The sequence below is a fragment of the Coregonus clupeaformis genome, chromosome 36 (assembly GCF_020615455.1).
Source record: "Coregonus clupeaformis isolate EN_2021a chromosome 36, ASM2061545v1, whole genome shotgun sequence".
NCBI lineage: Eukaryota > Metazoa > Chordata > Actinopteri > Salmoniformes > Salmonidae > Coregonus > Coregonus clupeaformis.
Window position 1 is genome coordinate 11,173,156 of NC_059227.1, and position 144,179 is coordinate 11,317,334.

Sequence of the window (144,179 nt, forward strand, 5' to 3'; positions counted from 1 at the left end):
CATGTGACAAATTACATTTGATATGATTTGATTTGATCTGTGCAGGCTCAGCTGTGAACACCCAGCCTGAATGCCTGTACATTGTACGCCACGAAACCAACTCATGACGTACGATGACTCTACACCCCCATTACACACACACACACACACACACACACACACACACACACACACACACTCTGACAGAGAAATATCTGCATACACACACACACAGTCACACACAGTCACAGGCCCCACATGCGTCTGCTGAATGACAAACACATATAATGGCCACATCTCACCATCAAACACCACACATCAGCCATGCACTAGAAATAGACCAATTAGAATAGACTGTTTCACTATTCCACATAGCCTACTATTAAATAAGACTAGCAACCAACACTGCGGATTATATTAGTTGTTTCATGCTTAGCACAGAGTGAATTGATGCTTAAAGCAACAATGACCATTCTCTTCCTTCTATTTCTAGATACGATTCATTCTTAAAGGGGGGTGGACACACCAGGTATGTGTGATGAAAACAGAGATGCTGAGCAAAGGCCTAAGTGTTATTTTCATCTATTGCATCTTTGTGCTCTTTCTCTGGCCTCAGGTAGACACATATGCACAGATGCACTGCATCACAATAAACATTAAGACAGGCCAGCGTAGAAACATAGATAACAGATAACCAGCAAGTGTGATTTTCATTGGCACCTATCAGCCATGCGACTCCATGTCTATCTAGTCTATTGTTTCATCCGCTCTCAATGGCTAAATGTACGTACACACAACTAAGGATCTCCAGTAGTTTCCTCTCCTCCTCTTCTTTTCTTCATCTGATATGAAAGAATTGGACAAGTGGAAGAAAGTTCCAGTAGACATCCACCATATTTCTTTCACCTATCCAATGTTTTCAGATCTATGCAGATTATAGAGAGGAGACGAGGAAAGGAAGCCGCTTTAGACTTTTGAGATGTCCCCACAATCTACAGTATCTGCAACTCCCCCATAATATCAGACTATTCTAAAAACGATGAGGAAATACTCAACGACCTGACTGCAGATGCAAAGTGTCAGTCTTCTGGGAAGAAATGGATGCATTAGAAGTTCTAAAACAGATCCTAGACCAGCATAAAGGGGTTAGTTGGGGGTCACCAGGGAGTTTGGTCATATTTAACAAGCACTGAGATGTTGTATGGGAGAACCACATATTTTCATTCTATGACATTGGGATCATATATGTAATTAATAGGCTATCTATACTATGTATACTCATATTAAATCAGATTTGGGATCTGATGACGTATTTATATGGAACTGCACTCATCTGCATCTTGTCTGAACAGTGTCTGACATATCAATATAATATCAATACAATGATTCATATTTTGCAAGGACGCAAGTCAGGGGGTCAGTATGTCAAACACACATGGTTGGGACAACGCATCTCATTTGGGGGACACAGGTAACACACACGCTGTTGCCATGGTAACATCAACTCGACAATGGGAAACCCAGGCGGAGGAGTTTCTCAGCGATGGCGTCATTAACTCCTGATCCTTCTTTTTCTCAACTCTTTTCTCCATCGGTTTATCTTTTCCTCTTTGGCTGTTTTTCTCTCTACTCCTCTATCTCTACTCCTTCATCTCTACTCCTCTATCTCTACTCCTCTATCTCTACTCCTCTATCTCTACTCCTCTATCTCTACTCCTCTATCTCTACTCCTCTATCTCTACTCCTTTATCTCTATATTCAGTCTTTCATTTCTTCTAGCCCATTGTGTGTGTAGAATCTCTGAATCCATCACTCATTAGCACAAACAACAACAGCCTCTGGCAACAAGAAATGCCCCCCAGTAGTTATTCCCTGCTCAACAGGTACAGGGCGCTGTGTTGGGGAGGGGGGTGGGGAGGGGACGACGACACACGATTCCCCTCCTGGCGGTGTGTGTGTCGTGTGTGTGTCATACAGCGATCAACACTTGAGCTGCTCCATCTCGGAGCACTCTGTGTCCATGTCCGAGTCGTATAGCGAGTGGCCCGTGTGGTCACTGTCTGGCGAGATTGTGTGTGTGTGCGTGGGCGTGTGTGTGTGAGGAGGGCTGGTCTCATCCTGGAAGGTGTCTGTACGGGAGTAGAGCCCCAGGTCCTGGAGTTTGGACGGGGAGTCATCGTCCTCTGTGGTGTCATCGTAACAGAAATCCTCCAGGTCAATGAACCACTCGGGCCAGAAGCGCCGGCGGATCCTCTCACAGTAAATGGCCAGGTTGATCAGCTCGCCTGGCGCGGATAGGGTGGGTCAAAGGTCAAAACAAAGCCAAAGGTCAACAAGCTAAGCAAGATCAGCTGAGAATGGGTCAAAATGTGGTGTGTTTTATTCAATAAAGATGGAGACTCTTCTAGTCTGATTCCTCCCAAGGTTTCTTCCTCATCACTGTTTTTTTTTAATGATTATTTTTACATTTGACAATTTGTTTTTATTGTTTTTCCACAGCACCCCACAAACAACACAACACAAAAACAAAATGGCCACTATACAACACATTCCCCAAGGTGATCAACATATGGTTTTCAAATTTCATCAAACACTTCCGGTTTTTATTTAATTTGATAATATACCAAATCCAACGGAATGTAGCTAGATAGTTCAGTCCTCCACTTTGTTATTGAGGGTAAATATGAGGCCTTCCAATTGATGGTTATACATTTTGTTTTGCAGAAATTAGACCTAGAATACAAAACTTTCTCTGATATTGATCATCAATATTGACATTTCCCAACAGACATAATCGTGGAGATGGACGGATATAAATTCGTAGACACAACGAAATGATAGCACATACATTATCTCAAAAAGGTGTCAGTTTATCAGAAGACCACAGCATATGTAATAGATTTCCTTTCTGCATCTCCAGCAGAGATGTGACATTTCTGGCAGGAGTGTAGTAAGTCCTATGAATTCTCTTAAATTGCTGTAGTTTATGTCTTAGGTTGTAGGAGCAGGTATTTACATTTTCACATATCTGTGAACAACGGTTCTCCTCAATGTCTTCCTTTAGATTTAGAGTTTCAATCATCCTTTCATATAACTTGGCAATCAACTTCTTTGGCATATCAGCTTCTTTCAGTATTTTGTCTATGCTAGATGCCTTAGGTTCATCTAGATTCTGTTGAAGCTATTTAATACGATTTCTGAGTTGTTAGAACTTAAAGAAATCAGCCTTGGATAATCCAAATCTTTCTTGTAATTGATTGAATTACAGTAGAGATCCATCATATTATACATGTTCAAAATTCATGATGACACTTTGGAACCAGGACTTAAAGGTGTTGTCATTAAACACTGGAGGTAAGGTGGGGTTATTCCAAATAGAGGTGCCTGGCGATATTGGTTCTTTGAATTGAGAATCATTGGATTGTCTGTTTTTTTCTTCAATGCCTTGGACCCGAAGTAGTGAATATATTTTAGATCATAAAGTATTACATTTCTGGCCTCGATACTCCTCCATGCACAGGATAGTCTGCTGTCCATTGTTTAAGTGAACCCAGGTGTGCAGCCCAGTAATACATTTTCATATGAGGTAGTCCAAGACCTCCAGCTTTATAGGGTAAGTGTAAAACAGTCAATTTGACTCTTGAGATCTTTCCATTCTAAATAAAGTTGGGAGAGCAGGCCATGTATTTTATTAAGAAGTTGGATGGAATTGAAACTGTCAGGGCCTGGAATACATCAACTTTGATAATATATTCATTTTGATTATGTTGACCCTACCCAACATAGAAATAGGGAGAGATCTCCATCTCTTAACATCGGATTCAATCTTACCAAGTAAAATAAAATATTTGATTTTATATGCCTCCTCCTGATTGCATGGTATCAGTACACCCAGATATGTCATATGTATATTTGTCCATTTCCACTTAAATGTACTTTCTAAGCTTGAGAAGTCATAATTAGAAATTGGCATTATTCAAGCTTTCTCCCAATTCACTTTGAATCCTGATACAGCACCATATGTTTCTAACAGTAGTAAAATAAATGACAGAGAATGTTCTGGTTCAGATAAATAAAGTAAAATGAAATCTGCATACAATGATATAACATGTTGATCTCCATCAATCTCTATGCCCCTGATTGAGCCATGAGTTCTAGTTATTGATGCTAAGGGTTCTGTGGTGAAATAAAATAAATAACTAGACAAAGGTCATCCCTGTCTCGCTGCTTTGGGGGATTTGTACAATAGCTCAATCCAGGAGATAAATACCGGACCAAAACAAAACCTTTTTATGACAGCCACCAAGTATGCCCATTCCACCCTATCAAATGCTTTTTCAGCATATATTGATCCTGCCACTTTTGGAGCGTTCAAGTTCTTGGTATGATGGATTATATTGAAAAAATGGCGGAGATTGTCTGATCTGAGTTTGATCTGAGTGAATCAACTTTTGTATTACTGTTTGTATGGGAAAAGACAATACTTTAGCAATGATTTTGTCATCCACATTCAAGAGTGATATTGGGCAGTAGGATCTGCATGACAATGGATCCTTATCTTTGTGATGATTGCTCTAACTTGCTATTTTATTTCTTATTTTGAACCCCTGTAGGCTCTTTCTGGGGAGTAATGTTAACCATGACAGGCAATGTGGATTGTTGGTGAACTCACCTTTGATGAGTTGCTCTGGCCTTGTGCCCGGCAGGGTCCACATGGCAGGGGCTAGATGGCTGAACACAGTGGCATCCACCAAGGACAGCTTAGGACCCATCAGGTACTTCTTATCACCTACCCAGAGAAACATCAAGAATCAGGGGGCGAGAAGAACGTTGTCTGGGACGTGATAAAATGTTGACAGGAAAGTAGTCCACATGGTGTAGTATCCTACTTTCTCCAGAAGAGGACAGAATTGTATAATTTATCTTATTATAAAAAGGCTGTTCCTTCAAACACCTGAAACTGGCCATTGTACTGTAAACCCGAGTAATCTATACAACAATAATGGAACCTACAGCTGGCCTTAGCCCTAGATATGAGATTAACAAGGCTTCTAAGGCTGCAGACTGTACCTTGTGAAATGAGGTGGAGATTATGATCTTTAGGATTATGTGTGATCTTAATGACTATCTACAGTATACTCTCCCTACCGAGCAGGGTGGCCAGCGTTCTCATGTCCTTCTCCATTAGAGTGTAGACCTGCTCCTTGGTGAACCGTCCAATCCCGTGGCCGTACATCTCCCTCTTCACGATGCCGCCAGTCAGGTGACTCAGGATCCACTTGAGTAGGTCACTCAGTGGCCCGCTCACCGCCAGCATCTTCTGGGTCTCCTCCAGGTTGTCCACCCACTGACAGTAAGCTATGGTCCTGTCACACACAGACGTGATGTTCGTTAGGTCAACAGTATCTCAAATCTATACGCTGATAAAGTGTGGTCCCGACGGCACAGTTGGTTCGGAGAATGGTGCTTGAAACACCAGGGTTGTGAGTTTCAAGGGACAGATGTAATGGTTTGCAACACAATCACATTCACTAGTGTATCATCCTATCCCTCAGTATCAAATAAATGAGGTCTCCCAACAGAGCAGCATCTAGTGGATGTCTTGCTGTAGTGTCAGGAAGTGTCTCACCAGTAGAAGTGTTCCTCCACCATCTTGGTGACAGCCTGGGACACAGCCTTCTCTGGGGGACTGAGGTTCTTGTCGAGGCTCACGCCCAGCTTCTGCTCCAGGAAGTCGATGATGAACTCTGTACCAGACACCTGCTCCTGGTTGTACTCTATCCATGGCATCTTCCCCTGGGGAGACAGCTTCCCATCAAAGTAGTTCTGCATGACAGAGGGAGAGAGAGAAAGGAAAGAGGAAGAAGGAATTTCAATGGTCAGTTACTCTGCAATAGAAAATTACACCATGTTACATCAAAATCACTCATTCAAGCACACACCAACCCAAACATCGCTCTCTCTGTCTCTCTTTCTCTGTCCCCCCCCCCCTCTCTCTCTCTCTCACACACACACACACACACACCTGGTAGGGCAGGTCCACCATGCGTAGGTAGGTCTCCATCTTGAGGCAGAAGGGGGAGAGGGAAGGGACACCACTCTTTGGCCTGGAGAACTGGTGGAGGATGATGGCATCTTTAGAGTTCAGCTCCTGCTCCTTCCTATGGACCAGCCAGAGCAAGGCAGTGTGAGCTCCACATTCTAATCACTCATCCTTATAAATGTTATTGAACACAACTTAAAGTTAGTGCATATATTCATGAAATATGTGTGGGAATCAAACCCTCAACTCCGATGTAGCAAGGCCATCCTCATATTAAATAAGTGCAAATTAAGTCCCAATTCAAATACACTGTACATTATTTAGTATCGCTGGATATCTGGATCCCCTAGTAGGCTATAGTGCACACATGACACTTCCAAGCTTTTACATATATCTGGAGTCGATTATAGGCTAATGATCAAATTGTACTTTGAAAATAATCAAGGAAATGTTCTTAGATCTTATGCATCAATCTCATGTGCAATAGTAGGTCCCGTTTTACAGCTATCTAGCACAGAGAGCTTTGCACAAGACCCATGCTGAAACTTTCCTCGAACAAGGGTGCCATTCCCACAGGGACACTACAATGTCAAAACAATTAGGACACAACCAGGTGAAATACTGTAGCTGATCATATTACACGTTCGTACTGACCAACGTAGTCACAAATAGGGGCCCTATTACCTTGAAAATTAAAAGGATTTGAAACCGGTAGCCTACCTCATAAAGGTGCTGAAACACTAGGATCGCATGTTCTGAAATACTGAGGAGCTGTCCATTTAGCGGTGGTGCTGAAATGCCCACATACCTAAAATAAACTAACGTTTTGATCCAATTATCTATAGAATGCAAAGCACTTCGGTGTAATGGCACATAGGGAAAGTAAACTAGACAATAACTACTTAGAGATCGACTTAAAATGGGTCTATACTTAAAAGAAAGAGCACAGGCTGAGCAAAAAGAAGAGCTATGAGAAAACACACGCAGTGCTAGCCACGTGTAAAAACAAGACAGTCAAAATGCAATTTTATGTAAACAACAAGCTTTAGGCCACAACGCTTCCTATTGGTGTAGTGTGAAGTCAATTCAAATCGAATCCTACATCGATCTCTGTGAGAGTGTGTTTATCTAGCTGAGTAGGCCTTGGGGCTATCGCTGCAGGTAACCCGAGATGTTTTTGTAAGGACCGCAGCGACCTAACTCAATCCCCCCAGACATTATTTCAGGTAAAATCTAGGGATTCTACTGCGAACCTGAAGTTTTATTGGTTACGGATGGTCAATTCCTGTTAGCTAATATCTATTCGGGCCTGGCTTTTCGCTGTATAATTCTCTCACGTGCGAGGTTAGTAAAGGTCATTCTATCACAACCGCAATGTTTGTCTATACTGCAAGACTCTACTCGACAGAAAACAAGAAGACATATTTGGCTTGGGTACAGCAATATAACCAATATCACATGCCCTATCGTCCCATGCCCTTGAGAAATCGTAAATAAATAAGAGTCAACCTTTGCAGCAATGAAAATGATCTTATTGTATTTACAAACAAATATCTCAAATAACAGGCTTCACGCTACATATGAACAAATCAATGGATGGTTTTCATTTGACATCTAGGCCTAATACCCACATCACTCGAATACGAAGAGCCATAACACTCGCGTGATTCATTGGTTTATTTATTTTCTTTCCATAACGCGACTTAAACATGGAATCTCCTTCAAGCGGACACGGGCCTTTAAGCTACATCCATTTTTGGTAGCCTACCTGATGGCGAGCAGCTCGTGCAGTAGATAGGCAGCGGCGGCAAGCAGAGCGCCCCCGGTCAGATAGAGCGTTTTCCGCCACCACGAGTCCGACCCAAGGAGCGGCATGATCCCGCCGTAGTCCTGCAGAGGGTAGGCGATGATGTACCCATACAACGAGAGCTGCTCATTGGAGCCACACAAGCCGAAGGAGAAGCTCTGGTTCCGTCCAAGATCAACCACACATGAGCGCGTCCAGGCGAACCCGACGCGCCAGTACATTCTCTCTCTCAGTGGCCTCTTTCCGCCTTGCTTTAGCCGGTTTTGGCTTCATCAACGGGGGCTTCATGGGTGCCAAGGGGTCGTTGCGATGCGGGATGCGAGGAAGAAAGGGATAGCGGCCATCTCGCCTGGCGGTTGTCCCGTCCCCGCAGCGGGGCGGTATCCTTCGCAGCGGATCGTCGCCGCTCTGTCTCTCTGGCGTGACCATCCTGAAGTCTCGCGAGTATATATTCTGTTTCCCTACACAGATTATTTTTTTTTTTTAATTTTTGGATTATGTGTGTGTTGCTAGGTATTACTTCACTTTTGGAGCTAGAAACACAAGCATTACGCTCGACCTAAGAAAATATCTGCAAATCTGTGTACCGACCAATAAACTTTGATTTGAATCTTTGAGTGAAGTGAAGCAAAACGAGAGCTGGTAGGTCAGGATGGTCTTGCATCAGGCAACAGCTGAATGCCCCTGAAATACAAATAATATAGACATTCAGTAGTGCAAAGAAGAGGGAGCTATAAATGCATCAACCCATTTGGTTACTGCAATATTCTCTTTATTACCACAAAAGATTTTCAAAAAGAAATACAGTTCAAGTAATAGCCTATACTTGATAAACCATACACGTTCATAATGTGTTTCTATAGAGACGGGGTAAACACTTTGATGTGTTTCTATAGAGACGGGGTAAACCCTTAGTAGGCTAAACCCAGTCAGTCAAGTGAACACATTTGATAAATGATGGCGCCTGTAGAGGGGAAGGGAACTCTTGAGGCAAAAGGCTGTATCTCAATAGTCTAAAAGCTGGATCCTCTCCTCATTCTCTCCTTCATCTGCAATGACTTGCAAACAGCCAGTAGGTGAAAGTAATATGGAGGATGACCACCAAGTCTGATTTCACCTAAATTTTATTTTTGCATCAGTGTATATGAAGCAACCTATACAAGGAGACTAAATTCACTTCAGACTATTGGGATGCATCCAGAGAATGGACCACAATAATAACCCCCCCCACCCCCCTCCCTGCAATAGGACACAAGTCTCATTACCTTGACAAACAGCTTTATTTTGTAAGGCATTCAAGCACCCGGTTCTGGACACACACAAACACATCACAGAACCCAAGAGAAACTCAATGTCACACACACACACACACACACACACACACACATCACTCCCACTGTATTACGCCACAGAAAATATATCAATATCTACAAGTAAATATGCACACAATGGTATTGTGACACTTCAATTTGATTAAATACATGGCAAATGCAGACAGAAAACAACATTGGACCCTGGCTTGGGTAGGACTGATTCAATATGCAATCAAGAACACACAGCTAAAAATCCACCTCCTTTCCCCACCAAAAATGTGATCGTAACAATATTCTCCATCGAAAAAAAGCAGAATAAGGAAACATAAAAATTCACATTTTTTTGTTGCAGGCTAATTATATCATGATAGTAAACACATTTGAGCACTTTTACTTGAAGCAGACAGCTAATACGTTTCATGATTTCTACCCAAGCAAATTTGCTAAATCAAATAAAAGACAAGAGTAAAGCTATTTACAAAGGCTAGAGATATAACAGGTAATGAAGACATTTGAATCTAGCGGGTATACCCCGGAAAATACATTCTCCCCCATGACTTCACCTGCTAAGCTCTGTAACCAATCAATGTAGACCTTAGATAAAAGGACATCCAATCGGGTCACACAATCAAACATCCGCACATCCTTTCAGATCGCATCTGAAACAGTACAGGGTCCAATCATCTTAGCGATACCAGTTAAAAGGACTACTATTCTCCCTGAGGAATGAAGACACTGCCAAATGGGCCACTCACGCACTCACAAAATCACTAATGATCAAGTTTTCTCTGGTCCCACGGAGCTCCATATTATGATTGTTCCCCGAGAGTGTTCAAGGAAGTCAGGATCATCACAACTCATAGTCCCCCCCCTCCCTCCTTACATCCTCCTGTTTCTCGCAGTTTGGTTTAGTTCCATAAGGTTCTCCTGCTCAGACGTTGAATGCATCAACCAATGGTTGCGAGCGAAGTCATCAACTGCGCTGTCGGGCACTATATTGCTATAACATATGTGGTTAGCTGATACGTAAAATAACTATCCAGGTGTTGTAAGATCTGCCATGTGTTAGCAACGCCTGGGCACAGGAACGCGCCCTTTAACTGTTCAGGGATGGAAACACAGGACTGCTGCAACCGATTGGCTGATGCCAGCATTCCTGTGCCATCTCTCTGATGAGTTATCATACATGAGCCGAGGTGGACATCCCATTGCCTATGACTGGCTGTAGGAGTTGTTCTGGTTCCCATTGGAGCTTTGGTCATTCTCACTGGTACACAAACAAAACAGGAAACAGTTAGAGACAGGAAGTGAATAGGTCATGTTAACAGTAAATAGCTGGAATACTGAGGCGAGATTAGGAAAGATCTCTGTACCTGTTGGGAGGCGGCTTGGGTTTAGGCATCTTGTTGAGCACTGCAGCCATCTCCTTCCTGTCGTCAAAGTTCTTCCACTGGTCGTACAGCTTCAGGATGACTCGGATGATCTCCAGGATCTGAGCAGAGCACATACGTCACCGCACAGACAATCAGCTTTCCTCTCCGATTGATTTATTAATATGTTTTGTGTGGCCTTACCTTCTCCATGTCGACAGAGAGCTCAGCGAACCACTGCCTGGCGTCTTTCTGCTGCACCACACAGGCAACATGCAGACAGGCTGTGGATGCAGGGGGAAGAATATGTGTGTAACACCTCACCTATATTTTATTGAGCTGAATATCTACCAGAAGGAAAGGTGAGAGGTCAGACGGGGTGTCTTACCTAGTGCAATCATGAAGGGAGGGTAGAGTAAACAGAGGTCTGTCCTATACGTGTCATTCACTATTCTCCTATAGAGAAATAAGACAGTGTTTCAATATTCTCATATCAAATCAATACATGCTCCAACAAACAAAGAAAAACTCATACCAGGCCAGTGGCAGTAGCATGTCCTCCTGCCCCATGTCCTGCACATACTGCAGCAGAGGTCTGTAGGGGTGGTATACTATCAAACAGCAGTCCTGGAACACGCATGAAATCAGTTAATGAATCCATCCATCCAACAAATGGATGACATGATCTAGCATTGAACGTATTGTGACAGAGACAAAACCTTCTATACTCACCATGAGCTCTAGTAGGTAGAACTCACATTCTAATATCTGTAATGAGGAAAGCAAATTAAGTACAAACTCAGTTTAGTAAATATATCAGTGTCATAGTCTCAATTTGTATCCCTTATCTCTCTATTATATAGTATCTGGGAATAACAACATCCTGCTAACTGAACCCCTACAGTGTGAATAACCATCTCCTCCATTGCGCCACACCACCAGAGAATCAATAATAGTCTACACAGCTTTTGGACAGGCAAGGTGTTAGGACAGCCCCAACGTGGTCCTGGCAACTCCGTGGAATTAGTAGATAAATAACCGGCGCTGCAATCGTAACCCACTTAGCGCCGCAGCGATAGATACGCCCCGGCGAGGACACGCCGCCGACCACAGTCAAAATCACCTCTCACGGCGATGGGAGTTTTGCCATAGGCTTGCAAACACTAGCTGTGGAATGTGGCGTCTCCGTTGACACTAACATACAACGTAAAGGACTCTTACTGGTATTTGAACTGGGTGGTTCGTGCACCGAATGCTGTTTGGCTGAAAGCCGTGGTATATCAGACCGTATTACACGGGTATAACAAAACATTACTTTTTACTGTTCTAATTACATTGGTAACCAGTTTATAATAGCAGTAAGGCACCTCTGGGGTTTGTGGTAAATGGCCAATACACCACGGCTAAGGGCTGTATCCAGGCACTCTGCGTAGTGTCGTACTTAAGAACAGCCCTTAGCCGTGGTATATTGGCCATATACCACACCCCCTCGGGCCTTATTGCTTATGTATAAATATTCCACAATATAGTGAGTGTGTTGCCTAAGAGATAGGTCCCACCACCACGCAACATGATCGTAACATCTAGCTACAACAATTAATTATATCCAATGTAACTTTATAATAAATACTACATTGTTTAGCCTAAGAACTGTTCATACAGCACATCCTAAATGATTTCAACAGAAAGGTTAGGTAAGACTTACATGGTTCATTCTGTAAGGGAACTCCTTGGGGAAGGCATAGGAAAATCTTGTTTTTACTGTACAAAACAAAAACACTTGTTAGATTTGACATCAAATGAATGCAACCCATCAAGCCATCAGAATGAATGTAGCCTTTGTACCACAGCAATAGTGTATTTGTCATTTTCAACAAAAGATCATATCTAAATGGAAACGCTTCATAGTGTCTCCTCACTTACACACAGACGTAGCTGCAGAGATCAGACGAGTGTTTGAAACAACACCAAATTCCTGGAAGAGACAGTAACAGAAAGGCTTTGAGGAAGCTGTCATAGAGCAGTTTACCCCATTCAACTCCATCACAGACTATCTTACAGAGCAGTTAACCCTATCCCTACTCCCACACAGACTATAAAAACTGGAAAGGAATCAAATGGGATGTCAGGCCATATATACCTCCACTTTCGAGGCCAGGAACACACATGTAGGAGCCATGAGCACTGGGTCTATACTCTTCAGGGAGTACCTGCAGAGGAAGAAATAAGAAAGAGAGAGAGAGAGAGAGAGTGGGAGAGATAGAAAGAGATTAGGAAGAGGCCCAAAGCTCAGGGCTCCACGCTGACTTCTTTTTTTTTTACAGGGAGAATGTGTGCGCCTAAGTTGAAAAATTTAGGAGCACACAAAGAAATGTAGGAGCACAATGAAAAATATTTGAGGTAACAAGTCGTTTTTTTTTGTAGTAATGGTGAAAGCATGACGGTCATAAACTTCACAATTATCATCTGGGTGATTTTTCTCTAGGCGCACTGGTGCTCCTAAATTAAAATGTCAGGTCGTCCAGCAAAATATTTAGGCACATGTGGTCGCACTGTAGATATTATACAATACTCCCCTAGTGCCATTTAGAATTTGCTGATGGATAGAACATAGTGTGGTTGCCATGAAAACGGCATAAGCACCTGGCATAGAAACGTTTGAAGTAGACGGTTGCTGTAGCAATGACCTACACTATACAGTACAGCTACACTATAAAGACCACTTTACTTTTTCCACATTTTGTTACGTTACAGCCTTACTCTAAAAAAAAAAAAAATCCTCATCAATCTACACACAATACCAAAGAAAAAACTGGTAAAGAATGTAAGTATTCAGACCCTATGCTATGAGACTCAATTGAGCTCAGGTGAATCCTGTTTCCATTCATCATCCTTGAGATGTTTCTACAACTTGATTGGAGTCCACCTGTGGTCAATTCAATTGATTGGACATGATTTGTGGTCCTCTGTAGCTCAATTGGTAGAGCATGGCGCTTGTAACGCCAGGGTAGTGGGTTCGATCCCTGGTACCACCCATACGTAAAAATGTATGCACACATGACTGTAAGTCGCTTTGGATAAAAGCGTCTGCTAAATGGGATATTATTATTATTTGGAAAGGCACACACCTGTCTATATAAGGTCCCACAGTTGACAGTGCATGTCAGAGCAAAAACCTAGCCATGAGGTCAAAGGAATTGTCCGTAGAGCTCCAAAACAGGATTGTGTCGAGGCACAGATCTGGGGAACGGTACCAAAAAATGTCTGCCGCATTGAAGGTCCTCAAGAACACAAAGGCCTCCATCATTATTAAATGGAAGAAGTTTGGAACCACCAAGACCCTTCCTAGAGCTGGCAGCCCTGCCAAACTGAGCAATCAGGGGAGAAGAGCCTTGGTCAGGGAGGTGACCAAGAACCCGATGGTCACTCTGACAGTGTTCCAGAGTTCCTCTGTGGAGATGGAAGAACCTTCCAGAATGACAACCATCTCTGCAGCACTCCACCAATCAGGCCTTTATGGTAGAGTGGCCAGACGGAATTCACACCTCAGTAAAAGACACATGACAGCCCGCTTGGAGTTTGCCAAAAGGCACCTAAAGGACTCTCAGACCATGAGAAACAAGATTCTCTGGTCTGATTAAGTCAAGATTTAACTCTTTGGCTTGAATGCCAAGCGTCACGTCTGGAGGAAACCTGGCACCATCCCTACGGTGAAGCATGGTCGTGGCAGCATCATGCTGTGGGGATGTTTTTCAGCGGCAGGGCCTGGGAGACTATTCAGGATCAAGGGAAAGATGAACGGAGCAAAGTACAGAGAGATCCTTGATGAAAACCTGCTCCAGAGTGCTCATGACCTCACACTGGGGTGAAGGTTCACCTTCCAACAGGACAACAACCCTAAGTACACAGCCAAGACAAAGCAGGAGTGGCCCCAGGACAAGTCTCTGAATGTCCTTGAGTGGCCCAGCCAGAGCCCGGACTTGAACCCGATCTAACATCTCTGGAGAGACCTGAAAATAGCTGTGCAACGATGCTCCCAATTCAACCTGACAGAGCTTGAGAGGATCTGCTGAGAAGACTCGGTGTGCCAAGCTTGTAGCGTCATACCTAAGAAGACTCAAGGCTGTAATCGCTGCCAAAAGGGCCTCAACAAAGTACTGAGTAAAGGGTCTGAATACTTACAGTATGTAAATGTGTTTTTGCTTAGTCATTATGGGGTATTGTGTGTAGATTGAGGAGTGGGGGAAAAAAACAATTTAATCAATTTTAGAACAAGGCTGTAACTTAACAAAATGTGGAAAATGTCAAGGGGTCTGAATACACCGTATACACAAAGGTATGTGGACACCCCTTCAAATTAGTGAATTTGGCTATTTCAGCCACACCCGTTTCTGACAGTTGTATAAAATCGAGCACATAGCCATGCAATCTCCATAGACAAACATTGGCAGTAGAATGGCCTTACTGAAGAGCTGTGACTTTCAACGCAGCACCGTCATAGGATCCCACCTTTCCAACAAGTCAGTTAGTCATATTTCTGCCCTGCTAGAGCTGCCCTGGTCAACTGTAAGTGCTGTTATTGTGAAGTGGAAACTTCTAGGAGCAACAACGGCTCAGTCGTGAAGTGTTCGGACACAAAACCTCACAGAACGGGACCACCGAGTGCTGAAGCGCGTAAAAATCGTCTGTCCTCGATCGCAACACTCACTACCGAGTTCCAAACTGCCTCTGGAAGCAACGTCAGCACAAGAACTGTTCGTCAGGACCTTCATGAAATGGGTTTCCATGGCCGAGCAGCCGCACATAAGCCTAAGGAAGAACTTGACTGGCCTGCACAGAGCCTTGACCTCAACCCCATCGAACACCTTTGGGATGAATAGGAATGCCGACTGTGAGCCAGGCCTAATCGCCCAACATCATTACCCGACCTCACTAATGCTCTTGTGGAAGAAAGTCCCCGCAGCAATGTTCCAACATATAGTGGAAAGCTGGTTCTAAGGTTCTAATTCCTGAGCTGACTAGATGAAAAATCTGTGCCATGTGCCAATGAGTAAGGCACTTAACCCTAATTGCTCCTGCTAAATGACTCAAATGTAAATGTAGGTAATTGTTGCCGGTTATTGCTAGGAGTACTGTGTCAAATTAAATGAGGGTAATAAATGTTGTGATGTTGTACCATTTCCCTAAAAGTAAAACCATTCTCCCACCACACAGATGTATCATAGCATATGTATCCGAAGAAATACCATTGGCAAAGAAGATCTGCAGTTTCCAGTACTCCTCCTCAGTCATGAACTTGATGTCCTTCTGACGCTCCTTCATCAGGTCCTGCTTGTCCAGGACCCACTGCAGACTAGCGACAGAAAGGAGACAATGAATCACAACGAGCCATCTCATACACACAGTATCATAACAACAAAACACTGCAGATTGGAAATCTGAGAGCAGTGCGTCATTAAGAAACAATAACACAAAATGCCTTGACGACCTGCGCACACAGCTAGTGAGTGTGGCTAAGGGTCAAGCTGGCTCGCTGCACAAAAATACTTAGCTGACTCTAAATAATTGTCAGCATTCATATATAGCTAATTACCCCTAAGAAATATTGCAATGATAGGTATTCAAAATGTTCGTCTGGTACACTAATATTGACATAATATAAGACTAGTGGGCGAACAATCTAACGTTAGGTAGCAAGATGGCTAGCTAAGCAAGCCAGCTTGCTAACTCTGGCTAGGCCCCAAACCAATGGAGTTTCTTTCCCATACTTATTCCTAATACATCACGTTTGGACAGAATACTTACTAATGCGAGCTCTGCCAGAAGTTCCCTGCCATGGCTTATGAGTTGAGGTAGAAAATACAATTTTAAATTGTGTTTATATATTTTGAAAGATGAGACGGGACATACAGAAGAAAGTGGTTAACTAATGAATTTGCAGTGCAACACTCAATGCTGTTCTGACGGCTACTGGGGCGTGATGTGCTTGTGTTCCACTTGGTTGTTCCTGGTGAACGCACATCTCCTGTTGTCTAACTTAGCGTGTAAATATACAATTATTACAGTATCGAAGTAGCCTAACCATCAGGGTTGGGGTCAGTTATGAATTGAGTTGCAAATTGCTCTTTGATTCCAATTCAATTCTTACATTTGAATTGAATTTGAATTCACACTCCACAGAAAGCAGAATTTGAATTCAATTTGAATTAAAGGAAGTACAGTTTAATTCAATGAAATTCAATGTACAGGTAATTCAAATGTTTATTCTGATATAATGTATGGTTACCAGTAACATGCAGCATAAGGTTGACACTTTTCATTTTTAAAACTCATTCTCCTAAAACAATTTAAAATAATGACAGTGGTCTGGAAATATTCTAAGATCATATTGTGGGTTGTCTATAATAATTCATATTTCCCTTAATATTTTTAAATATCAGAAATAAATAAAATAAAATCCCAGAATGCATTAGATCAAACACTGAAGTATGGAAGGGGACAATCCAACATCTCATGACAAAGAAAAATACTATTTGACATCTTTGAGTTATAATCAAACTAATATTTGAAATGGTATGTGTATTCTTTGCATTAATAAGTGGCATATCCTTTTGATAAAATATTTGTCAAATTAATGAGACTTTCATGTTTCATGTCTCAATTGAATTTATTTGAATTGCTTTGACTTCAATTCTACTTCCTTCAACTCAAATTCACTTCGAATTCTGCTTCCTGTGGGGTGTGGCCAATTCAAATTAATTGTTTGAATTAATTTAAATTCTGAAATGACCCCAACCCAACGTTTGCTACGTTGTGTAACGGTTTGTACTGAATGGCACGTTTCCCCTAAATGTTCTTCAACAGACTTTGATGTACGTTTGCTCCGTTTGGTGGGTGTGGCGGGGTCTGCGAAATTACTAAAATGTAAATGTATTTAAAGGGCAAAGGCCATGCTGAAAGCCTTCTCCAACCCCCTCCCCGTTTTTGGCAATATTACGTTTAGCCCTCTTGAGCATAGCAACAAGACGGGTTGGTAGTAGGCAACAAAACCGACACGTGCACATCTATGGGTCAAAACAGACGGGGTTGGCTTAGATTGTTGACAACATGTAAACTATATTTAGTCTCCAAATGTTTATTGAAAATATTTGCACAATAAGCACTTGTTGTCTCTCAAATACATCATTACAATTTTTGGTTAGCTTGCTAGCAATTTTTTTGACATATTAGCTTTGACATGAAATAAGTCAAAACAGGACATGGTATCAAGAACAAGATACAACTAGCAGAAACAAGCCACCTACGATTCCACACATGCCAGCTTCTTGTCATTGTTGCTAGCTATCTGAGCATTCAGAATCATAACAAAGCATGGCTTAATGGCCACCCTCTACTATTTTGAGGAATTGTATAGATGGGTTTGCCCACATCATTTTCGTGACGTTGTCGGCAAACCCGTCTATACACTTCTTCAAAATAGGCTGAATTAATCTAAGATAAATCAAGAAATCTGTCATTCATTTTGTCATTTTTGCCAAGGAGGTCTTAAACTTGCAATTTTACGTCTAATTAAGATGTTTGGTGCAGTATTTCTCAAGTGAAAAATGTGCATGAATACTAGTTGTCGCTCGTTGAAGGACTAATGATTCATTGAAGAATCCCGTCCATAGCTCCGACTCCTACTAGGAGTAGTACTGTTGACCAATCACAGACTAAGGTTCGTAAACTTCGGCTCACGAACTTTGACTTGCCTCAAGAAAATATGTTGTGTGCACAAACAGCCGAAAAAAACCATGCCAAACACCAAAACGAACAAAAATGTAGTCATAATATATTATGTGCAAACTGTTTAGACTGGGAAGCATTCGACAGGCCTTAACAGGGTGGTGGTGCCTCTATAGAGAGCAATAGTAATGGCAACTTTTTATAGACACTAAATCTGCCGTGATTCGTTTGACAAAGTCTATGGGGAAATGAATGGAGTTTTTGTACGGTTTTTGGCCAAATATAAGGTCTGTGGTAAACACAGGCTTAGGAGCGCTTATACGTTTTTTTCTATGAGATAATCTTTATCAGTTAATGTAACTTTTTGTGAATTTTGAATTATTTATGTAATCAAAAAAAGCACTTATAGCACAATTAAGGCATAGTGATAGACGTGATTGTGAACTGTGAGCTGGTTGGTACATTTTAATTAATTGTTTGTCAGCTCTGATTGGTTGCAGGTGTGACTGAGAATACCCCATGCCATTGACCCTGCCATATCCTAACGAACATGACCATCTCTGATAGGCCTAATGGCTTATATCAACTAAGGATAGGCTTATAATATGGTAAGAGGTGGAGCAATTGAAGTTGGAAATTCCTGGTGTTTGTGACGCCCGCTGTTTGGTGCGACACAGACTTGGTGGGGAGCGTGGTGAAACAGAGGAGTCACTGTCAGTCCGTTTGAGTTTTGTCAGAGTCTCTAGCAGACAGTCATGTTAGGATATACAGTGCCTTCAGAAAGTACAGGATTAAATAGTTTCTTTGCTCACCATCTACACACAATAACCAATAATGACAAAGTGAAAATATGTTTTTAGAAAGGTTTTCAAATGTATTGAAAATGAAATACATAAGTATTCACACCCCTGAGTCAATACATTGTAGAAGCACATTTGGCAGCGATTATAGCTGTGAGTCTCTAAGATCATTCCACACCTGGATTGTACAACATTTGCTCATTATTCCTATTCAAAATTATTCAAGCTCTGTCAAATTGGTTGTTGATCATTGCTAGACAACCATTTTCAGGTATTGCCATAGATATTCAAGTAGATTTAAGTCAAAACTGTAACTTGGCCACTCAGGAACATTCACTGTCTTCTTGGTAAGCAACTCCAGTGTAGATTTGGTCTTGTGTTTTAGGATATTGTCCTGCGGAAAGGTGAATTCATCTCCCATTGTCTGGTGGAAAGCAGACTGAACCAGGTTTTCCTCTAGGATTTTGCCTGTGCTTAGCTCCATTCAATTTTCTATTTTATCCTGAAAAACTCCCCAGTCCTTAACGATTACAATAATATCCATAACATGATGCAGCCACCACTATGCTTGAAAATATGGAGAATGGTACTCAGAAATGTTTTGTATTGGATTTGCCCCAAACAAACACTTTGTATTCAGGACAAGAAGTTTAATTGCTTTGCCACATTTCTTGCAGTATTATTTTAGTGCCTTGTTGCAAACTGGATGCATGTTATGGAATATTTTTATTCTGTACAGGCTTCCTTCTTTTCGCTTTGTCAATTAGGTTAGTATTGTGGAGTAACTACAATTGTCACGCCCTAACTCAGGGGACTCGTACATGTTGAGTCAGGGTGTGTATATTCTTTGTTATGTAGTATTTTCTATGTGGGATCTAGTATGTTTAGTTCTATGTTGGCCGGTGTGGTTCCCAATCAGAGGCAGCTGTCACTCGTTGTCTCTGATTGGGGACCATACTTAGGCAGCCTATTGGCACTATTGAGTTGTGGGATCTTGTTCCGTGTAAGGTATGTTGTGTGTGCTACCTTGGACTTCACGTGTCGTTGGTTTATTTGGTTTAATAAACATGTACGTATATCACGCTGCGCCTTGGTCTTACCCGTCCTTCAACGAACGTGACAGAAGATCCCACCAAACGAGGACCAAGCAGCGTGTCCAGGCGGAGCGGGTGGCCATGTCACAGGTGGCCAATTTGTGGTCATGGGAGGAGATATTCGCGGGGAAAGGACCATGGGCTAAGGTAGATGCCCAGGCAGGAGAGGAGCAATGGCAACACGGAGGAGGCCGGTCGAGGAGGAAGGCCGAGAAGCAGCCCCAAGAAACATTTTTGGGGGGGCACACGGGGTGGTTGGCGGAGCCTAGGGTTAGAGCAGAGCCAACTCCCCGTACTCACGCGAAGAGGCGTATGACTGGGCAAGCTCAGTGTTATGCGGAGCTACGTACTGTGTCGCCAGTGCGCCGGCACAGTCCTGTACGTCCTGTGCTTGCACCACGCACGTGCCGTACGAAGATGGGCATCCAGCCAGGACGGGGTGTGCCGGCTCACGCTCCTGGTCTCCAGTACGCCTCCTCGGTCCCGCATATCCTGTGCCAGTTCTACGAACTGTATCGCCAGTGCGCGTGCACAGCCCAGTGCGTCCTGTGCCAGCGCCCCGCACGTGTAGTGCGAAAGTGGGCAGCCAGCCAAGACGGGTTGTGCCAGCTCTCCGCTCCAGACCTCCAGTCCGCTTTCACAGTCCGGTCCGGCCCGTTCCTGCTCCTCGCACCAAGCCAGTGGTGCGCGTTGCCAGTCCGGCCCGGCCTGTTCCTGCTCCTCGCACCAAGCCAGTGGTGCGCCGTCGCCAGCCCGGCCCGGCCTGTTCCTGCTCCTCGCACAAAGCCAGTGGTGCGCGTCGCCAGCCCGGCCCGGCCTGTTCCTGCTCCTCGCACAAAGCCAGTGGTGCGCGTCGCCAGCCCGGCCCGGCCTGTTCCTGCTCCTCGCACCAAGCCAGTGGTGCGCGTCGCCAGCCCGGCCCGGCCTGTTCCTGCTCCTCGCACCAAGCCAGTGGTGCGCGTCGCCAGCCCGGCCCGGCCTGTTCCTGCTCCTCGCACCAAGCCAGTGGTGCGCGTCGCCAGCCCGGCCCGGCCTGTTCCTGCTCCTCGCACCAAGCCAGTGGTGCGCGTCGCCAGCCCGGCCCGGCCTGTTCCTGCTCCTCGCACCAAGCCAGTGGTGCGCGTCGCCAGCCCGGCCCGGCCTGTTCCTGCTCCTTTCACCAAGCCAGTGGTGCGCGTCGCCAGCCCGGTCCGGCCTGTTCCTGCTCCTCGCACCAAGCCAGTGCTGCGCGTCGCCAGTCCGGCCCGGCCCGTTCCTTCCCCTCGCACCAAGCCAGTGGTGCGTGTTCCTAGTCAGGTCCGGCCCGTGCCTGCTCCTCGCACCAGACCAGTGGTGTGTTTGTCCAGTCCGGCACGGCCCGTGCCTGTTCCACCGGTGCCTGATCCGGCACCGGTCAGCTGCTCCACTCCGGAGCCAGAGCAGTCCGCTCCACCGGTGCCTGATCCAGTTCCGGTCAGCTGTTCCACTCCGGAGCCAGAGCAGTCCGCTCCACCGGTGCCTGATCCAGCTCCGGTCAGCTGCTCCACTCCGGAGCCAGAGCAGTCCGCTCCACCGGTGCCTGATCCAGCTCCGGTCAGCTGCGCCACTCCGGAGCCAGAGCAGTCCGCTCCACCGGTGCCTGATCCAGCTCCGGTCAGCGGCTCCACTCCGGAGCCAGAGCAGTCCGCTCCACCGGTGCCCAGTCCAGCTCCGGTCAGCGGCTCCAGTCCAGACCATGACGTCATCCCCTCTCCAGGTTCGGGGTCTCCCACACCAGGGTCCAGACAGGGCCTGGCATATCGTGGGAGGAAGGAGAGGGGAAGCAGCGCGCCGAGGTCCAGACCAGACCAGGGGCGCAACAGGGAGGCGGAGAGTGAGAGGTCGTCACGCCCCGAGCCGGAGGCGGAATGCCCACCCGGCCCCTACCCTGTTATGTTTATGTTGTGCGGTCAGAGTCCGCACCTTTGGGGGGGTACTGTCACGCCCTGACTCAGGGGACTCGTATATGTTGAGTCAGGGTGTGTATATTCTTTGTTATGTAGTATTTTCTATGTGGGATCTAGTATGTTTAGTTCTATGTTGGCCGGTGTGGTTCCCAATCAGAGGCAGCTGTCGCTCGTTGTCTCTGATTAGGGGCAATACTTAGGCAGCCTATTGGCACTATTGAGTTGTGGGATCTTGTTCCGTGTAAGGTATGTTGTGTGTGCTACCTTGGACTTCACGTGTCGTTGGTTTATTTGGTTTAATAAACATGTACGTATATCACGCTGCGCCTTGGTCTGACCCGTCCTTCAACGAACGTGACAACAATGTTATTGATCCATCCTCAGTTTTCTCATATCACACCATTAAACTCTGTAACTGTTTTGGCCTCATGGTGAAATCCCTGAGTGGTTTCCTTCCTCTCCGGCAACTGAGTTAGGAAGGACGCCTATATATTTGTAGTGACTGGGTGATACACCATCCAAAATGTAATTAATAACTTCACCATGCTCAAAGGGATATTCAATGTCTGTATTTTTATTTTTGTACCAATCCGCCAATAGGTGCCCTTCTTTGCGATGCATTGGAAAACCTCCCTGGTCTTTGTGGTTGAATCTGTGTTTGAAATTCACTGCTCGACCTTACAGATAATTGTATGTGTGGGGTACAGAGATGAGATAGTCATAAAAAAAATCATGTTAAACACTATTATTGCATTTTGGCAGGTTGAAGTGGCCAGAGTCAGAGTAGTGCAGAAGGTGTCGCATGCTGAGGCAGTGAAGAAAGTAGAGGAGGATGGGTCATCCCAATGAGTAGTAGATTTGTGCCAGCACAGAGGGATAGGCCAACGAGTGATTTATGCTTCAGTAAAGTTGGCTTCTTAGTGTTCATAGCAATGGTTATCAACTGTACCGCAGAAATGAAATGTAAATCACAGAAAATAGATGTGGTGGCTGCAGTGAAGTATTTGGGTATATAAGACTTGACTTAAAAGAGTTACAGTGTGTTTTGAGGGGTGGTGTCCTGTCCTCCCAGGCCATTGGCATGGTGCAGGAACAGATAGGGTCAAAGTAGTGGAATGGGTATTTAATTACATTTACATTTACGTCATTTAGCAGACGCTCTTATCCAGAGCGACTTACAAATTGGTGCATTCACCTTATAGCCAGTGGGATAACCACTTTACATTTTTTTTTTATTATTATTATTATTTTTTTTTGGGGGGTAGAAGGATTACTTTATCCTATCCCAGGTATTCCTTAAAGAGGTGGGGTTTCAAATGTCTCCGGAAGGTGGTGAGTGACTCCGCTGTCCTGGCGTCGTGAGGGAGCTTGTTCCACCATTGGGGTGCCAGAGCAGCGAACAGTTTTGACTGGGCTGAGCGGGAACTATGCTTCCGCAGAGGAAGGGGAGCCAGCAGGCCAGAGCTGGATGAAGGCAATGCCCTCGTTTGGGTGTAGGGACTGATCAGAGCCTGAAGGTACGGAGGTGCCGTTCCCCTCACAGCTCCATAGGCAAGCACCATGGTCTTGTAACAGATGCGAGCTTCAACTGGAAGCCAGTGGAGTGTGCGGAGGAGCGGGGTGACGTGAGAGAACTTGGGAAGGTTGAACACCAGACGGGCTGCGGCATTCTGGATGAGTTGTAGGGGTTTAATGGCACAGGCAGGGAGCCCAGCCAACAGCGAGTTGCAGTAATCCAGACGGGAGATGACAAGTGCCTGGATTAGGACCTGTGCCGCTTCCTGTGTAAGGCAGGGTCGTACTCTCCGAATGTTGTAGAGCATGAACCTACAGGATCGGGTCACCACCTTGATGTTAGCGGAGAACGACAGGGTGTTGTCCAGGGTCACGCCAAGGCTCTTCGCATTCTGGGAGGAGGACACAACGGAGTTGTCAACCATGATGGCGAGATCATGGAACGGGCAGTCCTTCCCCGGGAGGAAGAGCAGCTCCGTCTTGCCAAGGTTCAGCTTGAGGTGGTGATCCGTCATCCATACTGATATGTCGGCCAGACATGCAGAGATGCGATTCGCCACCTGGTTATCAGAAGGGGGAAAGGAGAAGATTAGTTGTGTATCGTCAGCGTAGCAATGATAGGAGAGGCCATGTGAGGATATGACAGAGCCAAGTGACTTGGTGTATAGCGAGAATAGGAGAGGGCCTAGAACTGAGCCCTGGGGGACACCAGTGGTGAGAGCACGTGGTGCGGAGACAGCTTCTCGCCACGCCACTTGGTAGGAGCGACCGGTCAGGTAGGACGCAATCCAAGAGTGAGCCGCGCCGGAGATGCCCAGCTCGGAGAGGGTGGAGAGGAGGATCTGATGGTTCACAGTATCAAAGGCAGCAGACAGGTCTAGAAGGACAAGAGCAGAGGAGAGAGAGTTAGCTTTAGCAGTGCGGAGAGCCTCCGTGACACAGAGAAGAGCAGTCTCAGTTGAATGACCAGTCTTGAAACCTGACTGGTTTGGATCAAGAAGGTAATTCTGAGAGAGATAGCAAAAGAGTTGGCTAAAGACGGCACGCTCAATAGTTTTGGAAAGAAAATAAAGAAGGGATACTGGTCTGTAGTTGTTGACATCAGAGGGATCGAGTGTTGTTTTTTTGAGAAGGGGTGCAACTCTCGCTCTCTTGAAGACGGAAGGGACATAGCCAGCGGTCAAGGATGAGTTGATCAGCGAGGTGAGGTAGGGGAGAAGGTCACCGGAGATGGTCTGGAGAAGAGAGGAGGGGATAGGGTCAAGCGGGCAGGTTGTTGGGCGGCCTGCAGTCACAAGTCGCAAGATTTTATCTGGAGAGAGAGGGGAGAAAGAAGTCAAAGCATAGGGTAGGGCAGTGTGAGCAGGACCAGCAGTGTCATTTGACTTAACAAACGAGGATCGGATGTCGTCAACCTTCTTTTCAAAGTGGTTGACGAAGTCATCCACAGAGAGGGAGGGGAGGGGGGGGATTCAGAAGGGAGGAGAATGTGGCAAAGAGCTTCCTAGGGTTAGAGGCAGATGCTTGGAATTTAGAGTGGTAGAAAGTGGCCTTAGCAGCAGAAACAGATGAAGAAAATGCAGAGAGGAGGGAGTGAAAAGATGCCAGGTCCGCAGGGAGTCTAGTTTTCTTCCATTTCCGCTCAGCTGCCCGGAACTCTGTTCTGTGAGCTCGCAATTAGTCATCAAGCCACGGAGCTGGAGGGGAGGACTGAGCCGGCCGGGAGGATAGGGGACATAGAGAGTCAAAGGATGCAGAAAGGGAGGAGAGGAGGGTTGAGGAGGCAGAATCAGGAGATTGGAGGGAGAAGGATTGAGCAGAGGGAAGAGATGATAGGATGGAAGAGGAGAGAGTAGCGGGAGAGAGAGAGCGAAGGTTGCGACGGCGCATTACCATCTGTGTAGGGTCAGAGTGAGTAGTGTTGGAGGAGAGCGAGAGAGAAAAGGATACAAAGTAGTGGTCGGAGACATGGAGGGGAGTTGCAGTGAGATTAGTAGAAGAACAGCATCTAGTAAAGATGAGGTCAAGCGTATTGCCTGCCTTGTGAGTAGGGGGGGACGGTGAGAGGGTGAGGTCAAAAGAGGAGAGGAGTGGAAAGAAGGAGGCAGAGAGAAATGAGTCAAATGTAGATGTAGGGAGGTTGAAATCCCCCAGAACTGTGAGGGGTGAGCCATCCTCAGGAAAGGAACTTATCAAGGCGTCAAGCTCATTGATGAACTCTCCAAGGGAACCTGGAGGGCGATAAATGACAAGGATGTTCAGCTTGAATGGGCTAGTGACTGTGACAGCATGGAATTCAAATGAGGAGATAGACAGATGGGTTAGGGGAAAAATGTAGAATGTCCACTTGGGAGAGATGAGGATTCCTGTGCCACCACCCCGCTGACCAGATGCTCTCGGGGTATGCGAGAACACATGGTCAGACGAGGAGAGAGCAGTAGGAGTAGCAGTGTTTTCAGTGGTAATCCATGTTTCCGTCAGCGCCAAGAAGTCGAGTGACTGGAGGGTAGCATAGGCTGGGATGAACTCTGCCTTGTTGGCAGCAGAACAGCAGTTCCAGAGGCTGCCTGAGACCTGGAACTCCAGGTGGGTGGTGCGTGCAGGGACCACCAGGTTAGAGAGGCAGCAGCCACGCGGTGTGAGGCGTTTGTGTAGCCTGTGCGGAGAGGAGAGAACAGGGATAGGCAGAGGCATAGTTGACAGGCTGCAGCAAATGGCTACAATAATGCAGAGGAGATCGGAATGAAATGAACTAAACATCTGGGAAAGGAGAGAGCGGGGCCTCCCTCACCACAACTCCCAAATATAACTCTCCCAACTTCCACTTTAGAAATTATAATTGTTGTAAACTACAGCGGTTCAATGTTTCTAGGAATAGACTCTAACTTACTTTATTCAGCTAGCTAACTTGGTACAGTATTCTTCCATGAAAACCGCCCAGGGCACCGTATCCTATGACGCCATAGCTAACTAGCATGCTAGCATCCAATAACACACGGTTTAGCACCAATACTTGGTTACAACAAACTACCAATAGTGTGTTAACACACTAAACAGATAATTTGTGTTCGTGTCTAGTTCCTTTCATAACGCAGCAATAATTAAACGTTGGCTAGCTAGCACAAAGTCAGTCATGCTAGCTACACAAGTGGACTACACATCTCGAATGTTCAGAAAGGGAAGCTTTATGTTGCAAAATTCTCATTGACTAAAATTATATTGTATTTAGCTGCTACAGTACTGCTAGCTGGTAGTGTTGACTAGATAGCAATGGCTGTGGTGTTGACTTTGTTTGAAAAACGGCGTCGCTGCGAACGAATGTAGCTGGCTAAAATGATATTGTATTTAGTTGCTACAGTACTGCTAGCTGGTAGTGTTGGCTAGCTAGCAATGGCTGCTGTGTTGACTTTGTTTGAAAAACGGCGTCGCTGCGAAAGAATGTAGCTGGCTAAAAGGATATTGTATTTAGTTGCTACAGTACTGCTAGCTGGTAGTGTTGGCTAGCTAGCAATGGCTACGGTGTTGACTTTGTTTGAAAAACGGCGTCGCTGCGAACGAATGTAGCTGGCTAGCTAACCTCGATAGTTTCTCTATACTACACCTTTATCTTTGATACAAATACAACTATGTAGCTAGCTAACATTACACTAATCAAATCGTTCCATTGTAATGTAATGTGTCATATTACCTGCGGAGCGAAGTACAGCATGACTACTCACCTCGCCTGCCGCTCACCATGAGTGTAGGTGGCAGCTGCAGAGAAGTACCTGGGTGTATGAGATATATATATATTATATTATTATATGTATATATATTATTGCAGAAGAGTTATAAGATGTTTTGAGATGATTCTTTTTTTAAATAGTGGTATACAGTTGAAGACGGAAGTTTACATACACTTAGGTTGGAGTCATTAAAACTTGTTTTTCAACCACTCCACAAATGTCTTGTTAACAAACTATATAATATAATATAATAATATAATATAATAATATGCCATTTAGCAGATGCTTTTATCCAAAGCGACTTACAGTCATGCGTGCATACATTTTTACGTATGGGTGGTCCCGTACGTTCCATGAACTCGCCATCACGGTTGACAACTCCGTTGTGTCCTCCTCCCAGAGTGCGAAGAGCCTTGGCGTGACCCTGGACAACACCCTGTCGTTCTCCGCTAACATCAAGGCGGTGACCCGCTCCTGCAGGTTCATGCTCTACAACATTCGGAGAGTACGACCCTGCCTTACACAGGAAGCGGCACAGGTCCTAATCCAGGCACTTGTCATCTCCCGTCTGGATTACTGCAACTCGCTGTTGGCTGGCCTCCCTGCCTGTGCCATTAAACCCCTACAACTCATCCAGAATGCCGCAGCCCGTCTGGTGTTCAACCTTCCCAAGTTCTCTCACGTCACCCCCCTCCTCCGCACACTCCACTGGCTTCCAGTTGAAGCTCGCATCCGTTACAAGACCATGGTGCTTGCCTATGGAGCAGTGAGGGAACGGCACCTCTGTACCTTCGGGCTCTGATCAGTCCCTACACCCAAACGAGGGCATTGCGTTCATCCACCTCTGGCCTGCTGGCTCCCTTCCTCTGCGGAAGCATAGTTCCCGCTCAGCCCAGTCAAAACTGTTCGCTGCTCTGGCACCCCAATGGTGGAACAAGCTCCCTCACGACGCCAGGACAGCGGAGTCACTCACCACCTTCCGGAGACATTTGAAACCCCACCTCTTTAAGGAATACCTGGGATAGGATAAAGTAATCCTTCTACCCCCCAAAAAAATTGTAAAGTGGTTATCCCACTGGCTATAGGGGTGAATGCACCAATTTGTGAGTCGCTCTGGATAAGAGCGTCTGCTAAATGACGTAAATGTGCCCTTGAGCAAGGCACTTAACCCTAATTGCTCCTGTAAGTCGCTCTGGATAAGAGCGTCTGCTAAATGACTAAAATGTAAATGTAAATGTCCCGGGGATCGAACCCACTACCCTGGCATTACAAGCGCCATGCTCTACCAATTGAGCTACAGAGGACCAAAACTATAGTTTTGGCAAGTCGGTTAGGACATCTACTTTGTGCATGACACAAGTAATTTTTCCAACAATTGTTTACAGACAGATTATTTCACTTATAATTCACTGTATCACAATTCCAGTGGGTCAGAAGTTTACATACACTAAGTTAACTGTGCCTTTAAATAGCTTGGGAAATTCCAGAAAATGATGTCATGGCTTTAGAAGCTTCTGAGAGGCTAATTGACATCATTTGAGTCAATTGGAGGTGTACCTGTGGATGTATTTCAAGGCCTACCTTCAAACTCAGTGCCTCTTTGCTTGACATCATGGGAAAATCAAAATAAATCAGCCAAGAGCTCAGAAAAAGAAATTGTAGACCTCCACAAGTCTGGTTCATCCTTGGGAGCAATTTCCAAACACCTGAAGGTACCACGTTCATCTGTACAAACAATAGTACGCAAGTATAAACACCATGGGACCACGCAGCCGTCATACCGCTCAGGAAGGAGACGCATTCTGTCTCCTAGAGATGAACGTACTTTGGTGCGAAAAGTGCAAATCAATCCCAGAACAACAGCAAAGGACCTTGTGAAGATGCTGGAGGAAACAGGTACAAAAGTATCTATATCCACAGTAAAACGAGTCCTATATCGACATAACCTGAAAGGCCGCTCAGCAAGGAAGAAGCCACTGCTCCAAAACCGCCATAAAAAAGCCAGACTATGGTTTGCAACTGCACATGGGGACAAAGATCGTACTTTTTGGAGAAATGTCCTCTGGTCTGATGAAACAAAAATAGAACTGTTTGGCCATAATGACCATCGTTATGTTTGGAGGAAAAAGGGGGTTGCTTGCAAGCCAAAGAACACCATCCCAACCGTGAAGCACGGGGGTGGCAGCATCATGCTGTGAGGGTGCTTTGCTGCAGGAGGGACTGGTACACTTCAAAAAATAGATGGCATCATGAGGAAGCAAAGTTATGTAGATATATTGAAGCAACATCTCAAGACATCAGTCAGGAATTTAAAGCTTGGTCGCAAATGGGTCTTCCAAATGGACAATGACCCCAAGCATACTTCCAAAGTTGTGGCAAAATGGCTTAAGGATAACAAAGTCAAGGTATTGGAGTGGCCATCACAAAGCCCTGACCTCAATCCTATAGAAAATGTGTGGGCAGAACTGAAAAAGCGTGTGCAAGCAAGGAGGCCTACAAACCTGACTCAGTTACACCAGCTCTGTCAGGAGGAATGGGCCAGCTTGTGGAAGGTTACCCGAAACGTTTGACCCAAGTTAAACAATTTAAAGGCAATGCTACCAAATACTAATTGAGTGTATGTAAACTTTTGACCCATATGTGATGAAAGAATGTATTTGGCTAAGGTGTATGTAAACTTCCGACTTCAACTGTATAGGTGTAGGGTTGGTTGGTGGTGCAATGTTAATTTTTCCCCCCCTTTTTATATTTGCAATCATTTCTAAAAACCTGTTTTCGCTTCGCCATTATGGGGTATTGTGTGTAGCTTGATGAGGACAAAAAAATATTTAATCCATTTTAGAATAAGGCTGTAACGTAATAAAATGTGGAAAAAGTCAAGGGGGTCTGAATATTTTCCGAATGCACTCTATATAAACTATTACTAAATAATTATAATTCCAAGTCTACCCTAAGACACACACCGGTAAGACAAGGAGAATGGGCTACTGCCTGGGAAGCCCAGGGTTCAAGCTCAATTACTTTGTTTCTGTTCACACCTCCAATAGACTATGACTCTGTGCACCTGCCACATACATGCAAGCCCGAACATGCGGAAAGAATGGAGATATGCAGCCCCACAGTGATCATATGATTCCACTCTTGGAGAGATGACAGTATGAGGAAGCCGTCCACACCCCATCTTTTTACGACCTTATCCATGAATAGGTTGGTAATGGGTAATGCAAATTGGGTTACATACTTGTCACGTCTATGTTTTTAAGACAATAATTGACTATAATTGATATTCATCCTCATTAACCCATATGAACTTTAGATGGGATAATTACATGGGCAAATAACCAAGCTGTGGACACTAAAAAAAGACAGAAACAACATGTAAGGTCACAGCAGTGCACTTGGCACCTCAGACCCACTGGTCAGGACCCATATGACCTTTGAAGTGATGTTAAAAAGTTGTTCTCTAGTGAAAGGATTGGTAGTAAAAGGTTCACGTTCACAGTTCATTCACCTCATGATGCTCCACTATTGTAATTGGGGAGTACATTATTCTGCTTTGTAGGTTACAGTAAACATTCCAGTGTAATAACAGTCATTGTACAAGACTCATTCAACTCTCTATTTTTACCACTGTAATCTCTTCACGGAACCATGATAGATTTTTGCAGGGACGGTCAGCCTTCGGAATGGGGAGGTTCTAAATTCCTTACCGCTGGTGCGTCTTGCCCTGGAGGTGGAAACTGGGAAGGGCTGGATGAGATAGCTCAGGTATAAAAGCACCACCATCCCATTCCAACAAAGTGTGTGAACAGTTTCCAGTGTTGAGTGAAGGTAAAGACAGTTACAGGCCGTCATCATGAGTCGCAGCCCAGAAAGGATGTCTTCCTACCGCCGCCACTTCGAGGGCACCCTCGCCTCCTCCTCTGCTTCCTATCAGGTGCGGGTTTCGAGCCCTTCACCGACCCGAAGGGATGTCCGTCACCGCTCTGCCAGCTACAGTCGCAGCGGGGGAACCATGGGGAGGAGGAACCTCTCCAGCAACCGCAAGCCCCGCATGACCAGGTAATACAACTCTTTTGATGTGTTATTCTCTCCGGATAGGACCATTCTAGGCTACAGTTGAGGTTTTAATGTCATATCAGCGTTAACTATCCATTTGTTCTTTCACTGGAATACTGCTTCATTTATAATTGTAGGCTTGGCCTAATAATCACTGAATTCATTCTTAATGGGACACTCATTTCTTGATAAAATATATTTAACTTTGAGTATCAGACCTATTCTGATGCTTTCATTACCTCAACATCCAGATTAAAAGTGTTATAAAGTCAAATATAGTGGATGGTTGATGGCTGGCCTTGTCCCCTCCTGTCCTTACCACAGCAGTGTGAGTATGGGGGCCCTATGCTTCGGCATGAACATGGGGCTGGGGCCCAGCCTGGACCTGGATGCAGCTGCAGCGGAGAACCAAGAATTCATGAGCACCCGCACCGGCGAGAGGCAGGAGATGGTGGCCCTCAACGACCGCCTGGCTATCTACATCGAGAAGGCAAGACCACACCTCATCTCACACGTTCTGTCACTCATACTCTCCTCTGTCTCACTAAACTATATGCCACACTCAGTCACATGCAAACCTATGTTTCTCTGCACTCTCTCTCACTCACAAACCCATGTTCTGTCCCAGGTACGTACTCTGGAGGGGCAGAACAAGCTGCTGGAGGCTGAGATTGATGCTCTGCAGAACCGCTATGTGAAGCCGTCTGGGCTGAGACAGCTCTACGAGGGCCAGCTGAGACAGCTCCACCGGATCGCTGAGCAGATGAGAGTGCAGAGGGTGAGCTTTATGACCACCTATAGCCTATGCATGATATTTACTTTTACAATGGTGGACTGGGATGAGACAGACAGGTATTGGGTTTGACTGTTTCCTCCACCCTAAGGACCTGGCTGTAGCGGCCAAGGGGGCCATGGCAGGACAGGTGGAGGTGCTCAAGGTCAAATATGAGGAGGCTCTGGAGGCCAGGAAGAAGGCAGAGTTGGAGATCGAAGCCTTCCGCCCCGTGAGTCAAACACAGATGCAGACATAACCATTAAACAATATCAACATGAACTCAAATTGTACACACACAGAATCACCTACCTCATTTACCAGGCTGTCAATGTACTCTCTTCCCAGTTATTCCTGTGTACAAACTCAATAATAAATTAATCCTCTAACCTTCCTCTCTGGCAGGATGTGGATAGAGCCACCTCGGCCCGTATCGGCCTGGAGAAGCAGCTGGAGAACCTGGAGGTGGAGCTGGCCTTCCTGACCAGAGTTCACAAAGAGGTAACACGTCTGTGTCGATATCTGTGTCTACGTCTGTCTAGTGTCTTTCACTGTCTTGATTCACAGAGGGGCAACATACCACTGTCTGTCATATATCTATTTTCACATTGAGGCAGTCCATTTCTTTCTGTATCTGTTCACAAAGGTGGACTGTAACATACTGTATTTTACATACTGTATGTGTCTATAGCAGCATCTGTTTGGTATGACTTGTGGTCATCACAGGCATGCAGTTGAATTCACACAACTGCTGGAATGACCTGCTAATTACTTTTTTATGACAGTATATGAGTTAAAGTGGGAGAGGTTGGATCATGGGCTAGTGATTGAGAGTTTTCTGATGCAAACTTTATCGACTAACTGTGAAAACTGTGAAATTCACAGAAGGAATGAGTAGGCTCCCATTTTGTTTGCCCCTGTCAGGAAATTGAGGAGCTGATGCAGCAGATCTACGTGGCGGTGGCCAAGGTGGACATTACCTTTGCCCTCCCTGACCTCTCCTCCGCCCTCAAACAAATCCAGTCCCAGTACGACAGCATCGCCGCCAGAAACCTACAGGTACCAATTGCAGATAATACTCGATTTATTACACATAACTTCATATGTGATTACATAATTACACAGAAAACTGAATCCATTTTGTTTCTGTTGTTCCTCAGGAGATGGACGCTTGGTACAAGTCAAAGTTCCAGGACCTGAACGATGTGACAACCAAACACGTTCAAAGCGTTCGAAGTGTGAGAGAAGAAATCGCAAGTTACAAGAGAGATGTAAGTGGGACCCTCTTTTCTCATCATCGTTAATACTGTTATTGACACCACCAATCAACAGATTGAAAACACGGGTGTGTTAAGGTAGAATTAAGGTTAGGGTTAGGGTAAGGGTTAGGTTTAGGGGTTAGGGAAAATAGTACTTTGAATGGTTATAATTGTGTGTCCCCACAAGGTTAGTTAAACAAGACTATGTGTGTTTGTCTCTGTGTGTAGAGCTTAAACCTGGTGCGTGAGTTGGAGTCCATGAAGACGAGGAATGAATCTCTGAAGGTTCAGATTCGTGACGCTGTGGAGAGACACAAGAAAGAACAGGAGACACTGCTGGTGAGTAGTACTACTCTCACTACACACCTTTACTGTAGAAAGAAGCATGGGAGGTCAGAATGGATATTTGCTCTACAAAGTGGGCAATAAGTGAGAGTTCTTTAAAATTGACTCTAACAGCCGGTCACAATTGGCTCCCTATGACCTAAAAGCTTGTGTGTGTTTCCCACAGGAGCGTATTGAGGGGCTGAAGCTGGAGCTGAAGGTGATGAAGGAGAAGATAGCTTTGCTGCTGAGGGAGTACCAGGAGCTGCTCAACGTCAAGATGGCCCTGGAGATTGAGATCACCACCTACAGGTGACAATCATAACTCCCCTATAGTCTAAACAGGCCTTTTCTGCTCCTCATTTCCCCCCCTTGAAGAGAAAAGAACTGGACAGGTCAAAGCAGATTGCGCCAAGTATTGCTTTCAGCTATCCTGGGTTTGTCAGATCTGTGTGGGAGGCAAGGAAAGGCAGCAACGCAACTATTTTGATATGCAGCCTACTTTATGTTTGCTAAGTGTAAATCTGTGACTTCTACGTGTCGTCTCTGTGGTTGTGTATTTGGCAGGGCGCTGATCGAGGGCGAGGACACCCGTCTCAGCACCATGGTACAGAGCATGTCCCTGGGTGGAGGAGGAAGAAGCGGAGTGGCCATCAGCGCTAGCTCCACCTCTGCCTCGGTTAGCGCCGCCTCTGTCAGCGGATACGGGTATGGGGCCGGGCTGGGCAGAACTCCTGCTAATGGAAATGGGGGCACCAAAGAGGCCCCTGATGTGGCAGTGATATCACCAGAGAGCCAGACGGAGAGCTACGAGGAACAGTCAGTGGAGATGACTGAGCGGAAGACTCTTCTCATCAGGTAGAGCAAGCCTTGGTCACAATTTAAACCATACTGGGAGATAATCTTACCTATAATCTGTCGATAAAATATGGCATACCAGTAGTCTGTTTTGTCATCTGAATATGTGACAGAGGACATTTTTGTATTTACATATATTTGTATACAATATTATATTTGTCACCCAGTGTTGTTTTCAAACCCCTTTTTCCCCTGCCCTTTCCCATTTTCTCTCAGAACAGTTAAGACAGATGACATGTATGAGAGCGACACACAGGAATGCACCATTACCATCTCTGGAGCTGCTGACGACACAGACGAGGATTAGAGATGGAAGTCCAGGCTCCTAAATCCTACACCACCGTATGAATGTTAGAGCCCTTCCACCCTTGCCCCCAAAAATGTAGCCCACACCAACCCCCTAGGATAGTGGTCTTCAGGATCAGGACCCCTATGGTCCTCTTCTGTGTGTGTCTCTGTCTCTGCCTGCACTAAACTCTGTCTTAGCCTCACATTGCCTTTCTGTTAGCCTTTAACTCCCTGTGTGTGTCTGAGAACCATATCGCTCTACAAGCAACAAATTAAAAAACAAAACAGCAAAGCAATTACAATATTTTCTCTTGATGTGGTAATTTCCAAACATATTTAGGTAAAAAATAAATATAGAATAAGTTTGATGTCAGTTTCCTATTTTTACTCCTGGTGTTCAACAATTACATAGCAGCACAGTCTTTCTAGTTGAGGTCCGTTCAAAGCAGTGCAATTACTCCGCTATAAACAGTAATGCAAAAATTGATCTACAATAACTGCTAATGTAAAACATTTACATAATTACATGGGAATAATACAAAACCACTACATTGACAGAGGATTAAGGTTGGGTAAAAAAGGGGATTACAAGTTTAACCTTATTTAGCATATTTTCCCTTCATTGTCCAATACAGTGATTCCCTTTCCTTCACGGACTGAAATTGTTCAGACTCAGAAAAGTAATACTACAGCATTAAATGCAGTATACAGTATAAAATGATTTGGCACCTGATAAAGACTACAAACGATGTACAATCATGGCTGGAGGAAGTTATGTAACCTTTAGATGCACGTACAAATAAAAGGACAGAATTGTTCGATAGACATTGCATAATGTGTGTGTTTATAAAGGATAGGACTCCTCTGCCACTACTCCAGCGAGGCGGTACACTACCAGGCTAACTTCATGTGCCAGGGCATCAGCACTCTCCTGAAACACACAAATACATCACCATCATCAGACAGTGAGCGACAGAAAAATAATGCGTAAAGAAAGGTAAAGACATAGCAAGTGAACAAGAAAGGTGAATTGAGTGAATCACTATCACTCCATGTGATAGTAGGTCTGAGTGTCAGCATTCAGTCCCACCTGTGTGTCTGCCTCAGCGTACACTCGGACCACATCCTCAGTGCCCGAGGGACGGACAAAGGAGCGTGCCTGTCTGTACTTACTCACTAGGCTGTCTATGGCCTCCTGCAGACCTGCTGGACTCACTGTTCTCCTCTCTGCATCTGTAGTGTCAATCACTCGCCGGTCTGCCACCTACAGGCCACACAACAACACTGCAACTGAGGCACCAGGATAAACTGTGTTAAAACATATGTATTAGATTTCTTTATTATACAGGCATTTAAAGTAACATATGATGCAACTCCCTGAGTGCACACAGGCACCCACCCACACACACACACCTTGACTTAGAGCTGTCTGTTGGGCAGGTCTGTGTAGATTGCGTCCCATTGTTGTAATGTCATCCCTCTGATGGCTAACACAGCCTCAATCAGAAGCATGTCAGAGACAGCATCTCCTACTGTCTACACACACAGCGAGAGACAGACAGAGAGAGAGACAGAGATATATAAAATGTCAGTTATGCACACAGGATTGGACCCGTCATTGCAATGAACATGTGTAGTCACTATTGCTAAAATGGTTGATTGTGTTGCCATGTCCATGTGTGGTCATGCCTGGTTGATGAGGTTGACTGTGTTCTGCAGTAGCAGTGCAGCTCTTTTCCTCTCATCGTTGGTGTTGGAGTCCTGGGCTAGCTGCTGGATCTTCTCTTCTGCTGCTTTACTGAACAGGACCTGAGATGGGACCGCAACACAACCACAACATGACCGTAATCATACAGACAGGCCGTCATTGAGTGGGTACATTCAAGCAATATACCCGTCAGAGATTAGTGTGTGAGCATGTTTCCGACTCACAGTTCCATGGCCGTTGGCCTCGAAGTAAACACCAATGTCAAACTCCTGGGCTGCATGGTGACGGTGTTTAACTCCTGTCTTGGTACACCTCACTAACACCTGGAGAGAGGAGAGGTCAGCACTGATAGCATTGTGAGTTGGAAAGACTAAGCTGTGTGTGTCCTCACCTTCATGGTGTCTTCCAGGTAGTGTGTAGAGCTGCCGTTAGCGTACGCTGTCTGTACAACGGCTATCTGCAGGTCAAGACCAGCCTGCACAAATCAAACACACACAGGGGGAACACAGGTTAGTGTGTGTGCACACTTCTGAATGAGGATGAGTCGGTGTGTTATGTAGGGGCTGTCACGATCGTCTGAAGAAGCGGACCAATACGCAGCGCGTGGAGTGAACATGATGACTTTATTAAATAAAGCAACCACAAAAAACAACAAATGACGATAGTGAAGTCCTCTGTAACACTGACAGAAACATGGAACAAAAACCCCCCACCCCAAGGTGAAAACACACAGTATAAATATGGCTCCCAATCAGAGATAACGAGCCGACAGCTGACACTCGTTACCTCCGATTGGGAGTCATTGACCAAACATAGAAAACAACAACCTAGACACCCAACATAGAAATACACCCAAGTGAAAAATAACAACCCTGGCTCAAAATCAAAGTCCATAGAGCCAGAGTGTCACAGTACCCCCCCCTAAAGGTGCGAACTCTGGGCGCACCAGCATCCAGTCTAGGGGAGGGTCTGGGTGGGCGTCTGTCCATGGTGGCGGCTCTGGCACTGGTCGTGGTCCCCACCCCACCATAGTCACTACCTGCTTACGTAGCCTCCTCCAAATGACCACCCCCCAACTACACCCCACTGGATTAAGGGGCGGCACCGGACTAAGGGGCAGCACCGGACTAAGGGGCAGCACCGGACTCAGGGGCAGCACCGGACTAAGGGGCAGCACCGGGCTAAGGGGCAGCACCGGGCTAAGGGGCAGCACCGGACTAAGGGGCAGCACCGGACTGAATGGCGGATCCTGGCTGGCTGGCTCTGGCGGATCCTGGCTGGACGGCTCTGGCGGATCCTTGCTGGACGGCTCTGGCGGATCCTGGCTGGACGGCTCTGGCGGATCCTGGCTGGACGGCTCATGGCTGGCTGACGGATCTGGCTGCTCGTGGCTGGCTGACGGATCTGGCTGCTCATGGCTGGCTGACGGATCTGGCTGATCCTGTCTGGCGGAAGGCTCTGGCTGATCCTGTCTGGCGGAAGGCTCTGGCTGATCCTGTCTGGCGGAAGGCTCTGGCTGATCCTGTCTGGCGGAAGGCTCTGGCTGATCCTGTCTGGTGGAAGGCTCTGGCTGATCCTGTCTGGCGGAAGGCTCTAGCGGCTCCTGTCTGGCGGAAGGCTCTAGCGGCTCCGGTCTGGCGGACGGCTCTGAAGGCTCATGGCAGACGGGCGGCTTTGCAGGTTCAGTACAGACGGGCGGCTTTAGCGCCGTTGGGCAGACGGGCAGTTCAAGCGCCGTTGGGCAGACGGGCAGTTCAGGCGCCGTTGGGCAGACGGGCAGTCCAGGTGCCGTTGGGCAGACGGGCAGTTCAGGCGCCGTTGGGCAGACGGGCAGTTCAGGCGCCGTTGGGCAGACGGGCAGTTCAGGCGCCGTTGGGCAGACGGGCAGTTCAGGCGCCGTTGGGCAGACGGCAGACTCTGGCCGTCTGAGGCGCACCTAGGCCTGGCGCGTAGTGCCGGAACTGGAGGTACCGGGCTGAGGACACGCATCTCAGGGCTAGTGCGGGAGAAGGAACAGGCCGGACCGGGCTGGCGACGCGCACCGTAGACTTGGTGCGGGTGGCAGGAACAGGCCGGGTCGGGCTGGCGACGCGCACCGTAGACTTGGTGCGGGTGGCAGGAACAGGCCGGGCCGGGCTGTCGACGCACACCGTATCCTTGGTGCGTGGAGCAGGAACAGGCCGGGCAGGGCTGTCGACGCACACCGTATCCTTGGTGCGAGGAGCAGGAACAGGCCGGGCAGGGCTGTCGACGCACACCGTATCCTTGGTGCGTGGAGCAGGAACAGGCCGGGCTGGGCTGGCGACGCACACCGTAGGTTCTGTGCGTGGAGCAGGAACAGGCCGGGCTGGGCTGGCGACGCACACCGTGGGCTTGATGCGTGAGTAGGAACAGGCCGGTCCGTACTGGGAACACACACCACTGGCTTTAACTGGGGATCAGGAACGGGCCGGACCGGACTGGTAACACACATCAGTCTCTCACGCCGTGCCGCAACAACTTCCCTTCCTCTACTCGCCAATGGCTCCCGTAATCCGATAGCCTTCTCTCCACGTCTCCCTGTAGCAGCCTCCTGCTGCCCAGCCGCCCAAGCCATGTGCCCCCCCCAAAAACTTTTTTGGGGGTTGCCTCTCGTCCTTCCAACGATGATGGCCCTGCTGACGCCCGTTGCTCCTCTCTCGCCAGGGCCTTGATCTTCCCCCAAGGTCCCTTGCCCCCGAGCATGTCCTCCCAGGACCACGATTTGCCCACCTGGGCCATCGCCAGCCTCTCGAGCTCCTTACCAGGCGCTTCCTCCCATGTCCAGCTGTCTTGCTCCTGGACACGCTGCTTGGTCCTTCTATGGTGGGTTTTTCTGTCACGATCGTCTGAAGAAGCGGACCAATACGCAGCGCGTGGAGTGAACATGATGACTTTATTAAATAAAGCAACCACAAAAAACAACAAATGACGATAGTGAAGTCCTCTGTAACACTGACAGAAACATGGAACAAAAACCCCCCACCCCAAGGTGAAAACACACAGTATAAATATGGCTCCCAATCAGAGATAACGAGCCGACAGCTGACACTCGTTACCTCCGATTGGGAGTCATTGACCAAACATAGAAAACAACAACCTAGACACCCAACATAGAAATACACCCAAGTGAAAAATAACAACCCTGGCTCAAAATCAAAGTCCATAGAACCAGAGTGTCACAGGGGCGTGTTTAAGCATCACAGGTAACTATAGCGAGTGTGTGTGTGTGTGTATACCTGTGTAAGCAGTTCTTTGAGGTATGTGGTGATGAGTGTGGCAATCTTGTCCCTGCTGAGTCGCTGTAGTAATAAACGATACGATCAGCATCACCATCTAACGAACAGCAACGCTCCCCGGCACTCATCTTCACACCTAGAGAGAGAGAGAGAGAGAGAGAGAGAGAGAGAGAGAGAGACAGACAGACAGACAGACAGAGGTGAGACAAAATAGGAGAAAGATCGGGATGGGAAAAAGAGAGCGAGAGCGAGTGAGAGAGACCGACAGACAGAGCGAGAGACAGACACAGAGAGAGAGACACAGAGAAAGAAGGGTCAGAGACATACACTTCAGGAGTTTGGCTGTAGCCAGCAGAATACCTAATGTAATTAATTGAGATTTACATTTAACATTTAAGTCATTTAGCAGACGCTCTTATCCAGAGCGACTTACAGTTAGTGAGTGCATACATTTTTATTTTTTTTCATACTGGCCCCCCGTGGGAATCGAACCCACAACCCTGGCGTTGCAAACGCCATGCTCTACCAACTGAGCTACATCCCTGCCGGCCATTCCCTCCCCTACCCTGGACGACGCTGGGCCAATTGTGCGCCGCCCCATGTTTGTCCACCAAAGAGATGTCTTCCTCTTTGGTGGACAAACATGGGAACAACATTATAATATAACAAACCTGACTGTCCTGTATTTCATAAGGAGATATAAAAGCAGGTCTGTTTATCAGTCACCTGTAGCCTGAGAGAGACACCCATGAGTCAAAGTTCTGTTACGACCTCACCATAGATTTGGACACACCCAGAGGTGAGACCTGCTTCTGCCAGGTGTGCATCTCAATAATTAGCTTCCTTTCCTTGTTTGTTTCGCTTTCCCTACACACATCTGAAATGTAAAATGACAGTTGCAAGTGGATATCCTCCATATAGCTTTTACTTATCCTATATTTTCACATCAATACAAATGTAGTGCATATTTTAAAAAATTGGAAACTGGAAGGTAATGCTATTTGGGGTCTATTGAGATGCAGACATGGAAAGAAAAGAGACAAGTTGAGGTCAACCGGACTACAGTTGTACCTGTGGGAGCTCTCTGATGTACTTTGACGTAGTCGACTCCACACAGGTGGTTGAGTTTTCCGCTGGAGCCGTTGTTGAAGAGGGACAGCTGCAGTTCTTTCTTTAGGTAGGTCTCTATCTCACACACCTTCAGAGCACCAATACCATTAGCCCCGTGCACCAGCAAGGCCTTCTGATCATCTGTACAGTTAGGCACCTGGAGAGAGGGGTGGAATGGGTAACATTCATTATAATTAACAAGCAATTAAAAGTGCTTGCAAATGAGTAAACATGCTTTATAAAACAATATGCATGATTATAACTACTCACCAATTTTTGTAATACTATTTTTTTTATAGAATATGTTCACTATTTATAAAGAGTTTAGTCATGCTTATTCATGAAGGTTATTAAAGTGTTACAGACAGACAGAGAGATTATGTAGTCTTGCGTTCTTAGTGAGCTGGATGAAAGCCTGGGAGAGTTTCTGGTAATAACCCTTGACCGTGGCTTTCGCCATAGCGACCCTGGGTGTTCTGACATCACACCATGTAGTGCAGCTGGGGTGTGGTCACCAAGCCATAATCTGATAGACAGTAAGAGTCACCAATAAGTGATTTCCAAACAAGAAGAAGAACCAACAATCAATCACATACCAAGGTGTAGTTGAACCTAAGAGTTAATGCACCTTTAATGTGGCTTTCCAGGGCTTGGACTCCATCCAGTACTGCCTGTGATTGGCTCTCACTGCTGGGCCTGAAGTAACACAACCAATGAGATTAAATATCTGAGATAACCTTGGTTGAGTTATTTTTGCATCACCAGGTCCCCCGGGTGGGCTGAGTTTAAGTATTTTAGATCATTCCATTGGTCCTATAGTGACATTTCCACCCACCCGGGACAATGGGCGATGCAAAATTAACTTTCCCCCTGTCATATTGCTAACCCTTGATATTCAAGATTATAGTTTAGTTTCTAGACTAGAGAATGTTAATACCCCAGTACCTGGTATCTTTGCCCACAAACACGCTGGCCTCCTGGACGTCCTTCAGGACGGTGAGGAGCCACTCCTGCTCCGTGTTGGCCAGCTGGGTGGCATTGCCCTCTCACGCAGGGGTCACCATCTCCCCCATGGGGTCCACCAGCTTCACCCCGTTATCCTCCTGGAGAGGGGGGATGGGGGTTATAGTGGATGGGAGAAGGAAGGAAGGGGTATGAGAGAAATAGGAAGGGGTGGTTGTAGTATAGTGTGGATAGTAGGGGTGAGGTAGATGGAGAGAGGGAGGAGGGGAGAGATAAAGATGGAGATTGGGATATTGTGTAAATCAGAAAAGCAATACTTTCCATGAAAGCAAATCAATTCTAGACAACCTTTTTCTAATAATATCAGAGAATCCGCAGCAGCTTGATTTGTGGCCCTCAGAGCAGACCAGAATAGAACACCAGGGACTATAAATCAAAGATAGACCCTGAAGGGTCGTTCCACCTCAAAAAGCACAAGAAAGAGGGTTTTGACACCCACCATCTCAGATTGTTCTGAAATGGTTTCTGTTGTTAAAAACGTAAGATTAACATTCCTGCAACATTATTTGGTTGAAATATAATTTGATCTGAGAAATTAAGCACCCAAATTGGCAATTTTTTATTTATAAGATTAATATAATATTCAATAAATATAGTACCTAACATCCGATTTGGACCAAGCATGGGTTGCTGTCATACCTTGTCCATAAACTGCTGACAGGGTAAGGAAACCAATATGTCATTTTGTAATTTGGGTGAACTCTCTTCAACATTGAGGGGGGATTATTATATTTATTTTTTAAATCACCTAATAGCAGGAACAACACCATCTAGTGGTCAGAACCTGGTAATATCAGGTTGTAGGATTGGACATAAACCTAACAGCTTCAATGACTAATTTCTCTGAACAGGGGGAAAAAAAACATCACCAAATTCAATGAGAATATATTACATAGTATGAATAAACAATAGTCCGAGCCGCAGCTCCATGATACTTGTCAGACCTAGAGAACTGATACAGAATACTCGTTGTTGGGATGGGATTGGTGTACCATTTCTTTGGATTCTTCATGTTTTACTCATTGTTAGAAAATAGTTTGATCCAAATCAGATGTTAGGTACTACATTTATTGAATATTATATGAACCAATTTGGGTGCAATCAATTACCTTGATTTCTCATAGATCAAATTATATTTCAACAAAATAATGTTGCAGGAATGCTAATCTTAACTGTTTCTAACTAAATAAACGATTTCAGAACAATCTGAGATGGTGGGTGTCATGGCTTGCTTGAAATGACATGGAACGACCCTGAAGCCATATAGACACAGTGAAGGGTAGTAAAGGAAGCAAGTGTTATGTTTTGCTACCCTCAGGGTTGTGTGACGCAGTGACCATGACTCTGATGGTGGCCTTAGTCTTCTTGGAGCGGAGTGTGGCCAGTAAACCCATTCAGAACATGACGTGGTCTAGCTGCTTAGAGTTGGTGCGGAACCCAGCAGTACCATACAGTAGGACCAACCCTACAGGTTTAGGGTGGACAGCAGACATCTGGGATACTTCCTCAAACTGGGCCATTCCTGAAACACAAAACAGAAAAACAAAGGGGATGTCTCAATAATCTCTTCAGCTCCTCTCCTTCATAATAATAATAATAATAATATGCCATTTAGCAGACGCTTTTATCCAAAGCGACTTACAGTCATAACATGTAACCTATATTATTTCAGGCTAAACATTTTTAAATACCCCAAATAATAATAATGATGTAATAATGATATACTTATTTTGCACAGTTTACATTAATAATGATAGCATAAACCTTTCTAAACAGTATGACAATATTTTATCTGTAAATTTAATGAGGGCACTGAGAAAACATGTCCACGCATTCGTCGTAAATCCACTATAAAGAAGCCTAGGTCATACTCTAAGGGGCAAAGTTAATTTAAAATGTGCTTCAACAAAGTACTGAGTAAAGGGTCTGAACACTTACGTAAATGTGATATTTCGGTTTTGTAAAAATGTATAAAAACCATGTTTTTGCTTTGTCATTATGGGGTATTGTGTGTATGACTATCATTTGTTTTTCAACAGGACAATGACTCAAAATAATTTGAAGAATCTCAAATATAAAATATATTTTTTAGGTTACTACATGATTCCATATGTGTTATTTCATAGTTTTGATGTCTTCACTATTATTCTACAATGTAGAAAATAGTAAAAATAAAGAAAAACCCTTGAATGAGTAGGTGTTCTAAAACTTGACCGGTAGTGTATATTTATTGCTTGTCCTAATATTTCTATATTTCTTAATTCCATTCTTTTACTTTTAGATTCATGTGTATTGTTAGATATTACTGCACTGTTGGAGCTAGGAACACAAGCATTTCGCTACACCCGCAATAACATCTGCTAAATATGTGTATGCAACCAATACAATTTGATTTGATTTACACGTGTTCACGCATACTGTTATGTGTGTGAGTCAGATGTGCATGCACACAGGATGTGTGTGTACATTGACATGCAAAAGTATTCACCCCCCTTGGCATTTTTCCTATTTTGTTGATTTTTGGGGGGTTTGTATCATTTGATTTACACAACATGCCTACCACTTTCAAGATGCAAAATATATTTTTTTGTGAAACAGTCAAAGTCAATACTTTGTAAAGCCACCTTTTGCAGCAATTACAGCTGCAAGTCTCTTGGGGTATGTCTCTATAAGCTTGGCACATCTAGCCACTGGGATGTTTGCCCATTCTTCAAGGCAAAACTGCTCCAGCTCCTTCAAGTTGGATGGGTTCCACTGGTGTACAGCAATCTTTAAGTCATACCACATATTCTCAATTGGATTGAGGTCTGGGCTTTGACTAGGCCATTCCAAGACATTTAAATGTTTCCACTTAAACCACTCAAGTGTTGCTTTAGCAGCATGCTTAGGGTCCTTGTCCTGCTGGAAGGTGAACCTCCGTCCCAGTCTCAAATCTCTGGAAGACTGAAACAGGTTTCCCTCAAGAATTTCCCTGTATTTAGCGCCATCCATCATTCCTTCAATTCTGACCAGTTTCCCAGTCCCTGCCGATGAAAAACATCCCCACAGCATGATGCTGCCACCACCATGCTTCACTGTGGGGATGGTGTTCTCTGAGTTATGAGAAGTGTTGGGTTTACGCCAGACATAGCGTTTTCCTTGATGGCCAAAAAGCTCAATTTTAGTCTCAACTGACCAGAGTACCTTCTTCCATATGTATGGGGAGTCTCCCACATGCCTTTTGGCGAACACCAAACGTGTTTGCTTATTTTTTTTTCTTTAAGCAATGGCTTTTTTTCTGGCCACTCTTCCGTAAAGACAGCTCTGTGGAGTGTATAGCTTAAATTGGTCCTATGGACAGATACTCCAATCTCCGCTGTGGAGCTTTGCAGCTCCTTCAGGGTTATCTTTGGTCTCTTTGTTGCCTCTCTGATTAATGCCCTCCTTGCCTGTTCTGTGAGTTTTGGTGGGCGGCCCTCTCTTGGCAGGTTTGTTGTGGTGCCATATTCTTTCCATTTTTTAATAATGGATTTAATGGTGCTCTGTGGGATGTTCAAAGTTTCTGATATTTTTTTATAACCCAACCCTGTTCTGTACTTCTCCACAACTTTGTCCCTGACCTGTTTGGAGAGCTCCTTGGTTTTCATATTGCCACTTGCTTGGTGGTGCCTCTTGCTTAGTCCTGTTGCAGACTCTGGGGCCTTTCAGGACAGGTGCATATATACTGAGATCATGTGACAGATCATGTGACACTTATATTGCACACAGGTGGACTTCATTTAACTAATTATATGACTTCTGAAGGTAATTGGTTGCACCAGATCATATTTTGGGACTTCATAGCAAAGGGGGTGAATACATATGCACTCACCACTTTTCCGTTATTTATTTTAAAAAAATTTCTGAAACAACTTATTTTTTTCATTTCACTTCACCAAGTTGGACTATTTTGTGTAAGTCCATTACATGAAATCCATTTAAATTACAGGTTGTAATGCAACAAAATAGGGAAAAAACGCCAAGGGGGATGAATACTTTTGCAAGGCACTGTATCTAACGTTAGCTAGCTAAATCAACTAATGCAGAAACATGATTGAGCTCCTTCCTCTCTATTGACAGACTGATATCGCAACATGCGTGCAAGGTCATTTACTTCTTACAAGAGAAATAGAATACAGGCTATTAATTTCGAAATATTTACTAAACGTATAAATAGTTTAATTTACTTGCAGTTGTAGGACTGAATTGAAAGCCTCCCGATTCTACTGGCGACGTGGCTGCAGATCGGTGTACGTTACTTTACCACGCCCTTTAACTGTCATACTCCTCTACATAGGCCCTTTTCACGATGACGTCATCTAACTTCCGCCTTTCCGCGTAGCAGGTTAACTTCACTTCCGTTCGCCCGTAACCTGAGACTTCTCAACGAAAATACAACTGTTGACCACTAACTAGCAAGCTAGCTACTTGAAGAAATTCCAAAAGGTACGTTTAAGTTAAATTAGTAAAGTTAAGAGTAATAATGTTTACGTATATGCAATGGTTTGTAACTTGCTAACGTTATTGTTAATTCATAATTGTTCACTGCCTTAGTTACTTAAAAGTGGGCTAACGTTAGCTAACAACAACTTAGTACCAGATACCGATAACGTTAAAAGGTAGCGTTACATTGCTGCCTGGCTGTAATGTAACAAGTTTACTTAGCTAGCTATCTAACCCTTTGTTAGGCAGTTAGTTTATTCATGAATGTATAGTAACTCACCTATTCAAATACTGTTGTGCATGATAGCTAGATAAATATTGATTCCTGGTCAAAGCTGAATGTTAATTTAGCTGTTTCTTTTCTCTCGGTGTCTGTATCGCAACAGTATCCCATCCAACACCGAAGCATGGCACAATCTTCGAGAAGATGCTATTGCAGTGTACCATTTTGTTCAAACAACAAACAGAAATTCCCGTATCTGAGTTTTCACGATTTCCCTGTTGATGGAGAAATACGTGCCCGTTGGGTGAGGGCGATCAGGAGAGATGAGGGACCAAGTTTTAAGATTCTTCGTGGGAGCACCTTTGTTTGCAGTCAGCACTTTCCCCCTGAGGATAGATACACATCGGCCAGCGGACGGATCCGTATTAAACAGGGATCAGTGCCGTCTAGATTCCACTGGAATGATTGGGGTAAGGATAGGTAGACAGCGTTAAACGTAATACTACTGTAATCCAATAATATATTACTTGTACAAAATGTTTAATAATTTAATCCTGATGCAATATAGCTGCTACATTTTGTCATTTTAGGGACTGAAAAGTGATTACCAAAATGTATCATGACAAGCATATGGTTAATTTCACACATATAGGAGGCGGCTCACAAGCTCGGGAGTCAGTTTACCAGCGAGCAAGAAAGCGTCTTGGTGTTGCTGTCCTGGATGATTCTGATCATGAGATGCCTGACAGCACAGAGGGTGCTTTGCCTGCAGTGACAAACAATCACGGCTATGCCTGCCGTCCTTCTCCTGGTTAGTATTACAAATAAGAGTAACCATGTATCTGTTTGGCAAAAAAAGTAAAAGTATATGGCAGTTAAGTAAAAATACTATTTTATACTACGATTTGGAGTAACTGGTCTCTCTGTGAAAAGACTTGGCGTTTTAAACCTCATCCATCTTAGAAGCTTCTTCAGTTTTATTTATTGAAAATGGGATGGGATAGATGAGTAATAACTAACCTACCAACATGTATGCTTTTTCTTCCCCTTAAGGTAAACTGGACAGTGCTACTCAAAGAATTCGAGAGTTGGAGCTGCAAGTGTTGTCCCTAGAAATTGAGATCCAGCACCTGACAGTTAAGAAGCAGCATCCACTCCTTTTTAATTTTTGTGTCACAGATGAGGACTATCTGTTATGTGGGCAGCTTGTCTCTCCCTTTTCTGTTTCCCTTCCTCCTTGTTTTGTCCCCTCTTTTTCTGTTGTATCTGTATGTGTGTTTGTCCCCTTTATGTGGGTGTGTCTGGAGTGGATCAGGGGGCGTGCTCAGGATCTGCCTCTCCTGTGCAGCTGCGGGTTGTTTCCAGTGATTCCTGCCTACGCAGCTGCATCCTATTCTCTCATCAACCTGCACTACTTATTCCTGGGCATGGCTCTCCACCGGCGCCAGATCGTTGTTCTTACCAGAGCGTTTCGGACATATCTCCCAACCTGCCTGCCTTCCTGCCTGTCGGTCTGCCTGCCTGCCTGCCTGCCTGCCTGCCTGCCTGCCTGCCTGCCTGCCTGCCTGCCTCAGCCTCTCCTTCCTCCGGAGCCGACTAGCCCACTCTGTTCCTTTACTTCAGTTGTTTTTGGACTAAGACAATTTTAACTTTGATTAAATATTTTTGTTTCTTCCACTCCCTTTGTCGTGTTGTTTCTCTGAGTGCTGGGTTGAACCATAGCCTAACAGAACGATCTGGCCATGGACCCAACAGAGAAACAGCACGGGGCAAACAAAGACAGCTTCCAACAAGCTATCCAGGCTCAAGGAACGTTGCTAGGACAGCATGACCAGTTGATTCGGACTCTTGTGGAAGATAATCATCAACTGCTGAACCAGGTGACTCAGTTAACTACACACGTCTCTAAATTGTCTGTTATCAGTTCTCCATCTCTCTCTGACCCCCAGTTTGATGCACCCCAAGTTGTTTCCTCGGACACTAGGCAGGCTTCGTTCCGTCGGGAACCCCCTGTCACGTCGCCTGAACCGTTCAATGGAGAATTGGACAAGTGCCGGGATTTTTGCTTCAGTGTGACTTGATTTTTCGGCAGAGACCACTGTCGTTTTCTACTGATTCATCTAAGGTACATTATGTTCTGGGGCTGTTAAGAGGGAAAGCTCTGGTTTGGGCTGAGGCTGTGTGCTCAGATCAAACTTTGACTGGATTGACTTTTGCTGATTTCTCTGCTAAATTGAAGACTGTTTTTGACCATCCTGACCATGTGGGTAATTCCTCCAAGATACTTTTTAATTTGAGGCAGGGTTCTAACAGTGTGGCAGAGTACTCTATTGAGTTCTGGACGTTGGCAGCGGACTCCAAGTGGAACAATGTGGCACTTCAAGGAGCATTTCTAAACGGTTTGAATGAAGCCATTAAGGATGAACTGGCTGCTCGTGATGAGCCACATGATTTACATTCTCTCGTTTCCCTGTCCATCAAGCTAGACAATCGGTTGCGGGAGAGGCGTCGGGAAGAGGCGATCGGCCACATCTAGGAGGACGAGTTCCCCAGCCTTCAACCACTCGAGTCTCGCCTCTCCGGAGTCGGCAGCTTCTTGTTCCTGATTCCATCCCGAGCACAGAGGAGGAACCTATGCAAGTGGGTCGAGCTCGACTACCTCCTGCAGAGCGGCAACGGCGCCTCCAGGCGGGTGAGTGCCTGTACTGTGGAGACGCCACACACATTCTGGCTACATGCCCTAAGCGGCCAAAAGACAAGGCTCGCTCGTAACGGTGGGTCTACTTGCGAGCCCAGAGTTAGATCCTGAACCCATCATTCCCCGATTACAAGTACCTGTAACCTTACGTTTCCAGAGTCATTCCCTGCCACTCTCAGCTCTCATAGACTCAGGTGCAGAAGATAACTTTATTAGCCACCAGTTCGTTACACAAGCTCGTATCCCCATGGAGCCACTACCTACCCCCATTCGGGTCACAGCCCTTGATGGGCGCCTCCTCGCGGAGATAACTCATCAAACCACCCCCGTTTCCCCTAGTGATTTCTGGCAATCATTGTGAAAGCATTCAGCTAAGAGTTATGTCTGGCTCAGCTACCTCCCTAATCCTTGGCTTCCCCCTGGTTGGCTCTTCACAACCCACAAATTGATTGGACACGTCACACCATTCTCAGTTGGAGCACTAACTGCCATTCCGAGTGCCTGAGGTCAGCGGTTCCCCCCACTAAGTGTAACCCAACTCCTCCCTCAGCTCCTCTTGATCTGTCATCTGTCCCCAAAGAATACCATGACTTAGCGGAGGTTTTCAGTAAGGACAAGGCTCTGTCTCTACCACCACATAGGCCTTATGATTGCCCTATTGAACTGCTTCCTGGTGCTCCCTTGCCCTCTAGTCGGTTATACAATCTGTCCCGACCGGAAAGAGAGGCAATGGAGCAGTACATTGGTGATTCTCTGGTCTCGGGCATAATCCGTCCCTCGTCGTCTCCTTTGGGTGCAGGTTTCTTTTTCGTGGAAAAGAAGGACAAGTCGTTACGCCCCTGTATCGATTTCAGGGGTTTAAACAACATAACTGTTAAAAACAAGTATCCCCTTCCACTCATCAACTCAGCTTTTGAACCTCTGCATGGCGCCACAGTGTTTTCCAAGCTCGACCTCAGGAATGCTTATCACCTTGTCCGAATCCGAAAGGGAGATGAGTGGAAAACCGCTTTCAACACTCCACTGGGACATTTTGAGTATTTGGTCATGCCCTTTGGGCTTTCAAATGCCCCTGCGGTTTTCAAGCCATGGTGAACGATGTTCTTAGGGATTTTTGAACCGTTTTGTCTTTGTATACCTGGATGATATTCTTGTTTTTTCCAAGTCACCCGAGGAGCATGAGTCACACGTCCGTCAAGTCCTTCAACGGCTCTTGGAGAACAAGCTGTACGTCAAAGCAGAGAAGTGTGAGTTCCACAAACAGTCTACATCGTTCCTTGGATTCATAATTGAGAGCGGGCAGGTGAAGGCGGACCCCGAGAAGATCCGGGCAGTGACGGAATGGCCCACACCCACCACCCGTAAGCAACTTCAACGATTTTGGGCTTTGCTAACTTCTACCGTAGATTCATTAAGGGTTTTAGTAGAGTGGTGGCACCCCTTACAAGACTCACATCTCCTAAAGTCCCTTTTCGGTGGTCCCCTGAGGCGGAGCAGGCGGTAGGGGTTTTGAAGGAACTGTTTTCCACCTCCCCGTGTTGATACACCCCAATACCTCTCTGCAGTTTGTTGTGGAGGTGGACGCGTCGGACTCAGGTGTGGGAGCAGTCCTCTCCCAGCGCTCCCCCACTGACCAAAAGCTTCACCCCTGTGCTTTTTTCTCCAAGAAATTGTCACCCACAGAACGGAATTACGACGTTGGAAACCGGGAACTGCTGGCGGTCAAGCTTGCACTGGAAGAATGGCGGCACTGGCTGGATGGAGCTGAACTGCCGTTTGTGGTCTGGACTGACCACAAAAACTTGGCTTACATCCAAGCCACTAAGAGACTCAACTCACGCCAAGCCAGATGGGCCCTGTTTTTTAGTAGGTTTAACTTTATTCTTACATACAGACCGGGGTCAAGAAATGTTAAACCAGATGCTTTGTCCCGCCAGTTTGCTGACCCTTCGGAGACCAGCGAGCCTGAGGCAGTCCTGCCTTCCTCATGCGTCGTGGCGGCTGTTCAGTGGGAGATCGAGTCTCTTGTGAAGACTGCACTTGCCACGGACCCGGGACCGGGTGATGGACCTCCCAACCTACTCTTTGTTCCCGAGGCGGTCCGGTCTCAGGTGTTGCAGTGGATTCACACCTCCCCGTTTTGCTGGTCACCCCTGGGATGAGACGCACGTTGACGCTGCTTAGGGAGACATTTTTGGTGGCCTTCAATGGAAACTGACGTTCGGGCTTTTGTGGCAGCCTGTTCAACCTGTGCTCGGGGCAAAGCCTCCCATCAGTCCCCTTCGGGGCTGCTGCTACCCCTCCCAGTTCCCAGCCGTCCCTGGTCCCACATTGCCATGGATTTTGTCACCGGCCTACCCAAGTCTGAAGGTAATGATACTATACTTACCATTGTGGACAGATTCTCTAAATCTGTCCACTATATAGCATTACCAAAATTACCGTCTGCCAGTGAGACAGCGGACCTCCTAGTCCAACATGTATTCCGTCCCCCATGGAATACCTGTGGACATCGTATCTGATAGAGGCCCACAGTTTACTTCCCGTGTTTGGAAGGTTTTCTGTTCTGCTTTGGGTGCTTCCGTTAGTCTGTCCTCAGGGTTTCATCCCCAGACCAACGGTCAAACAGAAAGAGCCAATCAAAACCTCGAAGCAACCCTTCGTTGTGTGGCTGCTCAACATCCATCATCCTGGGCCAAACATCTGCCCTGGATAGAGTACGCCCACAACTCCCTCACCGCCTCTGCCACCGGTCTTTCACCCTTCGAGGTTACCATGGGTTATCAACCCCCTCTGTTTCCTGCTCAGGAGAAGGAATTGGCTGTTCCTTCGGTTCAGGAGAACCTCCGCCGCTGCCAGAGAGTGTGGAGCGACGCTCGGGAAGCATTGCTTCGGACCACCGACAGGAACAAGACAACAGCGGATAGGAGCAGGACTCCCGCACCTGTGTTTCATCCTGGTCAAGAGGTTTGGCTGTCATCTAAGAACGTACCTCTTCGTACCAAATCACGCAAGCTGTCTCCTCGGTACCTGGGTCCGTTTGTGGTGGAGTCCATCATTAACCCCGCTGCGGTTCGTTTGAAGTTGCCTTCAGCCATGAAGATACACCCTACTTTCCACGTCTCCCAACTGAAACCTGTGTCCTCCAGCCTTTTGTGTCCGCCGGCTGATCCACCTCCACCTGTTCGCCTCATTGACGACCATCCGGCCTACACCGTCAGTAGGCTCCTGGACTCTCGGAGGCGGGGTAGGGGTCTCAATACCTAGTCGATTGGGAAGGTTATGGACCAGAGGAGAGGTCTTGGGTCCCTAAGCGTTTTGTGTTGGATCCTCAGCTGATCACGGACTTCCATCACGACAACCCTGACAGGCCTGGTGGGTCGCCAGGTGGCGACCATTGAGGGGGGTACTGTTATGTGGGCAGCTTGTCTCTCCCTTTTCTGTTTCCCTTCCTCCTTGTTTTGTCCCCTCTTTTTCTGTTGTATCTGTATGTGTGTTTGTCCCCTTTATGTGGGTGTGTCTGGAGTGGATCAGGGCGTGCTCAGGATCTGCCTCTCCTGTGCAGCTGCGGGTTGTTTCCAGTGATTCCTGCCTCACGCAGCTGCATCCTATTCTCTCATCAACCTGCACTACTTATTCCTGGGCATGGCTCTCCACCGGCGCCAGATCGTTGTTCTTACCAGAGCGTTTCGGACATATCTCCCAACCTGCCTGCCTTCCTGCCTGTCGGTCTGCCTGCCTGCCTGCCTGCCTGCCTGCCTGCCTGCCTGCCTGCCTCAGCCTCTCCTTCCTCCGGAGCCGACTAGCCCACTCTGTTCCTTTACTTCAGTTGTTTTTGGACTAAGACAATTTTAACTTTGATTAAATATTTTTGTTTCTTCCACTCCCTTTGTCGTGTTGTTTCTCTGAGTGCTGGGTTGAACCATAGCCTAACACTATCGCTACTACACACGATTCAGCTCAAAGGAGGTCTTCACTGTGTTTTGGGATTCTGTTTATCCCTCTGCTTCACGGCTTGTATACTGGTCTAAGGCACAGCAAACGGCACATGTGACACCTAGCCCTCACCGAAAACTTCCACTTATTGATGAACTATTTATGTTTCTGTGTCGTGTTGCAGCTGGGCTTCAGGAGAAAACCTTGTCTACCATCTTTGAGGTCAGCCTGTCCACAGTTAGCCGCATCATTTTAACATGGACTAGCTACCTTTACCAGGTTCTTGGCTCACTGCCGGTGTGGATGACAAGAGAGCAGGTGCAGGCCACAATGCCTGATAAGTTCAAGCTCTACTGCCCTCAGGTGAGAGTTATAGTAGACTGCACCGAGATCCGCTGTGAAACACCATCCTCCCTCTCACTACAGTCAGAAACCTTTTCGAGCTACAAAAATCACACCACCTTTAAAGGGCTGATTGGTGTAGCTCCATGTGGTGTTATCACATTTGTATCAAAGCTCTACACAGGCTCCATCTCCGACATGGAAATAACACGGAAATGTCAGATCTTGCATTTACTTCAGCCCGGAGATGAATTAATGGTGGACAAGGGTTTCCTGATCGAGAGGATGTTGTCAGAAGTGGGGGCAACACTCGTCATCCCTCCACTGAAAAAAATCTCCTCAGCTCAGCAGGGAGGACACTCTTAAGACCCAGGCCATCGCCCGGCTGAGGATTTTAGTCGAGAGGGCCATACGGAGGGTGAAGGAGTACCATATCTGGGATGGGCTTGTTCCTCTTTCCACAGTGGGTTCAGTGAATCAGCTGTGGGCCATCTGCTGCCTCATGTCGAACTATCAGGGACCTCTTGACATTAAAGGAGACAAACCAGTCTGATGTTTTTGTCAACTGGAAGTTGTATATTTCCCTGAGTAAGCTAGATGGGCTGTAAATAGAAGTACTTTTATATTACTGTATTGTATGTACAAAAAAATGTAAATATGAATTAACTTTGTTGGTAATTTAATTGATCTAATGTTATACTGTATGTTTTTGTTAAGGGTAATAACTTTTTCATAGCTATTAATGAACCTAATGTGATATATTGTAAAAATATCCAACTATTAACCATGTTATGTGCTTATGTGTCATGGCACTGATGGAACTATTAAATATATGTTTGCAAGCAACTGCTTCCAATCCTTTTGATTTTGGTAAGAGCATTTACAACATCGCAATCCTTTTCAAAATTTGTATTTCAATACATAGATATACAGTATATAACACAATTAAGTTCATTTGCAGTTAAAGAAAAACATGTCGACATTTACATCACAATCCTTTTCAAAATGTGTGTTTCAGTACATAGGAGATATACAGTATATGACAAGTTAATTTGCAGTTAAAGAAAAAAATGTCAAAGGTTCACCTTCCACATTTACCTTAACACTATTTACACATAAAATTCTGCCTTATGTTTTATAACTTAAGAAGACATCCATGTAGATGTTATAATAGAAATGATCAAGCTTCTGTCGCATTGAGTGGATAATCTCCTCATCCCTAAAGATTCTCTCAACTGTGAAGTCAGTGCGGGTATCTGTAATGAAGTCACACCACTGAAGTCCGCTTAACCCTTGTGCTTTGCTGGAAAAAAATGACATCCATTATGTTACGGGTCAAATTGACCGCTTCGGTTTAAACACACTCAAACAGTCAAAGAATTAAATAAACAAAACAACTTTATTTTTGTCTTATCAGACATTTCAGAAAGAAAAATACAATACTTTTTATTTTTTTTAAACAATATTTAAGAACTATTTGTTAAACATATTTCCTTTCTCACAAACAAGATTTTTCAGTTTCCCCAAGTAGGTTTTTCCCCCCTATTGTCCATATTATCCCTTCAGTCTTTCTCTCTACATTTAACACAATGTGTGTGTGTGCTTTCTGCAGATGTATTTGTGCATTCTACACAAGTGGTGCTTGTTTTACTGTCTTGTCGGGGGGCGCTGGCATCTTTTTCCGTTTCTTGCCACTGCCTGTATCCACTGGATCCATTTCTGGTTGATTGGAGGCATTGTTGATGGTCAGCTTGAATTTTCTGGACGGCAATGCAGCTGCTGTCACCGAGGACCCTCTCCTCTGATCTTGGAGTGATGAGCTTTGCCGAGCTCCTCTAAACCCGTCGGTACAATTTGCCACCATTCCATTGCTGGTTGATTTCAGTCCACGGGACTAGGCATTGTGAGCGGACACATCCACAATGTTGTAGAAAATCACCAAAGGCCAGCGGGCAGTCATGCGCTACAACTATATGTTGCTGTGACTTTATCCAAATTGTCAACTCCTCCTTTGGTGGAATTTAGTCCATTATTTGTGTTGATTCCTCTCTTGCACTCAGCGATGCATCTTTGTGCATTGTGCTCATTACAAAACATTCTTGTTCTTCTTTGGGCAGTATGAAACACAGTTGCATTTTCAGAGAAACAAATTTAGAGGAATTCACAGTTCTCCCTGCATTTTCAAAGCTCACTGGGAAGTTCAGGTTTGTTTTTCTGATTGTTCCAACCATGGTCAGCTTTCTCTTCTGTAGTTCAACACCAAGGCGGTAGGATGTGAGAAGTTGTCACACGTGATGTTATACCTTGCAGCCCTTCACTCATGTCCGCACCCCCCATCCCTGGTTTTCTCAGGCACTCCGCCTGGTGGCTTCCCAGTGTAAACTTGCATATCCAGGCTTGTTTGGCATATACTGTCTGAAGGGACAACTCCTCTGAATGGACAGGCGTTCATCAACTGTAACATGAGGACTGGGATTTACAGTAACGGTAGAATTTCCACCCATTTATCCCATACATCTCTGATTGCACTATTTGTCTCTTTCACGTCACCTCTGGTATCACGGTTATCAAAGCGAATCACCAGAAATTATGTGGAATTCTTGTAGAGACATTGTTGCCAAATATTGGCCTTCCATTCTCTTCATTCCACAGCTGGCGTTGCTTCTCCGTTTACCGGTAGAGCTCCAGCTAATATGAGCAATCCAATGTATGCATGCAAGTCAATCCGATCCAGTGGCTTCCAGTTCTCTTGAAATCTCGGCTCCCCCTCCAAGTTGGTCATGTCCAGAACAATCTTCTCTTTCTTTAGAGTCAAAAGCTGATTGTATGTCATGGACTCGAGTACAGCAAATCGTGTAGGTCCTGAACCATTTTTATTACATTGGAAGCTGAGGTCTCTTACCTCGTTGTGTTACCATTCATATACCATCTTTAACTTCCATGTCTTCTCTTCTCTTATATGCTTGTTGCATGCTCTGTCTCTCATCTGATGTAGGGGATGGTGCGGCAGACTCCTCCTCTGAATCCTCTTCAATGAACAAAATCTATCATCAACACATTGTCCTCTATCTCTGAAATATCCTCTGTCTCTGAAACCTCTTCTTCTTTTTCTCTGTCACAGTCCAGAATTTGTGATAAACTTCATTGATTGAAAATCTTTTTGAGCTCATTTTTGAGTGTCTGTGTCAGGGACCTGCTGCTCTCACACTGAGGAGAGGCTTGGAAGCCCTTTTTAACCCAAACACAATTCTAAAAAGTACAACCAGGACCAGTCAAAACAAAATACATCAAAGACACTTTTTTTGTTTTGCACCTGTCCAAATATATATACACATGAAAGCCTCCGGGTCAAAATACCCACAACATCATGTTTGTATACAAAATATACACAGACATTCCACAACACATCAGTGTGTCCACATTTTGCAGTTAGGTTCTTACCCTAAATGAGGAAAAGTCATGTAATTTCATGGCGAAAAATGTTTACTTATTTTAACAACGCAAAGTGGAAAGCGGTCAAATTGACCCACAACATAACAGGGGGTTAAGGCGAGTTGGCCTTGAACCTGATAGTAGTATTTGTGGCTCTTCTTAAGGCAGGCCTGGCCTTTAACTGTGATCAGGTGTTTAACTTGGGTAACATTTTCAACATCGCAACTCTTAACCTCAGCAAGACCAAATGGTGGTGCTTCTGTTGGGCAGAAGACTTTAGCATCCGGGCTGGCTGCAAGGTGAGGTGAATCAGGGTGGATGATGACCCCGCATTGTTTCAGAGAGACATCACAAAAATCAGAATATTGCCTCAGTATCTCAGGTTCCAGATCCAACCCTCTTCTCATAGCAGCTGTCTGAGGAGTTCCTCTCAGAATGCGGGTTGCCAAAGCCTTGGCAGACAACTCCCCCACGAACATGGCATATTTCACGGAATCTGCTGGCTGTCAGTCGGGGTTTGCGTACCTGGCTCCACAGCTGGCATTCTGACTGCATTCTTGTTTCTGCTTCAATAGCAGCAGACATCTCCTCTGACACAATCAGGCTGTCCAAATGACATTGTTGTATGTAGTTGGGCTCAAAATCAATGGGAAATTTAAAGTTGTAACCTTCAATAGGCAACTGAGGAAACTCACTGGCACCAGGGTGTTTAATAATATCTCTACTTAATTCTAGAGGGCACTGGTAAGAAAGCACAGACCCAAATGGCACAGGGCCAAATTTAGAGTCCACCAAATTAAGGCCCTCAAGCCCGTGCAGCAATTTGCAAATCCCTGGTTGTGGACGGATGTCTTTCAGTTTCTCAGCACTGGCCATGACGTGAGGATCCGGAATAGGCCCTGGCATGAAAGTGAGATATGTCAAGTTTAGATTTCATTAAATGCCACCTTATCTTTTTCACTAAAAAAGACAACCACACTCATCCAGTCTCGTACATGCTTCTAATACAAATAAAAAATATCCACTGAAAGTCTATATAAAAAGTAACAAATAATAATCACTTTTATGTTTGTATTATTTTAGAAATGCACTAAAGTCTTTGTGCTCTAGTACAGGCGGGGGCTCATTCAGACTCACCATCATAGGCTCGGTACAGTGTGCACTTCACACCAGCTCTGACACTTGTTTTTTTCTTAGCCGCTGGTTTACACACCGCCATATCATTGGTGGCCTCTGGTACAATTCCCTGTGATATAATAATGATGAACAATACATTGTCAAAAGTCAATACAAACTGCAAAGTTCTGCATCAGTGTAACAAATAATGTCTGACCTGTGTCCTAGGCCGGTGCCAGGTCTGCAGTGCGCTGGTGCATGACAGAGGCAATGGCACTGTCTTAAAGCCCATGGTAACATAGTGAGCACTTTGAAAAATAAGTGCTACTATGTGATTACATAGTGCTTTCCCAGCAGAGCAGGAACATGACATGTGATTGAGTACCACAGGAACCTCTGCAGAGTCTAGTGTAACCTGTTCATAGAGACATAACAATTAGTGCTGTACTTACAAAACATTTTTTCTGCGTTTCATTATAAACTACTGTACACAATTTTCAAAACCCAATTTCTTTTTTTTAATTAAGAAAAATTGGCTGTTCTGAAACCTTTGACAAGTAGTGCCAACACTTATCGAAAATTTGAACATTTTGAGTTATCACAGAATCTTTCCCAGTCTTTATTGCCGTCAACAACCCACATCGGTTTGTAAGAATTTCGTTGTGTATTAAGTTTAATGATACAAAATCAGAGCTCAGACTGAGAAACAAACTGATCCACAGTGGAACTTTGTGGAATCATTCTTATTAAATCTGCAACCGCAGCAAAACACAACAAAAAGAAAACTTATCTATCTTAACCTATCTTATCATAATGTTAGAGAACTGTTTATCTGAGAAACCTGAAGCCGATGAGCCTCCTCATTTTTCTTCATGGACCTGTAACATCGCCCTCTCACTGTCACCTCACCGTTAACTACACTTGAGACTGTTTCAATACAGTGATTGGGAGAAAGGGCGCAGCATTAGCCATTAATACATTACTGACTCTTATCTTACGGTCGATACAAACAGCAGTAATATTAAAAAGAGGCTGCAAAACAGAAACTCGTCAGCTCATAACCTTCGCTAGCATAGGGCTAATTTAAGCTAAATAAAGATAAACACGTACCTTCATAATCAAACAGGTAACCTTCAACGAAGAACTTGTAGCCTTTATCAAGCTTCGATCTTGAAGTAAGGGACCACTTGTCAGCAAGTCGTTCTACGTCGTTAAGTCGTATTGGTGGCAGATGTGAAAGGGACTGGGTGAACTCCATAATGATGTGCTACTAGCTAAGCGTTCCTAAGCGACACCGGATGTAAACATAACCTGCATCGCGGCAGAACGGAAGTTGTCTGACGTCACGTGAAAAGGGCCTATTGCACGAAAACAATAATCTGAGCACATGGTAGGCTGGGCAGATTACACATTATGTTTTTATGCATTTATTCAGTGGCCTACAGTTTTAGAGGACTATTTCCCCCCCAAGGACAATTAGTGGGCTAAAGGCTTTACTCAATGTTTTTTCCGACTCAAGACAATTCAAGTTACATATCGATTTAATCATCAGGCCTATAATAACGTGCCTAGAATAAATTGGCCTTTATAAAATGCAGTTCTTGCCTATTATACACTACATTACCAAAAGTATGTGGACACCTGCTCGTCGAACATCTCATTCCAAAATCATGGGCGTTAATATGGAGTTGGTCCACCCTTTGCTGCTATAACAGCCTCCACTCTTCTAGGAAGGCTTTCCACTAGATGTTGGAACATTGCTGCGGGGACTTGCTTCCATTCAGCCACTAGAGCATTAGTGAGGTCGGGCACTGATGTTGGGCATTTAGGCCTGGCTCGCAGTCGGCGTTCCAATTCATTCCAAAGGTGTTAGATGGGGTTGAGGTCAGGGCTCTGTGCAGGCCAGTCAAATTCTTCCACACCGATCTCAACAAACCATTTCTGTATGGCCCTCGCTTTGTACACGGAGGCATTGCCATGCTGAAACAGGAAAGGGCCTTCCCCAAACTGTTGCCACAAAGTTGGAAGCACAGAATCATCTAGAATGTAATTGTATGCTGTAGCGTTTAGATTTCTCTTCACTGGAAATAAGGGGCCTAGCCCGAACCATGAAAAACAGCCCCAGACCATTATTCCTCCTCCATCAAACTTTACAGTTGGCACTATGCATTGGGACAGGTAGAGTTCTCCTGGCATCCGACAAACCCAGATTCGTCCATCGGACTGCCAGATGGTGAAGCGTGATTTATCACTCCAGAGAATGCGTTTCCACTGCTCCAGAGTCCAATGGCGGCAAGCTTTACATCACTCCAGCCCATACTTGGCATTGTGCATGGTGATCTTAGGCTTGTGTACGGCTGCTCGGCCATGGAAACCCATTTCATGAAGCTTCTGACTAACAGTTATTGTGCTGACTTTGCTTCCAGAGGCAGTTTGGAACTTGGTAGTGAGTGTTGCCACCGAGGACAGACAATTTATAAACGCTACGCGCTTCAGCACTCGGCGGAACGGAGTAAATGGAGTGGCATCAAACACATAGAAACCATGTGTTTGATGCATTTGATACATTTTACATTTACATTTTAGTCTTATACAGAGCGACTTACAGTTAGTGAGTGCATACATTATATTTTTATATTTTTTCCCACAACACTGGCGTTGCAAACGCCATGCTCTACCAACATCCCTGCTGGCCATTCCCTCCCCTACCCTGGACGACGCTGGGCCAATTGTGCACCGCCCCATGGGTCTCCCGGTCGCCGATTACCACAAACCCGTCCTCCCCAATTAAGGTGCCACCATCCTCTTGGTGGCCTACCACTTCGTGGCTGAGCCGTTGTTGCTCCTAGAGGTTTCCACAATAACAGCACTTACAGTTGACCGGGGTAGCTCTAGTAGGGCAGAAAATTGACGAACTGACTTGTTGGAAAGGTGGCATCCTATGACAGTGCCATATTGAAAGTCACTGAGCTCTTCAGTAAGGCCATTCTACTGCCAATGTTTGTCTATGAGATTGCATGGCTTTGTGCTCGATTTTATACACCTGTCAGCAAAATCCACTAATTTGAAGAGGTGTCCACATACTTTTATATAAATAGTGTATCTCTCCCCGTATAGCTTTGCACAACAAATGACAGATAATGCTACTTTATTTATAAGGGGTCTTTAGGCCAAGGTTATTAGTAAACGAAAACGAATCATGAAAAAACAATTTAGTAAACTGAAATAAAATAATTAACAAACCCGTTTGAAAAACTAAAACTATATTGAAACTATTATTTTTGACTCCAAAGATTTACTAAATTAAAAACCAAAACTAACATGAATTATGTTTAAATGTAGTGTGTGTGGGGGGGGGGGAAATCAGCTAAGTAGCTAACTTGATTCTTCTTACATGTACTACTAAAGTTAAAAAGCCTTCGATTGGTGTAAACATGGGCGAGAGAGTTTCCTTCCACCATATTTGTTTTTGTCTTGGAGCTATTCCTTTTAAATCAAGTCACATTGAGATTGACTTTGTAATTTAAACCTAACCTAACCTATGACCTCACCCATGACCTTACTGTGCATTCGGAAAGTATTCAGACCCTTTGACTTTTTCCACATTTTGTTACGTTACAGCCTTATTCTAAAATGGATTGAATTGTTTTTTCCCCTCATGAATCTACAAACAATACCCGATAATTACAAAGCAAAAACGTTTTTTTTTTTACAAATGTAATTAAATTTGTACAAATGTAATAAAAATTTAAAAAATTAAAAATCATGTTTACATAAGTATTCAGACTCTTTACTCAGTACTTTGTTGAAGCACCTTTGGCAGTGATTACAGTCTTTCAAGTCTTCTTGGGTATGACGCTACAAGCTTGGCACACCTGTATTTGGGGAGTTTCTCCCATTCTTCTCTGCAGATCCTCTCAACCTCTGTCAGGTTGGATGGGGAGCGTCGCTGCACAGCTATTTTCAGGTCTCTCCAAAGATGTTCGATCGGGTTCAAGTCCGGGCTCTGGCTGGGCCGCTCATGGTCATTCAGAGACTTGTCCCGAAACCAGTCCTGCATTGTCTTTGCTGTGTGCTTAGGGTCATTGTCTTGTTGGAAGGTGAACCTTCGCCCCAGTCTGAGGTCCTGAGCTCTCTGAAGCAGGTTTTCATCAAGGATCTCTCTGTACTTTGCTCCATTAATCTTTCCCTCGATCCTGACTAGTCTCCCAGTCCCTGCCACTGAAAAACATCCCAACAGCATAATGCTGCCACCACCATGCTTCACCCAGGTTTCGTCCAGATGTGATGCTTGGCATTCAGGCCAAAGAGTTCAATCTTGGTTTCATCAGACCAGACAATCTTGTTTCTCGTGGTCTGAGAGTCTTTAGGAGCCTTTTGGCAAACTCCATGCGGGCTGTCATGTGCCTTTTACTGAGGAGTGACTGCCGTCTGGCCACTCTACCATAAAGGCCTGATTGGTGGAGTGCAGCAGAGATGGTTGTCCGTCTGGAAGGTTCTCCCATCTCCACAGAGGAACTCTGGAGCTCTGTCAGAGTGACCATTGGGTTCTTGGTCACCTCCCTGACCAAGGCCCTTCTCCCCCGTTTGCTCAGTTTGGCCGGGCTGCCAGCTCTAGGAAGAGTCTTGGTAGTTCCAAACTTCTTCCATTTAAGAATTATGGAGGCCACTGTGTTCTTGGGGACCTTCAATGCTGCAGACAATTTTTGGTACCTTTCTCCAGATCTGTGCCTCGACACAATCCTGTCTCTGAGCTCTACGGACAATTCCTTCGAACTCATGGCTTGGTTTTTGCTCTGACATGCACTGTCAACTGTGGGACCTTATATAGACAGGTGTGTGCCTTTCCAAATAATGTACAATCCATTGAATTTATCACAGGTGGCCTCCAATCAAGTTGTAGAAACATCTCAAGGCTGATCAATGGAAACAGGATGCACTTGAGCTCAATTCCGAGTCTCATAGGAAAGGGTCTGAATACTTATGTAAATAAGATATTTCTGATTTTGATTTTCAATACATTTGGAAAAAATTCTAAAAACCTGTTTTCACTTTGTCATTATGGGGTATTGTGTGTAGATTGAGGGGGAAAAAATATTCAATCCATGATTGAATAAGGCTGTAAAGTAACAAAATGTGGAAAAAGTCAAGGGGTCTGAATACTTTCCGAATGCACTGTATGTATTACAGCCCGAGTTCCCCCGAGTTGCAAGAAGTGGCATCCCAAAAAACTCAAACAAAACTATCAAACATAAATGGCTCCTAGCCTCCCACGCATGCTTTCTGTCCTTAACACTAACATTGAAACTAAAACTAAATAATATAAAATATAAATATTTGTTTTCCAATAGAACTAACCAAACCGAACAAATCAGGTCTGAAAACTAACTGAAACTGAATTCCAAATAATAATAATAAAACGAATGGAAATAAAAAACGAATATAAAAACACCATTGCAGCAGTGCACACTCGTAAATTAACTGCTATACCGTAGCGTAGGAATATTCCCCTTTAAGAACGCGCCACGGTGAGCGTGGGATGGACGTGTGTCGGTTTGTTAATGAAGCGTCACCTGACCCTGTCCTAACACTGCACGGGGGGAGAGGATAGATAGCCAGATAGATAGGCCTACAGTCTAAATAAACATACATTCGAGTGAGTGGAAGACACAATTATTTCCAACATCTCCATAAAGTATAGCCTGGTAGCCTATACCGCCTCCTTGGATTGGTGCGACGGTCAGTGTTGTCTCCTGCCACAGGGGTAGAGGCACATCTGCTGTCGACAGAGAGAGAAGCGCAACGCGCCTATCAGACATTCTTGATCAGAAAAAAACTTCCGGAGCGAAGGTTTTAATCCACGAGCCGACGAGGACACTGTGCGTCACTACTCCAAAATCATTATTTTGAAAGTCCCCCGTGCACTTTACTCCTTCGGTTTGCCTTTTTTGCGTGCGTCGTGGGGAAGGAAACACTTGACCGTGTAACCGATGTTCCTGCAAAACGGATAACGGAATATTCTATGTATGTTTGATGAAGGTTGGACATTTGGCCAAACCCATTCATTCTAAGGATAAGAAGCGCTGTGCGGTCGCAGCGTTTACAATCTCCTAATTGCTTCTTTATTATTGCTTTATTGCTGTGGGCTGAGGAAATAGATTGTATTTCCAGCGTAGTGTTACGTAAGAGTGACTTTATCCAAGGTGCTGAACTGAACCATATAGCGGGACACAGAAGGAAGAAGGCAATCTAGCGTAAGTCTACCCATGTCAGAGCACACATATCAACGTGACCCAATTATTTAATGTCAAATGAAATCTTTATTTATTTATTTGAGCTAATTTGGAAAATTATTCGCCCATCCAGAAGGTCACAGGCCTATTCGTGGGGGATTTAGAGAGGACCGCACAGCACTGGCATCGTTGATCCCCTTATTCCTGTAGCAAGACCGCCTTTTTATTTTATTTTTCTCCTTGGTGAAATAAAGGTGGTCTACTACACTAGGAGAAAATGTCGGGGCAGACGCTCACGGATCGTATTGCCGCTGCGCAGTACCAGTTGACGGGATCAGAGGTATCTCGCGCCGTCTGCAAGGCAACCACTCACGAGGTGATGGCGCCCAAGAAAAAGCACCTGGAATGTAAGTGTACTCTCATCCCAACCCTTTTGCACACTTGAACACACACACACACACACACACACAAGTGTAGAACACTGCATAATGAGTTGATTAGATATCTATGGAAAAAATGGTTGACATCCATTGGAATAGGCCTATCCCTTTAGATGGTAATCATCCAGCCAGGTCACCCCTGATACAAGTCAGTATAGAAGTCCATCCATGGACTGAGAACATCGGGAGATGACGGTGAAAACCGGCCACTAAGGGCAACAGTGAGTGTTGTTACCTTCAAGTAGGTTATATGTAAACATATGCCTCTGGTGCCAAAGATTGAATGTTCGAATCTAGGAATAGAAAGTAGTTTTTGAGATTTTTGTTTTAAGACTATCCCAAACCTTAACCCTTACCTTAACCATTCAGAGTTAATACCTAACCTTAAGCTTTCATAGTTAATGCCTAAACTTAACTCTAACCTTAAAAATGCAGAGTTAATGCCTAAACTTAACCTTAAACACTTTGAAATTTGACGTTTGAGAAACATGGATGAACATCTAATTCTGATGTGAGACTGTGAGAGCTTGTTGAATCATCAACCAATGCATTACATTTCTATGCTCCTGCCTGGCATGACAAGAGTGCTAGGCCTACCATGAATTTCTGTTACCATGGAGATGACCCCAATGGTGACCCCTAGTCATCCTACATGTGTAGCTCACAGTGATTGGAGAGAAAGGTGGTCATAACTCAAAACAGACTGACACACACAGAGGCCTAGTCACAATACATTACATTTGCCCTTGTTCACTTGTCGTTGCACACTACACCGCCCACACTTCCCATAAGTGATCCATATGGCAGGAGTGCATGTCTTCAAGTCTTCAATGGCTGTGGTGTCTGCTAGTTGTCTTTGTTATTGATTAGCTAAAGAGCTTCCTCACTTGGTTTCACAGGTATAGCCTATACACTATACATTATATCAAGTGACAATTAAATGGGCAACAACTAGAAAACAGATAGATGTAGGCCTACTGTAGATAGATAGGACTTAATGTCCAATTTTGCTTATTCACCAGTAGCCAATTTTCCCTGCATCACCACAGAATTGCAACTTCAGGCCACACAGCGCTACGTCCATAAAGACTCAGGGTCCACCTCATGACAAGACAATATTAATCACTGTCATGGGGCCTAGCAGCCCGAGTCAGACTAAAGCAGTCGTCCTCCGGTGCATGGATGAATGGTGTTCCACCTGCCTGTGTGTGTGTGTGTGGTCAGGTGGCCGGCCCAGTCTCAGGCTAGGTCTAGCAGGACTCAGAACTTATATCGTGTGATCCACTCCCCACTGAATAATGCATGAATCAGCCAATGACTGGCCTGTATTATTTACACAGCCAAAGGTGACCATGCTAATGCTAAAGTAGGCAGGAGACTGGGGATTAGCTTAGCATTGCACAGAGACAGACAGAGAACTCAGAGTATGACTGTCCAGAGAAGGGAGATTCTTACCCAACAACATGCACTGAGTATATAAAACATTGCTCTTTCCATGACATAGACTGACCAGGTGAATCCAGGTGAAAGCTATGATCCCTTATTGATGTCACTTGTTAGGGGAGGAGACAGGTTAAAGAAGGATCTTTAAGCCTTGAGACAATTGAGACATGGATTGTGTATGTGTGCCATTCAGAGGGTGAATGGGCAAGACACCATATTTGTGCCTTTGAACAGGGTATGGTAGTAGGTGTCAGGCGCACCGGTTTGTGTCATGAACTGCAATGCTGCTGGGTTTTTCCCACTTTCCTGTGTGTATCAAGAATGGTCCACCACCCAAAGGACATCCAGCCAACTTGACACAACTGTGGGAAGCATTGGAGTCAACATGGGCCAGCATCTCTGTGGAATGCTTTCGACACCTTGTAGAGTCCATGCCCTGACGAATTTAGTCTGTTTTGAGGGCAAAAGGGGGGAGGGGGTGCAACTCAATATTAAGAAGGTATTCCTAATGTTTGGTATACTCAGTGTATGTTTACTATAGTCGTTTATTTTTTACACGTTAACCAAATACAATAAGCGGGATTAAACAAGCACAATGCAAACGGCTCCTGTCTTTATCCAGGTGGAAGGATATTGTCTGTGTCTTGTCTGTGTTGTGACATTGATATTTGAGTACCTGTAGCTATGTCTCTTGCCTTGGAGTTAATGCCAGTGCATGTACAGTGTATATCAATTTCATGGCCATTCAACAAACAAAATGAATATAGGGCACAATGTTTCCCCTATATTCTTTTCTTGGCGCATAGTTAATGCCCTCAAGGCAACATTCAAGGCTTCAAACACCAAAACATTAAATTAGGCCATCATTTTTAGGCAAGGGCTCCGTTTAACCTAAATATATTATTGGAAACTCTAGTAGGGCATATTATTTGTCTTCTCCTCAGGGATAATCCAATTCCAAACTTGCCTCGAGGCCACAGGTATGTGATGCCGTAGTCAGATGTACTTCCAAAGCAACCACAGAACAGAGAATTCAAAGCTCAGATGCAAAGCTGTCATCTAGGCAAAAGGTTGCTATTTGAAGAGTCTCAAATATACAATTTATTTAGATTTGTTGAAAACTTTTTTGGTTACTACATGATTCTATATGTGTTATTTCATAGTTTTGATGTCTTCACTATTATTCTACAATGTAGAAAATAGTAAAAATAAAGAAAAACCCTTGAATGAGTAGATGTTCTAAAACTTTTGACCGGTAGTGTATATATTGTGGCAGACCAGGGGGTTTGATCTAAACGTTTACACAGATCAGACACAAGTGTGTTACCTCAGTTAAGGGTGTGCATTTAAAACAATAAAGAAGAAGACAAGAACATAGGTCTCCTCCAGGAGACCGCTTCCGGGTTACCGTCTTCTGGGCTCCGGGGAACACTGTCGCCTCTGGGGTAGAACACCGAGCCCCTCGGTTCTAGCAGACCGTGAGGATGTCTATCTGGTAGCAACCGCTCACTACCTCCGACCTCTCCCCTGTGCTGCACTCCTGGCATCTTTATGGGCCCCGTACAGCTGGTGAGCAATCAGCCCCTTGATTACTCACCAGCCTCAATCAGCCCCATTAAGTCCTGGCCGGAGGACCCGTCGAGACCTGGCATGTTCAGCAGAGGGAGCCACCGCTGTGTGCTGTAGACTCAGTCTGTCACCAGGCCACGACGAGTCTCCCCCTGATAGCTTGTCCGTGGTACGCCCCCCCTACCCCTCCCCCTTAGCCCTGTCGGGGATGGGCCGGTTGTCAGTGTGATGTATGTCTCCCTTTTCGATATGGCATTCACGTTCCCATGCTTTGCCCCTGACCTGTGCACAACAGAAAAAGAGAAGCGTTGAAGGGACAAGAACCACCTGGTGACTCGATCGTTTGTGTCCTTTCCCCTGGCCATCCAGACCAGGGGAGCATGGTCTGTGACCAGGGGTGAAGTGGGTGCCCAACAGGTAATACTTGAGAGTGTCTAGCGCCCACTTCACCACTAGACACTCTCTCGACAATCGAGTACTTATTTTCTCTGGGTATCATCTTCCGGCTTATGTACATGTTGGGGTGTTCCTCCCCATCGTGTACCTGGGACAGGACAGCCCCTAGTCTCATGTCGCAGGCATCCGTCTGCACCAGCATCGGTACCTGGAAATCGGGTGTCACGAGAATCGGATGGGAGCACAGGGCTTCCTACAGGCGCCTGAAGGCCGCTTCGGCCTCATCCGACCACTTCACTGTTTTCGGGAGGCGGCCCTGGTCAGATCGGTAAGGGGGGAGGCTATAGCCCCAAAGTTGGGGATAAACCGGCTATAGTATCCCGCCAGCCCCAGGAAGGACTTGACCAGTGTCTTTGTGCGGGGAACGGGCCAGTCACGAACCGCCTGTACCTTCCTCTCCTGGGGCTTGACGTTCCCCTGTCCGATTAGATACCCCAGGTACTCCACCTCCTCGAACCCCAGCTTGCATTTCTTGGGATTCGCTGTCAACCCGGCTTGCCTGAGCGCGTCCAGTACTGCCTGGAGGCACGTCAGGTGCTCTTCCCAACCTTGGCTGTGGATGATGATGTCATCCAAATAGGGCGCTGCGTACTGTTGGTGGGGTTGGAGGACTCGGTCCATCGGGCGCTGGAACGTGGGCGGGGCTCCATGGAGACCGAACGGGAGGACCAGGTATTGGTATAAGCCATCCGGTGTCGAGAATGACGTCTTCTCCCGGGAGGAGGCTGCCAATGGTACCTGCCAATATCCCTTGGTCAGGTCCAGGGTGCTGATGTACCGTGCCTTTCCCAACCGGTCAATGAGCTCGTCCACCCTCTGCATGGGGTAGACATCGAACAAACTGATGTCGTTCACCCCCTCCTCGACGACTCCCATCCTCAGCATAGCCTCCACCTCCTGCTTCACGGCCTGGTGTTCAATGAGGGTCGTTCGGCCCGGTTTCTCTGAAAACATGGCAGTGTTCTGATCTATGAGCTCCCGAAGCACTTGCTTCTGGGCGGGTCCGAGGTCCTCAAGGCTCGGGACCACCACTGGTCCCGTCGACGTCACAGGTTTTGACCACAACACGGCCAAGGCTGTCCTCACATGCCACCTCTTCAATAGGTTCACGTGGTAAATCTATTAGGTTTTCGGCTCCCCAGCTGCCATACGCAGTAATTTACAGGTCCCAGCTTCTCTGTCACCTCGTACGGCCCGTGCCATGTTGCCAGGAACTTACTTTCTGCGGTGGGGATTAAAACTAGCACATTGTCACCCACCTGGAACTCTCGGGGCTGGGTCCCCCGATTGTAGACCTTGGCTTGGGCACGCTGAGCCTTCTCCATTTGTTCCCTTACCACTTGCCATATGGCTGTCCTCCGCTCCCTCATAGTTTCTACGTGTTCGTAGAGGTCGGCTGGGCTTCCCACACCTCCTTGGCGAGATCCAGTAGGCCGCGTGGTCTCCTCCCGTAGAGGAGTTCAAAAGGGGAAAACCCAGTGGATGCCTGGGGCACTTCTCGGATCGAGAACATTAGGTGGGGTAGTAGCTGGTCCCAGTTCTTCCCGTCCCGCTCGAAGATCTTCCGCAGCATTTGTTTGAGCGTGTTATTGAACTGTTCGACGAGCCATGAACTCTGTACCTTGGTCGGTCAGGATCTCGTTCGGGATGCCCACCCGGCTGAAGAGGTGGAACAGCTCCCGGGCAATTCCCTTGGAGACTGCTGCCCGTAAGGGAATGGCCTCGGGATATCGGGTGGCAAAATCTACTATTACCAGGATGTACCGGTGTCCTCGGGCTGTTTTTACCAAGGGACCCATGGCGATGTGTTCAAACGGCACTCCGATGATCGGTAGGGGAACCAGCGGGTTCCGCAAGTGTGCTTTTGGGGCAGTGATTTGACATTCCGTGCAGCTGCGGCAATAGTCTTCCACGGCCCGCCTCATCCCGGGCCAGTGAAACCGGGCGGCGATCCGTTCCCTGGTCTTCTCCATTCCCAGGTGCGCAACTCAGGAACGGCACCCACCACCATCTGGCAGCTCCCTTGTGACATCACGGTGGTGGCCTGCCCAGTTGAATGCTGCTTGGTGTCGCCGTGGACACAGGAGACGGACATCTCCTCTCCACGGTCGGTCGGCTGGGCCAGCAGGCACGCTTGTACCAGCGTTACCACACTCCTGGAATCCAACAGAGCGTGGGTGTCGTGACCGTTGACTTTCACCGGGACCATGGGTGCTGGTGGTTCGCTGTGGGCCCAACAGGAGGTGACATAGTTTACTGCGTGGCCCAGGTCATCTCCGGGGCCTACTGATGGCATTGACTCCTCTCGGCCTGGGCAATTCAATGCGAGGTGTCCCCGGGAGCCACACTCAAAACAGCTCCTTTGGTCTTCATCCACCTGGGGTCGGCGGCGGCGGTCGACTCTCCCCCGGCTGTCTCTCCGTGGGTCTGTAGTCCTTTAGCCCGGCTGGGAGTACGTGGTGGGGTTGTCGTTCTGTCCCCTCCGATGGCTCCCGGACTCAGCCTGTGTCCCCTTCAGCAGGGCCACAGTATTCTGGTGCGTCTCCACGGCTCCCAAGAGGTCCTCCAAGGTCTGGGACGTGCGTAGGCTCGCCTAAGAAGTGATCCATGAACACTTTGTCGATAACAGGGAGGGCGGCTACGTCGGTTAGGAGCCATGCCCTGGTGATGCGCAGTAGGTCGCTCATCTGGGCTCGGGGGAAAGCGTCGGCCACGAACCTCCAGTCGTGGACCAGCTGGGCCTAATGGGCCAGGCTGTACCCGTAGCGGCTGAGTATCTCCCTCTTGAGACAGTCGTAGTTAGCCGCCTGTTCGGTGTTGAGGTCATAATACCCATTTTGGGCGTCTCTGGACAGGAACGGGGCCAGCAGACTCGCCCACTTCGCCTTGGGCCATCCTTCCCGGAGTGCTGTCCGTTCAAACGTGCAGAGGTAGGTCTCGATGTCGTCGTCCTCCGTTAGCTTGATTAAAAACTGATTGGGATGCGATTCGGTCCACATTTCTCTTCGCAGCTTCCTGACTTCCTCAAGCAGGCGGACATTCTGTAGACGCTGTTCTTCCAGTGTTCGTTCTTGAAAGTCCTGTTGCGCTTGTTGGGCCCGAACTAACTGAGCTATCAACTCGCCCATGCTGATACTGCGTACATCATCTCCTTCCATCAGCAAGGGCATTGAAGATGAAACGTGGCTGGGTCTTTCAGCATGACAATGATTCCAAACACACCGCCCGGGCAACAAAGGAGTGGCTTTGTAAGAAGCATTTCAAGGTCCTGGAGTGGCCTAGCCAGTCTCCAGATCTCAACCCCATAGAAAATCTTTGGAGGGAGTTGAAAGTCCGTGTTGCCCAGCGACAGCCCCAAAACATCACTGCTCTAGAGGAGATCTGCATGGAGGAATGGGCCAAAATACCAGCAAGACTTACAGAAAACGTTTGACCTGTGTCATTGCCAACAAAGGGTATATAACAAAGTATTGAGAAACTTTTGTTATTGACCAAATACTTATTTTCCACCATAATTTGCAAATAAATTCATTAAAAATTCTACAATGTGATTTTCTGGATTTTTTTTCTCATTTTGTCTGTCATAGTTGACGTGTACCTATGATGAAAATTACAGGCCTCTCTCATCTTTTTAAGTGGGAGAACTTGCACAATTGGTGGCTGACTAAATACTTTTTTTTCCCCACTGTATGTGTATATATACAGTCGTGGTCAAAAGTTTTGAGAATGACACAAGTACTGGTCTTCACAAAGTTTGCTGCTTCAGTGTTTTTAGATATTTTTGTCAGATGTTACAATGGTATACTGAAGTATAATTACAAGCATTCCATAAGTGTCAAAAGCTTTTATTGACAATTATATTAAGTTTATGCAAAGAGTCAATATTTGCAGTGTTGACCCTTATTTTTCAAGACCTCTGCAATCCGCCCTGGCATGCTGTCAATTGACTTCTGGGCCACATCCTGACTGATGGCAGCCCATTCTTGCATAATCAATGCTTGGAGTTTGTCAGAATTTGTGGGTTTTTGTTTGTCCACCCGCCTCTTGAGCATTGACCACAAGTTCTCAATGGGATTAAGGTCTGGGGAGTTTCCTGGCCATGGACCCAAAATGTCGATGTTTTGTTCACCGAGCCACTTAGTTATCACTTTTGCCTTATGGCAAGGAGCTCCATCATGCTGGAAAAGGCATTGTTCGTCACCAAACTGTTCTTGGATGGTTGGGAGAAGTTGCTCTCGGAGGATGTGTTGGTACCATTCTTTATTCATGGCTGTGTTCTTAGGCAAAATTGTGAGTGAGCCCACTCCCTTGGCTGAGAAGCAACCCCACACATGAATGGTCTCAGGATGCTTTACTGTTGACATGACACAGGACTGATGGTAGCGCTCACCTTGTCTTCTCCGGACAAGCTTTTTTCCGGATGCCCCAAACAATCGGAAAGGGGATTCATCAGGGAAAATGACTTCACCCCAGTCCTCAGCAGAATGCAGAATATCAGTCTGTCCCTGATGTTTTTCCTGGAGAGAAGTGGCTTCCCCGCTGCCCTTCTTGACACCAGTCCATCCTCCAAAAGTCTTCGCCTCACTGTGCGTGCAGATGCACTCACACCTGTCTGCTGCCATTCCTGAGCAAGCTCTGCACTGATGGTACCCGATCCCACAACTGAATCAACTTTAGGAGACGGTCCTGGCGCTTGCTGGACTTTTTTGGGCGCCCTGAAGCCTTCTTCACAACAATTGAACCTCTCTTCTTGAAGTTCTTAATGATCCGATAAATGGTTGATTTCGGTGCAATCTTACTAGCAGCAATTTCCTTGCCTGTGAAGCCCTATTTGTGCAAAGCAATGATGATGGCACATGTTTCCTTGCAGGTAACCATGGTTAACAGAGGAAGAACAATGATTTTAAGCACCACCCTCCTTTTAAAGCTTCCAGTCTGTTATTCTAACACAATCAGCATGACAAAGTGATCTCCAGCCTTGTCCTCGTCAACACTCTCACCTGTGTTAACGAGAGAATCACTGACATGATGTCAGCTGGTCCTTTTGTGGCAGGGCTGAAATGCTGTGGAATTTGTCCATTTGGAAGACCCATTGCGACCAAGCTTTAACTTCCTGACTGATTTCTTGAGATGTTGCTTCAATATATCCACATAATAAAGTGCACCAGTCCCTCCTGCAGCAAAGCACCCCCACAGCATGATGCTGCCACCCCCGTGCTTCACGGTTGGGATGGTGTTCTTCGGCTTGCAAGACACCCCCTTTTTCCTCCAAACATAACGATGGTCATTATGGCCAAACAGTTCTATTTTTGTTTAATCAGACCAGAGGACATTTCTCCAAAAAGTACGATCTTTGTCCCCATGTGCAGTTGCAAACCGTAATCTGGCTTTTTTATGGTGGTTTTGGAGCAGTGGCTTCTTCCTTGCTGAGCGGCCTTTCAGGTTATGTTGATATAGGACTTGTTTTACTGTGGATATAGATAAGTTTGTACGTGTTTCCTCCAGCATCTTCACAAGGTCCTTTGCTGTTGTTCTGGGATTGATTTGCACTTTTCGCACCAGAGTACGTTCATCTCTAGGAGACAGAATGCGTCTCCTTCCTGAGTGGTATGACGGCTGTGTGGCCCCATGGTGTTTACACTTGCGTACTATTGTTTGTACAGATGAACGTGGTACCTTCAGGTGTTTGGAAATTGCTCTCAAGGATGAACCAGACTTGTGGTCTACAATGTTTTTTCTGAGGTCTTGGCTGATTTCTTTTGATTTTCCCATGATGTCAAGCAAAGAGGCACTGCAATACATCCACAGGTACACCTCCAATTGACTCAAATGATGTCAATTAGCCTATCAGAAGCTTCTAAAGCCATGACATCATTTTCTGGAATTTTCCAAGCTGTTTAAATGCACAGTCAACTTAGTGTATGTAAACTTCTGACCCACTGGAATTGTGATACAGTGAATTATAAATTAAATAATCTGTCTGTGAACAATTGTTGGAAAAATGACTTGTGTCATGCACAAAGTAGATGCCAAAACTATAGTTTGTTAACAAGACATTTGTGGAGTGGTTGAAAAACAAGTTTTAATGTTTCCAACCTAAGTGTATGTAAAGTTCCGACTTCAACTGTATATATATATATATATATACTTGTATACACTACCAGTCAAAAGTTTGGACACACCTGCTCATTCAAGGGTTGTTCTTTATTTTTTACTATTTTCTACATTGTAGAATAATAGTGAAGACATCAAAACTATGAAATAACACATATGGAATCATGTAGTAACCAAAACAGTGTTAAACAAATCAAAATATATATTTGAGATTCTTCAAAGTAGACACCCTTTGCCTTGATGACAGCTTTGCAAAATCTTTGCATTCTCTCAACCAGCTTCACCTGGAATGCTTTTCCAACAGTCTTGAAGGAGTTCCCACATATGCTGAGCACTTGCTTGTTGGCTGCTTTTCCTTCACCCTGCCGTCCGACTCATCCCAAACCATCTCAATTGGATTGAGGTAGGGGGATTGTGGAGGCCAGGTCATCTGATGCAGCACTCCATCACTCTCCTTCTTGGTAAAATAGCCATTACACCGCCTGGAGGTGTGTTGGGTCATTGTCCTGTTGAAAAACAAAGGATAGTCCAACTAAGCCCAAACCAGATGGGATAGCGTATCGCTGCAGAATGCTGTGGTAGCCATGCTGGTTAAATGTGCCTTGAATTCTAAATGAATCACAGACAGTGTCACCAGCAAAGCACCCCCACACCATAACACCTCCCCCTCCATGCTTTACGGTGGGAACTACACATGCGGAGATCATCCGTTCACCCACACCGCACCTCACAAAAACACAGCGGTTGGAACCAAAAATCTCAAATTTGGACTCCAGACCAAAGGATACATTTCCTCCGGTCTAATGTCCATTGCTCATGTTTCTTGGCCCAAGCAGGTCTCTTCTTCTTATTGGTGTCCTTTAGTTGTGGTTTCTTTGCAGCAATTCGACCACGAAGGCCTGATTCACACAGTCCCCTCTGAACAGTTGATGTTGAGATGTGTCTGTGACATGAACTCTGTGAAACATTTATTTGGGCTGCAATTTGTGAGGCTGGTAACTCTAATGAACTTATCCTCTGCAGCAGAGGTAACTCTGGGTCTTCCTTTCCTGTGGTGGTCCTCATGAGAGCCAGTTTCATTACAGCTCTTGATGGTTTTTGCGACTGCACTGTTCCGTATTTACTCACATTCATGTCTTAAAGTAATGATGGACTGTCGTTTCTCTACTTATTTGAGCTGTTCTTGCCATAATATGGACATAGACTTTTAGCATATAGGGATATCTTCTGTATACCCCTCCTACCTTGTCACAACACAACTGATTGGCTCAAACACATTAAGAAGGAAATAAATTCTGCAAATTAACATTTAAGAAGGCACACCTGTTAATTGAAATGCATTCCAGGTGACTATCTCATGAAGCTGGTTGAGAGAATGCCAAGAGTGTGCAAAGCTGTCATCAAGGCAAAGGATGGCTATTTGAAGAATCTCAAATATAAAATATCTTTTGATTTGTTTAACACTTTTTTGGTTACTAAATGATTCCATAGGTATTGTATCATAGTTTTGATGTCTTCATTATTATTCTACAATGTAAAAAAAGAGTAAAAATAAAGAAAAACCCTAGAATGAATAGGTGTGTCCAAACGTTTGACTGGTAGTGAATGTGTATATATATATATAATACATATATATAATGGATTAAAAAATAAAAATTCCTCATCAATCTACACACAATAACCCATAATGACAAAGTGAAAACAGGTGTTTAGAAATGTTGGCAAATGTATTACAAATAAGTATTCAGACCCTTTACTATGAGACTCGAAATTGAGCTCAGGTGCATGCTGTTTCCATTGATCATCCTTGAGATGTTTCTACAACTTGATTGGAGTCCACCTGTGGTAAATCCAATTGATTGGACATGATTTGGAAAGGCACACACCTGTCTACAGTGGGGAGAACAAGTATTTGATACACTGCCGATTTTGCAGGTTTTCCTACTTACAAAGCATGTAGAGGTCTGTAATTTTTATCATAGGTACACGTCAACTGTGAGAGATGGAATCTAAAACAAAAATCCAGAAAATCACAATGTATGATTTTTAAGTAATTCATTTGCATTTTATTGCATGACATAAGTATTTGATACGTCAGAAAAGCAGAACTTAATATTTGGTACAGAAACCTTTGTTTGCAATTACAGAGATCATACGTTTCCTGTAGGTCTTGACCAGGTTTGCCCACACTGCAGCAGGGATTTTGGCCCACTCCTCCATACAGACCTTCTCCAGATCCTTCAGGTTTCGGGGCTGTCGCTGGGCAATACGGACTTTCAGCTCCCTCCAAAGATTTTCTATTGGGTTCAGGTCTGGAGACTGGCTAGGCCACTCCAGGACCTTGAGATGCTTCTTACGGAGCCACTCCCTAGTTGCCCTGGCTGTGTGTTTCGGGTCGTTGTCATGCTGGAAGACCCAGCCACGACCCATCTTCAATGCTCTTACTGAGGGAAGGAGGGTATCTTGCGATACATGGCCCCATCCATCCTCCCCTCAATACGGTGCAGTCGTCCTGTCCCCTTTGCAGAAAAGCATCCCCAAAGAATGATGTTTCCACCTCCATGCTTCACGGTTGGGATGGTGTTCTTGGGGTTGTACTCATCCTTCTTCTTCCTCCAAACACGGCGAGTGGAGTTTAGACCAAAAAGCTCTATTTTTGTCTCATCAGACCACAAAACCTTCTCCCATTCCTCCTCTGGATCATCCAGATGGTCATTGGCAAACTTCAGACGGGCCTGGACATGCGCTGGCTTGAGCAGGGGGACCTTGCGTGCGCTGCAGGATTTTAATCCATGACGGCGTAGTGTGTTACTAATGGTTTTCTTTGAGACTGTAGTCCCAGCTCTCTTCAGGTCATTGACCAGGTCCTGCCGTGTAGTTCTGGGCTGATCCCTCACCTTCCTCATGATCATTGATGCCCCACGAGGTGAGATCTTGCATGGAGCCCCAGACCGAGGGTGATTGACCGTCATCTTGAACTTCTTCCATTTTCTAATAATTGCGCCAACAGTTGTTGCCTTCTCACCAAGCTGCTTGCCTACTGTCCTCTAGCCCATCCCAGCCTTGTGCAGGTCTACAATTTTATTCCTGATGTCCTTACACAGCTCTCTGGTCTTGGCCATTGTGGAGAGGTTGGAGTCTGTTTGATTGAGTGTGTGGACAGGTGTCTTTTATACAGGTAACAAGTTCAAACAGGTGCAGTTAATACAGGTAATGAGTGGAGAACAGGAGGGCTTCTTAAAGAAAAACTAACAGGTCTGTGAGAGCCGGAATTCTTACTGGTTGGTAGGTGATCAAATACTTATGTCATGCAATAAAATGCAAATTAATTACTTAAAAATCATACAATGTGATTTTCTGGATTTTTGTTTTAGATTCCGTCTCTCACAGTTGAAGTGTACCTATGATAAAAATTACAGACCTCTACATGCTTTGTAAGTAGGAAAACCTGCAAAATCGGCAGTGTATCAAATACTTGTTCTCCCCACTGTATATAAGGTCCCTCAGTTGACAGTGCATGTCAGAGCAAATACCAAGCCTTGAGGTCGAAGGAAATGTCTGTAGAGCTCCGAGACAGGATTGCGTTGAGGCATAGATCTGGGGAAGGGTACCAAAACATTTCTGCAGCATTGAACGTACCCAAGAACACAGTGGCCTTCATCATTCTTAAATGGAAGAAGTTTGGAACCACCAAGACCCTTCCAAGAGCTTGCCATCCGGCCAAACTGAGCAATCGGGGGAGAAGAAGGGGCCTTCGTCAGTGAGGTGACCGAGAACCCGATGGTCACTCTGACAGAGCTCCAGAGTTCCTCTGTGGAGATGGGAGAACCTTCCAGAAGGACAACCATCTCTGCAGTACTCCACCAATCAGGCCTTTATGGAAGAGTGGCCAGATGGAAGCCAGTCTTCAGTAAAAGGCACATGACAGGCCTCTTGGAGTTTGCCAAAAGGCACCTAAAGGACTCTCAGACCATGAGAAACAAGATTGTCTGGTCTGATGAAACCAAGATTTAACTCTTTGGCCTGAATGCCAAGCGTCACGTCTGGAGGAAACCTGGCACCATCCCTACGGTGAAGCATGGTGGTGGCAGCATCATGCTGTGGGGATGTTTTTCAGCGGCAGGGACTGGGTGACTAGTCAGGAAAGAGGGAAAGATGAAAAGAGCAACATACAGAGAGATCCTTGATGAAAACCTGCTCCAGAGCGCTCAGGACCTCAGACAGGACCTCAGACTGGGTCCAACAGGACAACGACCCTATGCACACAGCCAAGACAACACAGGAGTGGCTTCGGGACAAGTCTCTGAATGTCCTTGAGTGGCGACTCTCCCCATCCAACCTGACAGAGCTTGAGAGGATCTGCAGAGAAGAATGGGAGAAACTCCCCAAGTACAGGTGTGCCAAACTTGTAGCGTCATACCCAAGAAGACTTGAGGCAGTAATCACTGCCAAAAGTGCTTCAACAAAGTACTGAGTAAAGGGTCTGAATACTTATGTAAATATGACATTTCTGTTTTTGCTTTGTCATGATGGGATATTGTGTGTAGATGAGGAATTTTCTTTTTTTAATCAATTTTAGAATAAGCCTGTAACGTAACAAAATGTGAAAAAAGTAAAGGGGTCTGAATACTTTCCGAATGTACTATATATATATATATATATATATATATACTGCCGTTCAAAAGTTTGGGGTCACTTAGAAATGTCCTTGTTTTCCTTGAAAACATACATGAAATTAGTTTGAATAGGAAATATAGCAAAATGAATAGGAAGTGTAGTCATTGACAAGGTTAGAAATAGTGATATTTAATTGAAATAATAATTGTGTCCTTCGAACTTTGCAGCAATTATAGCCTTGCAGACCTTTCGCATTCTAGTTGTCAATTTGTTGAGGTAATCTGAAGAGATTTCACCCCATGCTTCCTGAAGCACCTCCCACAAGTTGGATTGGCTTGATGGGCACTTTTTACGTACCATACGGTCAAGCTGCTCCCACAACAGCTCAATAGGGTCTGTGCTGGCCACTCCATTATAGACAGAATACCAGCTGACTGCTTCTTCCCTAAATAGTTATTGCATAGTTTGGAGCTGTGCTTTGGGTCATTGTCCTGTTGTAGGAGGAAATTGGCTCCAATCAAGCGCCGTCCACAGGGTATGGCATGGCGTTGCAAAATGGAGTGATAGCCTTCCTTCTTCAAGATCCCTTTTACCCTGTACAAATCTCCCACTTTACCACCACCAAAGCACCCCCAGACCATCACATTGCCTCCACCATACTTGATAGATGGCATCAAGCACTCCTCCAGCATCTTTTCATTTGGTCTGCGTCTCACAAATGTTCTTCTTTGTGATCTGAACACCTCAAACTTCGATTCGTCTGTCCATAACACTTTTTTCCAATCTTCCTCTGTCCAGCGTCTGTGTTCTTTTGCCCATCTTAATATTTTCTTTTTATTGGCCAGTCTGAGATATGTCTTTTTCTTTGCAACTCTGCCTAGAAGATCAGCATCCCGGAGTCGCCTCTTCACTGTTGACGTTGAGACTGGTGTTTTGCAGGTACTATTTAATGAAGCTGCAAGTTGAGGACCTGTGAGGCGTCTGTTTCTCAAACTAGACACTCTAATGTATTTGTCCTCTTGCTCAGTTGTGCACCGGGGCCTCCCACACCTCTTTCTATTCTGGTTAGAGACAGTTTGCGCTGTTCTGTGAAGGGAGTAGTACACAGCGTTGTACGAGATCTTCAGTTTCTTGGCAATTTCTCGCACGGAATAGCCTTCATTTCTCAGAACAAGAAAAGGCTGACGAGTTTCAGAAGAAAGTTCTTTGTTTCTGGCCATTTTGAGCCCATCGAACCCACAATTGCTGATGCTCCAGATACTCAACTAGTCTCAAGAAGGCCAGTTTTATTGCTTCTTTAATCAGCACAACAGTTTTCAGCTGCTGTCATAATTGCAAAAGGGTTTTCTAATGATCAATTAGCCTTTTAAAATGATAAACTTGGATTAGCAAACACAATGTGCCATTGGAACACAGGACTGATGGTTGCTGATAATGAGTTAATAATCTCTCTCTATTCTCTCTTCATCTCTCTCTCTCTTCTCTCTCTCTCTTCCTCTTTCTCTCTTTTCTCTCTCTTCCTCTCTCTTTCTCTCTTCCTCTCTCTCTTCTCTCTCTTTCTCTTCTTCTCTTTCTCTCTCTCTTTCTCTCTTCTCTCTTCCTCTTTCTCTCAGTATGAATTTAAAATTTTTTTTTATGCATTCTGTATGGTATTCTGTAAATCGCTTCTCTCTCTCTATTCTCTCTTCCTCTCTTCATCTCTCTCTCTTCTCTCTCTCCTCTCTCTTTCTCTCTTCCTCTCTCTTCCTCTCTCTTCCTTTTTCTCTTTCTCTCTTTTCTCTCTCTCTCTCTTTCTCTCTTCCTCTCGCTCTTCCTCTCTCTCTTCCTCGCGCTCTTCCTCTCGCTCTCTCTCGCTCTTTCTCTCTCTCGCTCTTCTCTCTTCCTCTTTCTCTCAGTATGAAAAAAAACAAAAAATGTATGCACTCACTAACTGTAAGTCGCTCTGGATAAGAGCGTCTGCTAAATTACTAAAATGTAAATGTAATAATGGGCCTCTGTACGCCTATGTAGATATTCCATTAAAAATCAGCCGTTTCCCGCAACAATAGCCGTTTACAACATTAACAATGTCTACACTGTATTTCGGATCAATTTGATGTTATTTTAATGTACAAAAAAATTGCTTTTCTTTCGAAAACAAGGACATTTCTAAGTGACCCCAAACTTTTGAACGGTAGTGTATATTACATATCTCTTGCCCTTATGTTTGTGTTTGCATAATGCATAGATTCCACAGATAATAATATAATAATATAATAATAATAATATATATAATAATAATATAATATAATATGCCATTTAGCAGACGCTTTTATCCAAAGCGACTTACAGTCATGCGTGCATACATTTTTGTGCATGGGTGGTCCCGGGGATCGAACACACTACCTTGGCGTTACAAGCGCCGTGCTCTACCAGCTGAGCTACAGAGGACCACAGATAATGCCCTAGGCCTAGACATGGAAATGGAATAAGAATATTGTGTATCTCAATGATCCTATACACTTTGCCACAGATATTGATGTGCCACTGTGATGATACATCAAACATCAACCCCTCTGGTCTTTGTGTGAAGCCATTGTAATGGAGAAGATAGTTCTTGTTGTCCTTAATGATTGTGTCATGATTGCTGACCCTTGAGAGGCAGGCCGGTTGCCATGGAAACAGATTGTAGCGCGGGTCAAAGACTCTGGGTGACACGGGGGTTCTGGGTAGGCACAGTGGAGGGCAAACGACTCCAGAGTGATTCGACAGACAGTCATTTTGGGGAGTAGCATATCCTTAGAATGATATTTTCTGTCTTGTTTTGGTGTTTCAGAGTGAGAAATGGGTTTAATTGTTTTTTTAAATTGGTTCTTGCTCTGAAGGAGCGAGATGTCTGAAATGCACGTTTTTATGCATGGACACAGCATGTGTCGTGTGTGTGTGTGTAGGCGTTTTCAGTCATCTGGTAAGTGAATCATTGTTGCAGTTAATTCTTACAGCTTTCCTGTCTGCTGTGGATTACTGAAAGAGTCTTTATTTAGATCAGTCAATCATCATTAGACTTACACACTGCTCTGTGGTAGGTGTGTGTGTGTGTAAGTGTATGAACGCGCATATGTGTGTGTTTGTGTGGCAAACAAAATAGTTAACTTGTGGTGGGCCACAAATATTCTTATTTCTCTATTCACATTAAACAATCCACACATAAACAACACATGACAGGGTTGCCTGTTGAGATGGAACATATGGTTGAGTTGTGGTGTCGTAAACAGAGCAAAGCAAAGCAGGGACCGACATAATTGCGGGGTGTGTTAGCATTGTGCTAATGTCCTAGCATGGATGCTAAGCTCTATAGCTACCACTGTGACAGAGACAGGTTATGTAAAAGCCTCTGCCTCTAGTTGTGGTCTGGCTCCTTGTGGTTGTCTTATCAGGCCACAGACACTGGAAAAAACTGAAGGGGTGTGTCATCACCAACTGTTTTACTGAGAGAGGCAGATACATTTAGGAGAGACTGGAAAGGGTTCTTCATGGAATCCAAAAGGGTTCTAACTGGAACCAAAAAGGGTTCTTCAAAGGGTTATCCTATGGGGACAGCCAAAAAACCCTTTCAGGCTCTAGATAGCAGCTTTTTTTTTCTAAGAACATTAGACAAAAACTGGACACAAAAGCTTCTAACTGGAGATGTGTGTGTGTGTGTGTGCTTGTGTGTGTGTTTGTTCTTGTGTGTGTGGCTGTTGGGGGAGGGGTAACCACACCAGACCCCTCACTGATTATATTAATCTGTGGACAAAGCCCCTCCCCTTTAACCATGAAATGACCAACAAGCCTTCTTCATCATGCATCCCCTCTCTCTTTTTAGGTTGGACAATAATCGATAATATTGCAGCCTTCCATCCTTTGGCAGGACAAGCTTCCGCCTTTTGACAGTACAGAAACATGGTTTGGCTATGATTATAGCAACCTTCCCTATCCTAGGAGGGATGGTTGGTTGACATTTGTGTGATAAAATATACCAATAAAGGCCAGATGAAATCTCAAAAACCCTCTCTCTCTTCCGAGCAGCTAATCTGTCATATACTATATCCCAAAGCGCTGAGTTGAGGTTATGTTTCAGAGGTGATTGCTCTCTGAGTCAGACCTGTCTGTCTGTCTGTCTGTCTGTATCTTTGTCTGTCTGTGGCAGTTTGTGTGTCAGTCTGTCTGCCTGAGTGACAGTCTGTCTTCCATGGGGGAGATAAGGATGACAAGGCACTATTTCTATCTCTGTGTTGGATCCTTTCTAGCAGTGTGGGTGGCTCTTTTGAGGCTTTGTATGTGTGTCCTAACTCCCAAATGGATGTCTGACTCTGCAATGCCTAGCTCCACTAGGTACACAGTGAAGTGAACAACCCCCAGAGGCTATTATAGGGCTTTCACACATTACAGTACCCAGAATCACCATCCATACCCACACACACAGACACACAGACAAACACACACACACCAGCACTCCTACTCCAAATTCACAGAGCATATGAATGGAGCAGTATGGAGACTGAGACAGACTCATTTGACCTGGAGTGAGGCTTCACTATCAGCTACGGCAGCACATTACATATTTTCTTGGTAGTCAGCGTGTCTTAACACTTTGAAATTGTACTTACTCTTCATAATTTTATAACTCTTTAGAAACCTTGATCTATCCTAACAAGTCCTGCTATATTCCACTGTCTCAAAATGACTGACCGTGTCACGGATCGACAATCAATAACAGAACAGTTTCACTGATCTGAACCCCACAGTACTAACAAACATATCTCTATGTGTTTCAGATCTGATATCGGCCACCAATGCGACCAACGTGAACATCCCTCAGATGGCCGACACTCTGTTTGAGAGGGCCACCAACGCCAGCTGGATTGTCGTCTTCAAGGCCCTAGTCACCACACACCACATGTGTGTCCATGGAAATGAGGTCAGAGGGCAGCATTTTAGTGCACAACCACAATAAAACAAATTAGGACTGTTTCAGCACTATGGACAGCTACACGGCTGTCTTGATTAATCCCAGGGGAGCTGTGAGTGTAGCTGTCCATGGTGCTGGAAACAGTGCTATTAGTATTGCTGCAGACTAGAGCTCATTCTGAAACATGGTTATAAAACACAGTTGTGTTTGTCTGGAGCTATTTTTACATATTGAGTTGCTGTATTGCTATAGACATAACATACTAGCACTCAATTTGTATTTGACTATTTCAGTAAATATGCCTTAATTGTCTTGATTTTTTTTTCTTTGATTCATTTTTTTTTTTATCAGCCTATTTAATTGTAAGGTGTTTCAGTGTCAGTGCCTTATTGTCATTCTGCTTCCTCAGAGGTTCATCCAGTACCTGGCCTCCAGGACCGCTCTGTTCAACCTCAGCAACTTTATTGACAAAACAGGCTCCCACGGTAAGTGCACTTCCTGTGTGCGTGTGTGTATGTTTGGGGAGTGAAGCAGGTGGATTCCCTCCCAGTTGAGAGCATAAACAGATACAGTAGATGAGATGTGAGACTACCTGGAGGCGCAGAAGGAGACAAGAGGAGAGGAGGAGACAGGAGGAGACAGGAGGAGAGGCATAGACAGAGACAGGAGAGGAGGAGAGACAGGAGGAGACTGGAGGAGAGGAGGAGAGGCAGAGACAGGAGGAGAGGAGGAGAGGCAGAGACAGGAGGAGAGGAGGAGAGGCAGAGACAGGAGGAGAGGAAGAGAGGCAGAGACAGGAGGAGAGGCAGAGAGGCAAAGACAGGAGGAGAGGCAGAGACAGGAGGAGAGGAAGAGAGGCAGAGACAGGAGGAGAGGCAGAGACCAGGAGGACAGGAGGAGAGGCAAAGACAGGAGGAGAGGCAGAGACAGGAGGAGAGGCGGAGAGGCAGAGACAGGAGGAGAGGCGGAGACAGGAGGAGAGGCAGAGACGGGAGGAGAGGCAGAGACGGGAGGAGAGGCGGAGACAGGAGGAGAGGCGGAGACAGGAGGAGAGGCGGAGACAGGAGGAGAGGCGGAGACAGGAGGAGAGGCGGAGACAGGAGGAGAGGAGGAGACAGGAGGAGAGGAGGAGACAGGAGGAGAGGAGGAGAGGAAGAAACAGGAGGAGAGGCGAGGAGAGGCGGAGACAGGAGGAGAGGAGGAGAGGCAGAGACAGGAGGAGGAGAGGCAGAGACAGGAGGAGAGTAAGAGAGGCAGAGACAGGAGAGGAGGAGAGGCAGAGACAGGAGGAGAGGAGGAGAGGAGGAGAGGCAGAGACAGGAGGAGACAGGAGGAGAGGCAGAGACAGGAGGAGAGACAGGAGGAGAGGAGGAGACAGGAGGAGAGGCAGAGACAGGAGCAGAGGCAGGAGGATAGGAGGAGAGGCAGAGACAGGAGGACAGGAGGAGCGACAAGAGGACAGGAGGAGAGGCAGAGACAGGAGGACAGGAGGAGAAGCAGAGACAGGAGGACAGGAGGAGAGGCAGAGTCAGGAGGACAGGAGGAGAGGCAGAGACAGGAGGAGAGGCGAAGACAGGAGGAGAGGCGGAGACAGGAGGAGAGGCGGAGACAGGAGGAGCGGCGGAGAGGCAGAGACAGGAGGAGAGGCAGAGACAGGAGGAGAGGCAGATTCAGGAGGAGAGGCGGAGACAGGAGGAGAGGCGGAGACAGGAGGAGAGGCGGAGACAGGAGGAGACAGGAGGAGAGGAGGAGAGACAGAGACAGGAGGAGAGGAGGAGAGGCGGAGACAGGAGGAGAGAAGGAGAGGAAGAGACAGGGGACATCTGTAAAGAGAGGAAATCACTGGCCTGATAAGCATGCAATGTGCACACACTAAACATAGTACTGTACATGTACAGATGTAGGATCTTAATTTGATTACCCTGTTGCAGGAGAAATTTCAAACTTGTAGTGTATTTGAGGTTTAAAAAGGCTTCTGAAGTTTTTAATTTCCACTTTGAAATTTCAGACTTGATTTTCCCTGACGAAAAATGTATCAACCCCTACAACAATTTCCATTAATTATAATCCACATAATAATTCACATTTCCTGTTGCTGCAGGATTATTTTCCTGCTGTAGCAAACTGGCTCAAATTAAGATCCTACATCTGTACACACATCCATGCACACTTGCACGCACACACACACACACACACACACACACACATACATACATACATACATACATATAGTACTAGTCAAAAGTTTAGACACACCTACTCATTCAAGGGTTTTTCTTTATTTTTACTATTTTCTACATTGTAGAATAATAGTGAAGACATCAAAACCATGAAATAACACATATGGAATAATGTAGTAACCAAGAAAGTGTTAAACAAATAAAAATATATTTTAAATTTTAGATTCTTCAAAGTAGCCACCCTTTGCCTAGATGACAGCTTTGCACACTCTTGGTATTCTCTCAACCAGCTTCACCTGGAATGCTTTTCCAACAGTCTTGAAGGAGTTCCCACATATGCTGAGTACTTGTTGGCTGCTTTTCCTTCACTCTGCGGTCCAGCTCATCACAAACCATCTCAATTGGGTTGAGTTTGGGTGATTGTGGAGGCCAGATCATCTGATGCAGCACTCCATCACTCTCCTTCTTGGTCAAATAGCCCTTACACAGCCTGGAGGTGTGTTGGGTCATTGTTCTGTTGAAAAACAAATGATAGTCCCACTAAGCCCAAACCAGATGTAATGTCGTATAGCTTCAGAATGCTTTGGTAGCCATGCTGGTTAAGTGTGCCTTGAATTCTAAATAAATCACAGACAGTGTCACCAGCAAAGCACCCCTACACCATCACACCTCCTCCTCCATGCTTCACGGTGTGAACCACACATGCGGAGATCATCCGTTCACTTACTCTGCGTCTCACAAAGACACGGCGGTTGGAACCAAAAATCTGTAATTTGGACTCCTCAGACCAAAGGACATATTTCCACCGGTCTAATGTCTTCCTTTTCTGTGGTGGTCCTCATGAGAACCAGTTTCATCATAGCGCTTGATGGTTTTTGCGACTGCACTTGAAGAAACTTTTCTGTATTGACTGACCTTCATGTCTTAAAGTAATGATGGACCTTCATTTCTCTTTGCGTATTTGAGCTGGACTTGGTCTTTTACCAAATAGGGCTATATTCTGTATACCAACTGATTGGCTCAAATGCATTAAGAAGGAAATAAATTCCTCAAATTAAGAAGGCACACCTGTTAATTGAAATGCGTTTCAGGTGACTACCTCATGAAGCTGGTTGAGAGAATGCCAAGAGTGTGCAATGCTGTCATCAAGGCAAAGGGTGGCTATTTGAAGAATCTAAAATCTCAAATATATTTGGATTTGTTTAACACTTTTTTGGTTACTACATGATTCCGTATGTGTTATTTCATAGTTGTGATCTCTTCACTATTATTATACAATGTAGAAAATAGTAAAAATAAAGAAAAACCCTGGAATGAGTAGGTGTGTCCAAACTTTTGACTGGTACTGTACATACACACACACACACACACACACACACACACTAAACTGCTTCCTGCCTCCATGATTGCTATATCCTGCGCTTTTCACCAGTGTCTTGCCCTGGTCTCATTATAGATCCCCTGTCTCATCGTACTGTCTCTCATCCTAATGTAAACAAAAAAAATAGCTACTGCAACCCTCCCGTTCAATCCCCTTCAAATCTCCCCTACAATCAGATACACGACTTGCAAAATTGAAGAGAGAACGTTTTTGGTGTGACATGAATGTGGTGCTCTCTTCTTTCTCTAGGCTATGATATGTCTACTTTCATCAGACGTTACGGCCGCTACCTCAATGAGAGGGCTTTTGCCTACCGCCAGATGGCTTTCGACTTCACCAAAGTCAAGAAGGGGTCAGTCACTTCCCTGTCTCTCCAAATCCTTTTACATCCCCATCCTTGAGATCCTCATCACTGAGGCTCACCAGCCATTCACCTCATCACTGAGGCCCACCTGTCATTCACCTCATCATTGAAGCCCACCTGTCATTCACCTCATCACTGAAGCCCACCTCATACTATCGTTCACCTCATCACTGAGACCCACCTGCCATTCACCTCATCATTGAAGCCCACCTGTCATTCACCTCATCACTGAAGCCCACCTCATACTATCGTTCACCTCATCACTGAGGCCCACCTGCCATTCACCTCATCATTGAAGCCCACCTGTCATTCACCTCATCACTGAAGCCCAGCTCATACTATCATTCACCTCATCACTGAGGACCTCATATTGTTATTTACCTCATCCATGAGCCCCTTGTTATGCTCTCCCCTGTGTGTTTCCTCCACAGTGCTGAAGGGGTGATGAGGACAATGGCTCCAGACAAGCTGTTAAAAGGCATGCCCGTCCTGCAGACTCAGATCGACACACTGCTGGAGTTTGATGTGAGTTTGACATGTTGTTCATCATTGATCTGTTTATTACTGTCTGTCTGTCTGTCTGTCGTCATTTGTGAATTAGCTGACCACTGTACTATGTCAGGCCACAAAGAATAATGTTTACCTATTGTTTATTTTCCTGTGTTACATTTTCTCTTTCTCTCTCTATCTCTCTCTCTCAATAGCAATGATACTATTTGTTCTATTGACCCTGATATTTCTGTGCGGGTGCACAATTTTTTAGTACAGCAGAATATTGCTGGAGTTTAATTAATTAAGTTAACTAATGCTCTTCTGTTGAATTTGTAGTGTCGAGTCAATGTTGCTAATTATGCTGTAACAAAGGAGTCCGCTTATACTGAGCTTTGATCATAAGTTTTATTCATATCACAAGATGTCAGCATAAGTTTACAGATGTCTAGAGCATCCGGAGAGCAGAGTCCCAAAATAATATGTCTGCTCTAATGTTCTTTGTTCAAACTCAGTACTTATAATATTCCCCAAAATATAGGTGGCTCCCTCTACTGTCCAATCCCCTGTCTACAACACACTCCCTGTCTTCTATGGGGCGTCACCCTAAAACGGCTCCCTCTGAAACTAAATAAACATCCTCTCAGGTTCCACTTGAAAACATTAGCAAAGTCATAATTCTTAATACACTACAAACTACATGATAAAACGCTTTAAAAAGTTCTGTCTCTCTCCCAGGTCCATCCCAAGGAGCTGAATAACCCTATCATCAACGCAGCATTCCTGCTGCTCTTCAAGGATCTGGTCAAGCTTTTTGCCTCCTACAACGACGGGATCATTAATTTATTAGGTGAGTTAGACATGTCATTGGGTGCATCCCAAATGGCACCCTATTTCCTATATAGTGCACTACTTTTGACCAGAGCCCTGTGGGCCCTGGTCAAAAGTTGTTTACTATTAAGGGAATAGGGTGCCATTTGAGAAGCAGACTCTGTCACCAATTAAAAGATCAATGACTTTCTTTCACCGTTTAGTGATTTTAGAAGATGCTCTTATTCATAACAACTGTTAAATATCTGTAGAGAAATACTTTAAGATGAAGAAGGGCGATTGCAAGGAGGCCTTGGAGATCTATAAGAGGTTCCTGACCAGGGTCACCAAGATCGGAGAGTTCATGAAGCTCGCTGAGGTAAAGGAAACTTCCTAACAGATTAGGGTATATTCTAACTAACTTAAATCCAAATGAAACTCACACAGTGCTTCCTCACATGCAGTGTCTCTCTATTTTGAATATAAGGTTATGATGCACGGATTTGGTTGTGAAGTTGTCTCTTGTGTGTATTTTGTTCCACAGACAGTCGGTGTCGAAAAAAATGACATTCCAGACATCAACTATGTAAGTCACTGATCTTTGTGCTTTCTCTCTAGAAGGATGATGGCATAGTTGTAACACACACACACACACATCTATCCTAATCTCCCCCCTGCGATCCCAGTGTCTGCACCCTCGAGTGGTGACGGACCTCGTAGACTCAGACAATGAGGACTGTCCCTTTCAGCCTATCGAGGACCCGGTAACCATAGAGACACGGGGTGGCTTGGCTGAGTGCCTGTTTGGAGGATGGGGTTTTGGCATGGGATCATTCTACAGACTGACACTTCTGACTGCATTGTGTGTGTGTGTGTGTGTGTTAGCATGTGTGTGTGCTTCCGTGTGCACAAACGACTGTAGAGTTTAAGTAAAATGTGAACACCTTAACACTTCATTCTACAGGCCATTGAGTTGATACAAAAGTGGGGTAGTGGGGTGAGTTAAAAATTAAGGGTCTGGAGTGGTGCTGCCATAGAAATAGAATTGGGTGCTGTGTTATTTGAAGTGTTGGCATGTAGATGGATAAGGAAGTCAGTGACGTAAACCTGTTGTTTCTGTGTCTCTGATTGGTTCTCTCTTCTCTGACCCTCAGGCTCCCAGTAGCATCCTGGAGTCGCTGGAGACACACATGAACAGCTTGGAGGGGAAGAAGGGGTAAGAGGACCCTCTCTAACTACACCATTTCAGAAAGAGCTCAAATGTGGGAATGGCTCCATAGGTATCTTTACACAGAGAAAATATGAATTGAGAAATGAGAGTGTGAGATAAACTAGATACTCATAACTTGGGCTCTATTCACCTTATGTAGCCCTGCCCACTTGACCCAGTTCCTGATCGAATGCAGCCTGGTCTCATAGACTAGACGTGACATACTAAATGTAAATCCGGGACACTCAAATGAGTATGATATATTAAGTTTGGTATGGTTACATAAGACAAATGGTTACTTAAGGCAAAAACAAAAGTAAGGTGGTTGGTCAGGGTGGATGGGTGAGCGTATAACGCGAAAGTTCTAGCAGACCATAGGTTGCAAGTTCAAATCTCATCACGGACGACTTTAGAATTTTAGCTAATTAGCAACTACTTAAAACTTTTAAGCTACTTTGCAACTAGCTAACCCTTTGAAACTAGCATGTTAGCTAACCCTTCCCCTAACCTTAACCCTTTCCCTAACCCTAACCTTAACCCTTTAACGTAACTCCTAAACTTAACCCTGACCTTAACCCGAACCCCTAGCCTAGCTAACGCTAGTCACCTAGCTAGCATTCGTAACATATCATACATTTTGCAAATTCGTAACATATCATACGAAATGGGTGATGGACATCCACAAATTAATACATACATTTTTTACATTTTAGTCATTTAGCAGACGCTCTTATCAAGAGCGCATACATTTTTTATTCATTTTTCATACTGGCCCCCGTGGGAATCGAACCCACAACCCTGGCGTTGCAAGCGCCATGCTCTACCAACTGAGCTACACAGGACATACCATACAAAACGTAACATATCATACTAAATGGAGTGTCTCGGATTTACTTACAGAAACATATGAAATGCTCTGAGACCAGGTTGGTTTTCCTCCTTCCAGCCCATTCACAAACAAGGAAAACCATAGTTAAATATGAATTAAATTTGTTAAAACTATTAAATAACGTACACACAGAATTGGAAATATATGTTAATTATATTCTGAGAAAAATTATTGAAAAACAATTACGTTTATTTTCACTTACAAATAGTACTTAATAATAGCCTAAAATAATAATAGCCAGAAATAATAGCCGAAATTAGCAAATTAGAATTCACATAGAAAACATTGCGGGTTAGCTAGTTAGCATATTAGACTATATCTAATGGTAATTATCCATACAGGCTGTATCCCTTTTCAATCAAAGATCAATGATTGAACTGGCAATGTTGTTAGGCACAGAATATCAATGACAAAATACAGAAACGGTGCCAAAAGGTTTTATGTAGATAACGTTTTGATATTTTCCTTCTGTTGTGCCACAAAGCTAACCAGCTATCCCGCCATGTTAAGTCTATGAGAATGCTAATTTGGTAATTTCAGCGACCGAGTGCTATTACTAGCCTACGTGAAAACAAACATTTAAATGTTTCAATGATTTCAGTCAACATAGAATTAACATATCTTTCTAATTCTGTGCACATTATTTAATAGTTTTGAGAAATATAATACATATTTAACAATGGTTTTGCTGGTTTGTGAGTGGGCCGGAAGGAGGAGAACAATCACAACCAATTGGATGCGCCTTTGTTGCCAGGCTGAATACTGTCCCAGCACCACAGTGTTCCAAAGACAGTTTTGTGTTATCTTTTCCTTTAATCCTTCTTCTCTCTTTGTTCCTTTCTGTTCATCATTGGGGATCACAGTGAAGGGTGAGCATAAATTATTAATTTGGGGTTTGACAGATGAGTTTATTGTAGTCATGAAAATAAGTTAAAAAGTTAATTTAAATGTAGATGACTTCAGCTCTGAAAGGTGATATCTAGCTCTGATGAAATTGAAACATGAACTATTCCGTCTCTCTTTCAGGTCTCCAACAAAGGTGAGTTGAAGATTACAAATTATTTTCCCTGTGTATATCATTGCCTTTCTGTTTCTGGTTGTATGTCGACACATGGATACTAATAAGTCCTCTCTGTATTCCAGGGGTCCCCCACCAATAACGTGTCCCCGACCTCCACCCCCGCCAAAACTGCAGCCGCCGTGCCCACCCTAGTGCCGCCACCTGAAGAAGCCACTGAGTGAGTGACCACTTCCTCTGCCTACCGCAGTTTACCTTATCACCTCAGGGATTTCCTCAGTTCTGGCATTCTAGCATTCTATCTATTCCATTTATTTTGTAGAATTGTGAATAAGAGTCCATTCTTCCTTCCCCTTCCATTATCTCTCTCTCACCATCACTCCGTCTCTCTCCATCCCTCTCTCTCTAGTTCTCTGTTGGATCTGGACCCTCTGTCCTCCTCTGGTCCGTCAGCAGGAGCCTCAGCAGCCCCTATGTCCTGGGGAGGTAATGTCCCATTTCAAAACTTGATCGTTTAATCGTTAATTAAAACTTACCGGTAGTTACATTATCTAATGAACATTCATATAATTGCATTTTCCTCCATCACCTTCTCCCATGCTCTTCTGGGGATGCTGCCACAGACCTCCTTGGATCAGGTGAGTGCTATCCCACAGGGACCCTGGCTTTAACCTCTCTAGTTTATTAACATTAACAGAGCGTGTCATCTCCTCTAGATCGCCCAATGTGTTTCCTAGTGCTGCTCTAGTCTCAGTAGTCTATTTCTCTCTCTTTGTTTCTCTCTGCTCTCTATCCCTCCCCCACATCCCCTTGCTTGGTTCATACGGGGGCTTTAATTCTGGGGTTGATTTTGGGGATCTTTCTTTGCTCTCTTTTGTTTCTATGGGATGTTTTTCGGTTGTTTCGTTGAAATTGGGTTGATTTGATACCTTCATTTGGTTCTAATGGGGCCTTTTTGGTTGCTTTGGTTCCTATCGGGTATTTTGGGGGATGATTTCTGGGGGTTGTTTTGGTACCTTGTTTTGGGTTTGGTTGGTACACCACATGGGTACCTGCAGAAATGGGCGAGTCCATGCTTCCTGACCCCACCCTCGCTGTAGACACCGCTCCCTCTCCCGCGGGGGTAACGCCCACCCCTACAGCCGCAGAGCCAGGAGTCACTCTGGCTCCTCCCCCTAGTGCGGCCGCCGGCACTTCCCCCGGTGCGACGAATATGGATCTGCTGGGAGGTCAGTGGGCTTCTGGAGGATTCTCTACCACAGAATCTCTGCTGGACAGCTCAACCCCAACCAACCCTCCACATGCACACACAGGAGATGCAGTGTAGTGTTCGCTACATGCATGTACACACACTAATCTATATGTTTAGTCTCTGCATGTACATACACACAGTGACCCAGATACCCCAAAACAAACACATCCATTTGGGCAGAACACACATACTGGTATGCATTCTGTACATCTCATGCTCATTGACACAGATATACACACAGAGACAAGCATGCACACACTTGTAGACACACTCAGACATGCTACTCATACATTTTCACATGCTTAGTTTTGTTTGATAGTCCGACAGCTTTTCCTCAACTTCAGAGAAAAGCCAATCTATCAAACAGTCACATTCTTTATTTCCGCCTAAAATACATCTTCCTTTGCTTCTGGTTTCATTCTGTGGCCTGCTTGTCCAGTTATGTAGTGCAACAGACCTAGTTACCGCTTCTAGTTTAGTTGCTAAAGCCCGCCTTCCATAGACCTTGCTGTGCCTCCTGTCTGTATTCTCATTCACCCTTCACCTGTCAATCATTCATGCCACAAAGTAATCCCACAGAGTAAATGTTTTGTAACTAATCTAAACTGAATTTATTACAGTAATCAAAAGATGCCTCAGTTAAATAGTATTTATCTGCAATAAATAGTATCTCTCTGCAATAAAATACCTTTGATGAATAAGTATATTAATTAAGTATATTACATATATTATGCCTGACATTACATTACAAATATTTAATATAGGTACAGTATATTAAGTAAATTAAACATCTAATAAAGTAAAAGTAGTATTTCTAAATTCTGCTTAGAGGCACAGACCATCTTTTAGGTGGTTTCTTGACCTTCCTTTTCTGAAGTTCCTTTTCTGACTTACTCTCTCTTTCTTGTCTGGCTTGTTTCTTTTCTCGGTTCTTTCTCTCCCTATCTCTCGCTGTACCTTTCTCTCTGTCGTCTGTGTGTGTGTGTTGGGTATCAGATGCGTTTTCGACCCCTGTTTCCGCCTCTGATGCCTCTGCCGCTGCCGAGGGCGGGGCTCCGGCCTCCACACCAACCCCTGTCACCGACGCTGCAGCTGGTGGGTTACAGAACGTGTCTCTGTGTCTGTCTGTGTAAATGGCTGTGTGCATATTTTTGTGGCTGTTTGTGTGTGTGTTTGGCCGTATTCGAGTGCTCGGTGCATCCATGCTTATGTGTTTTTGTGTATGGAGAGTGTGTTTCAACAGTTGATCCCATTGCTGTGAGTGGGTGTAGCTAGTTTAGCTAGAAATGTGATGCTGCTGGTTGTTTCTGGGCATGGCTGTTGCTGTTACCATGGAGATTGTTGCTGAGGTTGCTATTAGGACAGTGGTTGGCCACTCCATGCTAGATACCACCTGGGGTTTCCTTTCCTTCATTAAACTTTATCCCAAAATGCATCTGCAAGGTCCGTGGTTACACTCTGTAAATCTGGTATAGTATGGGTATTTCAGAGAGTATAATGAAAGAGTGTGAATACTACTAATACTGCTTTCTCCAAGATGTTTCCTGCTATCCCTCTTTTCACAAATCATTTTTCCTCAGACATGCATATTTTCCAGATTATCTCTTGATCATACAGTACTTTATAGTTTTTTACATTTACTGTATGTTTATGAAGAATATGGAGCAGTGAATTACTAACTGAGCTTGTATTTTCAGAATTTCAGCCGAATGCACCCACTCCTCTTCCCTATTTCACAGAATATAGCTCTTGCCATACCTCAAGGTTTATTTCACACTGTGTTATGGTGGTTGTGTAACATCTCCATCTCCCTAAGTCATCCCCTCCCCCATTCTCTCCTCTCAAAGACCCCTTTGCCCCCACTGGTTGCAGTTCAAATGCAGTAGGCCCAGGGCTGGACCTGTTTGCCATGATGCCAATGGCGAACAACTGCTTTAACTCAGTGGCGCCCCCTCCTGCCCCCTCATCCACCATCACAGCACCCATCCCCCCCACCACCACCCCATCGATAGACCTCTTCAGTGGTAAATGTTTACACGTGTGTGGTACTTCTTAACCTTTTCTTTTCTGCTCTTTCGTCCTTGTCCTCTACTCTGCATCCGTGTCCTATCCTCTCCTGCATTTTACCCATCAACTGCATTGTTCCTTGATGTCCCTTTCTCTTTGTGAGGCTAACTTACACATATCACGCTTCCTTTCAGCTTGGAAGCATTCTATTCAGATGCCTCTCTGCTCCTGCAGTGGCTTTCAATCACAATTGTTCATCTAATTAATCATTGTTTGTAGTGTGCTGTTCTCATCTCAATGTGTGTGTGTTGTGTACTTGTCCCGTAGCTATGTTTGATTCCATGCCAGATCCAAGCTTCACCAAAGCAGACCCTGCCCCCAGTGTTGACATGTTTGGAGCAGGTACCCAAACTTGCGCCATCTCTGTCTTCTTTCTCAGCATGTGCTTGAGTGCTGTTTTTATATGTACATTTGTGCATTATTGTAATTCAAGGATACTGATTGTGTATTTTGTTGTTTGTGTGAGTTTGTTTAGTGGGTATGGGTTTGTTTAGTTGTGTGACGTGTGTGTGTGTGTGTGTGTGTGTGTGTGTGTGTGTGTGTGTGTGTGTGTGTGAATTATACCTTGACATTTGCACGTACAGTAACAGTCAAAAGGGTTTTTCTTTATTTTTACTATTTTCTACATTGTAGAACAATAGTGAAGACATCAAAACAATGAAATAACACATGAAATCATGTAGTAAACAAAAAAGTGTTAAACAAATCAAAATATATTTTATATTTGAGATTCTTCAAAGTCACCCTTTGACTTGATGACAGCTTTGCACACTCTTGGCATTCTCTCAACCAGCTTAATGAGGAATGCTTTTTCAACAGTCTTGAAGGAGTTCCCACATATGCTGAGCACTTGTTGGCTGCTTTTCCTTCACTCAGCGGTCCAACTCATCCCAAACCATCTCAATTGGGTTGAGGTTGGGTGATTGTGGAGGCCACGTCATCTGATGCAGCACTCAATCACTCTCCTTCTTGGTCAAATAGCCCTTACACAGCCTGGAGATGTGTTTTGGGTCATTGTCCTGTTGAAAAACAAATGATAGTCCCACTAAGCCCAAACTAGATGGGATGGCGTATCGCTGCAGAATGCTGTGGTAGCCATGCTGGTTAAGTGTGCATTGAATTCTAAGTAAATCACTGACAGTGTCACCAGCAAAGGACCCCCACACCATCACACCTCCTCCCCCACGCTTCACGGTGGGAACCACACATGCGGAGATCATACGTTCACCTACTCTGTGTCTCACAAAGACACGGCGGTTAGAACCAAAAATCTCAAATTTGGACTCATCAGATCAAAGTACAGATTTTCACCGGTCTAATGTACGTTGCTCGTGTTTCTTGGCCCAAGCAAGTCTCTTCTTCTTATTGGTGTCCTTTAGTAGTGGTTTCTTTGCAGCAATTTGACCATGAAGCCCTGATTCACGCAGTCTCCTCTGAACAGTTGATGTTGAGATGTGTCTGTTACTTGAACTCTTGGGCTGCAATCTGAGGTGCAGATAACTCTAATGAACTTATCCTCTGCAGCAGAGGTAACTCTGGGTCTTCCTTTCCTGTGGCGGTCCTCATGAGAGCCAGTTTCATCATAGTGCTTGATGGTTTTTGTGACTGCGCTCAAAGAAACTTTCAAAGTTCTTGAAATGTTCCGTATTGACCTTCATGGTTTAAAGTAATTATGGACTGTTGTTTCTCTTTGCTTATTTGAGCTGTTCTTGCCATAATATGGACTTGGTCTTTTACCAAATAGGGCTATCTTCTGTATACTACCCCTACCTTGTCACAACACAACTGATTGGCTCAAACGCATTAAGAAGGAAAGAAATTCCACAAATTAACTTTTAACAAGGCACACATGTTAATTGAAATGCATTTCAAAGTAGCCACCTCATGAATCTGGTTGAGATAATGCCAAGAGTGTGCAAAGCTGTCATCAAGGCATAAGGTGGCTACTTTGAATACTGTCAAAGATAAAATATATTTTGATTTGTTTAACACTTTTTTGTTTACTACATGATTCCATATGTGTTATTTCATAGTTTTGATATCTTCACTATTATTCTACAATATAGTAAAAATAAAGAAAAACCCTTGAATGAGTAGGTGTGTCCAAACTTTTGACTGTTACTGTAATTCGCACACTGTGTTTGTGTTCTAACCCTCCTCTACCCCTCCCCTTACAGCAGATGCATTCTCCTCCCCTGCCCCCCTCCTCTCCTCAGACCTCCCAACGGACAAGGGGGCGATCATGGACATGTTTGGGGGTGGGTAAATGTACACTCTCCCCCCACCCCTCACTATCCCCCTTGCTGCTGGTCGACGGTCTTCACATGAGTGGCCTTTTGTAAAAAAAAATCTCTCTAAGCAGGAAAGCCATAACTTTAATTTATTATTTGATTATTTGATTTATTATTTTCATCATGTCATTCATCTTCATCAGCATTTCTCATTCCGTTTCTCTGTATGGTTTTGGTGACCCATAAAGTTGTTACTGTAGTTAAGTTGTTAGCTGTGGTATTCAGGATGGATTCTACATTTTCTACATCCTCTACAGAATTTAGAGTTTGTTGCTTAGTAGATGTAGACTTGTCACAGCATATTGGGATCAAAGGAGTTTCTATTGGTGTGTTTGAGACTATTGGTGTGTACGTGTGTATACCTGTGTATGTCTACTGTCCTATCTGACAATGATAACGCTGCTCTGTCTGTTTGGCGTTCCTAGTGTGGAGCCGATGGCTGACTTCTTAACTCTTCTCTGCCCTCATGCTGCACTGCAAATGGCGTGGCTCACCTTGGCCTGGTATGGTTTGGTTTGATCCATCAGACTCCACCGGTGGAGAAACCCAGCCTGCTACCCCTGCAGCTGCCTCTGGTGCTGAGCTGATGGCAGGTAATGTACTTACCGAAGCACAACACACCCACCAGGCATGACACAAACAACAGGCATGACACAAACAACAGGCATGACCCATTCACATTGTATGCAAGACGCATAACAGTAAATACACCACATCTACAGTTGTAAAGGTAGGGTGTATTACTGGAAACTTTCTAAGTTTACCAGTAAACAACCAGCATTTTGGTTCCTTTCAAGGTTTATTTGGAATTCTATCAGATGACATCTAGTGGCCTTTTTGGGTACTTCAGATGAATAATAATAATAATAATTATTATTATTATTATTATTATATAATCTTATTCATATCTATATTAGATATATATATTAGGTTATTAGATTATTAATAATTGTGAATCATGATCATATTTATAAATATAATAATTGCACATTATAATACAATAATAACAATATAATATTATTATTATATAATATATATATATTATGTATTAATACAATTAATAATATAATTAGAATAGAGTTATTATTAAAATTAATTATTAGATTAGTGTTATTAGTAGATTAGATTAGTAGTATCATTAATAAATAATAATCCTTATCTATTATTAGATAGATGATAGATTATCAATATTAGATATAGATATACACTGAGTGCACAAAACATTAAGGACACCTGCGCTTTCCATGACATTGACTGACCAGGTGAAAGCTATGATCACGTATTGATGTCACTTGTTAAATCTCACTTTGAAGGGGAGGAGACAGGTTATAGAAGGATTTTTAAGCCTTGAGACAATTGAGACATGGATTGTGTATGTGTGCCATTCAGAGGGTGAAAGGGCACGACAAAAGATTTAAGTGCCTTTGAACGGGGTATGGTAGTAGGTGGCAGGCTGTAAAACATTATCCTAAATATAAACCATCAAATTTTGCATTTACATTTTAGTCATTTAGCAGACACTCTTATCCAGAGAGACTTACAGTGCATTCGGAAAGTATTCAGACCCCTTGACTTTTTCCACATTTTGTTACGTTACAGCCTTATTCTAAAATTGATTAAATTGATTTTCCCCCTCATCAATCTACACACAATACCACATAATGACAAAGCAAAAACAGGTTTTTAGATAAATAAGGTATTTCTGTTTGATTTTTTTTATAAATTTGCAAAAAAATCTAAAAACCTGTTTTCGCGTTGTCATTTTAATCAAATTTAGAATAAGGCTGTAATGTAACAAAATGTGGAAAAAGGGAAGAGGTCTGAATACTTTCCGAATGCACTGTACAGTTAGTTCATTAATCGTAAGATAGCTAGGTGAGACAACAACACATCACAATCGTATCATGTATATTTTCCCTCAACAAAGTATTTATCAGCAAAGTCAGTGCTAGTGGGAAAAGAGCATGAAATATTCTTTATATATATTCTACACACTTTTATTTACTATGTCAATATGTCTTTGTTGTAAATGTTTTGGTGCCAAACTGGTGGCAGTTGTGAAAAAAGTCAATAGTTGGAAGAGTTAATTGAAAATAATGCCATTGTTGATTAGATGCATTTTTTCATTCATTAGACTATTTCCTGTTGAACCATATGGTCTATCTACTAGAAACTCATGGAAAATATGGACACAGATATAACAAATTAATACTACATGTGAATACATTTTTTAAAAAGTTATTAAAGTACAAATTACCAAAGTTACCATAGATTACTTCTTCATTACCGAAAGTTCCTGTAACTTTGGTAAATTACCGGTAGCTTTGCAACCCTAATCACATATAATACTTTCCATTGTATTATGTAACCATATAACCAAATATATCTCACATTAAAGAGTTACAGTAGATACAGTGGGGAGAACAAGTATTTGATACACTGCCAATTTTGCAGGTTTTCCTACTTACAAAGCATGTAGAGGTCTGTAATTTTTATCATAGGTACACTTCAACTGTGAGAGATGGAATCTAAAACAAAAATCCAGAAAATCACATTGTATGATTTTTAAGTAATTCATTTGCATTTTATTGCATGACATAAGTATTTGATACATCAGAAAAGCAGAACTTAATATTTGGTACAGAAACCTTTGTTTGCAATTACAGAGATCATACGTTTCCTGTAGGTCTTGACTAGGTTTGCACACACTGCAGCAGGGATTTTGACCCACTCCTCCATACAGACCTTCTCCAGATCCTTCAGGTTTCGGGGCTGTCGCTGGGCAATACAGACTTTCAGCTCCCTCCAAAGATTTTCTATTGGGTTCAGGTCTGGAGACTGGCTAGGCCACTCCAGGACCTTGAGATGCTTCTTACGGAGCCACTCCTTAGTTGCCCTGGCTGTGTGTTTCGGGTCGTTGTCATGCTGGAAGACCCAGCCACGACCCATCTTCAATGCTCTTACTGAGGGAAGGAGGTTGTTGGCCAAGATCTCGCGATACATGGCCCCATCCATCCACCCCTCAATACGGTGCAGTCGTCCTGTCCCCTTTGCAGAAAAGCATCCCCAAAGAATGATGTTTCCACCTCCATGCTTCACGGTTGGGATGGTGTTCTTGGGGTTGTACTCATCCTTCTTCTACCTCCAAACACGGCGAGTGGAGTTTAGACCAAAAAGCTATATTTTTGTCTCATCAGACCACATGACCTTCTCCCATTCCTCCTCTGGATCATTCAGATGGTCATTGGCAAACTTCAGACGGGCCTGGACATGGGCTGGCTTGAGCAGGGGGACCTTGCGTGCGCTGCAGGATTTTAATCCATGACGGTGTAGTGTGTTACTAATGGTTTTCTTTGAGACTGTGGTCCCAGCTTTCTTCAGGTCATTGACCAGGTCCTGCCGTGTAGTTCTGGGCTGATCCCTCACCTTCCTCATGATCATTGATGCCCCACGAGGTGAGATCTTGCATGGAGCCCCAGACCGAGGGTGATTGACCGTCATCTTGAACTTCTTCCATTTTCTAATAATTGCGCCAACAGTTGTTGCCTTCTCACCAAGCTGCTTGCCTATTGTCCTGTAGCCCATCCCAGCCTTGTGCAGGTCTACAATTTCATCCCTGATGTCCTTACACAGCTCTCTGGACTTGGCCATTGTGGAGAGGTTGGAGTCTGTTTGATTGAGTGTGTGGACAGGTGTCTTTTATACAGGTAACGAGTTCAAACAGGTGCAGTTAATACAGGTAATGAAAACATCATACAATGTGATTTTCTGGATTTTTGTTTTAGATTCCGTCTCTCACAGTTGAAGTGTACCTATGATAAATATTACAGACCTCTACATGCTTTGTAAGTAGGAAAACCTGCAAAATCGGCAGTGTATCAAATACTTGTTCTCCCCACTGTATATTGAATGTCTATTGTGTATGTACAGTGAGGGGAAAAAAGTATTTGATCCCCTGCTGATTTTGTACATTTGCCCACTGACAAAGAAATGATCAGTCTATAATTTTAATGGTAGGTTTATTTGAACAGTGAGAGACAGAATAACAACAACAAAATCCAGAAAAACGCATGTCAAAAATGTTATAAATTGATTTGCATTTTAATGAGGGAAATAAGTATTTGACCCCTCTGCAAAACATGACTTAGTACTTGGTGGCAAAACCCTTGTTGGCAATCACAGAGGTCAAACGTTTCTTGTAGTTGGCCACCAGTTTTATCTCAGGAGGGATTTTGTCCCAATCCTCTTTGCAGATCTTCTCCAAGTCATTAAGGTTTCAAGGCTGACGTTTGGCAACTCTAACCTTCAGCTCCCTCCACAGATTTTCTATGGGATTAAGGTCTGGAGACTGGCTAGGCCACTCCAGGACCTTAATGTGCTTCTTCTTGAGCCACTCCTTTGTTGCCTTGGCCATGTGTTTTGGGTCATTGTCATGCTGGAATACCCATCCACGACCCATTTTCAATGCCCTGGCTGAGGGAAGGAGGTTCTCACCCAAGATTTGACGGTACATGGCCCCGTCCATCGTCCCTTTGATGCGGTGAAGTTGTCCTGTCCCCTTAGCAGAAAAACACCCTCAAAGCATAATGTTTCCACCTCCTCCTCAGTCCTTCACGGCGTAGTGTGTTACCAATTGTTTTCTTGGTGATTATGGTCCCAGCTTGCCTTGAGATCATTGACAAGATCCTCCCGTTTAGTTCTGGGCTGATTCCTCACCGTTCTCATGATCATTGCAACTCGTGTTGCTGTTCAAATAAGCCTACCATTAAAATGATAGACTATTAATTTCTTTGTCAGTGGGCAAACGTACAAAATCAGCAGGGGATCAAATACTTTTTTCCCTCACTGTACATCCTGAGTGTATGTAACTTGTGAACATACCTTGGTGTTATGGCCATTCCACATGCACATGCTGTTGTGTATGGTCATTCTCATTCTAGAATATCTCCTTAGTTGTCTCTCTCTCTCAGTTGATGATGTGTGCATTGGTTGACTTTTTCACATTTTACAGTGGCAACGTTCCATGTGCTTACCAGGTTCATGATCATGGCTGTCACTGCCCTGCATGTTATGTAAATGATGACCTGCAAATACTACTGTTTAAGCCTTAACTCTCTCTCTCCTCCATCTCTCTTTCTCTCGTGACATTTGTCATCTCTAACTCACATTATTTTTCCCTCCACTACTCTGTCCTTCTGTCCCTTTCTTCTTACCCTTGCACCATCTCTCTCCCTCCCTCTGTTTTCTCTCTCTCTCCCTCTGCACTTTGTCTCCCTCTCTCTCTCTCTCTCTCTCTCACATGCGCGCTCTCTCACACTCTCTGTCCTCTCTCTTTCTATCTCTTTCTCTCTCGTTCCTCTATCTCCTTCTCTCGCTCCATCTGGCTCTGGGGCTGGCTCATTGCTTGCTTCCTGCTCTCTGATTGGGTGAGTGTTCTGGCTCGTTGATGCGCTGTTTCCCACAGTGCATTGCTGCATTGCAGTAAGAGAGCAACTGCTGCTGTTCTGTTCCCTCTGCTCTGACCGATGCCTAATAAATAGGGTGTGTGAGTCGTTCACATCACAATGCCCACTTAGCTTGGTACTGGCTGAGCTGCAGTGCTTTCTCTCTAGAGTAGTGGCTGCATCCTTACTGTCGCCAAGATACAAAGGATGATGCCCTATCTCAAACAAGATAGCTAATAGGATAGTAATACTATTGAGTAGTGTTGAGTAGACAACATATTTATGCTGTTTATTGATATTACATGGAGAGTATTACTTAAACTGTACATTGCGTGTGTGTTGTGTGTGTTGAGGCACAGTATGAGGGCTTGCCTCTTAACATTCCAATGTTATGCTCCTCTCTGATCACTGTTGTCATGGAGACCCTCTCGATGGGTTGTCATGGTAATCCCACTCGTAAGGAGGACCCCTCTATTATGATCAGAGAGGATTATTGTGGCTGTTTGACCTAAACCTGTCTCTCACCCCTCTCTCTCTCTCTCTCTCTCTCTCTCTCTCTCTCTCGCTCTCCCCCCCTCTCTCCCTCCCCCCCTCTCTCCCTCCACTCCATTGCTATCTCTCCCCCCTCCCCCCTCCCCCCTCCTCTGTCTCTCCTGTAGCGTTTGATGGTCTAGGGGATGTGTTGATGCCTGCTATGACGCCCCAGACCGGGGCCACCTCATCTCCAGTTAAACCTATGGGAGGGGACCTAGACGCCACCATGGCTAGCATGGCTAGCAGTAAGTCTCTGAACAGTCTCTGAGTCTCTGAGCAGACACAGGACAGGGATTCTCAATTTGGCCTGAATCATTTCAGCATCATGGTGCTGTCCATCTATGCATAGACATGTTCCTATAACCAATCTCACCTTATTGTATCGTTACTCAACATGTATTTACACTCAGGGGCCCGTTTATTAGGTACACCCATCTAGTACTGGGTCAGACCCCCCCTTTGCCTCCAGAACAGCCTGAATTCTTTGGGGCACCGTTGACACCAGGCAGGATGGGGCCATGGACTCGTGCTACTTACGCCAAATCCTGACTCTGCCATCAGCATGGCGCAACAGGAACCGGGAATCCTTGGACCAGGCAATGTTTTTCCACTCCTCAATTGTCCAGTGTTGGTGATCGCGTGCCCACTGGAGCCACTTCTTCTTGTTTTTAGCTGATAGGAGTGGAACCCGGTGTGGCCGTCTGCTGCAATAGCCCATCCGTGACAAGGACCAATGAGTTGTGTGTTCCGAGATGCCGTTCTGCACATCACTGTTGTACTGCGCCGTTATTTGCCTGTTTGTGGCCTGCCTGTTAGCTTGCACCGACGATCATAGCACGCTCAAAGTCGCTTAGGTCACTCGTTTTGCCCATTCTAATGTTCAATCGAACAGTAACTGAATGCTTCGATGCCTGTCTGCTTGCTTTATATGGCAAGCCATGGCCACGTGACTCACTATCTGTAGGAGCAAACCATTTCCGTGAACGGCAACTGAGTGTACATGGTAGTTACAAAGCCAGATACAGTGTAATTACAGTGGAGTTATATAATGTTACATAGTACTTACAACCCAGATCTTCAAAAAGTTATATAGCTGCACCATCGAGAGCATCCTGACCGGTTACATCACCGCCTGGTATGGCAACTACTCTGCATCCGACCGTAAGGCGCTACAGAGGGTAGTGCGTATGGCCCACAGTACATCACTGGGGCCAAGCTTCCTGCCATCCAGGACCTATATACCTATATACTAGGCGGTGTCAGAGGAAGGCCCAAATAATTGTCAAAGACTCCAGTCACCCAAGTCATAGACTGTTCTCTCTGCTACCGCACGGCAAGCGGTACCGGAGCGCCAAGTCTAGGTCCAAAAGGCTCCTTAACAGCTTCTACCCCCAAGCCATAAGACTGCTGAACAATTAATCAAATGGCCACCCGGACTATTTACATTGACACCCCCCCTCCCCCCCACACACACTTTGTTTAATATCTATACATAGTCAACTTACCTCGACTAACCTGTACCCCCGCACATTGACTCGGTACCGGTACCCCCTGTATATAGCCTCGTTATTGTTATTTTATTGTGTTACTTTTTATTTTATTTTTTACTTTCGTTTATTTAGTAAATATCTTCTTAACTCTATTTATTGAACTGCATTTGTAAGTAAGCATTTCACGGTAAGGTCTACACCTGTTGTATTCGGCGCATGTGACAAATACAATTTTATTTGATAAGATACTAAATGTACATTATTCTGTCTGACTGGGAAATGTCTTATTTTCTCTCTTTCAGACCTGGGAATGGGGAGCCAAAAACCGTAAGTTTTCCTGTTTTGAGTATGTGTCACTTTGTGTTTTGACATGTCATGGATTACAATCACAAGCGCTCAATGAACTTTACATTTTAAGAGGTTGGGGTCCTCTGTCTTTTCTTGCTCTCTTTCTATTGGCTTATTGACTGATTGACATCTCTTCCGCAGGGGGGAGAATACGATGGGAAGCGGAGGCTGGTCAACTCCTCAGGTAGCTCCTCCAAGTTGGGGAGCTCCCATGGTAAATCTTGTCTGTGTCATATAGCATGGATTGCAGCCACATGGCAGTAACAGGCATGGCATGGAGCCAATCACACACGTCGCTCCTCTCTGACTCTCCAGGGTGGTCCAATCACATTTGGAATTTGGACATTTGGTGTTTGGTTTAAAAGGGGTGAACATTTTGTGGGAAAACTATGGAGAGCTCTGAGAGGGCTGAGGTTTGTCCCAAACCAAGGAGCTGCTTGGTTCTGACCTTGAGCAAGCCATCGGACACTCATCTACATATTTCCTTATTTCAACCCCCATTTCTTTAGCAATAGCTCCTCTTTCCAGTGTCCAAATGAAACCCAATACAAAACAGTCCCTTTTAGATCGCTTTATCTTCATCATTTAATTGCTGCACTAACCATTAGCCAAAAAAGCTTTTGCTATAGGGTCTGTTGTTACTGTATTAACCCATGGCTTCAACTGTTCATTTAGCCAAAGCCTCACCACTGACATGAATATCAGATAATTAGTTGCTGATTAAACTGGCTTGCCTGATCATGTATTCTTATAATTGACCCTGTGCTCTTCAAATGCTTCTGCATGAACCTGATTTTAGAGGTTAGGTTAGAGCTTTTTTATGTGCTGTGCTTTGCTGTTCTCTCTGTGTTTGTGTGTGTGTGCGCGTGTGTGCGTGTGTCTTAAAACAGTTTTTTATGATGTCTTTGTCTATGTTTTGTATGTGTGCGTGTCAGTGATATGTCTCTGTGTTTGTTGTTGCAATGTTGTCTTTACTGTACCTGTGTTGTATGTAGTGTAGTAACGTCCCACCTCCTCTCCCCCACTCCACACCCCTAGAACGTTCCAATGGGGTCCCCTTCTTTTATGGGGTCTTACCAAGGATTCAGCATGGTAAGACCACCCCGCCCTCAACCTAGGACCATTAGGAGCACCTAAGATGGCCAATGACGCCTTTAGGTGGCCCATGTACGCATCTCTAAAATGGCTGCCATAGTGTCTGACTGTCTCCTCTCTCTCTCTCAGGGCGGGGCGGCCGGCACTGGAGCTCCCATGATGCCCATGGTTAGGCCAGGCTTTGGAGCCCCTGCAGCCCCAGGAGCACCGGTAAGACACACACTCACACACACAGAGAGAGTACACACAGACACACACACATATACATATACATACACAGACACACCTATTTCATGAAACACTGTTTCCTGTGACAGATGGGATCTCCAGGGATGGCCGGGAGCCCAAGGAAGCCTCCGCCCCCCAAGAATGCCCTGGACGACCTCAACATCAAGGACTTCATGTAAACCCCTCTAACCCAACCCTCCAAGGTAGGGTTCTCTCACAGTGGCACCAAACGACATACAGTGGGGAAAAAAAGTATTTAGTCAGCCACCAATTGTGCAAGTTCTCCCACTTAAAAAGATGAGAGAGGCCTTTAATTTTCATCGTAGGTACACGTCAACTATGACAGACAAAATGAGAAAAAAAAATCCAGAAAATCACATTGTAGGATTTTTTATGAATTTATTTGCAAATTATGGTGGAAAATAAGTATTTGGTCAATAACAAAAGTTTCTCAATACTTTGTTATATACCCTTTGTTGGCAATGACACAGGTCAAACGTTTTCTGTAAGTCTTCACAAGGTTTTCACACACTATTTTGGCCCATTCCTCCATGCAGATCTCCTCTAGAGCAGTGATGTTTTGGGGCTGTCGCTGGGCAACACGGACTTTCAACTCCCTCAAAGATTTTCTATGGGGTTGAGATCTGGAGACTGGCTAGGCCACTCCAGGACCTTGAAATGCTTCTTACGAAGCCACTCCTTCGTTGCCCGGGCAGTGTGTTTGGGATCATTGTCATGCTGAAAGACCCAGCCACGTTTCATCTTCAATGCCCTTGCTGATGGAAGGAGGTTTTCACTCAAAATCTCACGATACATGGCCCCATTCATTCTTTCCTTTACACGGATCAGTCGTCTTGGTCCCTTTGCAGAAAAACAGGCCCAAAGCATGATGTTTACACCCACATGCTTCACAGTAGGTATGGTGTTCTTTGGATGCAACTCAGCATTCTTTGTCCTCCAAACACGACGAGTTGAGTTTTTACCAAAAAGTTCTATTTTGGTTTCATCTGACCATATGACATTCTCCCAATCCTCTTCTGGATCATCCAAATGCACTCTAGCAAACTTCAGACGGGCCTGGACATGTACTGGCTTAAGCAGGGGGACACGTCTGGAACTGCAGGATTTGAGTCCCTGGCGGCGTAGTGTGTTACTGATGGTAGGCTTTGTTACTTTGGTCCCAGCTCTCTGCAGTCATTCACTAGGTCCCCCTGTGTGGTTCTGGGATTTTTGCTCACCGTTCTTGTGATCATTTTGACCCCACGGGGTGAGATCTTGCGTGGAGCCCCAGATCGAGGGAGATTATCAGTGGACTTGTATGTCTTCCATTTCCTAATAATTGCTCCCACAGTTGATTTCTTCAAACCAAGCTGCTCACCTATTGCAGATTCAGTCTTCCCAGCCTGGTGCAGGTCTACAATTTTGTTTCTGGTGTCCTTTGACAGCTCTTTGGTCTTGGCCATAGTGGAATTTGGAGTGTGACTGTTTGAGGTTGTGGACAGGTGTCTTTTATACTGATAACAAGTTCAAACAGGTGCTACTAATACAGGTAACGAGTGGAGGACAGAGGAGCCTCTTAAAGAAGAAGTTACAGGTCTGTGAGAGCCAGAAATCTTGCTTGTTTGTAGGTGACCAAATACTTATTTTCCACCATAATTTGCAAATAAATTCATTAAAAATCCTACAGTGTGATTTTCTGGATTTTTTTTTCTTAATTTGTCTGTCATAGTTGACGTGTACCTATGATGAAAATTACAGGCCTCTCTCATCTTTTTAAGTGGGAGAACTTGCACAATTGGTGGCTGACTAAATACTTTTTTTCCCCACTGTACACACAATGCAAAGAAAAGAGACAGTTACTGTGCATTCAGAAAGTATTCAGACCCCTTGACTTTTTCCACATTTTGTTACGTTACGGCCTTATTCTATAATTGATTCAATTCATTTTTTCCGTCATCAATCTACACACAATACCCCATAATGACAAAGCGAAAACAGGTTTAAAAAACAGAAATACCTTATTTACATAAGTATTCAGACCCTTTGGTATGAGACTCGAAATTGATCACTGGTGCATTCTGTTTCACTTGATCATCCTTGAGATGTTTTTACAACTTGATTGGAGTCCACCTGTGGTAAGTTCAATTGATTGGACATGATTTGGAAAGGCACACATCTGTTTATATAAGGTCCCACAGTTGACAGTGCATGTCAGAGCAAAAACCAAGCCATGAGGTCGAAGGAATTGTCCGTAGAGCTCAGAGACAGGATTGTGTTGACGCACAGATCTGGAGAAGGGTACAAAAACATTTCTGCAGCATTGAAGGTCCCCAAGAACACAGTGGCCTCCATAATTCTTAAATGGAAGACGTTTGGAACCACCAAGACTCTTACTAGAGCTGGCCGCCCGGCCAAACTGAGTAATCGGGGGAGAAGGGCCTTGGTCAGTGAGGTGACCAAGAACCCGATGGTCACTCTGACAGAGCTCAAGAGTTCCTCTGTGGAGATGGGATAACCTTCCAACGCATGGTGGTGGCAGCATCATGCTGTGGGGATGTTTTTCAGCGGCAAGGAGACTAATTAGCAAACATTTCTAAAAACCTGTTTTTGCTTTGTCATTATTGGGTATTGTGTGTAGATTGATGTGGAAAAAAACGATTTAATCCATTTGAGAATAAGGCTGTAACGTAACAAAATGTGGAAAAAGTCAAGGGGTCTGAATACTTTCCGAAGGCATTGTACATAATAACATTGTGGTAATCATCCCTCTCTCTGTCTCTGTCTCTTCTCTCCTGAGGTTGTTGTTGTGTCTGGAGCTATGGATGTGGATGTGTGTACTCCCCGTCTCCCTCCTGTCACGCCCCAGCCCCTTCAGCCAACCAACCATCAGCACTACGACTCCTGTCCTCTGACTTCCCCGGAACCTCTGTCTGCTGTTGTAGCAAAAACTGTGGATGTGAATCATAGATACAGAAAACAAAATTGTGTGTGTGAGTGTGTATGTACTTCAATGTTATCCTTTACCTAAACTAAGACAAAATGTACCATAAAAAATTCCAGTGTATTTAGATTAGTTCTGGAACTCCCATGTGTCAGCTGACTTGGAATGGTGGATCTGTGATGATTTTCTTGCGGGTTTCCCAGACGAGGACTGTGTTGTTAACCATGGACTGTGTTCGGTGTGTGTAAACCTCACTGGCCAATCCCTGCCCTATCCCGTCCCTCACTATCCAATCAAATTCTGTGCTGAACTGTCTTTCTGACATCATTCAACACTTAGTTGTACTTCTCTCCATTAATTGATCCATCCAGCCTCTTTTAGAACAGATACAGTTCTATTGGTGTATATTTATGAATATTGAAAGATGTACAACTGTCACCACAAATCTAGGTTTACAAATCATATGACAAAATGTTTTTTTGTTTTTTTGTCTGTTTTTTTTTATTGTGTGTTACTACATGCAACATTCGTGGACTATGTTAAAATTGACATATGCATTTTAGAATATTTTAAAGTATAGATTATACATATATTTCTTTAATCTTTATTTTGAGATAAAATGTATCATATATTTTAGTTATGTCTATGAATTCTAAGGTTTAAAAAAATTCAAGGAGTTTAAAAAAAGATCCTTTCCCTTGTATATATCTCTATATCTGTATTTGGAGGCAGTATTGAATGCAATCTCAGCCCCCAGTGTTTACTGTGGCTCTCCCTGTTGGTGTGGAGTGTTACTGCATTTGAGCGTGTCAAGTGAAGTTGATCTGAGCTGCATCCAAATACATTTAGAAATCCTAATTTACTTGTCTCCTTTCCTTAACGGCCAATTATCTGAATTGAATCGATAGATGAAAGGCAATTGGTGAAAACCAATGCAGTCCTTACACCTATCAGTGGTCATGAAGTGAAGGCGACAAGGACAATTGTTGGGACACAGCCTATGACCACCTAAGGTCATTGTGGAGCAGTGATCAGTAGGGTTGTATTGTCTCCCGTAGCAACGCTCCAGAGGTGTTGGGAACTCATTGGCTGTAAACCGCTCAGATATACACTGGATGTTCCATGTGTTGTTTTTCTTCCAAAGTGACTATCTTAATCTGTTGTGAAAAAAAAGTATTGAGAAAGAAAAAACAAATAAAACATAAAAAAGAATGTGGATAACAATGTTTGCTATATATTTGGTTGAAGGCAGTGTTTGGTTCTTGGATGGCATCACTCCTCTCCTCTCCCCCACTTGCATGTGAGTCCCTTGAGATGCAATAAAATACAAATACACTGATGGAAAGTCTTCAGGCCTCATCACTTATGTCTCCACTGTTGTCATTCATGCTTGAACATGTTCAGTCCATCACAAGTATTTTGGTATTCAACGGTAGGTTTTAATATAAAGACTTTTTTTTATTTATTTTTTACATCACTATTGATATCACATGTTTTACCAAGCAAAATGTATGTTTAGGACATACTCAACCAAATACACATTTACACTCAAAATATAGACCTTGGAAAAAATATTCTGATAGCAAAACTATGAATCATGTAGAGACAGTAAAAACAAAGATTTGCTCATGTAAAATCATCACCAATGGAACTCATCTTAGCACCCATATTATGTGCACAATGGGCATTTCTTGGAAGCAAAACATACAAAGGCACATGTGACAAAGAAACCTGTTTTTAGTGCACCATAGAATTTCGAGACCTCCAAACTATTATTTTGGCAGTCTAGATAGGGATCTGTTTGATTGACCAGAGCAAGAAAATCATCCCATATTCCAAAGTCCTATTCCATCTGATCTGTCTGTGCTGGCCATAGTTAGTTTGTCCACCACCATCTCAGTGCTTTGAGGTCTCAGTGAAAGGCGCTACATGAATGCAAATCTTATTTTTTTCTTCCTCTGATCAGTCTGACAGATCCCTGGTGTCTCAGGCCTCCCTACACATGCTGGGATCCCCATGGATCCAGTGGCAGATCTGGGCGTATTTAGGTGGAGTGATCCTCACCGCCATATTATAGTCCCTCTGCTCACCCCCACCCCCGTCCCCGTCTACCCAGCGATGCCCTGAGAACACCCCGATAACCTTCCGCTGCCACTTCCCCTTATTGGACCCCTCCACTTCCTGTCTGAGGCGGATGTATACACCAGCGCCTGACGCCCCCTGCTGGGCGTCACAGTGCTGATACAACAGGTCGTCTGACTCCTCCGTCACTGAACAGAAGCGATAGACCACCTTTTCCCTCTCTCCCTCCGTTTGTCCTCCCTCTGGCTCGTTGTCGAACCCTGAGAAGTGGATGCGACCCAAGGGGAGAGGCTTTGCAGCGGCCAATAAACCCAGTTTCATGTGCTTCTGTTTGATTGGCCGTTTGAGCTCCAGGAGGGCGTAGTCGTAGCCGTGGGATACGGCGTTGGTTCTATCTCCTGTGTGTATCCAACCTTTGGGGATGTGGGTTTGTTTTACACGTGTCCAGTGGAAGGAGGGCTGCTTTTTGGGTTCGGTGCTGCGTTGTACACGGCTACTTCTGCTACCTCTCTTTCTCTGCCTACCCCCTCCTCCTCTCCTCTCCTTCTCCATGTTCCCTCCTTCACCTCCCTCTGCTCCAGTCTCCCCATCAACCCTGTTCTGTATCTCCATTTCGCCCTTCCCCCTTCTCTGAATCCCTCCTCTCCGTCTCTGCTTCTGTCTCGGTTCTTCTCCATCTATTCCATTCCCTTTCTCCTCTTCTCCTACCACTTCCTCTCCTTTCCCCTTTCCCTTGCTTTCCCCATCTCCTCCTCTCCTCCCCCCTCTCCTCCTCCCACCCCCCCTACCTCGTTTAGATTTGAACTGTAGGACTCCCACTTTAAGCCTGCGGACCCCCTGCAGGTAGTCCTTCCCATCGTGGACGCAGTGAGCCGCCGTCAGGATGTGTTTGTCAGACACTTGGACCCCAGAGCAGCCCGTGGACAGGCAGACCGCCGTGGAGAACGGGTAGCTGGTGGTGAAGTGGCTGTCCGAGATGACGAAGCGCCCGTCCTCGCCGTACACCTGACGTTTCCTGCGAGTGTGTGAGGTTTTGGGTAATGGTGTGTGTGAGGTTGTGTCATTCAGGCCCTGCAGCGTGACGTCAGTTTGTGTGCGCGTGCCATTCTCGTACACCGTCTCGTATCCCAGCATGCTCTCCAGCGCAGCCCAGTCGGGAGGGGGGAGGGCGCTCTGACACTCTATCCCACCCCCCGCCTCCTTATCCCCACCTGCCCCCTCAGTCTTCCCACCAAACGTGGGGGTCCGCAGATGCACTGTGTGCCTGTCCAGAATCAACGGGACCCTCTGCACGGACCAGCCATACTCTTCATCAACACCTTTACCGTGGCCCCCCCAGACAGGAACACACAGGGGCAGGGCACAGAGCAGCAGCAGACACAGGGGAATGGGAGCCATCACACTGCTCCACCAGGGCCTAAGAGACAGAGAGAGGAGGGAGGAGTGCGCCAAAATTAACAGGTCACTGGTGTATAAAATGAGGCCAGCAGAGGGCGCTCAATCCCCCAACAGTCATCAACAACTGCTTGAGCGTTATTGAAGCCTTCTCTTTGCAAAAGTGGTGTCACCGGCAGATGGCGCTGGTAGTGAAGTCCATTACGTTTGGAACAGTTTGTGGCACAGGGTGGGAAATTGTTACATTTAATTGGCTCCAACAATAGCTTAATTTCCTCTGATGATTCCATGTTTTACAACTATTCTCTACACAAGGAAATTCATACCAAGCTTGAATTCAAAACAATTATTTGTTTGAATACAGGACAAATTAAAAAGCAACAGCTTGATCAAAAATCACCATCAGTTGTATGAAAGTGACCAGGAATATGATTTGATAAATATGTCAACGAATTATGATTAGAGGAATTACTGGACATATCAGAGTTAGTATATTAATCTGATCCATAATGATGATAAAACTCACAATGGTCATAGTAGCCTAATCACACAATGCAAAGTAAATAATGCAACTGTAAGAGTGGAAATTGGACATTGATTAGTAATGCCTGATGTGTCTAAACGTTCCTGTCTGCCACGTGAACTGATTGAAATGGTAGTTGCTTCTAGAGATAACAAAATAAACATACCTGCAAGCTTTCGATAATAAAAGTTGGAGAAGTCAGCAAAATTCCTCAACAAAAAAAAATATATGTATTTTATCCAGTCGGGTACCATTCAGTGCGTGAAAGACCGCGTCCCATCATCGCCCGCGCAACAAACAACCGGAACGCAATGAAAAGCCGTGAGCGAGATCTTCACTGAGATTTGTCCATGATGAAGAAAACATTTGATGGAAAAAGGTGCCGCTCGTTCATGTTACAAGACGAGACCGGGGGAGGTACTCCCTGGTGATGAGGAAAGCGATGAGAAGGAGGACTGAAGTTGAATTCAGTTATTGAGCCTGTGAACTGTGGAATTCCTGTCCAAAAGCAGGTAAATCATATAAAACGCGTTATTGGTTGATTTCAGCTCCCATAAACGTATTTTCACTCCCCACCTCACACATCTGGTGGAGTTGCTTTGAAGTAGGCTAAATATCCTGCATTTATGCCTTGTTGCTGACCGAATAACTTTGGGGATATCTTATAATTAACCATACCAGACATGAACTTGGCCAGCAACTTTGATTTGTTTTATGACAAAATAACTAATTGAATGGTGGCCTTTGAGTTTGTGTGTGGCATATTTTTGTGTGTTTTCAGTGTCTGTTGGCAAAACTGTAAATGCAGATGGCTTGTGACTTCACACACTGCTGAGCAGTCTCCCAGTCAGAGGCAGATGATCTGGGGTTGCACTCACGCAGGTAGGCAGGCAGGCAGGCAGGCAGACAGGCAGACAGACACAGACAGTCAGAGACAGAAACTGTCAAAGTCAACAGAAAATGGTGGTATTATCCCTTTTTCAGGACCCTGTCTTTCAAAATAACTTCACAGATCTTCATTGTAAAGGGTTTAAATACTGTTTCCCATGCTTGTTCAATGAACCATAAACAATTAATGAACATGCACCTGTGGAACGGTCACTAACAGCTTACAGACGGTAGGCAATTAAGGTCACAGTTATGAAAACTTAGGACACTAAAGATGCTTTTCTACTGACTCTGAAAAACACCAGGGGTCCCTGCTCATTTGCGTGAACGTGCCTTAGGCATGCTGCAAGGAGGCATGAGGACTGCAGATGTGGCCAGGGCAATTAATTGCAATATCCGTACTGTGAGATGCCTTAGACAGCGCTACAGGGAGACAGGACGGACAGATGATCGTCCTCGCAGTGGCAGACCACGTGTAACAACCCCTGCACAGGATCGGTGCATCCAAACATCACACCTGCGGGACAGGTACAGGATGGCAACAACAACTGCCCGAGTTACACCAGGAACACACAATCCCTCCATCAGTGCTCAGACTGTCCGTAATAGGCTGAGAGAGGCTGGACTGAGGGGGCTTGTAGGCCTGTGGTAAGGCAGGTCCTCACCAGACATCACCGGCAACAACGTCGCCTATGGGCACAAACCCACCGTCGCTGGAACAGACAGGACTGGCAAAAAGTGCTCTTCACTGACGAGTCGCGGTTTTGTCTCACCAGGGGTGATGGTTGGATTCACGTTTATCGTCGAAGGAATGAGCGTTACAACGAGGCCTGTACTCTGGAGCGGGATCAATTTGGAGGTGGAGGGTCCGTCATGGTCTGGGGGGGGTGTGTCACAGCATCATCGGACTGAGCTTGTTGTCATTGCAGGCAATCTCAACACTGTGCGTTTCAGGGAAGACATCCTCCTCCCTCATGTGGTACCCTTCCTGCAGGCTCATCCTGACATGACCCTCCAGCAAGACAATGCCACTAGCCATACTGCTCGTTCTGTGCGTGATTTCCTGCAAGACAGGAATGTCAGTGTTCTGCCATGGCCAGCGAAGAGCCCGGATTTCAATCCCATTGAGCACGTCTGGGACCTGTTGGATCGGAGGGTGAGGGCTAGGGCCATTCCCCCAAGAAATGTCTGGGAACTTGCAGGTGCCTTGGTGGAAGAGTGGGGTAACATCTCACAGCAAGAATTGGCAAATCCGGTGCAGTCCACGAGGAGGAGATGCACTGCAGTACTTAATGCAGCTGGTGGCCACACCAGATACTGACTGTTACTTTAGATTTTGACCCCCCTTTGTTCAGAGACACATTATTCAATTTCTGTTAGTCACATGTCTGTGGAACTTGTTCAGTTTATGTCTGTTGTTGAATCTTGTTATGTTCATACACATATTTACAGATGTTAAGTTTGCTGAAAATAAACGCAGTTGATAGTGAGAAGATGTTTTTTTTGTTGCTGAGTTTAGATCTAAAGTAATAACCTGCATTTAAACTCCAGCAGATTTATTATGACAACTGTTTGGCCTCCTGAATGCACAGGCACTCAACTCATTCACCAAATGAACTCTCTCTTTCCTCCTCCTCTACCTCTTTCCTCCTGCTTTCCTTTTTGATACACAGTATAGCAATGACCAGTGTTCACAATCAAAAATCTAAATGTTTAAGTCATTCACAGAGATCTTTGGCTGGTTAATGTTACCACATATGTCTGCCTTAACGTGTAACTTCCTGTGGATGTGTGAATTTACATGTACATTTCTTTCCTTCATTTTAGTCATTTATCAGATGCTCTTATCCAGAACGACTTACAGTTAGTGCATTCAACTTAAGATAGCTAGGTGGGACAACCACATATCACAGGCATAGTAAGTTAACTTTTCCTCAATAAAGTAGTGGGGGAGTCAAGTGCAAGGTTCAGAAAAAAAAAAGAGAGTTGGGGGTCGAGGTGAGGAGGGCGATTATTTAAGATAGTCTTTGAAGAGGTAGGGTTTCAGGTGCTGTCAGAAGATGGGCAGGGAATCTGCTGTCCTAGCTTCAGGGGGAAGCTGGTTCCACCATTGGGGAAGGGACTGGGCTGAGCGGGAGCTGCCCTCCCGTAGGGGTGGGTGGGCCAAGAGACTAGAGGTGGCAGAACGGTGTGCTCGGGTTGGGGTGTAGGGTTTGAGCATAACCTGAAGGTAAGGAGGGGCAGTTCCTCTTGCTGCTCCGTAGGCAAGCACCATGGTCTTGTAGTGGATGCGAGCTTCGACTGGAAGCCAGTGGAGTGTGCGGAGGAGCGGGGTGACATGTGAGAACTTGTTCTTATGCAGTGTTCTTTTTAATTTTTAAAATTTTTTCAGTTTAATATTTAGATTTTTTGTTCTTTTTAAATATGTTTATTATTATTTTTTCGGGGGGAATGGATCAGCTTAATATTGCAGATAGATTGTATCTTCTATCAATGTAATTGTCTGCATCACTTCCAATCCCCCATGTTTTTTATATATATATATATATACTCCCCTTTATTACTTTTCAACCCCACCATCCTTTCCCTACTTGGAGTAAATTAGTGAACAACAATGCCCAGGCCTCTACTTCCGGTCTATACTTACTATCTACACCTTATGGACAGAGTTAATTTTACAATAATTCTATTATATATATACAGTGGGGAGAACAAGTATTTGATACACTGCCGATTTTGCAGGTTTTCCTACTTACAAAGCATGTAGAGGTCTGTAATTTTTATCATAGGTACACTTTAACTGTGAGAGACGGAATCTAAAACAAAAATCCAGAAAATCACATTGTATGATTTTTAAGTAATTCATTTGCATTTTATTGCATGACATAAGTATTTGATTGCCTACCAACCAGTAAGAATTCCGGCTCTCACAGACCTGTTAGTTTTTCTTTAAGAAGCCCTCCTGTTCTCCACTCATTACCTGTATTAACTGCACCTGTTTGAACTCGTTACCTGTATAAAAGACACCTGTCCACACACTCAATCAAACAGACTCCAACCTCTCCACAATGGCCAAGACCAGAGAGCTGTGTAAGGACATCAGGGATACAATTGTAGACCTGCACAAGGCTGGGATGGGCTACAGGACAATAGGCAAGCAGTTTGGTGAGAAGGCAACAACTGTTGGCGCAATTATTAGAAAATGGAAGAAGTTCTAGATGACAGTCAATCACCCTCGGTCTGGGGCTCCATGCAAGATCTCACCTCGTGGGGCATCAATGATCATGTGGAAGGTGAGGGATCAGCCCAGAACTACACTGCAGGACCTGGTCAATGACCTGAAGAGAGCTGGGACCACAGTCTCAAAGAAAACTATTAGTAACACACTACGCCGTCATGGATTAAAATCCTGCAGCGCACGCAAGGTCCCCCTGCTCAAGCCAGCGCATGTCCAGGCCCGTCTGAAGTTTGTCAATGACCATCTGGATGATCCAGAGGAGGAATGGGAGAAGGTCATGTGGTCTGATGAGACAAAAATAGAGCTTTTTGGTCTAAACTCCACTCGCCGTGTTTGGAGGAAGAAGAAGGATGAGTACAACCCCAAGAACACCATCCCAACCGTGAAGCATGGAGGTGGAAACATCATTCTTTGGGGATGCTTTTCTGCAAAGGGGACAGGACGACTGCACAGTATTGCAGGGAGGATGGATGGGGCCATGTATCGCGAGATCTTGGCCAACAACCTCCTTCCCTCAGTAAGAGCATTGAAGATGGGTAGTGGCTGGGTCTTCCAGCATGACAACGACCCGAAACACACAGCCAGGGCAACTAAGGAGTGACTCCGTAAGAAGCATCTCAAGGTCCTGGAGTGGCCTAGCCAGTCTCCAGACCTGAACCCAATAGAAAATCTTTGGAGGGAGCTGAAAGTCCGTATTGCCCAGCGACAGCCCCGAAACCTGAAGGATCTGAAGAAGGTCTGTATGGAGGAGTGGGCCAAAATCCCTGCTGCAGTGTGTGCAAACCTGGTCAAGACCTACAGGAAACGTATGATCTCTGTAATTGCAAACAAAGGTTTCTGTACCAAATATTAAGTTCTGCTATTCTGATGTATCATTGACCAGGTCCTGCCGTGTAGTTCTGGGCTGATCCCTCACCTTCCTCATGATCATTGATGCCCCACGAGGTGAGATCTTGCATGGAGCCCCAGACCGAGGGTGATTGACCGTCATCTTGAACTTCTTCCATTTTCTAATAATTGCGCCAACAGTTGTTGCCTTCTCACCAAGCTGCTTGCCTATTGTCCTGTAGCCCATCCCAGCCTTGTGCAGGTCTACAATTTCATCCCTGATGTCCTTACACAGCTCTCTGGACTTGGCCATTGTGGAGAGGTTGGAGTCTGTTTGATTGAGTGTGTGGACAGGTGTCTTTTATACAGGTAACGAGTTCAAACAGGTGCAGTTAATACCGGTAATGAAAAAATCATACAATGTGATTTTCTGGATTTTTGTTTTAGATTCCGTCTCTCACAGTTGAAGTGTACCTATGATAAAAATTACAGACCTCTACATGCTTTGTAAGTAGGAAAACCTGCAAAATCGGCAGTGTATCAAATACTTGTTCTCCCCACTATATATATATATATATATATATATATATATTTATTATTATTTTTATTTATTTTATTTTTTTGCTCCTGAACTTCTTCTACTCTCAACCTCTCCGATCATTTTCATGATGTCCATCCGGTTTGCTTCTATATGCCATATCTTTCTAACTGTGCTCTTTCCCAAAAGCTCCCAACATACAACCTATATACTTATTATGGACACAGTATGCTTACATTATTAGCTATCTTTGTTATTATTTGTTGTTATTTGTTATTAGTCCCATCCTTCAACTCTATTCAATACCTCCCATTTATCTCTTAACACCATCCATATAGGATTTCTATTTGCCATATATATTTCAACCGTACTGTGATGTTTTACAAAAGTTCAGAACCTTTCTATTCTCATTGTTTCTACAGATTGTAAATTGAAAATAAACATTTTTGCTAAAAGTATTATTATATTATTGATTGATTGACTATGACTTTTCAGCTCACCCAGTAATGCCATCTGCAAGGTTAGCTCCAGGTAAATATTGCAATCCTTTAGCCATTCCTGGACCTGTGTCCAAAAACAAGCTACAAATGGACAGAACCAAAACAAATGATCTAATGATTCTGTCTCTTCACAGCAAAATCTGCAAAGCTGGGAAGATTGTATCCCCCATATAACATTCTATTGGTAGCAAGAATTTTATATAATAATTTAAATTGAAAGATTCTAATTTTTGAATCCGGTGTCGTTTTGCGTGTCAGTTCATAAACACTATGCCATGGGATCGGTACGTCAAAGATCTCTTCCCAACTACTTTGCAATCTATATGGGACGGCTGTAAATCCTTTGGTCCTTAAGTGAAACTGATATACTTTTTTATTTATCACAGTTTTCCTTAACCAATTATGTTCTTTAATGCAAGGCCGACAGACAAGTTCCTTACTTTCTCCCCCTTCCACTTTCCTCTTCCACTTTTGTGGTAAGGCTGCAATTATTTGGTTGTAATTTTGGGTAGAGCAGACATTTCCATATGTTTTTGTTAGCTGCATGTGCGACATAACTCCACCAGTCCTACCGATGATATCATTTACGAAGATTATACCTTTTTTAAACATTCTGTCAAAAAATAAAGGTTTTTTGTCAATTAGTATATTTGAATTTAACCACAATATTTGTTGCATTATCTGTTCTGTCGTTTCTGGAGGATTACATTGAAATTGCAACCAACTTTCTATGGCTTGTTTTAGAAATAGTGACATTTGGGAGATTATTTCCTTTTCAAATAACTGAAAGTGAGAGGTTGTAATCTGAATAAAGGGAAAAAGGCCTTTCTTGAATATTGGGTGAGACAATCTTACTAATTTGCTTGAGAACCAGTTCGGATTTAAGTATAACTTTTGTATGACTGAAGCTTTTAGTGATAGGTCTAATGCTTTAATATTTAATAATTTCTGTCCTCCGAATTCATATTCGTCTGGCTTGCCGTTCCAAATAAAATTGAATATTTTTTTCTCATATAATTTAAAAAACTGTTCGCTAGGCGTAGGCAAGACCATAAGCAAATAGGTAAACTGGGATAATACTAAAGAGTTAATCAGGGTCTTCTTATGCAGTGTTTGTTTCTCTAGGGATCCCATAGAGCCAGTGCAACAAACTTGAACAAAGCATGGCATTATAAGGCTTTTAAGGATATTTTAAGGACATTCTATTTCCCTTCTATTTCATCCCTCCCTAGTGAGATGTGCCAGATGTATCTCTGAGATAATGAAACAACAATGTGAAAATATTTACACTACCGGTCAAAAGTTTTAGAACACCTACTCATTCAATATATTTTATATTTGAGATTCCTCAAAGTAGCCACCCTTTGCCTGGATGACAGCTTTGCACACTCTTTGCATTCTCTTAACCAGCTTCATGACGTAGTCACCTGGAATGCATTTCAATTAACAGGTGTGCCTTGTTAAAAGTTAACTTGTGGAATTTCTTTCCTTAATGCGTTTGAGCCAATCAGTTGTGTTGTGACATGGTAGGGGTGGTATACAGAAGATAGCCCTATTTGGTAAAAGACCAAGTCCATATTATGGCAAGAACAGCTCAAATAAGCAAAGACAAATGACAGTCCATCAATACTTTATGACACGAACGTCAGTCAATCCGGAAAATGTCAAGAACTTTGAAAGTTTCTTCAAGTGCAGTCGCAAAAACCATCAAGCGCTATGATGAAACTGGCTCTCATGAGGACCACCACAGGAAAGGAAGACCCAGAGTTACCTCTGCTGCAGAGGATAAATTCATTAGTTACCAGCCTCAGAAATCGGCAATTAACTGCACCTCAGATTGCACATCACAGAGGTCAAGTAACAGACACATCTCAACATCAACTGTTCAAAGGAGACTACGTGAATCAGACCTTCATGGTCGAATTGCTGCAAAGAAACCACTACTAAAGGACACCAATAAGAAGAAGATACTTGCTTGGGCCAAGAAACACGCGCAATGGACGTTAGACCGGTGGAAATCTGTCCATTGGTCTGATGAGTCCAAATTCGAGATTTTTGGTTCCAACCGCCGTGTCTTTGTGAGACGCATAGTAGGTGACTGGATGATCTCCGCATGTGTGGTTCCCACCGTGAAGCATGGAGGAGGAGGTGTGATGGTGTGGGGGTCCTTTGCTGGTGACACTGTCAGTGATTTACTTAGAATTCAAGGCACACTTAACCAGCATGGCTACCACAGCATTCTGCAGCGATACGCCATCCCATCTGGTTTGCGCTTAGTGGGACTATAATTTGTTTTTCAACAGGACAATGATCCAAAACACATCTCCAGGCTGTGTAAGGGCTATTTGACCAATAAGGAGAGTGATTGAGTGCTGCATCAGATGACCTGGCCTCCACAATCACCTAACCTCAACCCAATTGAGATGGTTTGGGATGAGTTGGACCGCAGAGTGAAGGAAAAGCAGCCAACAAGTGCTCAGCATATGTGGGAACTCCTTCAAGACTGTTGGAAAAGCATTCCAGGTGACTACCTCGTGAAGCTGATTGAGAGAATGCAAAGCTGTCATCAAGGCAAAGGGTGGCTACTTTGAAGAATCTAAAATCTAAGATATATTTTGATTTGTTTTTAACACTTTTTTGGGGGTACTACATGATTCCATATGTGTTATTTCATAGTTTTGATGTCTTCACTATTATTCTACAATGTATTAAATATAAATAATAAAGAAAAACCCTTAAATGAATAGGTGTGTCCAAACCTTTGACTGGTACTGTAAGTATTCACACCCCTGAGTCAATACTTTGTAGAAGCACCTTTGGCAATGATTACAGCAGTGAGTCTTTCTGGGTAAGTCTCTAAGAGCTTTCCACAACAGGATTGGGCAACATTATCCTTTTCAAAATTCTTCGAGCTCTGTAAAGTCAGTTGTTGATCATTGCTAGACAACCATTTTTAGGTCTTGCCATAGATTTTTAAGTAGATTTAACTCAAAACTATAACTCGGCCACTCAGTCTTCTTGGTAAGCGCTCCAGTGTAGATTTGGCCTTGTGTTTTAGGTTATTGTCCTGCTGAAAGATGATTAATCTCCCAGTGTCTGGTGAAAAGCAGACTGAACCCGGTTTTCCTCTAAGAATTAGCCTGTGCTTAGCTCCATTACGTTTATTTTTTTATCCTGAAAAAACTCCCCAGTCCTTAACGATTACAAGCATACCCATTACATGATGCAGCCACCACTTAGCTTGAAATATATGGAGTGGTACTCAGTAATGTGTTGTATTGTATTCGCCCCAAACATAACACTTTGTAATGTAAAATGTTTGTATTCTGAACAAAAAGTTAATTGCTTTGCCAATTATTTTGCAGTTGCAAACAGGATGCATGTTTTGGAATATTTTTGTTCTGGACAGGCTTCCTTCTTTTCCTTCTGTCAATTAGATTAGTATTGCGGAGTAACTGCAATGTTGTTGATCCATCCTCAGTTTTGTCCTATCACAGCCATTCAACTCTGTAACTGTTTTAAAGTCACTATTGGCCTCATGGTGAAATCCCTGAGCAGTTCCGTTCCTCTACGGAAACTGAGTTAGGAAGGACGCCTGTATCCTTGTACTTATTGAATCAAGACATTTCAGCTTTTCATTTTTTATTAATTTGTAAAAATAGGCCAGTGCCAATTTTTTTTACACTTTAATGCAAGTGCTCACCAGCAACGTACCATTGGTTAGCAGAGTTTCTCTAGCGCTCATATGATTGCAGAGTTTGCAAAACAAATGGCCACTGGATTGATGCAAATAATCATGATATCATTCTCCCAGGTAGGCATAGGCTACTTTGTAGTAAACATTTAATTGAGATGGTTTTGTGGAAAGCCTTTAGGTCTCTACCAGAAGAAGACCTAGCAACCTGGTTTTTAAATGATATGAGCAAAAAAGATTCAATTTTATTTGGACGGTAAGCCAGACAAAATTAAACAGGTGTATTTATATAATGAATATGAATTCGGAGGGCAGAAATAATTAAATATTAAAGCATTAGACCTCTCACTAAAGGCTTCAGTCATACAAAAGTTATACTTACAGTGGGGGAAAAAAAGTATTTAGTCAGCCACCAATTGTACAAGTTCTCCCACTTAAAAAGATGAGAGAGGCCTGTAATTTTCGTCATAGGTACACGTCAACTATGACAGACAAAATGAGGAAAGAAAATCCAGAAAATCACATTGTAGGATTTTTAATGAATTTATTTGCAAATTATGGTGGAAAATAAGTATTTGGTCAATAACAAAAGTTTCTCAATACTTTGTTTTATACCCTTTGTTGGCAATGACACAGGTCAAACGTTTTCTGTAAGTCTTCACAAGGTTTTCACACACTGTTGCTGGTATTTTGGCCCATTTAGGTTTGCACACATCTCAAGAGGGATTTTGTCCCACTCCTCTTTGCAGATCTTCTCCAAGTCATTAAGGTTTCGAGGCTGACGTTTGGCAACTCGAACCTTCAGCTCCCTCCACAGATGTTTCTATGGGATTAAGGTCTGGAGGTCTGGAGACTGGCTAGGCCACTCCAGGACCTTAATGTGCTTCTTCTTGAGCCACTCCTTTGTTGCATTGGCCATGTGTTTTGGGTCATTGTCATGCTGGAATACCCATCCACGACCCATTTTCAATGCCCTGGCTGAGGGAAGGAGGTTCTCACCCAAGATTTGACGGTACATGGCCCCATCCATCGTCCCTTTGATGCGGTGAAGTTGTCCTGTCCCCTTAGCAGAAAAACACCCCCAAAGCATAATGTTTCCACCTCCATGTTTGACGGTGGGGATGGTGTTCTTGGGGTCATAGGCAGCATTCCTCCTCCTCCAAACACGGCGAGTTGAGTTGATGCCAAAGAGCTCGATTTTGGTCTCATCTGACCACAACACTTTCACCCAGTTCTCCTCTGAATCATTCAGATGTTTACATTTTACATTTTAGTCATTTAGCAGACGCTCTTATCCAGAGCGACTTACAGTTAGTGAATACAATTATTTTTTATTTTTTTATTTTTTATACTGGCCCCCCGTGGGAATCGAACCCACAACCCTGGCGTTGCAAACGCCATGCTCTATCAACTGAGCTACATCCCTGCCGGCCATTCCCTCCCCTACCCTGGACGACGCTGGGCCAATTGTGCGCCGCCCATGAGTCTCCCGGTCGCGGCCGGCTGCGACAGAGCCTGGATTCGAACCAGGATCTCTAGTGGCACAGTTAGACCACTGCGCCACTCAGGAGAAGCATTCTTTGCAAACTTCAGACGGGCCTGTATATGTGCTTTCTTGAGCAGGGGGACCTTGCGGGCGCTGCAGGATTTCAGTCCTTTACGGCGTAGTGTGTTACCAATTGTTTTCTTGGTGACTATGGTCCCAGCTGCCTTGAGATCATTGACAAGGTCCTCCCGTGTAGTTCTGGGCTGATTCCTCACCGTTCTCATGATCATTGCCACTCCACGAGGTGAGATCTTGCATGGAGCCCCAGGCCGAGGGAGATTGACAGTTCTTTTGTGTTTCTTCCATTTGTGAATTATCGCACCAACTGTTGTCACCTTCTCACCAAGCTGCTTGCCGATGGTCTTGTAGCCCATTCCAGCCTTGTGTAGGTCTACAATCTTGTCCCTGACATCCTTGGAGAGCTCTTTGGTCAAGGCCATGGTGGAGAGTTTGGAATCTGATTGATTGATTGATTCTGTGGACAGGTGTCTTTTATACAGGTAAAAAACTGAGATTAGGAGCACTCCCTTTAAGAGTGTGCTCCTAATCTCAGCTCGTTACTTGTATAAAAGACACCTGGGAGCCAGAAATCCTTCTAATTGAGAGGGGGTCAAATACTTATTTCTCTCATTAAAATGGAAATCAATTTATAACATTTTTGACATGCGTTTTTCTGGATTTTTTTGTTGTTATTCTGTCTCTCACTGTTCAAATAAACCTACCATTTAAATTATAGACTGATAATTTCTTTGTCAGGGGGCAAACGTACAAAATCAGCAGGGGATCAAAAATGTTTTTCCCTCACTCTACCTGTTTCATTAAAGGATAAAAAAATGGACAGCTGTGCCGTATAGATTGCAAAATAGTTGGGAAGAGATTTTTGACGTACCGACTCCATGGTACATGGTTTATGAACTGATACGCAAAACGATGCCAGATTCAAAACTTAGAATTTTTCTATTAAAATTATCTTACAAAATTCTTGCAACCAATAGAATGTTATATATATGGGGGATACAACCATCCCAGCTCTGCAGATTTTTCTGCGAAGAGACAGAATTATTCGATCATTTGTTTTGGTACTGTCCATATGTAGCTTGTTTTTGGTCTCAGGTCCAGGAATGGCTGAAGAATTGCAACATTTACCTGGAGCTAACTCTGCAAATAGGACTGCTGGGTGATTTGAAAATGCATAGTCAATTGATCAATAATATAATACTTTTAGCAAAAATTTTTATCTTTAATTTACAATCTGTAGAAACTATGAGAATAGAAAGGTTCAGAACTTTTGTTAAACAGCACAGTAAAAAATATATGGCAAATAGAAATCAAACAGGATGGTCTTCAAAGATAGATGGGAGGGGTTGAGGGTAGCTGAAGGATGGGATTAAAAACAAACAAAAGATAACTATTGTAAAATACATTGTGTCCGTAAAATGTATATAGTATGTATAAGTTGGATGGAGAAGCCTAACTGTTGTTGTCCATTAGTTTACTCCAATTAGGGGAGGGGTGGTAGGGTTAGGGGGAAATAATAAAGGAAAATATATTTACAAAAAAATATACGTGCCATTGGAACACAGAACTGATGGTTGCTGATAATGGGCCTCTGTACGCCTATGTAGATAATCCATTAAAAATCAGCTGTTTCCAGCTACAATAGCCATTTACAACATTAACAATGTCTATCAATGTATGTATGTCTGATCAATTTCATGTTATTTTAAAGGACAAAAAAATTGCTTTTCTTTCGAAAACAAGGACATTTCTAAGTGACCCCAAACTTTTGAACGGTAGTGTATATCATTCCTCTGGGGTGAGTTGAGGTTACGAGTGACGTGACACATCATAAAACCGAAATATTCCTATAAAAGTAACACAATAAAATAGACATGTAAAATGAATTTGTGAGCATGTTTTACATGTGCCCATGCCAATAGCCCATAGAATTCCAGGTGGCTTTAATATGATGGTATAATTGTACCCTGCAACCTGTCCTGTTAAATATCTTGCACACCCTAAGACTTGAGCAACATCACTTGGAATGTAAACACCTTCCCCCCTCCCCTCACATACGCCTCACCTCTATAATGTATGTCAGTTAATCCCAGATGTGTGTATAGTCTCAGAAAGTGTGAATAGTCCTCCGAATTTAGAGAGGTGAGTGACGTTAACAACATGTTTATGCATGCATGTGTTGAGCTGTGGAAAGTTAATCAAGACCAGATATAGACTATTAAATATAAAATTCCCTGTGTTAGCATTTGCCAGCTGGTCTTCAACAGCTCAAGGCTACATCAGAAATCGGACTACTAAAACACTGAGCACGTTGATTAGATTATCACTCCAAGGGAACTTTCCATTTAGCTCCGCATAACAATAAAGGGGGGATTAAAAGTGGACAGGAAACTGTAAAGCTCTCTGTTACAAGGCACAGGGAGCTGTATAAAGCCAAGACAAACCCATCCTCTCCTCTTCCTCTCCTTGGCACTTGGCCTTGGCGAGGTCTCTCTCCTAAAGCTACTACACTTTATGTTCCTCTGCCAGCTGGCCTGAGAGAGACCTGGTGAAGTGGGGAAAAGAAGCAGTGAGAGAGACAAAGGATGCAGACAGAGGTAGACAGAGTGAGATGGAGGAGAGAAGAATGAATGATTGAATTAAACAATAAAAAGTCGCAATGTACAGTGCCTTGCAAAAGTATTCATCCCCCTTGCCGTTTTTCTATTTTGTTGCATTACAACCTGTAATTTAAATGGATTTTTATTTGGATTTCATGTAATGGACATACACAAAATAGTCCAAATTGGTGAAGTGGAATGAAAAAAATTACTTGTTTCAAAAAATTCTAAAAAATAAATAACGGAAAAGTGATGCGTGCATATGTATTCACCCCCTTTGCTCTGAAGCCCCTAAATAAGATCTGGTGCAACCAATTACCTTCAGAAGTCACGTAATTAGTTAGATTGCACACAGGTGGACTTTATTTAAGTGTCACATGATCTCAGTATATATACACCTGTTCTGAAAGGCCCCAGAGTCTGCAACACCACTAAGCAAGGGGCACCACCAAGCAAGCAGCACCATGAAGACCAAGGAGCTCTTCAAACAGGTCAGGGACAAAGTTGTGGAGAAGTACAGATCAGGGTTGGGTTATAAAAAAATATCAGAAACTTTGAACATCCCACAGAGCACCATTAAATCCATTATTCAAAAATGGAAAGAATATGGCACCACAACAAACTTGCCAAGAGAGGGCCGCCCACCAAAACTCACGGACCAGGCAAGGAGGGCATTAATCAGAGAGGCATCAAAGAGACCAAAGATAACCCTGAAGGAGCTGCAAAGCTCCACAGCGGAGATTGGAGTATCTGTCCATAGGACCACTTTAAGCCGTACACTCCACAGAGCTGGGCTTTATGGAAGAGTGGCCAGAAAAAAGCCATTGCTTAAAGAAAAAAATAAGCACATTTGGTGTTCGCCAAAAGGCATGTGGGAGACTCCCCAAACATATGGAAGAAGGTACTCTGGTCAGATGAGACTAAAATTGAGCTTTTTGGCCATCAAGGAAAACGCTATGTCTGGTGCAAACCCGACACCTCTCATCACCCTGAGAACACCATCCCCACAGTGAAGCATGGTGGTGGCAGCATCATGCTGTGGGGATGTTTTTCATCGGCAGGGACTGGGAAACTGGTCAGAATTGAAGGAATGATGGATGGCGCTAAATGCAGGGAAATTCTTGAGGGAAACCTGTTTCAGTCTCCCAGAGATTTGAGACTGGGATGGAGGTTCACCTTCCAGCAGGACAATGACCCTACGCATACTGCTAAAGCAACACTCGTGGTTTAAGGGGAAATATTTAAATGTCTTGGAATGGCCTAGTCAAAGCCCACACCTCAATCCAATTGAGAATCTGTGGGATAACTTAAAGATTGCTGTACACAAGCGGAACCCATCCAACTTGAAGGAGCTGGAGCAGTTTTGCCTTGAAGAATGGGCAAAAATCCCAGTGGCTAGATGTGCCAAGCTTATAAAGACATATCCCAAGAGACTTGCAGCTGTAATTGCTGCAAAAGGTGGCTCTACAAAGTGTTAATATTGGGGGGGTGAATAGTTATGCACGCTCAAGTTTTCAGTTTTTTGTCTTATTTCTTGTTTGATGGTCACTCTGACAGAATATAAATATAGTCTAGAGGAACATTGTTTGGAGTGTTGTTGTATTTACTGTCCTCTCAATCTGGCCTGTAAACCATGAGACACGCATAGACCACCATGTCATCTGGAGGCTTGATCTCACGCTGAAAGATTGCAGTCTGGGATCTTAAGCACAACAAATTCGTAACATATTGTACGAATTGGCTTCTTAACATATCATACGAATTGCAACAAGCAAACAGGATGTAACATATACGAAATGGATGATGTAGTACACAAAAAAACAGGGACCTGTTTTGGCTTGTGAGCACCACTTTCAAAACTACTGGCTGAAATTATACAATGTTCTGGAGCATCACTTTAAGATATGCATCCTTTGAATCAGAGATGGGTTAAATCAGGTTTTCTACCATAATGATTTCACCTATCCAAGTCAGATCAGTTATCACCTCAAGTAATTAGTGGTAGAACAAAGAAAATAAGACAAACTCCTAGATAATACTGACTGCAGTCCTGTGTGTGCTGCTTAATTACCAGTATTTTACTAGTTCTTTCTCTTCTGACTTTCTTATGCACAGGGTGTGGTGAAGAGGGATTCTCTATAAGGCCAACACTCATCAAGTAAACAACAGAGAGACAGAGACATAAAGGGGGAGGATGGATGGAGTCTCATATGGGTTGAATAATGACTATAAGTCTGTGTAAACTGTCAGATAGGGGATCCATGTGGTGAGGAGTGCAGTGGAAAACACAGCGTAATCTCAGACAGTGGGAAAGAGTTGGCACTGTTGACCCCACATACTGAAACATCAGGACAGGGGTAAATCATTCAACTGGACTGTTTTCTTCCTTTTCTGTCTCTCCTTCCCATCCTCCGCCTTACGCTCTCTGTTTATGTGTTTACCAAACTGCAGCATCTCTGCCAATTTGGTAAATGCATAAACAACTGGAGATGCAGGATCTCTTTTACGTTCTCTCTCTCTCTCTGTCCAAAAACTGAAGGGAAATCCATCATCTCTTTCTGTAAAAACATTTATGCCAAAATAGAACCTGTAATTGATCCCCCAAATCTGCTTGGAGTTCCCTTAACATGAAGTCATCACATTCCCCTCTATTCTATCGATCATTTAATCCCGGTTTACATTTCCATTCTTATATCCCTTTTTATCAAATGCAGGATGATTGTAAATGTCCAACATCACTGTCATATCCAGTCTTTAATGATGTGAAGTCATGGTTCCTCTCTTAGGTTACAGTATGTCAATTCATCTCAGAGAGAGAGAGAGAGAGAGATTCTATAGAGCGAGAGAGAGAGAGAGCCGTTAAATTCTATAACCACTTAAAAGGAAGCGATTCCCAAACCTTCCATAACAAAGCCATCACCTACAGAGAGATGAACTTGGAGAAGAGTCCCCTAAGTAAGCTTGTCCTGGGGCTCTGTTCACAAACACAAACAGACCCCACACAGCCCCAGGACAACAACAACAACAACACAACTAGACCCAACCAAATCATGAGAAAACAAAAAGAGAATTACTTGACACATTGGAAAGAACAAACAAAAAAACAGAGCAAACTAGAATGCTATTTGGCCCTAAACAGAGAGTACACAGTGGCAGAATACTTGACCACTGTGACTGACCCAAACTTAAGGAAAGGTTTGACTATGTACAGACTCAGTGAGCATAGCCTTGCTATTGAGAAAGGCCGCCGTAGGCAGACCTGGCTCTCAAGAGAAGACAGGCTATGTGCACACTGCCCACAAAATGAGGTGGAAACTGAGCTGCACTTCCTAACCTCCTGCCAAATGTATGACCATATTAGAGACACATATTTCCCTCAGATTACAGCGATCCACAAAGAATTCGAAAACAAACCCAATTTTGATAAACTCCCTTATCTACTGGGTGAAAAACCACAGTGTGCCATCACAGCTGCAAGATTTGTGACCTGTTGCCACAAGAAAAGGGCAACCAGTGAAGAACAAACACCATTGTAAATACAACCCATATTTATGTTTATTTATTTTCCCATTTGTACTTTAACTATTTGCACATTGTTACAACACTGTATATATACATAATATGACATTTGAAATGTCTTTATTCTTTTGAAACTTCTGAGTGTAATGTTTACTGTTAATATTTATTGTTTATTTCACTTTTGTTTACTATCTACTTCACTTGCTTTGGCAATGTTAACACACGTTTCCCATGCCAATAAAGCCCTTAAATTGAATTGAGAGAGAGAGAGAGAGAGAGAGAGAGAGAGAGAGAGAGAGGTATTCTTTGTGGCTTGACAGATCAGCTAATTCACAAATGACCAAAATATTATTATTGTGACACTACCAATCCAGCCCTAACCCATGTCACTGGCCTAATATCTTTAGAAAATATATTTATGAAGTCCAATAGCACAGCTGTTGATCATAATCAACAAGTACAAATAATATGCATTTACCATGACCAGCTTTGTAACTATTATGCAATCCTGCTGGCATTGAACATATTCTATCCATATTTCCCCTCTGTATGAATCAAAATAATATTGAAATAAACTACTTTGACCTGCTCTCTTTCTATGAACCAACGGGCTGAAATATGCTCTCTGATGTTCACCAGCTGTTCATTGCACTGATTGTTTTTTCATAGTGCATCTTTATGTAAGAAAGGGGGAACCTGAATCCTCATTGGCTGGTGCTTGGTGATATTTAGGGCCTATGTCAGCTGGGTAGGAAATAAGGAGTCTCCACTCTACAGTAGAGGACTGGGGTGGTGAGCTCAAACAGTTTCTTAAGCCCTGGTCTCAGTTTCTGAATTACCGGGGTATCCACGAGTGCTGGGTATACCCATAACAAACCACGGCACCCTATTGCACCCCCTATTAGATAACGTACAATGAGTAATCCAAACCCTGAATGGTTCCATGCACCCATGGATCAACAACCCACAAACACATAGTCAATCTGTCTGACTTAATGTTGATAATGCTCTCATTCCATGTTTGAAAGGTGCACAACTAACATCCTTTGTGTTGGACCACTAACATCCTTTGTGTTGTGTCTGTGAGGTAAGAGGGAACCAAGCCTATCTTCTCTAAACAGGAAACCATATGATTATAAACACACAACATATTTACAAGACAGCAACTAACACAAAGGCCATGAAATAAAGTTTTTCTCTCTAAATATTTATTATTGGAGCAGAATAATATGAACTAAGATGAGCTTCCAAGTTTCTCTCTCAATCTCTCGCTTTCTCTCTGTTACGTCTCTCACACACATGTAGGATCTTCATGAGAAACGCTGGAATGGGTTCTTAACTTCTCACACCCATTTGACCAAAAGTATGTGGACACCTGCTCGTCGAACATCTAATTCCAAAGTCATGGGCATTAATATGGAGTTGGTCCCCCCTTTGCTGCTATAACAGCCTCCGCTCTTCTGGGAAGAATTACCACTAGATGTTGGAACATTGCTGAGGGGACTTGCTTCCATTCAGCCACAAGCGCATTAGTGAGGTCGGGCACTGATGTTGGGCGATTAGGCCTGGCTCGCGGTCGGCGTTCCAATTCATCCCAAAGGTGTGCAATGGGGTTGAGGTCAGGGCTCTGCGCAGGCCAGTCAAGTTCTTCAATGACGATCTCGACAAACCATTTCTGTTTGGACCTTGCTTTATGCACGGGGGCATTATCATGCTGAAACAGGAAAGGGCCTTCCCAAAACTGTTGCCACAAAGTTGGAGGCACAGAATCGTCTAGAATATCATTGTATGCTATAGCGTTAAGATTTCCCTTCACTGGAACTAAGGGGCCTAGTCCGAACCATGAAAAACAGCCCCAGACCATTATTCCTCCTCCACCAAACTTTACAGTTGCCACTATGCATTCGGGCAGGTAGCGTTTTCTTAGCATCTGCCAAATCCAGATTTGTCCGTCGGACTGCCAGATGGTGAAGCGTGATTCATCACTTCAGAGAATGCATTTCCACTGCTCCAGAGTCCAATGACGGCGAGCTTTACACCAGTCCAGCCGACGCTTGGCAATGCACATGGTGATCTTAGGCTTGTGTGCGGCTGCTCAGCCATGGAAACACATTTCATGAAGCTCCCGACGAACAGCTCCAGCACTCGGCGGTCCCATTCTGTGAGCTTGTGTGGCCTACCACTTCGCGGCTGAGCCGTTGTTGCTCCTAGAGGTTTCTACTTCTCAATAACAGCACTTACAGTTGACTGGAGCAGCTCTAGCAGGGCAGACATTTGACAAACTGACTTGTTGGAAAGGTGGCATCTTATGACGGTGCCACGTTGAAAGTCACTGAGCTCTTCAGGAAGGCCATTCTACTGCCAATGTTTGTCTATGTAGATTGCATGTCTGTGTGCTCGATTTTATACACCTGTCAGCAACGGGTGTGGCTGATGTGAAGGGGTGTCCACATACTTTTTTTAAAATATTTAGTGTATTTGCTTTAATTTGTTTGTTTCACACTGGAAATTCCAATAAAATAGAGAAAAGCGAATAAAATAATGAGAGCAAAGTCAGCAAAGGAGAGAGAGAGACCGAGACAGAGGAAAGAGATGTTTGTTAGTGACATTGTTTTGGATTATCTTAGACTGTTGGATCTGATCGATGGGATAATGATCATTTGATTGTATTGTCTTCTATTTTACCAAGCACCTTTTTCCCTCCAGTTGTTCACCTTATTCCACCTTCTCCTCCGAATCTCCTCTTCCACCTACAGTTGAAGTTGGAAGTTTACATACACTTAGGTTGGAGTCATTAAAACTCGTTTTTCAAACACTCCACAAATTTCTTGTTAACAAACTATAGATTTGGCAAGTTGGTTAGGACATCTACTTTGTGCATGACACAAGTAATTTTTTTAACAATTGTTTACAGACAGATTATTTCACTTATAATTCACTGTATCACAATTCCAGTGGGTCAGAAGTTTACATACACTGAGTTGACTGTGCCTTTAAACAGTTTGGAAAATTCCAGAAAATTATGTCATGGCTTTAGAAGCTTCTGATAGGCTAATTGACATCATTTGAATCAATTGGATGTGTACCTGTGGATGTATTTCAAGGCATACCTTCAAACTCTGTGCCTCTTTGCTTGACATCATGGGAAAATCAAAAGAAATCAGCCATGACCTCAGAAAGAAAATTGTAGACCTCCACAAGTCTGGTTCATCCTTGGGAGCAATTTCCAAACGCCTGAAGGTACCACGTTCATCTATACAAACAATAGTATGCAAGTATAAACACCATGGGACCACGCAGCCGTCATACCGCTCAGGCAGGAGACGCGTTCTGTCTCCTAGAGATGAACGTACTTTGCTGCAAAAAGTGCAAATCAATCCCAGAACAACAGCAAAGGACCTTGTGAAGATGCTGGAGGAAACAGGTACAAAAGTATCTATATCCACAGTAAAATGAGTCCTATATCGACATAACCTGAAAGGCCGCACAGCAAGGAAGAAGCCACTGCTCCAAAACCGCCATAAAAAAGCCAGACTACGGTTTGCAACTGCACATGGGGACAAAGATCGTACTTTTTGGAGAAATGTCCTCTGGTCAGATGAAACAAAAATAGAACTGTTTGGCCATAATGACCATCGTTATGTTTGGAGGAAAAAGGGGGCTGCTTGCAAGCCGAAGAACACCATCCCAACCGTGAAGCATGGGGGTGGCAGCATCATTCTGTGGGGGTGCTTTGCTGCAGGAGGGACTGGTGCACTTCACAAAATAGATGGCATCATGAAGAAGGAAAATTATGTGGATATATTGAAGCAACATCTCAAGACATCAGTCAGGAAGTTAAAGCTTGGTCGCAAATGGGTCTTCCAAATGGACAATGACCCCAAGCATACTTCCAAAGTTGTGGCAAAATGGCTTAAGGACCACAAAGTCAAGATATTGGAGTGGCCATCACAAAGCCCTGACCTCAATCCTATAGAACATTTGTGGGCAGAACTGAAAAATGTGTGTGCGAGCAAGGAGGCCTACAAACCTGACTCAGTTACACCAGCTTTGTCAGGAGGAATGGGCCAAAATTCACCCAACTTATTGTGGGAAGCTTGTGGAAGGTTACCCAAAACGTTTGACCCAAGTTAAACAATTTAAAGGCAATGCTACCAAATACTAATTGAGTGTATGTAAACTTCTGACCCACTGGGAATGTGATGAAAGAAATAAAAGCTGAAATAAATCATTCTCTCTACTATTATTCAGACATTTCACATTCTTAAAATAAATGTGTGATCCTAACTGACCTAAGACAGGGAATTTTTACTAGGATTAAATGTCAGGAATTGTGAAAAACTGAGTTTAAATGTTTTTGGCTAAGGTGGATGTAAACCTCCGACTTCAACTGTACTTTAGGCTCTCCTCTCCACCATGTAGTTCTCCCTCATCCTGTTACTTCTCCTTCTTCTCCCTCCTGTCCTTCTCCCAGCTGTACCTTCCCTTCTTCTCCTCCCTCCTGTCCTTCTCCCAGCTGTACCTTCCCTTCTTCTCCTCCCTCCTCCACAAGACTAGCCCTGGCCAAGCGAAGGAAGGCGAACTGACCACAACCCAGAAAGCTGTCTCTCTCGCTCTCGCTCTCTCTACTCCCCCTCTCCTTTGTCTCCTACACACTCATCAGTAGAGAAGCATCTCCCTAAATCCCCCTGTACACATAAACAAAGCAAGCAGAAAGCAGAGGAAGAAAGGGACCTAGTCTTGACCTTTCACACCAATATAACATTTGAAATAAGAGAGTTTACATACATTAGAACAGTGTTTCCCAACTCCAGTCCTCGAGGCGACAACAAAAATGTGTACTGTTGGGGGTCCTCGAGGCCTGGAGTTGGGAAACACTGCGTTAGAATATCCATACTACCACTGACTGAACATCCATACCGGGGGTGGCAGTGGACTTATCTTTGGAGAGCAGGGAGGGGAGAGAGACGTAGCTGAGACTCAGCTGTGTGTGTTTGTGTATTTTAGTGTCAACTCTGAACATGCCTGCAGACAGGGAGTGTATTCCTCCTCCTCCTCCTCCTCTCTGGCAGTCTACTCTCCTGAACATGGGAGACCTGTTAACTGATTACAGATGTGTGCTGCTTGGAGCAGGTCTGACTGCAGCCAACACACACTCCTCTCCAGAGCACTGTCAGTAAGCACTGTGGAAATATCAGCTTTCACACAGTTTAATGAACACATGGAAATGTCAGGATACACCCACACACTTTTATCCACATAGGGATATAGGCTACTATTCATATTACCTGCTCTGTCATGGACAATCACATTCATACATACAGTCACATGTTTACAGACATAAAACCTACATGCAGGCACGCACGCACACATGCACACACACACACACACACACACACACACACACACCCCTGACCCCTTACATACAAACCTAGATATGCATACACACAGTCACACACACACAACAACTTTGGCACTGGATTCAAAGTAAACACTTTCACCTTTTGCATCACTGTGGTTATAAATCAATCTGAGTACGAAAATAAAGCCTTGCACAACTCTTCTCCGACATATGCAACCAATACAACTCATCAATCTTAAAGTAACACCCTAAAGCAGTAGGTAACTATGGTTAGTCAGGGAATGTCACAGGACAGGCAAGCCCCTTGCCATGACAACCACCATGCTCGTGCATGGAAGAGTAGCTGCTGCATGTGCAGAAGTTAACTAAACCATGATGTCACTCATTTCCAGACCTGACCTTGTACATACTACAGTACTTCAAGTCTATTCTCCATATTCTGCTTAATTTAAATGATTGAATAACTGTGGTATTCTCTCTCTGTGGATGGAGGACTGTGGCTGACTATATGCATATCTTACTGGCTGTGTTAATTCTGTGGGAGTTTAAGTGGATCCCTTGGAGTTTGGTCATTAATTGGAGTTTAGTCATTTGTGTTTGGTCCAGACCATCCCGCTGACTACACCACTCTCCCTTGAGGCAGGTAAACCAGCAAATTGTTCAGCCACGTTTCTAACATTTGCCATGTTGCGCTCTATACAGCAACAATGCATGCTGGAGATCCTTAAAGGGAAATTTCACTGCTGCTCTATTACACTGTGTACAGTATGTCCATTAATTTCTTCACTACACGCAAATACGATCGTTTCTGCATCTCATTGGTAGAAACGGGCCATCTACATTTCCTGGTTGTAAGCAAACCACAATATCCAGAATTCATATCGATTTCAGTAGAGGTGGATCCAGTTGATGCGAATAATCCCGTGGAGAAATATCAAAATGTCTGTGTTTGTAACGAGCACTTTCAGCCAGAGGATTTCGAAACTGACCTGAAGTCTCAACTGATGGTGTTGTCAGGTCATCGAACATTTAAAAGTGATGCTATTCCATTGATTTTAACCCTTCACTTCAAAGAGGAAAGGTATCCGATCAGCCAACATCAGTGCAGCAGAAAATAAGTTGAGCTGAGATAACGTAGCTAACTTTACTTAGCTAACTAGCCAACTACGTTTATTAATCTAAACCAAAATCTAACTAGCTAGATTTCATAATACGCTGGCTAGACATTCCAAAGCAAATCAATGTAATTAGCTAGCTGCTATCTGGCAAAGTGATTTGTAACTTTGCAAGCTAACAATAGCTACATTAGGTTACGTTAGCTACAGCCTACCGGATCGTATCTAACCGTTAGCTAGCTAACTAACTGACTACCAGTACCGCAGAGGCTAACATGACTATGTGTTCGATCCCATCAACATCTGCAGCGGCATCAACATCAAGCTCAGCACCAGCAATTAGTGTAAGTCACCTTTGCTAAATCTTTCCATGACTCCATGATGAGCAAATAAATATACTGGAGCTAAGGCATAAACATGGTCCATGTCTTGTTGTCATAGCTGGTGTGTTTACAAGTAGGCTATAACTTCTACTGTACTTTTCTCTGTGTAATGTAGGCTTAGTTGATTGTTCATACAAGGCTTGAAGTCTACATTGGAAAAAAGCAGAGGTATTAGTAAGGAGGGGATAGTGTGGGTGACTGACTGGTGTCTGTTGGGGGTGGGTATTGTGTGTGTGTGAGAAGGTTAATATGTGTGATCGATTGACTTGAGGGGGATGAGTGGATATAGTACCTTGTTTGAGTGTGTAAAATTGGGACAAATTAGTCAAATGTTGGCTAATCACTGACTACTGTGTGTCCTACAGATTCTTTGGCATGGGGGAGAGAGGCTGTTAGTATGCCCTTCTAATCTATGTACTCTATTGTTGTGCTTGTCTACTCAACATCACAACTGTAGGTGCTCATATACAACAATACACAACTGGACTGTCTACAAGTCCCCATCAAACCGTTCACATCTTTGCTAACAGCCCATCTCAATGCCCCATTATTGACTCTGAGTGTAACAAAACACATACCAGTCTACTGTACCCTTTTTTGTTTCAAGTTTTATTAGTCGTATGTACGGGATACACATTGTATACAGCTTCTAACTAAATGTTTACTTGCAGGTTCCTTCTCGATAATGCAACAACAATGAGAAATGGTAAAAAAATAAGAATACAAACATAAAGTAGATGACTCAGTAGAATATAATAAACATTTTAGCATAAGTATAATACAGGAAGGCACAATTTATAGTACAATATTTACCTGTGTATTGGGGAAGGGGGGTTGGGGGCAAGTGTATAAATTGAGCAGTATAATAAGAGTCTGGTAGCAGCAGTTGTGATGTGTGCTAAGGTGCAGAGAATCAGAGCAGGTGGTCAGTCCAGTTCAAGTGTTCAGCAGTCTTGTAGATACCAACAAGCTCAGAGTTTCTATCAGACCTCATTCTCTGATACCATCTGCCTGACGGTAAGGGAGAGAACAGCTTGTGGCTGGGGTGTGTGGGGTCCGTGATGATGCTGCGTGCTTTTTAGAATAGATGTGATGTACTGGGCCGTCTTCACCACCCACTGGAGGGCCTTGCGGTCATGGAAGGAGCAATTCCCGTAACAGGCTGTGATGCAACCGGTCAGGACGCTCTCGATGGTGCAGCGGTAGTATTTGGAGAGGACCCGGGGCGGCATGCCAAATTTCTTCAGCCATTTACAGATGAACATGGTTTCTTGTATGGTTACACATCCTCATTATCAGTCTTCATGTTTTACACATCCTCATGATCAGTATTCGTGTCTTTCCAGGAGTCTTGTAGTACAAACACATCTTCTGCAAGAGGTCGACGCAGTGGGTGGTGAAGAAAGTGTATGAGCCCAGAACCTACCACTTCAGGGAAAGGCTTGTCCACCTGTCTGTGGAGTGCAGAATGACCAGACTGTTGTCTACAAGGAGCCAGAGTCACAGCTCCCCAAACCCAACATCCCTGCCAACAGCGCCAAAGCCTGCTACACCAGCTGCCATTACCCAACACAAGACGAGGTTTACCAGCTGAAGAACACTCTGGAACCTGCCTGGAACATTCAACCAACACAACATCCATATTCAGTTAGACTGATGTTGTAGTATAATATAGAATGCCTAGTATGCTCACAACTGCATTGTGTTATAGATATTGCTAGCTCTTGTACATATGTTTATAATGGTGTTTGATCAAATGTTTTATATAATCTTTTTTAAAGTGTACTGACAAGTGACTAGATGATTCCAGCTTCACCAGAAACCAATAAAGTGTCGTCTTCAACTTCTGGATCAATTCATTGTGATATTCATTAAATGTACCTGTATTTGGATAAACTAGCTACAATCTTAATTCTAAAACAAGTGGTGATGCAGGGAGTTGGTGTATCATTTCAACTTTCATTTGTTGGCAAGTAAACATGTTAAAATAAAACAGTAGATTAGTCTATCAATATAGCACATCAATATAGACATGGCTTGGAATTAAGGCTTGGTTTATTTTATCTGGAGACCGAGGTGAATTAACACAGCAGTATGCAGAAACAGTTATGGCAATGTATGACATTGTATATACAGTAGAAGAAAAATATACTACTAACGCCTATAATAAATACTACAGTTCTACAAAGGGAATACTTGCATATGGTGTGTTTGGGTGGTGAGTTCTACAAAGGGAATACTTGCATATGGTGTTCTTGGGTGGTGCAGTGAGGTGTTCAGAGTCACTTTGATACACGGGCCGATTGTTGTTATGGGACCTTTCACACCTCCTCTTGAGAGTCATTAACTTCTTTGTATCCAAGCGGTATTGTCTGAGAGAGAAAGACAAAAACGCTATTAGACATTCATGAACAATCGTTGTGTACTGTCTGTATTTCTACTATAGCAGCATGGAGTAGAATATGAGACATCCCACAGACAGACATTAGCTAGCTAGCTACAACACACAGGTATAGTTACTCCAAGACTAATATGAGTCATAAAGCCAAAGTCATTCCTTGACTCTTCTTCATCATCAAAATGTTTCTCCAGTTTTGCTCCTAATGAGATGCACTGAGGCTAGCTAGCTATAATGGACTACAGTACATTTTAGATATATACAAACAAAGCTAGCTAGCTAAACTTGGCTAGCTTGGCTTGTAGTGGTACTAGCAAGCCCCGTTATGGCCGACTCGATCACAGAATTGTACTGTACTGAACAACACTGCCTTGTGTAAAAAGAGAGCTTATATTGCTAGCTAGCTGCCAACATCAAAACAACTTACTCATTTGTAATTTGCCCTGCTTGCTGGTCTCACTATTCTTTTTCTCGCTGTATCAACTCCTCTTCAGTGTATTCCTGCTAATGTATGCATGTTCCTTTGTAAAATAACATTTAAACAAATGTTTTGTCATCCAGCTCTTCTTGGAAAGAGGAATTATCAGAAGCAGCCATTGTAATTATTTAGCAATCTCGGATAAACACCCCAAATAGTGTCTAGAGGTGAAGTTTCCGTTTAATGTAAAGATTGTTGTAATCATCAATCATGAAGGAAATTCAAGGTTACTCACGTGACCCCGGTTCTATAAGCATATGAGTGCGATGTCTTACTATGGGATGCACCTGGGCATGTCCATGAGCTCGAAGTATCCAATCACACAGCGTCTGTTGGAGACAGACAGGTCGAGTGGTGAATGAGGTGAGCCCCTCTCCTCCGTAAAGGGAGCTACTTGCCCGCCAAACTGGTCTTTCTCGAGCATGCCTCTTTTCTTTGCGCTTTTGCAAGCAGTGGAAAGCTCACCGCTTTGACTAGGGTTGCAAAATTCGGTGAACTTTCAATAAATCCCCTGGTTTTCCAGAAATCCTGATTGGAGGATTCCGGATTTCCTGCTTATTCCCTCCTGCTTACAGGAATCCTCCAAAGTTGGATTTCGGGAATAGCAGGGAATTTATTGAAAGTTCCCAGAATTTTGCAACCCTAGGTAAGACATCTCGCTCATATTCTAATAGAACTGGGGTTACGTGAGTAACCTTGAGTTGTATTTCAAATACCTGTTTCGATGTCTCACTATTGGATATGGCCAACTCCCGTAACACAGACATGCTCTCCGAAGCCAGTGTAGTTCCAACAGCATCACCCCTCAGAGGCTCCGACACTGAGGGAGTATGCACCAAAAAAGGTGCAGTGACATCCAGTCGGTAAAGACCTTGGTCATAGAGGGGCTCGAAGATGAGGGATAAGCCTGTTACCTCGCTCAGTCAGAGTGGAGGGTGTCAGGCCTAGGAGAGGGAAAAAGCTTAAGGCATTACCCTTGAGAGGGTGTGCCAATGCTTCCACCTCTAGTGGTGTGTAACCACCATATCAGGACAGGGTCTCCAAAACCCTAATAGGGTTGTCGCTTTCTAACAGTCTGTCTTTTGAGTCAGTCTGGATAGATGCGGAGGGCGAGCTCTCAGGAACAGGTTTGAAGTGCTAGCACGTGCGTGTCATGCGCACCCCAGGGCGTGCTAACGTCACAGTGGGGCACAGGGCAGAGAGTGTGTCCCATTGCTGGGATATCCTCATAATGCATCCGAGGCATATGGGCATAATATTTTTGAATATATTTGAAGAACCCCTTTTGGTTTCAGGTAGAACTATTTTTTGTTTCAGGTAGAACCCTTTTGGTTCCAGGTAAAACCCTTTTGGGTTCCATGTAGAAGCATTTCCACAGAGGGTTCCAAAAGGGGTTCTACCTGGAACCAAAAAGGGTTCTCCTATGGGGACAGCTGCAGAACCCTTTTTTCTAAGAATGTAGTCTGCTGAGTCGCCGGGGGTCTTGGGCCCCCAAAGCCAGCTTGTTGCCCCCTCCCTGCTGTGAGGCTAGGTCGAGTTGCAGTGACCAACAGGCTGCCACGGACTTCGATTTCTTTCTAACACGTCACACTTCTTCCGCATGGCGGAGACAGCAGGGCCGAAACAACTCTTTGGGTGTCACAGGGACATCCAGGAGGTCCACTTTCTCTTTTTCTGTTACGCTGGACAAGATTAGCCAAAGTGCCCTTTCTTCCACCCCTGCCAGGCTCATGGTGCGACCACAGCCATGGATGGCATTACGGGAGGCTTGGAGGTTTAGATCCGTAATCATACAGATCTCATCCCAAGCATCCTGATTCAGGGTTCCCGAATCTAGTTGCTTCCCCACATCCTCCAGTAACTATGCCTGGTAAGCCAACACGTTAGGTGCTCTGATTGATAAGGCCAAGGCTTTGTACGTTTAATGAAAAATGGAGGCAGAAAAGCGCTCTCTTTCCAGGGAGGGAAGTTCCAGTAGTGCTAGCAGCACGGCTTGTGGGGTGGAGGTGGTCCGCCAGTGACAGCTCCACCATGAGAGGGTTGCAACACCCAGATTATTCCATATTGTGCATGTCCATGCTCGGGAAACCCCTAGCCAGGATATTGCTGGTAAGGAGCTTATCCCATGAGTTCCTTGCAGGCTAGGACCGCAGGAAGCAGTTGCTTAGCGGGGGCTATGCGGGATGGGAGTATTTTCCCATCATATAGGTCCCTTCTCGGGTCCTGGCCCCCCAAAGGAGCCGGCCACGTAATATCAAGTCTGCCCGCGGCTCGCTTGCAAACATTGAGGAGCCCGTACTCCAAGGGGAGATCAGCGGCTCCTCCGTCTTGGGGGTGGGGGGATCTCGGGACTTGAGATGGGGGAAGAACGAGGCCTTCACCCTCCATGTCAATCACAAAGTCGAGGAGACCCACAATATTAATCCTGTCGTTGTCTTCGTCATCACTTAGCTCGCCTTCCTCCGACACTATGTTGTCAGACAGCAAGGGGAGGGAATCAAGCTGGGCTCGGCTGTGGGGAGTTTAGCCTCCACCTCGGCCAGTGGCTGAGAGGGGAGGGAGGGGGAAGTAATAGCGGAGCGTTTTAGCCTCCTTTTCAAACCTGCTCTAGAGAGCAATTTACAATGCTTACACGACATTTGATGTATAGAGGGTGAAAATCCTTCCCCGCAACCATGGAGCCGCAAGCACAAGAACGTGGTGGGTTGGGTGCTAGGCTCGTCTAGGGATGGGGCAGCAGTGGCCATGGTGTAGAATAGGGTTATGATGAAAACGGCTGTTGTATACTGAACAAAAATATAAATGCAACATGCAACAATTTCAATGATTTTACTGAGCAGGGGCGCAGCCATGGGTGGGCCTGGTAGGGCATATGCCCACCCACTGGGGAGCCAGGCCCACCTATGGCTGCGCCCCTGCTCAGTCATGTGAAATCCATTGATTATGGCCTAATGAATTTATTTCAATTGACTGATTTCCTTAAATAAACTGTAATCAGCCAATCAGAATGTGTTTTTCCCCACAAAAGGGCTTTATTACAGACAGAAATACTCCTCAGTTTCATCAGCTGTCCGGGTGG

The 144,179-nt window shown here is 44.4% G+C and overlaps 5 protein-coding genes, 1 long non-coding RNA gene and 1 pseudogene across 17 annotated transcripts; 3 read left to right on the forward strand and 4 right to left on the reverse strand.

Moving 5' to 3' along the window:
- Nucleotides 1-1,279: 1,279 nt before the first annotated feature.
- Nucleotides 1,280-8,241, reverse strand: LOC121552595 (failed axon connections homolog). The gene is made up of 6 exons (XM_041865552.2): nucleotides 7,791-8,241; nucleotides 6,005-6,140; nucleotides 5,609-5,805; nucleotides 5,128-5,345; nucleotides 4,652-4,768; nucleotides 1,280-2,264 (listed from the first exon to the last, which is right to left on the reverse strand). Exons 1-6 carry the CDS (start codon nucleotides 8,048-8,050, stop codon nucleotides 1,960-1,962), a joined length of 1,233 nt encoding a protein of 410 aa, XP_041721486.1. The 5' UTR covers nucleotides 8,051-8,241; the 3' UTR covers nucleotides 1,280-1,959.
- An 849-nt stretch (nucleotides 8,242-9,090) lies between these two features.
- LOC121552569 (cyclin-C) lies at nucleotides 9,091-16,465 on the reverse strand. 2 transcript variants are annotated; one of them, XM_045211189.1, is made up of 11 exons: nucleotides 16,318-16,465; nucleotides 15,759-15,865; nucleotides 12,653-12,722; nucleotides 12,436-12,487; nucleotides 12,218-12,273; nucleotides 11,245-11,280; nucleotides 11,048-11,139; nucleotides 10,901-10,968; nucleotides 10,717-10,796; nucleotides 10,516-10,634; nucleotides 9,091-10,409 (listed from the first exon to the last, which is right to left on the reverse strand). In XM_045211189.1, the coding sequence occupies exons 3-11, from the start codon at nucleotides 12,689-12,691 to the stop codon at nucleotides 10,355-10,357; spliced, it is 597 nt and encodes a 198-aa protein (XP_045067124.1). In that variant the 5' UTR covers nucleotides 12,692-12,722; nucleotides 15,759-15,865; nucleotides 16,318-16,465; the 3' UTR covers nucleotides 9,091-10,354. The 2 variants fall into 2 exon arrangements, with proteins under 2 accessions (XP_045067124.1, XP_045067125.1); XM_045211190.1 differs by lacking the exons at nucleotides 15,759-15,865; nucleotides 16,318-16,465 and adding an exon at nucleotides 13,156-13,197.
- A 14,635-nt stretch (nucleotides 16,466-31,100) lies between these two features.
- Nucleotides 31,101-35,224, forward strand: ngs (notochord granular surface). 2 transcript variants are annotated; one of them, XM_041865468.1, is made up of 11 exons: nucleotides 31,101-31,358; nucleotides 31,680-31,845; nucleotides 31,984-32,133; nucleotides 32,240-32,359; nucleotides 32,533-32,628; nucleotides 33,052-33,186; nucleotides 33,288-33,398; nucleotides 33,615-33,725; nucleotides 33,898-34,022; nucleotides 34,278-34,568; nucleotides 34,785-35,224. In XM_041865468.1, exons 1-11 carry the CDS (start codon nucleotides 31,153-31,155, stop codon nucleotides 34,873-34,875), a joined length of 1,602 nt encoding a protein of 533 aa, XP_041721402.1. In that variant the 5' UTR covers nucleotides 31,101-31,152; the 3' UTR covers nucleotides 34,876-35,224. The 2 variants fall into 2 exon arrangements, with proteins under 2 accessions (XP_041721402.1, XP_041721403.1); XM_041865469.1 differs by having other exon boundaries at nucleotides 34,790-34,880.
- LOC121552513 lies at nucleotides 35,028-43,474 on the reverse strand (annotated as a pseudogene).
- Nucleotides 43,475-47,096: 3,622 nt separating this feature from the next.
- Nucleotides 47,097-47,732, forward strand: LOC121552136. Its single transcript, XR_006657829.1, has 3 exons — nucleotides 47,097-47,108; nucleotides 47,291-47,449; nucleotides 47,692-47,732. It is a non-coding gene; the product is annotated as an uncharacterized LOC121552136 (long non-coding RNA).
- Nucleotides 47,733-63,721: 15,989 nt separating this feature from the next.
- Nucleotides 63,722-110,454, forward strand: LOC121552080 (clathrin coat assembly protein AP180). 10 transcript variants are annotated; one of them, XM_041864774.2, is made up of 28 exons: nucleotides 63,723-64,416; nucleotides 64,529-64,802; nucleotides 83,831-83,973; nucleotides 84,374-84,449; nucleotides 87,775-87,877; nucleotides 88,321-88,414; nucleotides 89,117-89,228; nucleotides 89,461-89,567; nucleotides 89,733-89,774; nucleotides 90,343-90,404; nucleotides 92,151-92,156; nucleotides 92,314-92,326; nucleotides 92,431-92,525; nucleotides 92,715-92,791; nucleotides 92,929-92,943; nucleotides 93,364-93,534; nucleotides 94,554-94,652; nucleotides 95,405-95,581; nucleotides 95,892-95,966; nucleotides 97,802-97,882; nucleotides 98,443-98,508; nucleotides 104,019-104,138; nucleotides 105,686-105,710; nucleotides 105,873-105,945; nucleotides 106,770-106,823; nucleotides 106,956-107,036; nucleotides 107,144-107,257; nucleotides 109,852-110,454. In XM_041864774.2, exons 2-27 carry the CDS (start codon nucleotides 64,673-64,675, stop codon nucleotides 107,231-107,233), a joined length of 2,187 nt encoding a protein of 728 aa, XP_041720708.1. In that variant the 5' UTR covers nucleotides 63,723-64,416; nucleotides 64,529-64,672; the 3' UTR covers nucleotides 107,234-107,257; nucleotides 109,852-110,454. The 10 variants fall into 10 exon arrangements, with proteins under 10 accessions (XP_041720717.1, XP_041720708.1, XP_041720711.1 ...); XM_041864773.2 differs by having other exon boundaries at nucleotides 63,724-64,416; nucleotides 64,650-64,802; XM_041864775.2 differs by having other exon boundaries at nucleotides 63,724-64,416; nucleotides 64,650-64,802; nucleotides 104,034-104,138.
- A 954-nt stretch (nucleotides 110,455-111,408) lies between these two features.
- LOC121552134 (serine protease 23-like) lies at nucleotides 111,409-114,502 on the reverse strand. Its single transcript, XM_045211174.1, has 2 exons — nucleotides 114,162-114,502; nucleotides 111,409-113,494 (listed from the first exon to the last, which is right to left on the reverse strand). The coding sequence occupies exon 2, from the start codon at nucleotides 113,473-113,475 to the stop codon at nucleotides 111,982-111,984; it is 1,494 nt and encodes a 497-aa protein (XP_045067109.1). The 5' UTR covers nucleotides 113,476-113,494; nucleotides 114,162-114,502; the 3' UTR covers nucleotides 111,409-111,981.
- Nucleotides 114,503-144,179: the final 29,677 nt, after the last annotated feature.

Coding starts and splice junctions, on each gene's coding strand:
- LOC121552595 (XM_041865552.2), bottom strand. CDS start 8,050: ATGTACTGGCGCGTCGGGTTCGCCTGGACGCGCTCATGTGTGGTTGAT. Junction 5,346..5,608: donor GTGGAGGAACACTTCTACTG/GTGAGACACTTC, acceptor TGTGTGTGACAG/GACCATAGCTTACTGTCAGT. Junction 4,769..5,127: donor AACGCTGGCCACCCTGCTCG/GTAGGGAGAGTA, acceptor TTCTCTGGGTAG/GTGATAAGAAGTACCTGATG.
- LOC121552569 (XM_045211189.1), bottom strand. CDS start 12,691: ATGGCTCCTACATGTGTGTTCCTGGCCTCGAAAGTGGAG. Junction 12,488..12,652: donor TCCTGGCCTCGAAAGTGGAG/GTATATATGGCC, acceptor TGTCTCTTCCAG/GAATTTGGTGTTGTTTCAAA. Junction 11,140..11,244: donor TCTACCTACTAGAGCTCATG/GTGAGTATAGAA, acceptor TGCGTGTTCCAG/GACTGCTGTTTGATAGTATA.
- ngs (XM_041865468.1), top strand. CDS start 31,153: ATGAGTCGCAGCCCAGAAAGGATGTCTTCCTACCGCCGCCACTTCGAG. Junction 33,187..33,287: donor TCGCCGCCAGAAACCTACAG/GTACCAATTGCA, acceptor GTTGTTCCTCAG/GAGATGGACGCTTGGTACAA. Junction 33,726..33,897: donor AAGAACAGGAGACACTGCTG/GTGAGTAGTACT, acceptor TGTTTCCCACAG/GAGCGTATTGAGGGGCTGAA.
- LOC121552080 (XM_041864774.2), top strand. CDS start 64,673: ATGTCGGGGCAGACGCTCACGGATCGTATTGCCGCTGCGCAGTACCAG. Junction 64,803..83,830: donor CAAGAAAAAGCACCTGGAAT/GTAAGTGTACTC, acceptor TATGTGTTTCAG/ATCTGATATCGGCCACCAAT. Junction 104,139..105,685: donor CATGGCTAGCATGGCTAGCA/GTAAGTCTCTGA, acceptor TCTCTCTTTCAG/ACCTGGGAATGGGGAGCCAA.
- LOC121552134 (XM_045211174.1), bottom strand. CDS start 113,475: ATGGCTCCCATTCCCCTGTGTCTGCTGCTGCTCTGTGCCCTGCCCCTG.